Source organism: Ruditapes philippinarum, unplaced genomic scaffold (genome assembly GCF_026571515.1).
Source record: "Ruditapes philippinarum isolate M1 unplaced genomic scaffold, ASM2657151v2 ctg1020_1_1_1_1, whole genome shotgun sequence".
Taxonomy (NCBI): Eukaryota; Metazoa; Mollusca; class Bivalvia; order Venerida; family Veneridae; genus Ruditapes; species Ruditapes philippinarum.
The window spans coordinates 1-144,179 of record NW_026852955.1 but is presented as its reverse complement, the minus strand read 5'-3'; the positions used below and the strand labels follow the sequence as shown (position 1 = coordinate 144,179).

Genomic DNA, 144,179 nt, shown 5'->3' with positions numbered 1-144,179 from the left:
GGTAATTTTAGAAAAATAAGAAACAGATGTTTAGTCTTTTCTTCTTTCATCACTCTATCAACTTCAAACAAACTGAAAAACACAAATAACGCCATGGTTGCAATAAAAAATTTTCTTTATTTTTAATGCAGCTTTAATTGTTTTTTCGTTCGTAATATTTTGTCAAGTCAATACCAATTAAAGTTTTAAAAGGTATAGTGATTCAATGATTCTAGAAAATAACTGCATATAGACTATTTGAATCAATGTCTTGTTATATTTTGCGATTCTTGAAGATCATTGAGCACGACATTATTGTTGTTATTGTGAATCTTTTACTTTTCGCCTTTTTTCTAGTTGGGTGGTTCCAATATTCATACTTGGATAATGTTTAATCACCCTTAGTGTAAGGTGCCTGCTTTAAATTTGTCTTTTGACGTCTTGCCTGTGATATGCAGACTTCATAACCTTTGATCCCCTTTAAAATTCCATTTTATTTCTTTCCGCCAATTGTTTCTCGTTTACGTCACATGCTTTCTTTTTCTTGGGGACCATACACCGCTTTTCGTGGAATTGCACAAAAGTGTCACATTGAAGGTTCCATGGTAACCGCCGTATGAATATATCTGCGGATGTTTCTAAATTTAAAATTTTACCATTTCATGTTTAAATGTTGGATTCTGCTCAAGCAGGTACTAGGGGGCGTGGACGGTGGTTTGGCTCAATCAAAACGAACCTGCAACATTTTATATTTTGTCGTTTATGACTTTCTTTAGGGATTCCTATTTTCTCTATTTTATATGCATTTTTAGATGCATATTTAATATACTGCAAAACATTATAATAACTAATTTGTATGCTTAAATTTGAATCCGACTGAAAGATATGCCAAATTAAAGGTGAAAATATTGAATACTAATATAAAAGTTTATATTATAACAAAAGCGTTTCATATTCATGAATACAATACTTCAAGGATATTTCTACAGCTGCAAATAACACTTTATCGATTGAAAATAATTTACTTATATATCGCTTCAAAAATAAGCTCTCTAAATCTCTAAAAGTATCTCATGCTTTGAAACTTCTTAACAATTACGATCTACCTGCATAAATCATTTTGTCAGTTCATGTTTTATTCTTATTCTTGAATTCGATTTAAATTTGTACAAATACCTATTTCTTTCAGCAAGAGTGTGAATATTGTGAATTAAGTAAACAATTCAAATCTCATATTACGCCGACTATCACAATACAGAACCTTAGCTCGCCGTTTAAACATTACATCAATCTGTGTGTGTTTAAAAACAAAGAATATAACATACCTTTGGATTAACGAAGTGATAAGCACGTTTTTCAAATTATTAAACTCATCAAAATAACACTGTTTCTTTTTTCAATTTATTAGTACCATTGATAAGATTTCAAAATATGTTAGACTATTCTAAGAATGTGTAAGCTTTTGTTTCTCAAATTTAAAAGCATGTGTGCTAAAGATCTTATTATACCAGAAGTATATGGTACTTGAGATTTATGTTGTCTTGGAATGTAGATATATATTTCATATCTTGGAATGGGAAGGATATTTCATTGTTACATAATTCAATGTATTCTTAAAGTTTCATAAAAACGCAATGAGGTAACATTACCGACAAAAACAGATTGAACCAACTGAAATGAAATCCTTTTTGCAAAGAGAATGCTGGTGTTTTTCCCCTACACTACTGTTAAAAAATACCTAATAAATAATTACGTATATAATGCAAAAAGGAAAACTGCATACGAGCAGAATCAATTAATTATTTCCATTTTATATAACAAGTTAAAGCAGAAGATCTCGTAGTAAATTATATAACAACGATATGAAAGAAGCTTCCTGGGCTGAGAAAGAAAACATTGGAAACCTTTGGAAACCATAAGAATCACGCTAATGTAGGATGTTTTACTGTGTTTCGGGGATGAGGGGGAGGGGGTAGATAATCTAGATAATGTAGTATGTTCGGACTATATACCGAGCGTAACCGACGATGTTGTATAGTCTACGTCTTCGCAAATTTCGTGTATTTATAATGTATAAAAGTAAATAAAAAAGATTTAATGATTTTATTTGCATTATTCATTTTATGCAGTTATGGTATTATAATTATATATTTGTCGTTTTACTAACCATATGTTTTTTTATTTAAAATCAATATCTTGCTTAAAGGTTCATTCGATTAACAAAACGAATTTGGATTGTAATTTGAAAAACAAATATTTATAAAATATGCTGAATATGATAAAACAATAACCAAATGTCAATAGAATATAAATTCAGAAACAAATTGCGAACAAAACAGATATTAAAAGAGACTTTGATACGAAACTGGTGGTAATTAATCAACAAAATGCCGAAAGATTGCAGTTAATATTCAATAATAATTTTACATGAAGAAAGGAAATGCAAAGAAAGCAGACTTACGGACTTTATACACTTTTTATACTTTCACACAAAGAAACGATTTAGAGAAATTCCACTGCAATGAGAAATAAAGTGAACCCTTTATTTAACACGACTGCTAAACCAGACATAGAGACACATGTTTTTGACAGTGTTATTTATATAAGATGATATTGCAGTCAGAGCTGTCTGCAATAAAATTATTTTCCGTTATGTTTACTGGATAGAATAATGATTGTGTTCCGCCTTGTCTGAAGATGTTAAGTAGAGATGTAGACATAATGAAAATTCTTTCAAATCATCAATTTCAATCTTGAATTTTCTTAAAATATAAAAATTAATTATTAAAAGTAAATCCGATCTAATTCTTTAGTAATTTGCAATAAGTCGATTTGTTTGCTTATTTGAGTACAGAATTTTATACTTGCATCAACATAATCTTATTTTTACTATTTTATGTTTCTCATTATTTTATATTTCGTTACAATACATTATTGAATGCAATTTCAATGCAAAGAAAAACCTTTTTTGTTTACTTTTTATTAACTTTCTTTGATTTTACTCTTACCGTGCCATATATCTTTAAAAGACTTGACCATCTTTCAATTTAGACCGTTTGTCAGCATTTGGAGACATTTGAAAAATGCTAATGGCTGAATGGCGTAGCGAACAGACCATGAGGTGCCGGTTTGGTCTGCACTGGTCGCATTCAGAAAATATTCAAAAAAGAAATAAAGCATTTCTTACCTGAGATGGAAAATGAGTCTTAAGCTTGTATGTCTTTATATTTTTAAAAGCAAAAATGTGTTTAATTTACTTATTCTTATTTTATTGTCATTATATTGCTTCTTTATACGCTAATTTTCATGTTTCATTCCATTCTCAAAAAAGAGTCAAATTTGTTCTAAGCATTGGAATTTTGAACAAATGATTTAGGACGCTAGAAGAATTTCTACAGAAAATCTTGAACTACTTGTAAACATAAATTACATTTAATGGAACATGTCTGTGAATCTAGACATTACAACCATTGTTTGAGACATTTTTATTTTATATTAAAGTGATACTACAGTCGTCTTCTATGAAATCATTATCTTTTGCGTTTCCTCAACAAAATAATGTAAAATATTTTGTATATGGCGTTTGTAAATACATAGTGAAAATGTATACAGAGATATAAATGTCTCACGTTTAAAACACACGTAAGTTGTGTCACCTTTTTAAAACTCAACACTTTTAACACCTTGGCTTTACACCAAAAGTGTCTGTTTTGTTAGCATAAATCGTGTTTTAATTTACAAGTTAATATCATACAGATTGAAAATTTTAATAATAAGTATGAGGTATACTTTTCAGAACAGGATCCTTATGAACGATTGAGCGTAAATTATGTAATTCATTGCGAGAGAAACTAAACATTTCACTCCTATACAATGGTGCAAGACTATTTAAAGATTTATACACCATAATTGTTGTCTTGTATTCAATCCTAAAACTGAAATCCTGCCATTTAAGTTTATTAAAAGATCAAATGTCGGTGAACATATCTGCCTGTTAAATATTTTTGGATTAAATTAACGTTGTGCCCTTTCCCCATACCAAGCACTAGAAGGATGTACGCGATGTGATAATATATTTACTTCGTCAGAAAGGTAAACAATATGATATGTTTGAAAAGATCTTTTTTTCTTTTGCAAGCAGAATCTATTTGAGAGTTTTATCTACATAAATAAATATCCAATAACTTTTGAACTGTAACATTTTCTATAGTTGTATCATTTATTTTCAGTAAGGATATTAAGGATACAACAATCATTTATATAGGTTAAACCTTTTCGTAAATGATCGTGTATTTATAGTAAACGGTCATCGGATTGGTAAAGTGTAGAGCCATCTGCATACGATTATTACGGAACATAGATATATCATTGATATAAATCAAAATAGTAAGGGTCAAAAAATGGATCCTTAAGGAACTCCTGATTTAACCACTAAAATGTCAGATTAAAAAATTATCTACTTGAAATGTCTGTTTTCTGTTTGATAAATATGAACAAAAAAAAGTAAAAGCTTTTTCAGAAAAATAATATAATTTCAACATGTGCATCAAATATTTAAGATCGACAAGATCAAACGCTTTTCTTAAATCATGGAAAAATGTGTCTATCATTTTATAGTTCTCAATATCTTTCATTCCCGTCTTTTAACCCGTCCTCGTTCTTCTATAGATGTTAATGCAATTAAAGGTGCATTAACCTCTTTTAATGTATACCATGTTAAAACAATTTACTACAGCTGCACATAATGTACACTTTTAGCGAACAAAAGAAATTAGATATTCTTTAAGTGCTTATTGTTTTCTTTACATCTGGAAACAATAGTGTTGAAAACCTGTTGTAGTATGTGATGAAAAAAACTTGTATGAAATACGCATATTCAATTGTAAACCACCTGTATGAATTCTCGACAGTTCGTCTTTAAATATGCCATAGGGTCGATTTCGATTGCTCAATTACGTAATACTTTTATGATAGGCCCATTATGACTCATAAATTCTATAATTATTATTTCTCAAAAACTGTTGTTGTTTTTTTTATCTTGATACAGTTTCCAAAAATATACTCATTGCTATATACATGAACTGTCTTTTGCATTTTTAGTTATGTTGACAATTGGTATAATTATAGTACCAAAATATGTATTTTTGAAAAGAGAAAATCTAGACATAACTATACCTGGTTTGTTGATAATGAGCCTATTGAAATAGTTGATTCATTTTGTTATCTTGGTATACAATTCTTTTATACTGGTTCTATGGTTAATGCTGTAAAAACTTTAAGCGACCAAGCTCTGAAGGCATATAACAATTTGTTGTCTGTGTTTAGTAGAATAAAACTAGACATTAAAACTAAATTGTCCCTATTCGACTCTCTCGTTGTTCCAATACTATTGTATGGATCTGAAGTCTGGGGAATATATAACTGCAAAGAAATCGACAAATTGCATCTCCGTTTTTGTAAAATAGTCCTTGGTGTTCGACCTCAGACTTCCAATGCTGCTGTGCTTGGAGAGCTTGGCTGCTTTCCTTTATCTGTTATCTGTAAAGAACGTGCTCTTAAATACTGGTTAAATATAATGAAATATCCAGGGTCATTAGTATATACAATATTTTTGGAACAATGTGCTTTGTTACCTAATAATTCCATGTCTACTTGGTCATCGTCTGTTAAAAAACACCTTGATAGTCTTGGATATAGCTACTTATGGAATTCTCTAAACCTTGATATGAATTATTTGCCAATGTTAAAACAAAGGCTGCGTGATCAGTACGTTCAAACATGGAATGATACAATAATGAATCAATCTAAGTTATATTATTATAGAAAATTCAAATATGAGTTTAAATATGAAAAGTATCTAGATATTGTTACAAATGAGCATCAAAGAAAAGAATTGTCTCGTTTTAGACTCTGTTCCCATCTTCTTGAAATTGAAAGTGGTAGATTTGCAGGTATTGATCGAAACCTACGAACTTGTAAACTTTGTTCACTTAATGTTGAATCTGAATATCATTTTTTGTTATGCTGTCCACTCTATAGAAACCTTCGTCGAAAATATAATGTTAATTATTCTTTTCCATGCATTAATAAATTTACTAGATTATTGTCTTCAAGTAATAATAGAACTATTAGGAATATTGCCAAATTTGTATTTTATGCTATGCATTTGAGAAATGAAAAACTTGCAATTATTGCTGCTTCTTAGGTTCTTGTATTATAACTGTATTGTATTTCATGTATTGTATTTATGTTAAATGTAAATTGTATTATCTTGGCCATCCTTTTGTATATTGTAAATGGCCAAAGGTATATTGTATATGCCGATTTGCCAATAAACTGAATAAACTGAAACTGGTATAATTATAGTGAATAAGAATTTTGTATGAAAGTCAAAGTATTACTTTTACATTTTGCTGCCTTTAAGACACATAACTGTATGTTCAGTGCGTCTTTTTTCAGTTGTAAAACATCAACTATGCACTTATCTAATATTTTAACATTATTAATCACATGGTTGACATTTTGAAAGAATTAAAAGTTAATAGATTTCTGGGGCATAATGTGCCTTTAAGTAGTCTTTTAAAGAAATTGATGTGAAACATTTTGCTCGACTTCTGTATTTAAATTCAATAAAGCACAAAAATTATTTTTGTCTAGCTTTCAACAAATTAGACAGATCTAAGCGTTTGTCTTACTTTTGCTCAATTTAGAAACGTGTCTTTAAATAAGATGGTACAAGCAATTTACGTGTCTAGTAACTCACATTTATTAAATCTCTTGGAAAGGAAAGGATGTTTCCTTCTTACATAAAAACGACATTTTATTGACGAAAATGAAAAATATCTGGTTGTATATAGAGGATATTGAATGAGTGTAAGTTCAATACTGAATTTATTGCACGAGTTGAATAAAATTATATTATGCGAGCCTCTGGCGAGCATAATATTATTTCATTTAACGAGTGCAATAAATTCAGTAATGAACTTACACGAATTTAATATTCTATTTATCACATACCAAAAATAAAGACCGTTTAAAATAAAATAAGAGTCAATTTTCATTGACGCGCCTATAGTATAACGCTAACATTTAGCGCTCTTTACAGTATGTTTGTATAACGCTAATGACGTCACGTCAAAATATATGCACGGCCGTGCAATACCATATTTACGGAGTCGCAAAATCGGCACGGGTGTGTGATAAATTAAAGTTATGTGCCTGTAGATTAGCAAATATATTTCAATATTGCAATAAAATAAAACGTAAGAAAATTGTACTACAATTTTAAGAAAAAATTCAAGATTTTAGTAATAATTTACATGTAATGAGCGATTAATGACGGATTTTGTAGCATAATTTATCACCGTATTTCTACTGATTGACAAACGCAGTAAAGGCTATGTTTGCATAATTTGACCACTTTTTGCTTATTTACTTGGCTTGCAAGTGTAGTTTACAATGTGTAAATTAATTTCATTGTCCGCTGCACATTATTTTGCTTTTAAGAAACATTTTCAAATTTTTAATAAACTGGAGGCAGGTCATTTTAAGCTTTACGTAAAACAGAGGAATATATGTGAAAATAACACGGCATAAAATGTGTTTTGTATTTGTGTTCTTTTGAATATGATAAAAATATATTCATAGTATTTCAAAAACATATCAAGAGAGAAGTATGATTCAATTTCTGTGATTGGTAGCAGATATTTTAAACTTGTCTATGAAACAATTTTGAGTATAAATAAGTTTTTTGAAGATATTGTCAATACAGGATAACGCAAAGTTTGCATCTTCAAATCTTCAAGTTTACGTAACACTTAACTAAACAAAATCAATCTGCTATTTAGTTATTAGAAAAAACATTACACATAATATACTACTTTAGTTGGAATTTAATTAATCAAGGATTTGTTAAAACCAAAGCTTGCTTGATTCCCTTGAGTGTGTATTTAATTTAATAATGGTTCTACAATTTGTAGGTGAATTAGTGAATGGATCTCTGACACTTTTTTACATATAGCGGGGTTATCACCTTTGGAAACATGAATTCAGCTGTGATTCGTCCTATAGAATTTTTTAATGTACTCCGCTACGAATAATAGATGAAACATTTGCGAATTTGCTTATTTGTTGCATATGTCCGATGGAAATAGCTATTGACAGTATATCTAAATGAAAAAATCGCATTTATATTTCTCTGCTGAAGGAAGTACAATTATGGTTGGTAATTATTACTCTTGTGAATTTTCGAAATCTTGCAAGCAATATCAAGACAAGATTTTTCTATTTTGAGCTTTGGCGGCCATTTTTACCAAGTAGTGAAACGTGCCAGCAATATGTGAATTTTCGAAATCTTGCAAGCAATATCAAGACAAGGTTTTTCTATTTTGAGCTTTGGCGGCCATTTTTACAAAGTAGTGAAACGTGCCAGCAATATGTGCAGCAAAGTTTTATACTGGTTACTCCTGTGAAGTTTCTTTGAAATCCCTAGCTTTTTCTAATTCTAGTTTTGGTGGCTATTTTCTATAACAAAGTGAAACGTGTTGCTGATATGCAGAACTAAGGTTGTTTCTGATCACTCCTGTGAGGTTTCACCAAAGTCCCACCAGTGGTTTGACCCGTGAAAACTTAACACGATTTTTCTATTTATTCTCTGGCTGCCATTTTGTTCAGCGAAGCAGAACCTGAGGTCTTAATATATAACAAGGGTTAGTACTGATCTCTCCTGTGAAGATTTGTCATCAAGTTGCCTAGTTTTGCATGCTTAAGGTATTGGATGCCTTATGCAGAATCTCCTTTCTGAAGAGTATTCATTTTCAGTGAGAACACAGAATTTCGATACAGTGTGTGTTCAAACCTCAGAGGAGGCATCTTTTTCTCAATTTTTGTCTTTTTTCTTCTCTTTCTTTGACCAGATTTTGATTCTTTTTCTTATTCTTTATATAGAATCTGAAATTTAGAAACACAATTAAAGTTTTATCCATAATATTTACTGTGAATTGTGTGAAATTGGAAAGGATAACAACTTAAAATGATTGTAACTTTAAAATCGGCAACGTAAACTTTCTTATTTTTTTCACAAATACTTAAACTTGTATCAAGATAATTCTCATTAAATAATAGTTTCATGCCCCTTTTTTATGACAAAATTTAACAAGTTTTCTTACCCAACCCTTTTCTTATTTGATGTAAAATAACAAGTACCTGTCTAAAAAACTTAAAAAATATCTTTTTATAGACATTTGTAATTGGTTTTATTTGTAGTTATTAAAAAACTATGGTTCTTTCTCAGTACTTTTAAACTAAGAAAAATATGAAACTAGCAAAAGTTTTCTTCAGATATGAAACGTGCTCTTTGTTGTTGTTGTGTACAACCGATACAAAAGTCATGCTTGAATTGTCAATATTTTCAAAACAAGATGAAAACTTTAAATTTGTAATTTTTGTATTTATGTCCAGAATACAGTACAGTTTTTAATATAAAGTTATCAATGCCTTTTGAAAAGTGTTAATTAAACAGCCAATACCTTAAGTATTAATTACTTTTTGTAAATGAGTCTATTAGCGCAAAGTTGAAACTAATCCAATGAAACTAATCCACTTTATGAACTAAGCAATTCCTTAACGGTCGTTATCAACGAGTGGTAGTAGACGGAGAATTATCAAGACCATCACTGGTAACATCCGGCGTGCCCCATGGAACCGTGCTTGGTCCTGCATTGTTTTTACTATATATCAACGATATAGCTTCTGATATAAAGTCATCAATTCGCCTATTTGCTGACGATTGTGTAATTTATAGACCCATACTCACCAGTGAAACTGAGTGAAGATCATAATATTTTACAAAAAGACCTGGACACTTTAGTTGATTGGAGTAATATCTGGCAAATGGAATTTAACGTCGATAAATGTGCGACCATGTCAATAACAAATAAACGTAACAAATCTGTGTTTGACTACAAAATGAGAAATCAATCACTACATGTTGTCAAAATCCATCCATATCTGGGAGTTGAACTAGCAGATACTCTGAAATACAACCTACACATCGATTCAATCACAGCAAAAGATTCTAGTATTCTTGGTTTTATCAAACGGAACTTAAAACATTGCCCGACCACAGTAAAAGAAAGAGCTTATCAAACTTTGGTTCGACCTAAACTGGAATATGCGTCACCAATTTGGAATCCCCAACAACTAAATACATCAAAAAAAACTCGAACAAATACAACGGAACGCGGCAAGATTCGTCATGAATAAACCATTCAACCGTTATAATCCATCTAGCGTAACATCAATGCTACACGAACTAAAATGGCCAACACTTGAACAACGTCGTCAGTGTGTGGACTTAATTCTCATGTATAAAGTGTTTAATAACCTTGTGGCTGTACCAGTTGAATACCATCCACAACTATCAACAAGATACACAAACTCGGTAAAGTTCGTCACTTATCACTGCGGACTTAATGCGTACAAACATTCATTCTTTCCAAGAACTGTACCTTATTGGAACAACCTACCAGCCAACATCACAACTGTGGACAACCTGGACAGTTTTAAGACTGCTGTCCAGTCTTACGTTTTTGTGTAAATTATCAAACATCATGTACAGTCAAACGTGTATTAAGCGACCGGGCAAGGGAAACACCCAAAACGGTCGCTTAATGAAACGGTCTCTAAAGACAGTCAGCATGATATAAAAGTCAAAATTTATAAATGACATCTTTTTTATTTGGTGGGATTGTTTTTCAACTTCATTTTTATATGAATTGAAAAAAGTACGCTCCGATAATCTAAATGGATGCAAATGTAAAAAAAAACTTTCTGATATTTATTGACAAAACAGTTTCAAGATCCATTACATACATGTTTGACATTTTTTCCAGAATATTTTAACTTCTCCATTGTTTTTCCTTGTCTCCAACACGAAAACCCTATTAGTGAAGATGTTTTCTGTTGTGCATTTTTCATTTGAAATAAACAAACTACATCTATTTGTTACGATTAATTTAATGGCTGATCAAGTTCAAGGTCAATTCAATGCAGTCTAAATGTCAACAAGCGAAGCGTATACACCATCTCGGTATGGGCGGAGCGTTGCATTGTTTATCCGATATTATTGGATAATACACGTCACGCGTATACTTAACTTCATTTGCATACGCTAAAAAGGTATGGCAAATAGCTTTTCACACGTTTATTGTTGTGTTTTGATTGTTGACACTTGTGAAATAACGAGGTGGCGTTCTCTAAAAACACAATTACTTGACAGGTAAAAGTGGTCGTTTAATGAAAAGATTGATGTCAATTAGGTGACTAATTAGCGGTCGCTGGTCGCGTTGAGCAAAAGTCGCTTAATACATTAAAGATATAGAGAGAAAATGATCGGGGGGAATTTAAAGTGGTCGTTTAAGACAAAAGTCGCTTAATACACGTGGTCGCATGGGCAAGTTAGACTGTATAGTGTACAAACATGTTTGGATTTTACTTCACACTACGTTTTCACATTATTTTAACTCGAACGCCTGGTGCCGCACATGGGGGACAGGTTTTTAGCCCACGTTTTTATGGAGCACAATTCACATCACCACTCGTCGCTGATGTCTGCACAGCGGATTTACAGACGAGCTCATCATAGAAGTAGAAGTAGAAGAACACTTCTGTTTGTGGGTAACACTAAAACACTTACGCCTCAGATAACAGTATTTTTACGAGGGATGGTATTTTTACTGTTACTCACAAGTCCATATGTTATTTATTTTATTACCCCGAACAAATACTGTAATCTAGCATATTTGTTTTAGAAAAAAAATCCCATGTGACAAGATTTGTTTATACTGTTAAAAAGTATCATTAACCTGTAACAGTGCTCATTTCTTAGTCACATGCTACAATTTCTCTAACAGTTAGAATAACTCCCAGTGGCCTAAGGGAAATTAACTTTACAATAATAAAAGATAATGTTTTCTGTCCATTTTCATAATTTGTTCAGTTTGCTTATTTTCCACTGTTTGTACATTATTTTAGGTATCGAACTTTAAAATAAAAACAGTGGCAGATCTTAATTATTACTAGTCATTCTATAGAATGTCAGCCATAAGATTATTTAAATATGTAATAGGTAATTATATAATAATGATCTACTTTCCTCATATCTGCGTGCTACTTGCATGGATAGATATTTCGATGTCATTTTCGCATCACAATATTTGTTTAATTTACTTTCTACGGTGAATAGGATTTCATTGTATTCGCTTTCATAAAGCAAGATTGATACCTAAAGTACCAGATATTCATAGGTAAATCATATGTAGGGAAATTTACTCATATATGTTAAATATGGAAATGTATACCCACAGTCCTGACTGTTAAAATGAAGTAAAGGGAACTTGTCTATATGCAAATATCAGACTTTGCATTTCCATTGTTTCCTGCAGGTGTTTGAATAAATATAATACTTCAGGTTTTAGTATTAAAATGTTTAGGAAATCAATTGTCTCAATGGGTGTATGTAGTAATCAACGCAAAAAGAAAGTTTATTTCTTTGGAAATGAAATTAGAGGAGCGTTTAAGAAGAACAAATTCATACCTCTTGAAATTATTATTTTAATCATTTTCAACTGTTGAAAATTCTATGTTCGAATTCTGAAATGCTAATTTTTAATAATTACTTCGCAATTTTGTTACTGGTTTTTATGAAAAATATACTTAAATGGACATTATGCTTATATTTCTCTTTCACTTTCATATTTTGAAAGAATTGCTTTTAAAATGGTGATTGGCCAGTCGTTGATGATGGCCAATGTATTTATGATATAAAAGAAAAACTATATAAAGAGTGCCCAATTCTTTTTTAAGAATTATATAAGCATTATCTATATATTCTGAACGATATTCATTTAGCATGTTTAGCTGGCATTGTACATTTGTGTTTAAAAACATGTATCATGTGTAACCGCTAGTGGTTTTGGTATTTTCGTTAATTCTAAACTATCAGGGCCTTTTTTATAGATTGCCTACACTTAAAGTATTATAATGACACTTTATCGATTAAAAAGAAGATTCTTTTACATATGTATCGTTTGAAACAATAATTTTCTAAATCTCTGAGTATATTTGGTGCTTTGAAGCTTCCTTACAATTATAACCCACATGTATTAAATAGTTGTGTCTTTTTATGCTTATTTATTCAAACTGCATTTCAGTAGTTCAGCACTTAATAATGCGGTTGTCGAGTGCCAAATAATAATAAAAATAAATATCTAGTCACTTTGCTGGAATTAAAGCTGTTTTATTATGATGAACAAACTATACCTTTAAATATAAGGTTTTATTGTTGTACTAATGAGTGACTGTTTCCCATAAATTTTGATGATCAACATAAACCAAAAATACGTTTATAGCAACACAGCTCCCTAGCTGACACTAACCGAGTTTCACGAAATAGAATCTTAGCTTGTTTGTAGAAACATTACATAAATTTGAGCGAGTTTGAAACCAAAATTCAATTAACATGCACATTTAACAAGTGATATAAAATGGTAGAGCGATTTTCATATGGAACAAAACATGCAAACAACATTGTTCTTTCAGTTTATAATTGATAATATTTCAAAATATATATTACAAATTCTAAGTATTTGTCTGTTATTTTTATTTGCAATTTAAAAAGCACGTGTGCTTAGATCTACTTATCCTAGAAGTAGATAATACTTAAGATTTATGTTGTCTAGGAATTTAGATATATTTCATATCTTAGAATGGAGAAGTTGGTTTATTGTTACATAATTCAATGTATTCTTGCATAAAAACCGCACGCATGTAAACATTAACGGGGAAGAAAAATATCGAACGTTTATTTTTGTCACGTGTATTTATATTTCTTAACGAATTTAATTGAAATTATGGAAATCAATATCTTGTTTATTTTAAATGTTTACCTGATTTACAGAGAAAATGGGAGAAATTACGTTTCAAAAATTGTTATTGAATAACAAATGTCAATTTAAGATGAATTCAAAAACACATTGTGAACAAATCAGAGAGAAAATAAATTGAAATGAGAGTGGTGGTTACATCGTAATTATCAAAAGTATTCGTACAATAATAACGATAAATTAAAGAAAAAAAGTCGAAACAAAATTGACTTACATACTTTACATACTATTTATACATAAAGTAACGATTCATTTTTAAAAAATTAAAGAAATTCTACTACTGTGAAAAATTAAGTGAACCCTTTATTGAACATGACTGAGATCTTGACATATAGACATATATTTTTAACAGTACTATTTATATATGTTGATACTGCAATCAGATTTGTCTGCAAAGAAATTATTTTGCATTTTCTTAGAATATGATTAAAGAAATATTTTAATATAAACATATTAGAATATGTCGTTCTTGAAAGAAAATTGACTTGACATATGCGTAGGAAATTGAGAAGGATTAAATAAACCGCTTTTTATAAATTCATATTTTGAAAATGACTCAACAAAAAGGCAGTAACATAAAAAGCAAACCCTAATTGTATAACAAATATCTCCATCGGGATTCACTAACTTCAAAACTCTCTCATTCACATCGTATTTTGATGGTCTTCTATAACCTAATACTAAATACTTAATATTTAAGTTTTCAATTTTAACTGAATCCGTTAGTTTAAACATATTTTATTTCTCAGAATATATATACATGTTACAATTTACAATATACACAGAGAAATTCAAATATTCTTTAACAAAACAGAATTAGAAAAAAAGACAACGTGGCTTGTGAAATTCTTCTCCTAAGTAAGTAACTGACATTTAATAGGCTCTTCAATCATTACATATTTTATAATCTGAGAAAATATAATATAAAAACAAAATCATGAGTTTATATTAGAAAAAAGAAAAAGACAGAATTTGATATGTATCTAAATGCTTCAAGAAACATATTATATTTTCAATTGAATATATTTAAAATGAATATATTATTGGACCGAATTAACATTTATATTAATATAAACATACAAAATAAAATAATATTTGAAAAGAAAACAGAAAGATGAAAAGCTAGCGAAGAAGGAGAAATATAAATAATGAGGTATTAAGTATAGAAATATAATAATTAAGTGTTTGGGTGTAATTTCTTGGATGTTCGTGTATACATGTGAAAAACTTATGTCATTAGTTGTTTTTTTTTCATTGACTCCGTATTTCTATTTTATTGTGTGCCAACAATATATTTACAGGTTCCTCTTTGAACGCCCTATCCTCCCGAGTGAGAACTCACGTATATCCGTGACATTTGGTGGCCAGTGTTACATTTGGGACGTTTTGGTGCGAAACAGTTGAGGACGAACTCAGTTCGGGTGGAGTGTCTCCCCGCTTGTATCAGCCAATGAGAATTGGGAAACCCTGCTTACGTCACATTGTGAATCTCAACAAGGAATTCCGTCCATCATGTTGTATCGAAAATTTTATATTTTGTTTTAACAATCAAATGAAAGCTTTCTAAATTAAATATAGGCCTCTTTATTTAATATACAGTACTCTACATTGAAACACTAGTGCATAAACTCAACAGACCAGGATTTCTTTATTTTTCAACGTTGGATTCTACCTCTGGACATTTTGTTTACATTTTTATTGGAAGGAGATTACAGTGATAAACATTGACTTGAATAACATTAATTAGTGATTTAACCTTTAGATAGATTTATTTATGTAAAATTTCTTAAAATCTTTTGTAGTTACCATCTAAGTATTGTTCATTGTATATTTTTCTTCACTGTCATAGATTTCTACAGTTATTGTTTATATTTGACAGGTTGTTTGGCATTGAAGTTGTGTATTGTGTGGAAGTCAACCATGGCACTGAGCACTGCATTAACAGTTTAACAGATATCATTGCATAAATACATTTTCATTTTGGTAACTGGTGATTGGTGAGATAACTCTTTCATATCTTTCTTCTGGTCCCTGATACTATACTTTAGAAGCCATTTCTTTCCATTTTACCATCTGTATTGTCTTATTATTACTATCTATACTCCTGTAAGACATCCCCACTTTAACAGTCCACTTTATTGAAAAGCTTGTGACATACTTTTACCTGATTTATAAAAAAAAAAAAAAAAAAAAAGAATTTCATCTTTGGAAGAAATTTAATTTTGGAAGCTTTATTAATTAATTAATCTTTTGGCGGCTCACATACACTTCATAAAATTTATGTGTCTTTGGAAAATGTTTTGTATTAGGTGCCTGAATATGAAAAAGTCAGTAATGTAGTCTTGTAGTGTAATGATAGTTTAGTTCAACTTGTTGGTACTTTTGTCATAACAGTGAAAGCCTAATAAATATCAAAATACAATAAATACTATGAAGTAATTGACATTTTATCACAGGGATTGGATACTCCTTTGATAAAATCTCTTATATTACTTAAATATTCTAGTCCGTGTAAAAAAATTGTTCCATTTATTTAAAATTGAACTGTTTTTGAAATAAAAACAAAACATTTTACAATTGCGGTGTACTTGCAGTGACAATTGTATTTTGTTTAGATTTTTCTCGGGTTTTTGAATACAGTTATCTGGAGAAGATTGCAAATCGAAGTAATTTTCCACAACTATTTGGACCAGGTATTATAGTGTGGTACAATTGAATCCTTGTTGTTGTGAATTTTACAGTACTGGTTTAGCCAGGAAAGTACATGAAACATTGTGCTCTTGTTTGAAATAAATAAAGTGATTATTGAAGACATTTGGGAAAAGCAGTCATATGAAAGTAGTGTGTGCTTATATTGTCTTCATTGTTATTTGAATTTCCCTTGTAAATTGTTTGGTAGGTGAAATCCATTCAATTTTATTTCAAGTTAAATACAGTACTGGACTTGATATTTATATATTGCATACATTTTCACATTGGAAAACTATAGAAGTTAGTACAGTGTGCATTGAATATAGTGATTGCATTTACAGACATTTAATTGGTGCACATAAAAGCTGCAAATTTGAAAGTTTATTTATGTGTTATTTATTTTGTTTGTAATTTCTATGGTGTACAATATGGGACATCATTTTTGTGTGTTTTAATTATTCATTTACTGAAGGCCTGAATTGTCTTTTGTAAATAAAATTCATCTGGTGTGTAAATTCTGCTAGATATACATACTACCATTACAAATTTCAGTTGCCATATTTGTGTATGGTGTACAATGTATGCCATCTTGTGAACAAAAAATTTATTTTTGTGTATTACTTTGAGTTTATCTATTTTCATTTGAAAGTTTTTATTTGGAATAATATTTCAAGTAAAAAGTGTCCTTCATTTTATTTATTTTGATCAGTCTAAGTTGTTGTTGTTGATTTGTTGACACGTTATGTCAGTTATTATCAATATGGATAATGACGATATCACACCTTGAGGAAGAGATAGTCGTGATGAGTTAGATCTTGAGTATTGTTTGAGACGTGTTTTGAGTTCTGGTTATACTGTTGATACAGTGCAACCTAGACCTGATAGACGTTCACTCTCCACTGATGCTGATCCTGATACACATACAGCTATTACGGAGTACCGACATAGACATCGTGATCGTTCTCCTCCTGTGTTATCTCCTCATAGGTTGCATTCTATTCATGAAAGTGCCCCGTCACCCTTTGTTGATAGGCGTCAGAGTCGTGTTTCTTTTCGTCCTGATTTCGATTCCACGCCTCTTGGCTCAAGTTTGCCCAGAAAATCTGATTATTATTCTAGCCTGAGTTTGAAGGATTATCACAGTCCTTTCCCAGATCTGCTTCTCTCCCACAGCATGATTCTTATAGCAGCCTTACAATTTTCCACCACAGAGACTTCCTAAATTACCTCAGTTTTCAGGGGAATTGAAGAAAGAAGATGTGGAATTTGTCGTTTGGAAGTATGAAGTCAACTGTATCCTCAAAAGTGGTATTTATTTTGAACATTTCCATTTTGGAGTCGATTCGGCGTAGTCTGCGTGGGAAGGCCATATCAGTTTTGTTACATCTTGGGGAGTGGGCGACTGTGGATGAAATCGTTCGAGAAATGGATGCAACTTATGGTAAAGTGGCATCAAAGAGAGGCTGAAAGAGCAATTTTCTACTCTGCAAGTCAACGGGAGGGTGAATCAATTGTTGACTATAGTCTTCGATTGGAGCATCTTCTTGTTGATTCCCAAATCACGCTTGATAGAAAACACGTGATGACATGTTTGAGGAACAGATTGTGGTCTGGACTAAGGAACCAGGATTTGAAGAACGCCACTAGGTACAAGTTTGAGGCGGAACTTGATTATACAAGGTTTACGGCGGAGTTGCGACTTGTTGAAGAGGAGATGAAGTTGGCTCAACAAGGAGTGAAATCATCAAGGGACCTTTTCCAAGGGTAAATCTTCCCCTTTTTCTAAATTTTCCTTTTTTTTTCTAATTCATCCGACAGGGGCCAAAATGCAGGATGTAAACAGTTAGCACCCTCTGTTGAATTTCCCAAAAAATTAAAAAGAAGTTACAGGGTTTTCAGCTCATTGAAGACTTGAAAAAGCAAAAGTCCGTCCCCAAACGAAAGGGGACCCTTTATGAAAGTCAAGAAGAAAAGGTATAGGTCAGGTGGGAACAGATGGCAAGGTAGAAGTAATGACTCCCAAGTAAGAGACAGAGCCGAAACCCCTCTCCAAGTTTTTAAACCAAATAAATCCATTTTAAGACAGATAACCTTTAAAACCCCGGGTCCCACCAAAAGGGCCCCTAGGAGGGGCCGCCAGTCAAAGGCCCACCCAAATATCCCTTTGGTTGGACATTCTAATGAAAACAGATGTTCTTGTTAATGGATGCACTGCTACTGCACTTTTAGACTCTGGCTCTATGGTAACAACTCTTGCTCATTCTTACTTTTCATCTTTGGATCCTTGTCCAGAGCTGTTGAGTATTTCTGATTTCTGTGTCAAAGGAGCAAATGATTCATCTATTCCTTATATTGGTTATTCTATCCTGGAAATTTCTGTTCCATGTCTTACTTCAGATTCTGTTGTTTCTGTTCCTGTTTTGATAGTGCCTGATACTTCTTATTCCAAGACTATACCTCTTATTATTGGTACTAATGTTACTAGTCACTTCAAGAGATGTATTACCACACCAGAATCAGTTCCATCTCCATGGGATGAAGTCTTTTCTTCTACTCCAGATAACACTGCAATTCAGGTGAAGGCTTTTATCACCAGACCTGTGTATATTCAGCCTTTCCAGGTTTTGTACTGTTCCAGGTATTGTTCGTGGAAGTCATTCCATTAGACATGGTGTTACAGAGGATGATGAGAACTTGCACCGTTTCAATGTTTGCCCTCGCCTTGTTGAAGTTGACCCTAGCCGTTCTTTCTCTAAAGTTCCGGTTCGTATTTGTAACATGAGCGTCAGACCTGTTCGTATCATGCCTAAAAGTTCAATCTGCCTTCTTCAAGATGTGAACGTTGTTCGATCAGTTGACCCTTTGGAAGCCACATCGTCAAATATAGGGTGCTAAAGATATGTCTTTGGAAGATTTAGGAGTAGACTTATCCAAGAGCTCTCTATTACATGATCATCTGAAAGATGCTAAACAATTCCTCGAGAAGTGGAAAGGTATATTTTCTACTGGTATCACAGACCTTGGCTGCACTAATCTTGTAGAGAATGAGATCAACTTGACTGATCCACAGCCTTTCAAGGAGCCCTATCGTCGCATCTCTCCTGGTATGTATGAAGAGGTTAGGGAACATCTCCAAGATATGCTTGCTGCAGGAGCCATTAGGGAATCAAAAAGCCCTTTCTCAAGTAACGTCGTCCTTGTTCGCAAGAAAGACAATTCGCTCAGGTTCTGCATATACTTCAGAAAGTTGAATAGTCGGACAGTTACTGATGCGTACTCACTTCCAAGGATCGATGAGACCATTGATTCCCTTGCAGGTTCCAAAATTTTCAGCAAACTAGACCTACGATCGGGTTACTGGCAAGTTGCCATGAAGGAGTCTGACAAGCCCAAGACTGCTTTTTCGGTCGGCCCACTTGGTTTCTATGAGTGTGAAAGGATGGCATTTGGACTAACCAATGCTCCCGCCACCTTCCAGCGCTTGATGGAAAGATGTATGGGGGAACTTCATCTAAAGGAGTGTTTGATTTATTTGGATGACGTCATCGTTTATTCCAAGACGTTAGATGAGCACTTTAAACGACTTGATGCTGTTTTTCAACGCCTCAAGGAAGCTGGTTTGAAGCTTAAAGGCAGCAAGTGTGAGTTTTTCCTCCCTCGTGTCACATACCTCGGTAATGTTGTTAGTGCTGACGGAGTGGAGACTGACCCGGAGAAGAACAGAGTTTTGAATGAGTGGCCCGTTCCGAAGTGTCTTAAGGATCTTCGCAGTTTTTTAGGTTTTACCGGCAACTATCGTCGTTTTGTACCAGGTTATGCTAGTATAGCCAAGCCTTTGAATGACCTCCTTGCTGGACACCCGACAAACACGAAAGGTAAGAATAAGAAGGATGCAGCTACTTGGACTTGGAATACAGATCAACAAGAGGCATATGAACAGCTCATTGCGAAGTTGACTACCCCTCCTATTCTTGGCTATGCCGATTTTACAAAATATGAAAAAAACAAGATCAACAAGGAAAGGCGGCGTTCAATGAACGCAACCCCCATATGACCCAGCAACAAGAACCAATGGCAAGGAGCCCAGGTGGACCCCAAACATAAAAAGGACAGGGCAACGACACGTTAATCATTAAATGATAAATAATTTGTAACTGATTAGGAATTCAAAGAAAATAATAATAGGCCCACAAAGGGGAAGGGGACAGGAGACCGGGGGAAGGGGGGGTAATCAAAGAAATAAAAACTAGAGGCAATGGGGAAGATACTTACCGTTCTTAAGCCGTTCATTTTGAACATCGATGCAAGTACTTCCGGTTTAGGAGCGATCCTCTATCAGGAGCAGGACGGTCAAGAACGGGTAATCGCCTACGCCAGCAGAGGGTTACGTATTAATGAGCGAAATTATCCTGCTCATAAGTTAGGGTTTCTTGCGTTGAAATGGGCTGTTGTTGACAAATTTAACGATTATTTGTATGGTAACTCCTTCAAAGTTCGTACAGATAACAACCCATTAACGTATGTGCTCTCTTCCGCCAAACTAGATGCAACTTCACACAGATGGTTAGCTGCGTTAGCATCTTTCAACTTCACTTTACAGTATCGTGCTGGACGTTCAAACATAGATGCAGACTTTCTTTCAAAAGTTCCTAATTCATCTGAAACTGTGACGTCTTATCTGTGATACGCAGGCTTCATAACCTCTGATCCCCTTTCAAAATTCCATTTTATTTAGTTCCGCCCATTGTTTTCTCGTTTAGGGCACACGTTTTTATTTACTTTGGGGACCATAACGCCTCGCTTTTTATTTTTTGGAAATATTTGCAACGTTTAAGTGGTCACATTGAAGGTTCCATGATAACCGCCGTATGAACACATCTGCGGATGTTTCTAAATTCAAAAATTTACTATTTCACGTTTAAATGTTGAATTCTGCTTAAGCCCGGTGCTAGAGGGCGTGGAGGGTAACTTGCATTTTCCAGTACCGTCCATGAACAGGCTCAATCAAACCGAGCCTGCAACATTTTCAATTTTGCCGTGTTGGGCTTTCTTTAGGGATTCTGTATTATCTATTTCAATGACGCAGTCAAAGCTATTAATACAAGGTTGTATGTATATTAAGGAATCACCTGTTGTTGAATGTATTTCTATGAGTCAGAAAGTTGTTGACATAACTACTGATGTTTTATCAGACTAACCTTAGTGATGTCGATTGGAAGCTGGAACAGTCAAAAGATCCTACAATTTCAAGGTTTATACAGATCTTTTCTACTGGTCATAAACCAACTAGAAGACTTTCTTCACGGGAAACTGAATCTGTTCGTCAATACCTTCGAGAGTGGCCCAGTCTTTTTATCAAGGATGGTATACTTTATCTTCATGGTCAGGTATGTAATCATCCCGTAGATCAGCTTGTTCTGCCAGACTCATTTAAGGATATGGTTTTCACTGGTCTCCATGACAATGCCGGTCATCAGGGTATTGACAGAACCAATTCCCTCATCAAATCTCGTTTCTTTTGGCCAGGTTTGGATAGTTTGTTGAAAACTCGAGTACGGAAGTGTGCTCGTTGTATTCGCCGAAAACACCTTTGTCAACTTCTGCAGGACTTATTCCAATCCATTCTTCCTAGCCTCTAGAGCTTGTCTGCATGGACTTTTTGACCTTAGAGATGTCAGCAGGTGGATATGAGAACGTGTTAGTAATCACTGATCACTTCACCCATTATGCACAAGCCATACCGACTAGGAACCAAACGGCACGTACCAACGGCGAAAACACTTTTTGATAATTTCATCTGTCATTATGGTTTCCCTAGTCGCCTACATAGTGATCAAGGCAGGAATTTTGATGAAGCAGTTATTAAGGAGTTATGTCAGCTTGCTAACATCGCTAAGTCTAGGACTACGCCTTATCATCCCCAGGGTAACGGAATGCCTGAAAGGTTCAACCAGACACTTCTGAATATGCTAGGTACTTTGGAGGATAAGAAGAAACTGAATTGGAAAGCTCATGTACCAGCACTTGTACATGCTTACAACTCAACTCGGCATGAGACGACAGGTCTGACACCACATTTTCTTATGTTTGGGCGCCATCCTCGCCTTGCATTAGACGCTTTCCTCGGGATTGAACCAGACATCTCTTTTCACACCAAGAAGCCAGCTGAATTTGTTGAAGGCTTAATAGTCTAGTAAAAATAAAATATGGCCCAGAACTAATTGCAAAAGTTTTGAATCTGTGTTCATTGAATAGGTCTGGTATATGTATATGTCAGAAAAAAAGTTGCACATATAACTCTGTGCACAACTTTTTTTACAAGCGTTCAAAGTTCACGAATTTTAACTTTATATTTTAAGACCCGAACTGTACACCATACACGCGTAACAATGACGTAATAATTTTACGTAGGCACGCGCGTCATTGAAAACTTGTCATATGATTTCGTTAAACTTCCGTCGAAACATAAATATCATTTTTCATCAAAAATAGCATTTAGATGGCAAAGGTAAGTTCGTTTTGTGTATTTTACATTTACTTTTATCATTTATGCCTTTTTACTTTCACAATAAGTGCCATATAACTACGATTTTATGTTAAATATTTTAGGAAATAAACATCAAACCAATATCACCAGTAAATGTTATTAGATTTGATTCAAAAGAACGATCTATATATATTTATAAGAAAACGATGTTTATAAGACATAAATTTCTATTTAATATGAAAACTTTATATTTTCGACATTATATTGTTACTTTCAAATGAACAAATTTCACGATTTTTTAATATACGGAAGACAAAAAGGGACATAATTTACGTCGTGAATATGCATTATTTTATTATAACAAGGTATTTTTATTGTACTGTCGGGGACCATCAAACGAACACTTTGGTAACAATTTTCCGTACAAATTTCATAATTTCTATCCTAGAGACCTTAAAATTTGACACAGTTCAGCTAGGTTCTTCTCCTAACTAACAAATTACATTGTAGTTTGTTTATTTCTGATTGTATTGACACTTATATCTGAGGCTCCACAAGGAGGGTATCAAAATTACCTAACTTGTCTACACTACAGTACCATGTGTCCGGACAGATATGTACATCACGTGGGGTGTTTTGATTTTAGATTTTTAACATGATATACAATATTTCAGCAACAAATGCTGAAGTTTTGGATATTCTATTGTTTACTCTGCAAATGATTATAGCTGGTATATGAGGTCAGGCAATGCTTTCTTGACCCCCAAATTTCAACGTCAACATTCTAGAAATAGACAACAAAAATATTACCATTTACGTAGGTTGAAATAAATTTATTTACTTAATTTGACTGACAACCACTGAACAAAGAAAATACTAAATAAAGCATTTTCGGGGCCGTCCGGGTTTGGTGGTTGTCTGGTTTTGGTGGTCCCAAACCAGTATATAAAACAATATTCAGATTTACATGTACGTATATATAAATTTATATTTAGATATATATTTTGCATTATTAAACATGTAAATGTACATAAATAAAATCAATACTTAATTTCAGATAGGACATCCATGATTTACACACCAATGGTCATATGATGATTATCTAATGTTCAGCTGTCTCTTGTATCAAGGTGAGTCATACTTTAAGTATTATCTATGCACAATTTCTATCTATAATATATGAACAATGTTTGTTTTAACTTGTCCTTTTTTTAAATATGCTATTATGTGAAATGGACCACACCAGTAGCTCTTCATAGGAAATTTGCAAAATCGCTCCCGAGCTTTCATACTACATGATTGCCCGGAACATACAATACATTCCATATATGTTCACCTTCCTCGGTCTGTTGTGATTGTATAACTTACTGATTTAATATTTTAAAAATGCAAAGTATAACATAGTACGGATATTTTTTGTTATTGCCTACATTTAACACCTATGGAAAGTAATGCCGAATATTCAAATTGGCATTGGCCAAATGACGTCACGCTTTATTAATCAAAGTGGAAAAATGAAATATTTTACACTGCATAATACTATTGTTACTGTGAAATAATGCATATACAAAATAATAATATATACAGATCTGTAGATTTAAAATATGCTTTCAGATTCTACAACGTGCGTATTTTGTGCGCAGGATATCTAGAATAGTTCCCAATTGTCACTCTCAGAGAGAAGGGAAGCAACAGTGTTAACCATGCTAGCGATCTGAGGAACTCAAGTATATTGAATACATAATTATCAATGCTTTCTTATATTTGCTTGTGTTGCGACACTGTTTTTTTTCCCCTCTAATTGTCAATGTCAAAGTTCACCTATTGTAAATAAAAATGTATTACTATACTGTCTGAAATACAGACAGATAATTTCATTTCATAGTTTTATTCCGTGTGTAATGTCAAATTTCAACAAGTGACACTTAAATGTATATACTACAATTTCTCCATAGACCGGGCATAGTATTTTTCATCTGTAGTTTTGGTAATTGTTACTCGCTCTTAATTATACTTACTTGTTGTTGTTGTTCTTTTTTTGCTTGAAACAAACAAATTATTCAAAATGCGTTGGATGTTCAGAATGTTAGCTAAACAAAAGTGTACCTGAATTATTCAACATTTATCTAAAACATAATTTACAATACACATGTATGTCCATTTTAATTCATATGAATATTGTTGACATAATTTACAAAGTACTTCTTCATGCATAAATATGTTATTATGTATTGTTTTTACTGTAAATATACATGGAATGGATGATTTGCTGCTTATATATCGGAATTTGACTGGTTAAAAATTTTAACATAAAGTGGGTGGGGTAATTTGACACCAGTTTGTCATAGAATTGCCCACCAAAATTTTTTTTTAATTTTAAATGCATAAATTTTTGTATCAACATTGACAAAAATTTGTTTGTATGAAGTTTGCATGTAATAAATATTTTAACTTATATATAGAAGTGTTTTTTTAGTATCATTGGAAATTAACGAATTACGCCGATTTTATAACTGAAATTTAAGGGTGTCAACTTGAAAGCTAGAATTATCACATTTCCCCTTCAGCAAAAGAGTGCAACTTTTTTCCAAATATCAAGCAGATATGGTACCATCATAAAATACCAAAACAAAAACTTTTGCAATTAGTTCTAGGTTAGCTTGATTTTCTGGCTAATTTGACTAGACTATAAGGAAGCGCTTGAATTTCGCTTACAGAGTTGCTAGTCGTGAGGCAAGACGTCAAGCAAACCGGCACAAGAAGTGTTACAATCTTCGTGTTCGGGAAGTACGTCTTGTTCCAGGTGACCGTGTATTGGTTAGAAACGTTGGTTTAAAAGGTAAGTGTAAGTTAGCTGATCGTTGGAGTAAAACTATCTACATTGTAGTTGATCAGCCTAACCTAGATTTACCTATATTTCAGGTTAAGCCGGAAGATAGTGATGATGCACCAAAGTTACTTCACCGTAATATGCTACTCCCGTTCATGGGTCTCCCGCTACAGGAACCGAAACGAGTGTCACCTCATTCTCTGAGTAATGGTAATTTTCAGCAAAATTCTCCTGTCAGTTCTCTTTTCATTTCAGACACAGCAGCACCTAAACCTTCTGAGTCTTCGAGTACTTCCATTAAAACCTCTATTTCAGACAATCCATCAGTCGTATCTCCGGAATCCGATAAGAATGTGATTCCTGCAAGACGGCCAGGTAATAGTTTAAGACCGGAAGCTCCACCTTTTATTCCACGAAGAACTTCTAGAGCAAGAGAGAAGCCACGCTGGATGACTGATGATTGGAATTTGAGTAGGAAACGGTAGTACAGATTCTCAGACAGATGTTAAATTTGATTTTGTCATTTTTTTGTAAATTGTTTTATAAAAGATGAGAACAATAAATTGCTTCAGTTGAGTTTTGTATAATCTTTATTTCAAATGGTCAGTTGATGGTTTACTGATGTTTGAGATTAGTGTTTATTCATATGTGTTATCATATGAATGTAGGGTTTCGTCATATTTATTTGTAAGTATGGTTTGTATTTAACCGATTTGTAAAATTTCTACAAAGAGATTTGACAAATTTTATTTACTCTGAAAGAGTTACTTTGAATATTGTGTAATGTGAAAACATAACACAAGTTCTACAGTTTTGTAGATGAGTCAGTGTACTAACGTGCATGGTTCAAAATCCCAAAGAACGCGTTCACCATTCCCAACAGTGCTTCGGGCACTTTTCTGGTTGTTAATGCCTTACAGCATTTTCAAGCAGTATACATTACCTTTATGGGTAATTTCACTGTTAGAACAGAAGTACTTTAACGAGTCCCATGTCCTTAGTATTAGTTCTACTGTAGTTAGACAGTATGGTTTTTGATATATATGCAGGTATCAGTAATTTTTGTTTATGAGTTGAAAATGTCGGGACGCCATTTTATCCTTGGCGGGGAAGTATGTCACAGGGTCATTTTGTCCTTGCTAGAATACTCTGTAATTCATACCCACACTCTATATCATTCCCCTATCGTCTCTTTTTCAATCATACATATCATTATTCAACTTCATACTAATAACTTCATTTGACCTGTAACACGTTGACGGGCCTCATTCACTTTGTTTTTGAATAAGATCACGCTAATATTTACGCATGCAAACAAGAAATGAGAATCTTATAGCGAGAGCTAATGTTTTCCTTCACTGAATCCTTATTTCTTTTTTATTGTGTGCCAACCATATAATTACAGGTATTTCAGATGTTATAAAACATTGTAAAAAAACATGAATTACTATGATATGTGTATGTATTTCGCTTGGAATTATCAATGGCACAAGAAATGAGAACTTTTAGCGAGAGCTGTTGTTTTTTTTCATTGACTCCGTATTTCTATTTTATTGTGTGCCAACAATATATTTACAGATTCCTCTTTGAACGCCCTATCCTCCCGAGTGAGAACTCACGTATATCCGTGACATATATATGAAAACAAAATACAAAAGATATGAAAACATATAAATATATCTCCACTTTCCTGTCTGTTACAATGAAGTGCAGGAAATGCATATATCACAGTTGGCATTTTTATTGTTTCCTGTGTTTAAATTAGTATTATTCTCTGGAATAAATACTAAAGTAGTTAGGAACACAAATGTTAATGTACATTTATGTAGTAATAAACTGAAAGAGAAAACTTGCAATAAAACGAAAGTAGCATATAAGAAGAATAATTTATACCTCTTGAAATTTAATAATTGTTAATCATTTGCAGGTGTAGAAACTTCTATGTTCTATGTCTTTAGTGCACCAATAATCATATGCTATCGTATGTGCTATTAATCACTGCTATTTATATAAATGTTCTTAACTATTCACATTGGTATTTTCATTTGTCAACAAGTTAAATTTTTGAATTATAATTTTACTATAGTTATACCAGTATATCACAAAGTAAATATTTCAGGTGACCTAGCAATCTTGTGGTTCACATGGGTCAAATGTATTTTTATTTCGTCCAAAAAATCTTTGAAACATCATTTTTAATGAGCACAGTTGCCATTAAGCAGGTTGCTAGTTACTGTGTCAAATACTTCAAGCTTCAATACACGCTTACGTGAATTAGAGGGCTCCAGTTTGATCTTTTATTTGAGTGTGGCAGTGATTTTTTCTTATCGCATGTTTGGTCTCGAAGGATGCGAATAACATAATAAAATTTATGGGTTTGGATATATAGAGAGAGATCGGGAAAAACATGTCACCATGACAACCAAAACGTAAAAATCTGGTAGGCATTCTCTATGTTAATAATATAATTGCAAAATTTTGTTATTTTGGTATTTTAGCTAATTATTTCACGAATTCCAAAAAACTTTCAACATGTTGTAATCAAATATTTTATGATGATACATCGCTGGTTGACAAGTAAATTTGCGATTGCCTTTCTTGAAAGTTTTGCTGAAATTTTGGTATTAATGTATGCATCTCCAATTAAACATGTAACATATATAGGAATATGTTTCAGTATTTAGATTATTATCCTTAATTGCATTGATAACAAGCAACATGGAGAATTGATTTCAATATTTACATACATATCATTTTAAATAATATTATTGTGAGATTTTTAAATTTATTAGATTCCTTTAGAGGACTGACAACAATTCATCATTTGAAAATTAAATTTTAGTTTAAAGTACTGATGCAATATCAGTAAACCTTCTTATTCAAGCTGTATTCTTTTATATTTTCCGGATGATAATAGTAATACAAGCATATGTGCTAGATATAAGCTTACACTTCTATAATTATATATAGTGGTCTCATTTAATGTATTTAGTAATATTATTTAGTAAGGGAATGGCAAGAGACTTGGGGACGGTCTCATTTGGAAGCTTAATACAAACGTGAAATAGTGATAAAAGTTTTTTTAATTGTCTGGACAATTGTTTTCACAACGGCCCGGGAAATGAATCCCTTTACTGTAGGCTCGAATCTGGAGTTTCCGGCCTTCCCTTAACTTATTGTATAGTTTAAAGGGGTTCATAATTAACTCTTTTTTTTTCTTTTTTTTTGTTGACACTTTTAAGATGAACACAAGTTTTTTATCAATCTGGTCATATTTATTCTTCCCAGGTCCGGTACTCGTGCCTGTGCTTATGTGCATTATTCCAGGCGCAAAAGTGCACTTGAGTAGAACCACAGACGTTCAGTAAGCTAGCTGGATAGCTTCCTCACATGAAAGAATCCAAAGTCCCTCTTGAGATTCGGACCCATAGCGGTGAGGGGCAAGTGGTTTGGAGTCAACGACCTTAACCACTCGGCCACTGACACCCCTATATTATACCTTTAAAATGTATAAATTTATATTTATATGAAAAAAGGAAATCATTGGGGATGTTAAAGTATGCTTTTCTATAAATTTCTACTCTGGGAATTGCGTTCCCTAACGCTTGAGAGAGCCTAATACGGAGAGAGTTTTCAAAAAAGCTTTACAAGCTTCCTACTCAATCCGTAAATTTTATTTTATGTAATTTATTATGTAAATGTGTGGATTATCAATAAAATATTGTTTAAACTAAACTAATGCTTGAGAAACATTAATATCTTCTTTTTTGACAGGTACATTTGCAAACAACTTTACTGTTGCCGACACTACATGTAAAAAAATATATGCAAAAATTGTTTTCTAAACATTTTTATTTTCAAACTAATCTAACAGTGTTCTTTAAGCGGTATGCAGAACAAAATTATATCGCATCAGGCCGTTCAAAATGCTTTTATTTATTTGTAACTCATGAAATTAATTATGAAAATAAATGGTTAAATTTTGTGATAAATGAAAATTACAACAACATTATTAATGGAATAATTTCTGTTTAATTACTATACATGTTGATTGCATTGCAAATAAATACCGGTGGAAAAACATCATATTGATTACGAATGTAAGTCGAGAGTGTCGACATTGCTTTCCTTAGTTACAGTTTAAAATATAACAAATAAATGATTACATGTATTTATAAAATAGTAAAACATGATAACATACAGGCAGAGTCAAGTCATAAAACTATTCTATAAGACATGTTTAACATAACATTTCGTCGTTATTTTACATTTCAACGTTTGTATACTAGAAGAAAAAAACAATACAATGCAACAACGATGTAATTCAAGACCTCTGTACACTATTCAAGTTTCTTTTCTTTGATGATTTGAGAGAAGTGTTGTAGATTTAGAAAGACAAAATAAAAATTAGAAAGATCACGCAAATGTTGCATGCTTTGCTGTGCTTCTGGAAACCATTATTGCATTTCCTGATAACTTGTAGACTTGGTGATAGGGGGAAAAAATCATTGTATAGTCTACATCTTCGAAAACTTAGAAAACAGAAAAATAAATAAAATGATGTTGTTATTGCTTGTGCTGTTAGAGTTTAATGTCCCGCTTGAAAGTTTACTTAACGTCAGTGACAGGTTTCCTTTTAATAGAATAATGATACATGTATTTGAAAATGGCATCTTAAATCAAAATTATTAAAATTGATATTGTGTTTATTAAAAAGGTTTGTGTGATTTGTAAAAGAGAAACTGGGATTTTAGAGATGTAATTTGATAACCAAATATTTATATTATATTCTGAACGCGATTAGTAATATTAACACATTTCAATAGAAGATAAAAAATAAGAGATTTTGATACAGCACTTCCGGTTGTCAAACAGCAGTATTCTCAAAACTAGCATGTAGGGCACAAAATGGGCGTAGTTTAATGAAACACTAGTCATTAGTAACAGAGGTAACACATATGACCTATATAACGCGTGAATAAGATGCAGTAACAAAGTTTTATTTCACTCCCAATGTTAAAGTAACTTAAGTAGCAATGCAGTAACTACTATGTAACAACCTTAAGATACTAATTCCGATTTCTAAACTTGTTTTGTAACACTTGTTACATTTTGTAACATTTGTTACAATTATTATGTGTGAGATATTCATTTCACTCTCAACTCTCGTAACACTTGTAACATGGCTGTAACAACTGTGAAACAACCTTGGAACATCTATATAATCCTACCAATTCTAGTGTCCGATAATTGGGCTTGTGCTATAACACTAATAGCAATCTGCAACATTAGTTTACAATTATAAATGAAATTTTCCTTTCCCTGTCAACTGTCGTAACATTTGTAACAATGCTGTAACAACCCTGTTATAACCAAATAATATCTATGTAACCCTTTTAATTCCTATTTCTGACCATTATAACTGATTGTGCTGTAACACTTGCAACAATCTATAACATGTGTAACAATATCTGTGTGCACCTTTTATTTCACTCTTCTTAACTCTCGTAGCATTTGTAACACTGCAATAACAACTCTGAAAGAACCTTGTCACATCAATAAAATACACCATCGTTTGAGCATTGTAGATTTATGAATATTTTAGTTAGCCATCATCAATCGAATATGAAAGGAACAATAAATGTGTAATTACTTTACTTTATGTTTAACTGGTCTCCAAAAGCTATTAGCCTGAATTCATAATTTATGTCTTGAACGAAGAAGATAGATCTAGTAACAACAACAAAATACAACAATACTAGCTATACTTGTTGTACTGAGCACAGAGTCCAGCCGTGTGTCAGGTTAGAAGAGAATCAATCAGCAGCATTTGTTTCCCCTACATAGTACAGTAACATGACTCGAAGAAGTGTGTCTTAATGTACAAGTAGAATGAAACAAAATGATTAAAATAAATTGAAAATGGCCATCAATCGGTATTTCCGTTTAAAATTTAATACTGTCTGTTGTTTTATAATAAATGTGCTTGAAATATTTGTAAAGCAATACGTTTTCAACAAAATGTTATGTTCAACCCATTTATGCAAATCGCTTTATTGTCAAACTATTTCTCATACAAATTATCTGTATGTTTCTCTGTGTATGAATACACTTAGAAAACAATTTATGCAGAAATGGGAATATAAACCGTACATATCGTACGTTAAGCTTATTTCGTTTCAATTGATTAAAGAGTAATATATCGAATTCATCGAATGTAGATTTTCTGTAAAGAATACAATAGTAGTTTAAAAATTTAAACAAAATTAATGGCACATCAAAAAAGATATTTTTCTTAAGTGTGTTAAGCTTATTTAAGTTTTGGAAACATATAATTAAAACTGTATTTGTTTGTTTAAACATAAGACTTTTCTTTTTCTGGTTACATTTAAACATTAATTTACAAACGGTATATGTTAATATTTCAAGCTTATTTTCTATCCAGGAAATGTTACTTTACACACTTTTATTGCAGACAAATACTGTAGTATTAATAGTAATATGATATAAATATGTCTGAAACAAATGTTGTAATGTCTAGGTTCGCAGACATGTTCAATAAAATGTATTACTAAACTTTCTTTAAAGTAGTAGATTTTTGAAAGATTTTTTTTATGAACTTTATTTTGATACACCTTGAAATGTTATAGTTAAAGACCCAACATTTTAACGTGCTAGAATGATTAACAGAATATGACCCAAACACATATACCATTGCAAAGATATAAATAATTTTGTAAATATAAGCGTAAAAGATATATTATTTTAAAATTGATAATTTAAAGTATCTTAATAATTGCTGCACTAGCTCTTTGTAATTGTTAAATATGTTTTAAATACATATACTGTAAATTATACATAGCCCGTTTAAAATTCTACAGCCCGTCTACAATTATACAGAATTTAGGTTAACACAGCAAATCTGGAAAATGTAAAATTCTAATGCATCAAATTCACAAAATTCTGCAAATAATTTATCATGACATTCACATAAAATAGCCCATAAGAAAATATATCATATAATTTCACTTTAAATTCTTAGCTTTATATTTTGAGCTAGTTTGATAAACTACAAGACTTGTGATAATTACGCGTCTTATCAAACAGTCGACAGTTATTTAACATGGTGAGCTGACTGCCACAGGCAATCTTTAAACCTATTTGTCATCTCAGCTTGAAAAATATTGTCTTAACAGACAAACATTAGAAGAATGCACTTACCGATACTGGTGTTACATTTTTGTTTTAGTAAAATAATGCAAGGTTTGGATTCTGAAGTATTTCAAAATAGCAACGACGGTCAAAGGGTTCGATTTATTAACTTCATAGCAATTGAACTAGTTACTTAATAATTGTCCTTCAATTATCTAGGTTGTTTTGAAGTATGTTTGTATGATTGTGCGTTGATGAAATTTTGGTAAATTTGTTAAAAAAGAGAGCACTGTTTTCCTTGTTCGCTAGTTTTAATTTTTATTTCGCCTTTGCAGAAAGAGCCATTTTGAGGAATTTCTATGCCAACCGTGAACTAACAAAATTGTTGAAGAATAAATGAGCAGATTGGACAGGTAATCCATTTGCTTTGTCATATCTAAGCATTGTTTATGTTTTTGCTTAAAAAATAAACTACTTTGGTACATTACCATTATGTGACTACGTTTTTTTCCCAGAAATTAAATAAAACCAAAACTCTTTAGTTTTTGAACGGCTTAATAATTTCTTAAAGGTATCATTAAAGAATTGTGTACAGACTGGTCTTCAATAATTGGATTCCAATACATGTCTCCGTGTACAGCTGCTTTATATTTACCAGTGCCAAGGTAAAATCCCATTGATCTATGATGTATTGCTGCAATACAAGAGAAAAACTTGGTCCGTCATATAGCTGCCTCATAACAAATAAGAGGAAGTACATATGCATAATACCATCTGGTGTAGACTTCGAAGGGTATTTAGCAATAAGAAACCCCAAGGCACGACCAGCACTTTGTGCTACTGTTTTTGCAGTGCTTTTGTTATCAAGGTGTTCTGATGTTCTGGATGTGAAATACCAAGATACATAAAATTGTTTGAATACTTTTAACAATATATCCAGATTTAATGTTGGATTGCATCATTTGGTCTCAAATGCACAATATTACTTTTTGTAGTATTGACAAACATTCCATTTGCAATACACCAATCATTTAAAAAGGATAAAATATTTTGTAACTCTGTTTCATTTTTTTCTTCAAGAACCACATTATCATCTGCATATAAAAAGTATACTTATAAGGCGCTCATTTTCAATACCGATTCCATTGTTCGAATTTTAACACCCATAGCATAATTGTTAATAAATATGTTGAATAATACAGAGGAAAGTTATAGACAATTAAACGACTAGGCCACCGCTACATTAACCTGATTTAAACAAAGTAGAAGGATTCTTTTTGAATCTTTATTATTTTTTTTCAATTTCAAAAGCAAAATAGGGATAAATATTAAGGAAGAAAAAACTATTAAATTCCATATCCTTAATGTCCTAAAGAAATAGAAACACAAAATATGTGAGCAAATTTAAAAGAAAGAATCTTTTATAAGAGATATTCGAGACTGAAGGTTACGAATGAACATAACTTAATAAGTTGTATTCCATTCATAAAAATAACACAGTGTATAAAGAAATCTACTTCCTGTTATCGGGTTCAAGTTGAAAAGAAAAGAAGAGTGATTAGAGGTAACATGTGCTTGTAATCGCATGACTGGGTACACATTGAATTGTATATGCTTGCAAGACATGATAAAGAGAATTTATCTTACTATGAATCTACTATGAATAAGGATTAGATATACAGTATATAAAATGTTTACATAATGTGTACAATACGAAAAATGAAAAGAAAAAAACATAAATCATAGAGATTCCAGCAAATTGTAATCTTATTTTACATATGAAGCTAAACATTTTTTTAGACGAAAATGTCTAAGAATGTAGATATATTTTTGTGACAGATTTATCTTATAGTAGATTGATATAACAGCCAGATTTGTCTGCTATGAAATTATTTTCCGTTACGTTCATTGGACAGAATAATTATGTTTTCACACTTGATCGTGAAATTGGAAACATATTACACATGGGTCATTGGTATAACTTTGACTATAGGTTTTTATAGTTTTTATAAATGTTCCATATATATTGAAAATCTCAGGATAAAAAAGATACTTGAAAATAACTTAAGGAAGAGGAAGTAGCATATATCATTCGTTAAATAAACGATTATTTAAGTAATGTAATCAAAGAAACGAGTTTTTCGCTGGAAAAGCATTATTCAAACTAAGTGTTGGCAGTTTGGCAGAATAGATTCTTAATCTAAGTCTGTGAGCAAATTTATTGACACTCATTATCCATATGTCTGCTTAATTTCCCCTTAAACGTCCTAAGAAATATAATATAAGGGTTATGAATGGATCTACATCGTAACGAAAGAAAAAGACAAAAACGGTTTTCCTGTTGACACATCCATACAAACCACCAAAAATAGATGCGAGGCTGTTGTCTAACCTGTTTTCCTTCCAGTTTCGTTAGCGAAAACAAAGCATAAATGCCTAGATGATTAAAAACATTTAAGGTTATACCTTTTTGCATTTGTAACATAGTCTGTGTTAACTTTTGGTATACATCTTATATTTGTTAGTTTTTCACTGCCGACTGTTACATAAAGGCCGATATATTATATTTACTTTTCAGGTTTTAGAATTCACTGACACCATCGTTAGTTAATATCTACAAATATTAAAGAAAGTCTGACCATTATCAGCTCTTGTCATTGTGACAGCATATAAGATAACTAGCATTCCAGTACCGTCCATGAACAGGCTCAATCAAACCGAGCCTGCAACATTTTCAATTTTGCCGTGCTGGGCTTTCTTTACGGATTCAGTTTTTTTCTATTGAATCATGGTCTTTAGTAGTCACACCGAATTAAAAACAAGTTATGTTTAAAGCTGTTGTATCAATTATTATTCAAGTCAAAATTTCTTGCGTAAATAAACATTATTTCACATGATTATAAATTTGTATATGTCCTGGATATTTATCTTTCTTGTTTATTTAAACTGGTCGTAAATTATTTGGTCAAAGTTTTATATCAATTCCTTATTGTACTTAAAGTAACAAACTTCTCAAACTGTTAAAATGTCAAAATTTGTGAGATAAAGAGTTCATTTTACATGTACATGTATATATATATTGTTGAGAATGACACTTTTCTATTGGACTCGTACACAGCTGCAAAAGTTATGTCAAAACCAACTAGCGCCATATAAATATGACAGCTGTGTTTCTTTATTTAAATTCAGAATGTTCAGTTCAACTATTCAAATTGCGTGTATTGATTTATTGCTGTTGATACAATTACAAAAGAAACGTTTAATATTTTCATCTTGAAGATTAAAAAAGCTACATAGGGGACTGTCTTTGCGTCTAGTTTTCTTCATCTTTGTTCATATTTATGGTTGAAGCATTTATTAAGAATATTTTGTGCAAGACAAAAGAACAATTTTTAAAAGTCACATTTGACCCGCCTTTTATTGGTTTAAACTCAGAATTTTTAGCCTAGTTACATGCACCACGGAATGTAACAAAAGAAGGAATATATCTTTATTACAACATACTTAGGTGTTATGTGTATAATTAATCCAATATTTGCTCGTAAATGTTTTCAACAATAAGACAGTAATATTTCAAACACAGTCAAATGGCTTAAATAATAAATGATGAAACAGTACGTTAAAATAGCGTCTTTTATAGTGTAACAGTTCACACTTATAACTCAACCATCCCAATAATTAAACGTTCAAAGGTTACTTGGTTTAGTGTTTAAATCCATTGGTGTGTAAGAAAATATTAAAGACCAAATTTATTATATTTTCACTTTAGATATATATTTCTTTTTTGCATTTCTTAAATGGTTTAACCTCAAAAATTCTATTTCTAGTAATATGTTTATTTCAAATATAACCATACATGATAATAAACAGAATAAGTAGAGGTTATTACATGGTTTAGCCCGAGCGCAAATTTGAACCAAGTGTGCCAATATGGACTAAAGGCACACTTGCCCCATGTAATGACCTGTTTATTGCATATGTTCCGCAGCAATTTTTTAGACTGGAGTAAAATCAAACAATAAAGTTATTGTTCTAATATATTTATTGATTGGCTGTCCGTGTTGTCGATTATATTATCTAAATCCATCAAACGCATTTTTATTACTAATTATAGTAATATATACAATAAGTTATGTGAATATTGCGTTAATATTAATATTGATGTAAAGAATACAATGAAAAAAGGTAACATTATAAACCGCATAGGGAATAGTCAATGTCTATAAAGATTACTGAAATGTCCCCCGGATGAAAACAATACATCTGTGAATTGTTGATCATGTTAAACGATTCAACATATCAGTGAAAGTTTATGTCATAAAAGTTTGATTTGATCTGTAAATATCGTGTCTGCAGAATGTTTTATCAAAACCTAACGTTAATGAAGATCGGATTCTTTGTCTTGTTTGATGAAAGAATCATACAGACGAGAAGGTTAAAATGACCATAACATTAATCAGACGTGTTCATAATTACAAATATGAGGTGTCAGTACTTTACTATCACAGGAACGTCAACCAATAATTGTTTGTCTAGAGTAACTATTATTGCTTTTAGGGTTTGTGGTCATAATTTGACCCATATTTTGAAAAAAACAATAACATTTGACGAATGAAAAAATATCAGTCTGTTCTGCTTTTATTTCCTCTCTATGATTGATTAAAAATACGCTGAATGTAATCACGATGCATATGGTTAACATACATAGATGTATTAACATAATATGCATACGACAAAGCTATCTTTGTTTTGCTGAATTGCACAAATATTATTGACTAATCCATCATTTTAATTTAGACCATTTTTTCCAAGTTTCAAGAACGCTATGTTTTCACATTTTTGTAAAGGAGTATGTTGAGAATAAAGCGATATTGTATGGTCTATTTTAAGAAGACATAATAGACGTAGAACAAATGAAAAACTTGGTATATATCTAGGAGATATTTTTAATTGAAATTCTCGCATAACACTTCGTCCTGCTTGTAAATATTAATCCTTTGTGTCTGCAATCCTTTTAGCAAAAACGAGAAAAAAACAACAACAAAAACAAGAAATATTTCACTATGTCACTACGATAACGGCTGATGCATTCCGCTGTTTCTGTAAGACGAAATATATTCTCGACAGAGACGATAAATTTTGTGGCTTGTTGTCATGTATGATAATAAATTATCTGTTGCATAAAGAGCCTCTATTGTGGCCAATTTCACTTCAATAGAAAGTAGACATACAAATGTTGGCAGGCAATACATATATATTTATCAATTTAAAGATTTTTGTCTTCGGTTTATCTTACAATTGCGATGTGGGCGGCAAAGTAAAGTAGATAGAATCTACCATAACAACGCAAATGTTGCGTGCTTTGCAGTTGTTAAAACATTGGCTGGAAATTGGATATACAATTTTACTTCCTAATGATTACCAGGCTAAGTCAAAACAACATTTTTAGTCTACATATTCTGTGAATTCTAAAAACATCACATACATATCCAATGGGAAGGTGCTCCTATACAAATATCATCAAGGACATTATAGTCGCAGACTTGTTATTTTTATTCCTTATTCATGTGTAATTTCAATATTGTTTATCGCTATGACGATTAACATATTTCTTTGCAACATATTTTGTTGTATTTTTCATTTGGTCGCCGTAAATATTTCCGTAATTATTAAAAAAGATATAATACTTTTTTTCTTGAATTCTTGAAAGTTATTCAACACTACATTTTTGTTGTGTTTGTGAACTATTTGTTTCGTTTCATGTTTTGTTTTTATTTTCTGAATCAGTGGTACAAGTATTGATTTTTAAAGTTTGAAAATCACGCTATCTGTTATTACAATTTTTAAATCTGGATGTGTTTAATACAAATGCTTCTTGATACATAAAATATCATTTTTTTATTGTCTACAACAGTTTTATCGTAAAGAATAATATATAGAGGATATTTGTTTAGGTCAGTGTAAGATCTGAATATATTTCACCGAGTAAGCATCAAAAGATATATAATATGAACTTTTGGTGTTCACGAGGTGAAAAATATTCCGATCTTACACTAAACTAAACAAATTTTCTTTTTATTATATGCAGAGAAACGGTTTTAAAAGACATTTTAACCTAATACTAAATGAAACGCGCGCCAAATAATAATAAAACGTGGCGTCATTTATGACGTCACGCCATTAAGTTGGTCTCCAGTATTGTGTACGCCCGTATTTCACTGAAACAACGTAACGAGCTTAAATTCAAAACAGGGAAATTATCAAATTAATAAATTCATTGTTTGAAACAGTGAAATTATCAGTTTTTATTTCACTGATATATTTCTATAAACCACCGAAAAGCATGTAATAAAAAAGCGTCACAGTGGAGTTTCCGTGTTTATCATAAATACAATCATGGCAAGGAGTTTTGGCAAGGAAATGCTTTTCCTTTGTTTCTGAAAAAACACCTTCTTTTGGTGTCCTTTCATAATTTCCAACCAGTAACTTATTGACAAACTTTCTTGACCATCCTCTGTTTCTGTTGCCTTTTGGCAATAGTTTTTTTGTAGGGTGAAAGACACTAAGTCTACACTTTCCTTCTATTTTGACATATAATTTTTTATTAAAAAATATTCTGATTACATTTAGCTTCTATTCAGACATATAGTTTCACAATCGATGATATTTGCTTTAAGTGATTAGCATCTTACATGCTCAAAAACAATTTCAAAAAGTAGAAAATTTATTCGTTTCTGAGGTAAAGTGAGTGTTTAAATCATCTTACTCATGAAACACATGAAACATTGTTAAAGACATCATAGAAACATCTTTCATTTATGTCTATTCTATTAATATTGTACAAGTGTTAAAGATTTCAGGAATAATTAACCAATATACTATTAGTGTTTAATCTTAATTACAGACTACTCATGGATAATGAAGCACATATTTCATGCAAAACTATACGGTTGATATAAAAGTGATACAATAAGAGATAAATGTTACATTTGAAATGCAGAGCTTAGGAAAAAATATCTTTTTATGTGAGTGTTCAGAAACACTTGTTATTATGGGTTCGTTCATAAACATTAATGTTCCGATATAACTGTTTTATGAAAGTAACACAAAACCTGACTTATCTAACGGTAGTTATTTTGACAACACAAATAATTAAGAAAAATAGAGAAAAACTAGCGCTTATGTTTCTGCAGATTTATTTAATTGATTCTGTGAAAAACGATTCTATTGTAGAAAACGTTTTCATACCGTTTTGTATAATAAACAAACAGATTCGAATTTTTATTTATTACACATGTTTAAAAATGAAAAACTTAGTACATGCAATATATGACAGATGCATATGTACTGGATATCACGTTTCGGCTGAGCTATATTTGCATTCTTTAAATAAAGCCTTGGTCATTATATAACTCTATGACTGTATTTTCTGTTTATGAAATCACAGATAGCTTTCAAAAAGCATTAGTTTGCAATTATTAATATTTGTTCTATAATATGGATAACAAGTCTTACTTTGAATATATAAAAATGTTTTCTTACAAACACTTTTCAAAGCTGATATTACTTTTAGTTTTACTTTTTCCGTCGGTAATTTTTTTATTTTCATAAATTTCAGAAATTACATATTTTAATATCTTTGTCCCGTTTGGGACATTTCAACTTCAGAATATGAAACGCTTTGTTTGATATTTGACTGCAGAGGAAATTATTACAAATAATGGTAACAAATGGTTGATTTTAACATGTATTAGTTGTGTGTAAAGGTCAACCTCTTAATTTTGTTACTTTAAAAATAATCAAGCTTAAATTGAGTACTTAAATGTTCAAATCAAAATAGATCTCAAGATTTACCATTTACTATTATGTAATTGAAACAAATTAATAATATTGTCCAAGTTATATCAAAGAAAGCATCCGTTTAAAAGCACGATCCTGAAATTGAAATGTTGCATGTAATTTACTATCCCACTTCTTTTACAGAACATTCTCTGAAGGCTACCTTTATGCACACCTGTTTACTGTTCATTTATAAATCTGAAATCCAAGACATAAAACCTCGCCTTCTTCTTTCCTTGATGATCTTTGTTCTCATTTTTCATTAAATACAAGATATCATACTGTCCTGTAATCATTATAATAGTTATGTTTTTATAGCTTAGATAATATTTTTTGAAGGAAATGTTCAAACGATGATTATTAATGATGAAAAAATAACATTTACATATTGTCGGATACAAAAAGAATTAGCCAAAGAAGCCTTATTTGTTTTGTTCGGTGAAAAAATAATACAGACGGAAAGGTTAAAATGACAATAGCATTAATCAGACATGCCCAAAATTAGAAATACGACGTGTTAATATTTATTATAACAGGAACTTCAACAGATAATTGTCTGTCTAGAGTAACTATTATTGCTTTCTGGGTTTATGGTCATACTTTGACCCACTATTATTTAGTCCGCTGAAAGAAAATTGACAAAATGTTGCGTTATACAACAGAAAGTTTCTCTTTATGATAATTATATTGAATATATTTATATAATCAAAATGCATACGTTACAATTTTTTTAGATATGAACATTTGCTCATATGATATAGCTGCTTTCTCACTGTTTTTAACTTAAACTATTTCATCTTATTCTCCTGAATTTTAGAAAAAGGTTGTCATTTATTTCATCAATCTTATTTACATATATTTAACGTTATGACTGACTCGAAAAAAAATATACTTTTTATATGATCTTTATGTCTATTTAGTGTAAACAAATATCCTTTTTTAAATGATCTTTTAACCTTTTCTTAACGAAATTTGTTCGTGGTTGCAACAAGATGACAAACTGAAAAGACAGCGATACTGTATAATTTAATGATTATATAAACATAACAGTAATATTAAATAGAACACTAGTATTTAAAATCCTAGATTTTTCAAATCCGTCGCAAAAAGCTTTTTCTCGGTAATGAAAATAAGTTTGTTGTGTTGTAAAATATCCGTTTCGGAAAAACGGAAACTAAACGGAAAATATTTCATTTTGCACTGTTTGCGTATGTAAGACGAAAATATTTCTCAACTTAGATGATAAATGAATTGCAAGATTGAGTGTGATAATCATCTCACCATCTTAAATTCTTGTCGACTGTTTGATAGGACGAATAATTATCGTATGTCTGGCAGTTTATCGTGTGAATGGTTCTTCTACATTTCAGGATTGTAGTATGCCAAGTGTGAGATTTTGTATGCCTTTTTTATTTATCTTAATAAAAGTACATTCCGTACTTTTTCATATGTCAAAGTATGTGAAAATATGTAAGATTTTGACAGATAATAAAACAGATATCATCGGAGGACTTTAGTGATATTTAATAAATCTTTTCCGCACGAGACCAATACATTGTGATAATAGTGTGAATATACCTGTATTACCTGACTGTAGCTTAAAGTGGTTATGAAAAGAGTTTTAAGCGGCTTAATTACAAATGTCTAAGTCTGTGTACTTTTATTCTTTTTTGCGTAAAAATCCATATAAAACAAGTATGCAGTTTCAAAATTCTTAAATATATGAGAATTTGTTTATTTTTCGTCACAATCTTTTTTCTGCTTATATCATCGGAAGACAGTTATGTAAATCAAAACCGAAGAAATAAAGGTATAACTAATTGTATTCAAAAATACAGTTTATGTAACTCAAACAGGACAATGGAACAATTCTTATATAAAAAAGAGCCAGAGCCGGAGTGTCCTTATTTCTTTTGTTTATTGAAAGAAACATACAGACGGAAAGGTCAAAATGACCATACCACTAATCAAACATGTCCAAAATACAAACATGAGGTGCCAATACTTTACTATTAGAGGAACTGAAACCAATAATTGTCTGTCTAGAGTAACTATTATTGCTTTCTGGGTCTATGGTCATACTTTGACCCATATTTTGACAAAACAGTGACATTTGATGCATAAAAATGTCTGTTGTGCTTTTATTCCGTCTTTATGATTGATTCAAATACGCATAAGGTTATCAGGATGCATATAGTTAATATACTTAGATGTATTAACATAATATTCATACGACAAACCTACCTTTATGTTGCTGAATTGTACAAAAGTTGGCGTGTATAGCGACCAATTAGTCCAGATTGCAAGAACACTATGTTTTTTACATTTTTCTTAAGGACTATTTTGAGAATGCAGCAGCAAGAATATAGCAATATCGTATAGTCTAGTTTAAGAAGACATAATAGACGTAGAAAAAAATTAATGACTTAGAATTATCTATAAATATGAACGTAGATATTTTTAAATTCCTCACAGAACACCTTAACCTACTAATCAATATTAGTCTATTGTATTTTGAAATCTACTTAGCAAAAACGGAAAAAGGAAAAGGAAACAAAAATATGCATTTCACTTAACATTTTATAACTGAGATGATAAATGACTTGCAATATTATCTGTGATAGTCAGTTCACCATGTTAAATAATTAACGCGACTGTATGATAGGACGCATAATTATCGAATGTATTGCAAGTTATCGTTCTATAGGAATTTAACTTGAATGTTTCCTTCATTGTTCCTTTCATTTTTTAAACAAAGTCAGTACTTCTAATTTATGAAAGTAAATAAATCAATGTGGCCATACCACGTGACTTTTCGGGTACGGAACACGCCGATTTTTCACCCGATTCAGGTATGTTTTTTATTCATAACTTATTTATTACTCAACCGATTTTGATGAGATAAGGCGCAGAGTACCCGTAATTATATCAGCTATCCACGGTATATCAAAATTCTGAAAACCCCTGAATGGTTTTTGAGAACATTCGAGTACAGTTTTCTTTTCATAGCCTGGGCCGAGGGGAACGGTACACACTCATTTGGCATAACAGACGATTTCTAGCAAGTCATATGTTTTTTGACACTATTTCATAGAAAAAAACATGTTAAATCTGATATATTTACTATGTCCAATGTATCGAGGGAATGCAGTGATGTTCTAGCATATTTTCATAAAGTTATGTTGAAATGATACGGAACACACTGTTACTTCAAAAGATACGGTACACACACAATTTCTGTCTTTGAAACAATTCTAAAATAAAATATATAAAAATTTAATTTAAATTATAATATGAGTGATTTGTTTCATAGTTATACATTTTATTAATTTAAACGAGAACCCTGGGACCTGTTTTGCAAAGTATCATTATGCCTACAGTTTGATGTAAACAGGATTATTCAAAAAATAAAAGAACATTTTGAGAGTTAATATTTGGCTATAAAATGTTAAAATTTTAGGGAGGGATACGAAAGACATTCAAAATTTTGTTTTGTTTTGATTTTCATTTGCGACAATTAGGTATATTCTTTTGGATTATAAAACGAATTGTGAAATTCATGGACATCTGTTATGTGCGATTATTATTTCATTTAATTTGTTTGTTCGAATATATAAATGACTGTCTAAACGTAGTATGAATATATAAACAAACAAGAAGTTAGGAGTAAGTTGGAAATATATGTTCCTCGCAAAATGCTGTTTAAATAATCGAATTTGGAGAAAAAACGCTGGTTTTGATGTAAGTGGATTTTTTTTTAATCACGGAAAGTTTAAAGTTTTTTTCGGTCACATGTAACCTTGTTACATATACATGTAAGGATATACATGTTAGGAAATTTGGTAAAATTATGCCTATCTTGGACTTTCATTTCAAGATGCATTTAACACTTGAGTTCATGGATATGTGTTCTTGCGTGTTTGTGTTAAAAATAAAATGATATTTTAATAATACCCATTTTGTAAATCAAATGCTATGGATTTTTGAGGCTGCGTTCTGTTTTATATACTACATGAAGTAGGTACGAGACCACAAGTGACTTCGATGTTTCGATTTTTTATGTGAGAAAGTTTTCTTACTACGTACAGAATGTCGGTCGTTTTACTCAGGTGCCCGTTCGTTCCTTTATTTATACCCAAAGGGGCACTTGTAAAACTCGAAAGTCGCCACATAATAATGTCAGTTTTATGAGACGTGAAACCAAACCAAAAATGACCTTATTACATGAATAAAAAGTTATTTTAAAAGCTTCATGCCTTTAAACATTAAAAATTTAAGCAATGGCGACTACATTTTTATTTGTTTTGCTCGTCAGACCAAACAAATAATGGTAGCGAAATTTCAGACTCTGATATGCTTATTTGCAACCCCTGGAAGCGGTTACTTACCTTTATATGTACTCTAACGCTGAAAAAATAAGGGGGGATCACTGTGTTAAGATTGTCAAATGACGGGCGCATTAATTTTCAAGCCTTCTTGGGAGAAGAAAAAGTAGTTCCCGATTGGTCAAAGATTTCAAATATAGTGCAATTCTTTACAGATTTACATGTAATATTAAGCTCCATGATTATTTACATCAGTGTCAAACGAAATTAATAAGGGTTACAAACCCTAATTTAGAATGATATGGTTTTCTTCAGGCTGTTATCTTATAACTTCCCCGTGGTCGAGGGGTTACACGCTCGTTTAGGAAGAGAGATGTCCTGAGTTCAAATCCAAGTTAAGGCAACTCATGTTTTTTTTTTTTTTTGTTTTTTAATGGTTTAAGCCAAATAAACAATGAATTACATATCAGTGTTGCAATGGACATTTCCGGTGTTTACAGTTTTATGTAAATTGGCTATTTTGTTATCCAATCGCTACACTGAGATAATACATAGTCACTGGTTGACCTGGTTTGCACAAAAGAACACGTGCTTATGTTTGTGATACTGTTTGTGAGCACTTGACCTAGCAATCAATGGAAAAGATGTGGCTAAATGTTCCGCTACGAAAAACCGGAAAGGTCCATAAGCCTTATAGCCAATTTACTACAGTTATGACACTAGAAACAACATTGGTGGCACTATACAAAAACAAATTGGTTTACAATCTCATAGCCTTCACCTAAGAGTCCTTTCTGACATTTTGAGACTAAAACAAATTCAGTGCCTTCTGTGATTTGATTTAATTAAGCATGACCATGATATTGCAAAATTGTACCTAATGACTTGCTTATTATTAACAAAATATTAACATATATAAATTGTTATCAAGTAATGATACTTTTCAGCGATTTAGGTCATGACCTTGTTTTAATTTTTCAGGATGAAGCAAAAGACATATCTTACTTCACATAAACTAAAAGAAATAAAAAACAACAATAAACACAGCATTATATAACAACATTTTCTTTCTATAGAGCGCAACTACCTGATTCTGTGAAGATCGAAGTGTCTAACATACCCTAGATGATTTTAAATAGGACAATTACATGGAGGTTTTAAATGTTAAGCGTGATCTCTTGAAATATAGTGCACAAATACATGTTAACATTAAAAATAAGCATTATGATACATTTGAAAAACAGGTCCCTGGGTTCTCGTTTAAATTAATAAAATGTATAGCTATGAAAAATATCACTCACATTATAATTGAAATTAAATTTTAATATATTTTATTTTAGAATTATTACAAAGACAGAAATTGTGTGTGTACCGTATCTTTTGAAATAACAGTGTGTTCCGTACCATTTCAACATAACTTTATGAAAATATGCTAAAACATCACTGCATTCCCTCGATACATTGGACATAGTAAATATATCAGATTTAACATGTATTTTTCTATGAAATAGTGTCAAAAAACATATGACTTGCTAGAAATCGCTTGTTATGACAAATGAGCGTGTACCGTTCCCCTCGGCCCAGGCTATGAAAAGAAAACTGTACCCGAATGTTTTCAAAAACCATTCAGGGGTTTTCAGAATTTTGATATACCGTGTATAGCTGATATAATTACGGGTACTCTGCGCCATATCTCATCAAAATCGGTTGAGTAATAAATAAGTTGTGAATAAAAAACATACCTGAATCGGGTGAAAAATCGGTGTGTTCCGTACCCGAAAAGTCACGTGGTATGGCCACATTGTAAATGTATGATATACTTTGATAGATAATCAAACCGGTTAAGCCGGGCGTATTAAGCGATACTTACCCAACTTATCCTGCACGATAATAAGTCTGATAATAGAAAAGCGTTATAATGTCGGTCTGTCAAACTTTTCTAAGATATTATATTTTGACGGTAAAGATTATCAAAACAGAGATCGTGCAAAGATTGCTTTGGTGTTGTTACTGGCAGATACATCATAACCGTTGGTTTGATTCCATAACAAATCTCTGGTCAGTTTGCAAAAATAATTTTGTTTTTCAATTTTTAAAATGTACTCCAAGGATAACGTATACAAAATTGAATATCAAAGGACTTTTGTGTATATACTAACGTTGGTTATTAATGTTTGAATGCATGAATAGTCCAAAAGGATATAATTTTAAACAAAGGGTTAGCCTTTATTTCCTTAAGCATAATTGATAATATTAATAGTAAAAATGTATAATTTGGAAATTCTTGTAAAATATTAAATTATTCCTTGTAAAAATTGTTGAAATATTTTTAAATGATTTGGTATGATAAAATATAATATGAATGATAATATTTTTTCTCGGACAATTTATTTTTTGATATATACATATATAGATATGTTATATCGGGTCATGAATCTCACACTAATAAACCACCATTTATGATTATTTTGTGGCTTGTTGTCATGAATAAAATAAATGTTATCAACTTTCTTTTCAATTGCATAAAGAAATTTTTTCTCCAAAAGAAAGAAGACATACAAATCCTAGAATGTTGGCAGGCAATACATATATATTTATCGTACAACTGCGATGAGGGCGGCACAGTGAAATAGATAGGATCTACCATAATAACGCAAATGTTGCGTGCTTTGTAGTTGTTAAAACATTGGCTGGGAAATTGGATATATAATTTAACTTCCTTATGAATAAGCAGGCTGAATCGAACATGTTTTAGTCTACATATTATATGAACTTTAAAAACATCACATGCATATCTAATGGGAAGGACATCATGGTCGCAGACATGTTATGCTTATTCCATATTCATGTGCATTTTTAATATCGTTTATCGCTATACCAATTCAGATCTTTCTTTACAATATATTTTCTTGTTCTCTTCGTTTGGTCGGCGTTAATATTTCCGGAAGCATTAAAAGAAAAATATAGTTTTTTTTTAATTCTTGAAGGTTATTCAACACTACATTTCTGTTGTGTTTATGTAATTTTTTGTTCTTGTCATGTTGTTTTTCTCATAATCATTGGTACGAGTGTTGCTCTTTAAAGTATGTTGAATCACAATAAGAGTGTGTTTCCGTATTTGGATTTTTAGTCTTAATGTCTTTAATACATTTGCTTCTTTGTGATATAAAATTCCATTTTTGTTATACTCTATAGCAGTATTCTCGTTTATAGCATGCATATTATTTTCCTTGTGACCATACGCAGTACATTGTATTTCATGAAGAATAATATAAAAGTGTCACAGTGAAGTTTCCTTGTTTACCAAAAATACTATCTGGGAGTGGAGTTTGGGCAAGAAAATGCTTTTACATTATTTCTGAAAAAAAAACTTTTGGTGTCCTTTCATAATTACTAGCCAGTTACTTATTGACAAATTTTCTGAACCATCCTTTGTGTCTGTTGCCTTTTGGCAATAGTTAGTATTTTTGTAGGGTGAAATATACATTGTTTACATTTTCCTTCTATTTTGACACATATTTTTCATGTTAATATCTAGCTACTTTTGAGACATGTAGTTTCTCATTAAATGATATTTTCTTTAGGTTATAAGCATCTTACATGCTCAAAAACCATATTTTAAATGTTATAAATAGATAAATAATCTTTCTAAAAAGAGAAAATTTATTCGATTCTGAGGTAAAGTGTTTATTTACACATCTTGTTAAGGCAACTCGTGGTTTTACTACAGTTATAACACTGGAAACGGTATAGCAGGCACTACACAAAAAACAAATTGGTTTATAATCTCACAACCTTCACCTTTCTGACATTCTGAGTCCCAAAAAAATCAGCGTCTTCTGTGCTTTGAATTCTTTTTCGTTGATCTTTTTGTTTTCATAAATTTCAGAAATTACATATTTTTAGTTTCTTTGCCAGGAATAAGCAATTTATAATCCGTTTTACGAAAGACCGGTGGGGACATTTCAATTTCACGAATACGAAACTGCAGAGGAATTGATAAAATGACGGCAACAAATGGTAAACTTGGAGATATATTTTTTGTGTGTAAAGGTCAAATTCTTAATGTTGTTACTTGAAAAATAATAAGCTAAATGGTCAAATCAACACAGATGTCGCCAATCATTATTTTTATGTAGTTGAGACAACAAATAATATTGTCCAAGTTATATCAAAGAAAGAAGATTCTTTAACATCATTGAGATGCATCCGTTTAAACGCACGATCCTGAAATGATGCATGTTATTAAACATACCACTTCTTTTACAGAACATTCTCTGAAAGTCTAGCAATTATGCACACCTGTTTACTGTTCATTTATGAATCTGAGATCCAAGACATAAAACCTCGCCTTCTTCTTTTCTTGATTATATTTGTTGTCATTTTTCATTAAATACAAAATATAATATTGTCCTGTAATCATTATAATAAATAGTTATATTTTTACAACATAGATAATATTTCCTGAAGGTAATGTTCAAAACGATGATTATTAATAATGAAAAAAAATCATTAGCATATTATCGGATAAAAAATGAAGTAGCCGAAGTGTCCTTATTTGTTTTGTGTGATGAAACAGTCATACAGACGGAAAGGTTAAAATGATAATAACATAAATCAGACATGCCATAATTAGAAAATACGAGGTGTCAATATTTATAATAACAGAAACTTCAACAAATAATTGTCTGCCTTGAGAAACTATCATTGCTTTCTGGCTTTATGGTCATACTTTGGCCCGTATTTTGACAAAACAATTGCATTTTACGTTTAAAGAAAAAAGAAAAACTGTTGTGTTAAACAACAGAAGATAGATTGGATAAATACAGAATCCCTGAAGAAAGCCCAACACGGCAAAATTGAAAATGTTGCAGGCTCGGTTTGATTGAGCCTGTTTAAACAACAGAAGGTCTCATCTTCATGATTTATTAAATATATTTATAAATACAAAATACATACGAACCAAATAGATATGAACATATGCTCATATGAGATAGAGCTGCTTTCTCACCATTTATAACTATTTCATCTTTTCCCCTGAATTTGACGAAATTTCAGTCATTTATTTCATCAGCCTCATTTACATTTATTTAACGCTATGTTTGACGTGAAAAAGACACGTTATCGTATATGGTGTAAAAATATCTTTTTTTAAATGATCTTTTTTTTTCTTAACGAAATATGTTCATGCTTTCTGTTCATTTACTTGAAAACTCTAGGTCAGAGAAGCTTATATATACATAACAGTAATGATAAATGGAATACTAGTAGTTTAAATCCATTGCAAATGAACCTAGATGTTTCAAATCCGTCAGTCAGTGGTCAATTGCTAGAAACTGTGCAAAACACTCAAAAGCTTAGAACTTACAAATTATTTAAATGCAATTTCAACACAGAAGACTATATTTTATTTAATTTGTCGAAATATGAAGCTCTATTCTAGCATAATTTTGATGCGGGATTCTTCCACTCAGAGTCAAAACTGGAAGATATATCGGAGAACCATTGAATGCTAGACTTTGAAGGCTATGTAATGACAGTTGTGTTGAAAACGAAGTACATTTCTTGCTTTATTGCCCAAAATATTATGAGATAAGATCGCAGTCATTTGGTGAAATATTAAATGATAATGTATTTATGGATTTGAATATCATTTATAGAAATACAGAAGAGTAATTATATGTTTTACGTATTCGAACTTTTTCGAATTTTCGGAAAGCTATGCTCAAACGATAAAGTAACCCTTTTTATCTCTTACCCTTAACATTTTTTATCTTGTTTTACAAAACTTCTAGACTAAGGCATTAATTCCAACAATCAGTTTAGCAATGTATATTTTTTACATTTTCGTTAGAGGTTCGTGGTTCGTGTTTTTTTTACTTGCAAACTCTAAGTGTTGTATACGTTTAACACACTGAGGATACAGCAATAATGTGACATGTAATTTATGATCTTAAAGAAGACATATATGATATTAAACGAACTATACTTTTACAAATAACTGTTTATACATTCCACTGTTGTTGTATGTAAGACGAAAATATTTCTTAACTGAGACGATAAATGAGTTGCCAGATTGTCTGTGATAGCCAGCTCACCGTGTTAAATTCTTGACGACTGTTTGATAGGACGAATAATTATCGTATGTCTGGAAGTTTATCGTTCTAAAGGAATTAAACGTAAATGTTGCTTTCATTGTTACTTTTATTCTTTGATACCTTAATACATGCATACTCAGTACTTCAGTGTTTGTCATAGTACATAATTGTATGTTAGACTATGACAGATAATCAAACTGATTTTGCCGGGCGACTTTAGCGATACTTAACTTACTTATTCTGCAAGAAGCAAAAACAATATTATTCTGATCAAGATACTGTCACTGCTAAATAATAGCCTAAAATTATCTGACTGTAGAAATAAGCGTTTTAAAGCCAGTCTGCTAGAACTTTATAACATTTCTAAGACAAAGATGGTAAATATTGTCAAAACAGTTGGTTTTATTCCGTAAATATATAACCAAAGTGTGGTCTATGAGACAGTTGGTAGACTCAATATCAATTAAAATTATAATATAAGTCTGATGATTAACCCTAACAAAACAATTCACTGAGAGGGTCCAGTGAGAGATTTATCTGAAGATGTAGTACATGTATACAATAAATCCCAAATTATCAACCTTATCTAAACCATCTAAACTACTGCACATTACAGCTTTGTATAAACTATCATTATTGTAATGAATGGTAAAACATTGGTTTTGTAGGTTTGTTGAACAGTGAATGACAAGCTTTAATAGGAAATGCGTAAAACATGTAAAATTGATGTTTACTGGGATTTTTTTTTTCATCTTATTAAGTTATTTTATTTTATTCATTAATTCATTTATTTATTTTCTATGTTTTACTGTAGTAAGCTTGAGAAAAAATTTCAATACATGCGAACTACATCATACATGTATTTAATATTATGCATTTAGCTATGTCTATATAAACCTTTCAATCGAAGAAAATAAATATTTGAGTTCAATTTCGAATGACATGCCATTTTCTTAACATTAAAAGCAAGTTCCTTACAATTGACATTGTCAGTGTACTTTACTTGAGATATACAGGTAAAGAATGGAATTCTTTCATTATTCAATATAAATTTCATTATTGAACCATCTCAAGCAGGTACCAATATTGAAAGTTATCAACTTACAATGTTCACGGTATTTCGAAATGTTTGAAATTGATCTAGAGTATTGTAAAAACAGTGCATACTCACATTCTGTTTTCTTTCTTGTATATGTACTCATTGTTGCCCCTGTGATTCTTACCTCACACGCTTTTCCCACACTATATACAACCAATGTTATTCAATACGTGTTTACTTTCCGTAAGGAATGTAACAATTCCTTCACCAGATCAGTTCCAAACGGTGCGTTTTCCCAAGGGCAAATTTGGAGTCACAGTTTTTGACATTTCTATGCAAAAAAAATCCTCCGGCATATTCGATCTTCCTATATAACAAATTTGAAGTACTCAGGTTTTGATATTTCAATGCAAAACTTGCTCCAACATATTCCTTCTTATATGATAAATTTTGAGTACTCGCGGGTTTTGACATTTCTATGCAAAACTTGCTCCAATATATTCCTTTTTATATGACAAATTTGGAGTACTCGCGGGTTTTGACATTTCTATGCAAAACTTGCTCCAACACATTCCTTCTTATATGACAAATTTGGAGTACTCGCGGGTTTTGACATTTCTATGCAAGACTTGCTCCAACATATTCCTTCTAATATGACAAATTTTGGGTTTTTTTTTTTTTTTTTTTTTTTTTCTGATGCGTTTATTTAAGGTCGCCGCCGGAAAGCCCATATGGTTTACCGTACACTCAAGTCGGGTCATCCTAGAGCGTCCCGCCGAGATTTTTTGTTGATTTTTTTCCAACTTTATTGGTGGAGGAAGACCCAAGGTGCCCCTCCGGGCATTATTTCAGGCACGAGCGGGCACCTGGGTAGAACCACCGACCTTCCGTAAGCCAGCTGGATGGCTTCCTCACATGAAATTTTGGAGTACTCGCGGGTTTTGACATTTATATGCAAAACTTGCTATAACATATTCCATTTTATCTAACAAATTTGGAGAACTCAGGTTTTGACATTTATTGCAAAAATTGCTCTAGCATATTCACTTTTATATAGATAACTTATTTGGAGTACACAGTTTTGACATTTCTATGCAAAACTAGCTCCAGCATATTCCCTCTTATATAACAAATTTGGAGTACACAGTTCTTGACATTTCTAGGCAAAACTTACTCAAGAATATTCCTCTTATATAAAACCATTTTTGTGAGCAAATATAATCTCTACAGTACGCCCAAAACAGCAAAACTGAAAATGTTGCAGGCTTGGTTTGAATGAGCCTGTTCACGGATGATACTGTTACATGCAAGTTACTGTTCACCCGCCCCAACATCTGCTTAAAAACTTGTAAAATCAAATAACAGTTATTTTAACTTATCATACAGTTACCCAACTAAACACAATTGGTATCATATAATTATATTTCGTGAGCAAGAGCTGATATTTTTAGCGTTCTGCTTGGTCATCTGATAAGATCATATGTTCATCTCATTAACCCTAGGTGGTCCAGTGCAGTAGAATTATAATTATTTAAAGATAAGGGACCTTCCTTTGTGGACCAATTCACATTTAAATTAATAAAGATAGACATACATATTCTAGAACGCGATACAGATATATCTATAAATTTACAATTGTGAAAAAGGTTTCAAAATAAAATAGAAACAACTTTAAATAAAGCAAATGTTGCCTGTTTTGCATTCTCGAAAAATGAAATATAAAGTTCTACTTCAAGATTGTTAGCAGGGTAAATCGGGGATGGAACATTGGTTAGTCTACCTATTTAGTGAAGGAAAAAGAAATTATTCGTTTCGCAAAGAGTGCCTTTATTCACAATATTATAAATTTTCACAGTTAAAAATTGTTACTAGTTTTAGCTTTACTTTTTCGGTGAAAAGGTTGGTTGTTTAAATGAATTCGCAGAAATTGCACGATTTTTTTACCATGTTTGAAAAATTTAAAAACCGAAGCGTTTGGATCTAGAAAAGTTACTTAAGCCTTGGTTTTGATTTTTTTCAATTCGAAAAAACATTTTGTATTTTTTATTTCATGAATTGAAAAGTGCACATAATGGAAATTAAGATTAATAGGCTTTTCGTTAACTGTTTATAATGCTTAATTGTTAGACCAAGAACTACATGCCTATATCGTGGTGTTATGTATGCATTGTTTGTTGTCTTTCATCTATTATCCATATGTTGACGCATTTGTGTAAACAGCTTTGTGCAAGACAATAGTGGTGCTTTTTAATCCCCTTCCGTCCATAACTCTTACGTGTCCGCTCCACAACTTTTCAACCGCTGAAAATTTCTTGAAATAAATATTTAATATGCAGAGCGCATTAATTTGGTTGCTACCCCCCCCCCCCACTTAAAAGTCAAGTGTTAAAAAGTCGACATTTCGTGTCAGCTCCATAACTTTTGAACCGCTGACATTTTTTTTAATAACTTGGCACAAGTGATCACTATAATGAGACAATGTGCATAGCAAAATAATTGGGTTTCTACCCCCCAAGGTCAAGGTCACACTTAAAGGTCAAATGTTAAAAAGTCTTATTCATAATAATCATATTCATGGCAAAACATCAAGATCATGGTTGGTCAAAGGTCAAAAAGTACACATTAATGTCCACTGCGGAAGGGGATTAAGCTGTCCTTCAGACTGCCTTGTTATTAAATTGGACCCACCTTTGATCGCTCTAAATTTCGAATTTGCGAATTTAAGTTACGTAAACCACGGAAAACGAAACCGTAGCTACATAAAGAAGACAATATCTTTTTCAAAATGTTCTGTAAAGATTATCAGAGAAATGAATTGAAAGTGGGGTCTTTATATGGTAAATCAGGGCATACTTATTTTAACTACTATAAATATAACAATATAAACATAAGAAACAGAGTAACTATTGATAGTTATATTAATGTTGAGAAGTTCCTGGAAAATAACTTAGACAGCAAAACAGCACAATAAATTTACTATATATATCTTAATTAGTGAAATGTCCTTTAAACTAGATTGCACAAACACAATGAAAACAATGCAATGCGTCTGTGGTCTGTCGATATGTTTAACGCTTCAACACATATTGGTGAATGTTCAATCTCAAATGAAACGCTTGATTTGATCTGTGATGTTGTGTCTGCAACAACACATAATGACGGTATCGGAGGACGGACCATGCCCTCTTTTAATTTTCATACTTTGAAAATAATTTAGCTTTGAAGAAATATTCAAATTATTAAATCAAACATGTTACATGAGTTCTTCCTCCACAATGAAAGCTGTAAAGATGCCATATAACCTATTCTGTGTTGCTTTGACGTTAAACCCAACCAAAAAAGACTAGTTATGTTCCAATTGAGCAAAGATAAGCCATATAAAGCACACAATAAATTTATTGAGCATGATTTGTTAAGTCTTTTCCTTGTTAATTGTACCTGCAGAACGTAGAGAAAATTACATGTTTAAATCATAACATTTTCTTATTCTCAATTTTTGGGAAAAAATCGCAAATATGACATTATTGTTCTCCTATTTATTATTATAATTATCTAATAATTCAAAAATAATACATTGTAAATTTGTATACAAAGTATGTCAATCATAAACATCATAAAGGGTATGATATAAAAAGGTACCAGGTGTTTATTCATCCGGACATTGTCACACCTATATATTTGGTGTTTTGGCATTACCAAGACCTCTGAACTTAACGATTAAGTATAAAAAAAATCTTAAAAGTAGAAGAACAAAATATAACTTAAGAAAAAAACAGTTACTGAAGAACAAAAACGTATGTCTCCTACGTATGTACACTATAGATGGTATAACAGCGGTTTGGCCTGTGAAAGTCAGACACGTATTTTGAGGTCTGGATGCCATTCTGTGCAGTGAAGCTGAACGTACAGGCGATAATAGGGTTGGTACTGATCACGCCTGTAAAGTTTCATCGAATTTCCACCAGCAGTTTGACCTGTGAAAGCTGGGAAAAGGAGTTACTAATTTAAGCTCTGGTGACCATTTTGTGCAGCAAAGCGAAACCTATCGGCCATATGCCAACTAGGGTTTGTACTTACCACTCCTGTTAAGTTTCGTTGAAATTCTACCAGCAGTTGACGTGTGAAAGCCGGACAAGGATTAAGTACTGCGGACGGACGGACATAACAAAGGCAATAAAAATATATTTAACAAATATTTTGGGAGTCATAATAAAATCGATTGTGAGATTTAGGCGTAAGTTTAAGAAAAGCAAGTTTAACTCTAGTAATGTTTAAAAAACAGATGAGACTCAGAGTTATACAACACTACTGAAATCCTGGAAGCAGGTACAAAAGTAGTCGAAATGTCCTTATTTTTTGTTCGATGAAAACAATATACAGACGTTAAGGTTAAACTGATAATAAAATTAATCAGACATGTCCAAAGTTTGAAAAATGAGGTGTCATTATTTGTAATAACAGGAAGATCGACCAATAATTGTCTGTCTAGTGTAACTATTATTGCTTTTGGGGTTTATGGTCATACTTTGACCTATATTGTGACAAAACAATTGCATTGCACGCTTAAATAAAATTGGCAATATGTTGTGTTATACAAAAAAAGGTTTCCTCTTTACGATTGAAACATATATATCATATGTTTGTTTGTTTGTATTTGTTTGTTTGTTTCATTTTACGCCTTTTCTCAACAGTATTACAGTCATATAGGCGGGTAGTTTCCTAACCATCGTTCCTGGAGAGTTACACCAGTACTAGACTACCTTCCTCCGCGCTAAACTACAAAAGCATCTCCTGGGGATCGAACCCACGCCAGAGAGGTAACTGGATTAGAAGTCATCGACTCTAACCCCTCGACCACGGAGGCGGTTGTATATATTATATGTAATTCAAATGAAAAATAGTACAAATAGATGTATGAAATATGTTTATATAATAGAGCAACATATTAACGTTTTTACTTTTAACTATTTTTGATGTATTTTTTTTAATTATACAAAAACTTCCGGCATTTAATTTATAAAGCTCAGTTATGATCAGTGCAATGTTTGACTCGAAAAAAGACACGTTAATTAAGGTGTTAATTTATATCTTTTTTATCTTTTTACCATTATACTTATGAAATATGTTCGTGTTTTTTTATCATTTACTTACAAACTCTATAAAGACATACTGGAAATGCAGCCATACTGTATAGTTTAGTTTATTTTGAAGAATTGATAAATGACATACTAGCATTTTATGTCCATTACAAAGGAACATAGATTTGCATTTGATAAAATCAGTCGCAAAACGTTTTTTTGTAACGACTATGATATGCTGTGAATATATATTTAGGATAAAAGGAAAAAAAGAAAGCTCTTTAGTAATATTACCGCGATAATCGTTGCATTTCACTGTTTTTGTATATAAAACGAGAATATTTCTCGACTGAGATGATAAATGAGTTCCAAGATTGTCTGTGATAGCAGCTCACCATGTTAAATTCTTGTCGACTGTTTGATAGGACGCATAATTATCGTATGTCTGGAAGTTTACCGTTCTTTAAAAAAATGAATGTTTCTATTTACATTTCAGGATTGTAGTATGCCAGGAGTGAGTTTATTTATGGTTTTTTGTTTTTATTCATCTTACAAAAACGTAATCAGTACTTGTTCATGTTCAAGTATGTAAATGTATGCCCGACTTTGACTGATTAGAATGGTATAAACTGGGCACCTTAGTGCACCTCAGTGCGATACTACACTAGCCTATCCTGTACGAAAGAAAGAAAAAAGTTTAGGTAAAGAGAATCCTTACAGCCTAAATATATTACCTACATGTTGAATAAGTTTAACACAATATGTACATGCTAAAAACATTTCTAAGATAATAAAAAGTCAACATTATCAAACTGGAGGCTGTACATACATTTCTTTGGAATTGTTTTAAATATGTAACTATCAAAGCAAACAGATACGTCATAACAGTTAGTTTGATTTTGTAACTGGTTTACGAGTCATTTTGTAGACTCTAAACATTATCAATAAAAGTTGATTAATGACTATTATGTATGTATAATATTTAAACGATATTCCCCCAGATTATGTGTCGCGTCTAAGATCCATGTCCCAACCTCAAAAGTTTGTTTTTTTGTTGTTTTTTTAATTAATTTTTTAATATAGGATACTTATCTATATATGTAGAAAAAGCAACCTCAAAAGTTAAGGTCAAACAATAAGAATGTAAAAGTACCTGCATTGGTGTCCGAACTGTAACGTTGTCATGGAAGTATTTTTTATTAACCTAGTTTATATGTCTACCACAACAGGACGATGTGTCGCTTCCAAGACCCATGTCACTGTCTCCAAGGTCAAGGCCACACGTATAGTTTAAAGGTTATAATTCTCACAAGAATAGTTTGAAGGTGAACATTCGTGTCCAAACTGTAATTTTGTCATGCATTGAAGGATTTTGGCATAAATTGGCATAAATGTCTACCACATCAAGACCTATGTTCCTACATCCAAAGTCAAGGTCACACAGTTAGAAGGTACTCATTCTCACCAGAAGAGTTTGAAGGTACATATTCGTGGCCGCACTGTAACTTTATCATGCATTTTAGGATTTAAAAAATAACTTGATACAAATGTCTACCGCATCAAGACAACGTGTCACGTATAAGGCCCATGTCACCACGTAAAAGGTCAAGGTCACACTAAGAGGTTTAAGGTACACAATCATGTCCGGACAATAACTTTGCCATGCATTGAAGTATAATATAAAATAACTCTTGTCGTTACCTTAAATGTTAAGTGCACACCTAAGATTTTGGGTGGAGTTGAATATTGTTTAACTTCATTAAATAACAATGACCTGCCAATTCATACTTTTAAAAATAACAAAAGATCATGACTCCGTCAAGTTTTATAACTGTGTTTACAAATTTTTGAATTTAGAAGATATTGTATACAGAAAAATTCCTAATAAGGATTCATAAAGAGATCAAATGGTATATTTAATTGCACAAAATAACATTCTTTGATTTTCTATTATCATAGTTATTTTTGATAAGTTTGGAAAGTAGAAAACTTTCTATGTTCATTACAGGTTATGATGATTTAAGATTTATATAATAGTATATCATTACATACGTACATTTTAAAATTGACATAATAGAATATGTCTAGACAGGAATAAAAATGGTATAGATTTTCTGAAATTTTCGAAATAATTCTAGCCGTAAAGTCAACAGTTTCATATAATGTTATGAGTAAATTTAAATTCTCAGCATTTTAGCTAATGGTAAAAGTACTATCAAAATTATAAACCAATGATGTTGTTTCTTCACAAGATCGAAACTTAGGTGTTACCGTTACCCAACAGTTAGTGTTAAATGATTGGCCACGGTAAAGCACCTCACTCAAAGGATTACAAAAGAATGACCTCTTATCTTCTCTCTCACTTCAAATTCATAATGTTCTACCCATTGACGCCACTTCACATAGAATGGAACAAAATGTGGATCACACGCATTATTTTACTCTAGTGCCAGACGTTAATTCACACCGAATAGAGAAAAAAATGTGGATCATACGCATCATTTTACTCTGGTGCCACACGCAACTTCATATAGAATAGCACAAATTGTGATTATTGTCTCACTATTAGATCATAGAAATTGTTGTTTTATTTTTTTTGTTTGTTGATGTTTTTTTGTTGTTTTTTATGTTGTTGTTGTTGTTGTTGTTGTTGTTGTTGTTGTTGTAGTAAGAAAAATGAAAAGAAGAAAAAGGCAATTAAGTAAAAACAAACATTTTTCCGTAGCCCTCCATGTAATGTCTGTAGTTTCTTGTTGCTAAAATACAAATATTTTGATGTTGATTGCCTTTCGTGCAAAAAATAATATTTAAAACATTGAAAACATAGGCATATGCGTATAGAGGGGCTGAGTAATTCCATTTTTGAACAAAAATATATCATAGTCCTAGCTGATCGTCTACTTGTATTGTTTGAAATTTTAAGTTATAGCGAGTGTTTGTTGGTTCTTGTATTACCGAAGAAAAGTAGTAAGGTGAAGTACCGTATTTGATTTTGAAAAAAAACCCAACTCACATATGATTATAACGTGTCAGCGCGCTACTGTTCCCTGAGAACGGAAACTTTTCAAGCTTTGTGTTTTGCTTTCAATTATTATAAGTGCACATGTCAAATGAATAAAACACGAATATTTAAGATAATCTAAAACCAAAACGATAAGATGTCAATGTTATATAATATCATATCAGTATAATGGATTTTGAAAGATACAAACGTTAATGGTATGTTATTGTTTAAAAACATGTAACAAGTTAAAAGTGAAACTATTTAAAAGATAAATGCGACGATAATGTGACACATGTTTTATGTCAAATCAACATGATTGATTGTAAACATAAACAATTTATCTAAGATTCACTCTCACAGATAAAAATGTAAGTGATTGATGATTGGTTTAAACTTAATCATTATAAAGTAATACAATTTAATAAATCTTCGTTAGACAACAAGTTTTGTTACATACCCCTTACCTCATTTCACCGGCATTGTGTCCTCTCCTGTTTTTGATGCCTTTTGGGATCCTTGCTGGTGTGCTGGTGTGACTGGGTTGTGTGGACGCTGCGTTCTGTGAACGTCTTCTTGCCTTGTTGATCTCTGTACTAATATCTTTTAACATTTAACTCATCTTAAGTTTATGTTTATTTTACTGATTAACACATCAAATTGATTGATGTACAATTATTTACCATATTCAAGAAGCTATCAGTGACAAGAAGGCTGACCATACACACAATGACTGAGGCGAGCAAAGCAAGAAATAAAGCCGTTGAGACAGCTTAAAAAATCATATTCATTGACAACCAAGAAGGTACGTATTATCAGACATAGTTTTCAATCGTTAGAAATGACACCATGCTGTCTTTATGTGTCTCCTGTTGTATATGGTTTATTCCATATTTTCTTGTTTTCAACTTTAATTTCAACCTAGATAGAAACAAGTAATCATAACTGATAATTAGTGCTTGGATTGCCATGATGTACGTGTTTTTATTGATTAAACATGAACTTTGCAAGGAAATTATCAGACCGCAGATTATTATAATAAATTTTTGGAAATTGTATTCAATTACCTGACATACTCAGACATTGTCAAGGAATCGATTCATATTATCATAATGATTATAATAACATATTCCATCGTGCTTAATGTGTTTAAAATGACAAAATAATGTTAGAACATGTTATCACAACTACCTAAAAATACTCGTACTTACAATCTAACAAATATTGTCATAATGACTTCCGAATATGTTATTTTGGCAGATGCAATTGTGTCATTTTATAAAAGTGCCAGGATAGCTTATTGGCACTGTAAAGTGTGTAGTCATTAATAACTATCATAAAAAAGATATTTTGCTTTTAATATGAAATTGCGCCTTATGTTACACATGTACTTTGCTATTATTGTTTAGATCTAAATTAAAAATAATACTTTTGAGTCATGAGCGACAAATTATTGTACTGTATTGTCAAAACCTTTTCCATGTAATTTTTATTATGTAACTTTTGATCCTACAGCAGTTTTGTTTCATTTTTAATGCGTTGTTGATTTACATTTACATTTCAAGATTATTTTAAGCGCATTATGTCGTTTTGAATCATACAAGTGAGTATTACGATTATGAAATTGTCAAAAATATTCTGAGTTTTCTTATTCAATGATATATTAAAGGAAATATCAAAAGACTGAATCCATCAGCATTCATTGATGCAGAAGTGGAAGTTTACGCTAAAGTTTATTAAATTTCACAGTTCAAGCGACTATAAGTTATTGTATGTGATACTGTATCGCAAGACAAATTTGTTGAATGTAATAGAGATGTGTTTATTACCAAATATATCTAAAATGCTTTTCAACATCTTAAATATGGATAAGCAAAGAGCTGAAATCTTACAATATTTGTTTTTACATCAAATGTGGGATATCAGGTGTTCTGGTGTTGTTGTTTTTGTTTTGTTTTTTTCTTTAAATTTGTTTTTTTTTTTTTATCAAAAATGCATTTCGATACAGCGGGCATGTTATATTTATGTAATATATTGTCTTGATTTTTATTTCAGTTTCTTTCACTTAATGTCTAAACGTATCGATACATATATTTAGACTCATAGATATTTTATGATATATGTATGAACTAGCTTACTTTGAGAATCATTATTCTTAGAGCACATTGTATGATTTTGTTTATTTTTACAGACATATTTGTGCGAAAACAATGCATGAACTTTGGTACGAGTTGACTACATCTTTCATAATGTTTAACTGCATTCTGCACAGACACTTGTGCTTCCGATTCAAAATACGTAAAAGTCATTTCACTGTCTACATTTTATCAGCAAGAAGCGCATCTTATATCAGAACATACCACAGTCACGTATACATAAACCATTTTACATGGTTAATTTTTTTACTAATTTCTTGCCTTTTTATACTCCTTTTTATGTGTTTATGTAAAATCGCTTCTGGTTTATTATGTGAACTCTTTTCCTCTACTTATAGCAATTTGTAACGTAAAAACAATAGATTATATAATAACTTAAATTCATTTTCTACTTGTCAAAACAATAGTTTTGTGCAACAGATGAATATATTATTTTTGTCTGTGAAATTTGAAGAAAAAAAAGTAACGAACATGTTCAGAAATTCAATATAGTTGTTTATTTCCAAGGGAAATATCAAGTAACGAAATCCATCAGAAGTTACTGATGCAGAATGTTTCTCGTAAACTCGAGTTTATTTGATTTCACAGTTCAAACCAAGCCGATGTACCGACATTAAATTTCTGATCAAGTAAGTTAGATGTTGTAGATTTGTTCTCATCTTTAGTTTATGTAAGTCGTTATAGTATGCTATTTAAAAAGAAAATGACCATACCCGTCAAAAAGTATTTGCATAGATTTGTTTGACAATGTGTTCTTTTCTTCTTTTTTTTTATTTTCAGCCGGACTAATCCAGTGCTTGCTAATAATGTGTTAACGTTATGTGATGTCTTAATTTTCTACGTGTTTGTTTCACATGGTTCGATGAGATTATTACTTGTTTGATTTATTATCACGACATTAACAACCCTTTAAAATAATGTAAATATTAAAACAACAAGAACAAATATATAAACATACTCCTGAAATTGTTACCGTTTTATGTTATCTCTACGATGAAAATATAAAACGTTTAATAAAGATGTGTTGGCAAATAAGAAAAGAATTGGATATATTGGATCGAAGATAACAACCAAAAATATCAGATTCTTGGCTGGTGTTATTTTCATTTTATCAAAATAGAATAAATCAAAATCATCAACGTGTTTTTAAATGAGTTGTGCAGGTGTTTGAATGATGCATTAAATATAGTTTTTTTGGAAACAGACATGGAACGTAAGGTCTGAAAAAAAACTAATCACTAATAAAATTTAAACATGAATACGTGTAGACAAGATACACGGTGTGGTTTGTTGCAAGTTCCAAGTAACTATAAAAAATTATCACACTGTGGTGTTAATTTGAAAGCACTTCAATTTAGTTTATTATACATATATTAGATAACACTTCAAATCAATTTTCATTGCGCGTTCTTACATAGTTATTTGTATGTATGAATATTTGTCATTATATCTCACTGTTCTTGATAATTTTATTTGTTATATACCGGAACATAATTTAAAGACGTTTTCCTGAATTTTCATATAGACATATAGGCAAAATTAAAACTGTTCAATAGCATTTCTTTAAACTTGGCATGTTATTATAATATGATAACAGAAACATTTTAAACGGAAAAAAATGATTGTCACCATTCTCATTTTCGAATTATCTGCCCTTGAATTGGACTTTTTCGTAAACTTCAAGGGCAGATAATTTACAATGTAGCGAAACAATATATTTTTTTACTTATTTTAATGAAGCTAACCTTCGTCTTAGTCAATATGCAAAATATTAAGAACAAATTGAGAGTGGATAGTTTTATTTACTTCTTCTCTTAACCTGTGCATTTCTTTCTTAAAAAATTGCCTATTTTTATGAATTAAATGTACCTTTATTTTCATTGAAAAAAATAGAAACGATCTATGGAATTCTATGTTATTATGTATGTATTCAACAATAAAAAGAAAAACCTTATCCAGAAGTAAAAACAAGAAATCATTTACGTATGTATAAGTGATCTGCCTTTTAAATGACCTCAAATAGGGCAGATCTCTCAAAAACGAGAACGGTGACCTCAATGTTTTTTTACGCTTAAAATGTTTCTCTTATCATATTCTAACAACATGCCAAGTTTATAGAAATTCTATTTTAATTTTGCCTTTATGTCTATATGAAAACTCCCGAAAACGTCATTAATATTTAATGAATAAGATAAAATAATTCAACATGATATTTTCATGTCAAGTTATACAATTTTGGGCTGACAATGATAACAATTTTGAAGATCGAAGTAAATATAATTAAAAGGTTGTATATATCAACGAAATTTGAATTAAACTTTATATACGCTTTCAATTTTAGAACAGTTTAAAACCTAGATAAAATTAGAGTAATATGTATTTTCACAAGAACTTTTGCAGATTATGGTTCAGTTTATTTCCTGCTATTGCTCTCGGTAATTACTCCTGTATTGAATTGATAAATAAGGACAATAAATACAAAGGGAAATAAAATATTGACAATCGATATGCGTATTAGCTACAATTGTATGAAAATCAAAATGATTTAACACATAATATTTTTTTAGTTTTAGAATAAACTCTAGAAAAAATAATAAACCAATACGAGCTAATTATACTATGTTTTTTTGCTACTGGGAATGTGTGATACCCCCGCGCCATTAATTACATTCCAACCGTATAACAGGTACCAAAAAGCTCAATAGTAATATATCAGTTGAGATTTTTTCCTACATGAATCAATGAAAAAACAGCATTGTTAAATATCAATACAGTTTTCAAATCCTCAATAAAAATGTACTGAATATAATGGGTGCAACAGCAAGAACAAAGAAACAATTCCTTACTATACGATAATTAATCATATTTAGTATACAGACCATATTTATATAAAAGCATTCTCATACGAGCCTTCATCAAACAAAGTAAATATTTTTGTAAACTGTCATATATATGATTTGTCAAGGGAAATACCAAACTCAATTAGAGCTATCGATGCAGACGCCAGCGGAATTTATTTAATTTCACAGCTCAGACAACACCAATTGCATTTTATTTTGAACGTGTATATCAGTATGCAAGCACAGAACAATTTCAGAACAATATAAATGCATTAATTTGTCAGTTTCAAAAATACACCTGCAAACAATGTATAAATGCAATCAGTGTTTTGTTCCACTGATGCATAGGCTAGTGATTATTGTATCGAAACCTAAATCCTGCATAGAAGCAGCAATACCCGCTGACGGATAGTAAAACCTTATATTTCATGCTAAAGGTAATGAAATAGTTCCATCTACGCCGTGTCAGATTACACTCGTAGTCGGGCTAGTTGTTCGTGCATACTGTAATTTAATCATTATCAGTGGCAGAAATATAGAATATATCGAAGGGAATATGAGGTATCACAGTCTGTCTTAAGTTAATGTACTTCAGTAAATGGAATACGCCACTTATATTCAAATCATTAAACACGAAACAAGCATTATTAAATAAAACAGTGACACAAAGCCAAACTAAAATAAATAGAAGACCAGAAAGAACAGAAAGAGCCAGTGCTCTAGTATCACCTATAGAACAAAGAAAATATAAAAAAACTCTTTACAACCGCGAATATGTAATGTTAACTTATATCAACATAAGTATCTCATTCTTTGTTTAAAGATAATGATACGGCTCTTTTTACTTTAAACCCTTAAATAACGTCCAAAACGACCGATTGAAAATATATGAATTGCTTGCTTGATTTAATTGGACCTGATAATGGGCGGCTGTGGTTGATATTAGGCACTCTAGCACCGGCTTAAGCAAAGCACTATTCAAATACGCAAATGAAAGTAAGGAATAGAATGAATTGGTGGATAAACAAAGGAATACAGTTGCAATGAACGATATGCATTAATTCAACATTTAGTCAGCCTACTATAACCAAAACTTAAAATGTGTTATCAAAAGCATTTCCGTTACTGTTAATTATATTGATAGACAGAACATCATCTTATGGAAGCCCGCATATGCTGGACCAAAATATCTACATGGCTATTACTGAGCACCTGTAACGCTGACTACAGAATTTCATAATGTGGTGGACAACGAAAATAATGTTTGAGTGTTTCAGTAGCACATTGAAACGTATGTCAAACTCGGTATTAAATCTTTATTTGTTGTCTCATTGTTAACATTTTTTATTTCTTCAATTTCTTAACGAATTACTGTTTATGACATTTTCTTATACCACCAATAAAGGATGGGAAACTGTTATGGTGAAACTTTGTATGTATACAGTATCAATCATTTTAACATTTGAAGCTCTTCTGAACTGGTAAAGCTTTACTGTCAAGCCAACGAATAGTTTATAAAAGGGTTGTTATGTTCTTCCAATTTGTTTACAGTATAATGTCCGGTTAAAAACGTTTTTCCTAATCTTTTCAGCGTATGTATGTCTTCCGCCGACCTCGTGTAAACATCATAAGTCCCAATCATGTTAGCAGCTTTTTGGGTCAAGCCTTTTCAAAATGATTTGTTCACTGAGCATATTTGGTCAAATCATTTCTAGGATCTCATTTTTAAAATACCTACGTAACAAAATATGATAAACAAGATCAAAATTGAAAGGCGGCATTCAATGAACGCAGCCCCAAACATATATCAACACTTGTATACATTAACTGTGTTTGCACGATAGGATTAATAAATATTTTAGCATAATCAAAGTTCAAAACATTGGCTAAATTATATCTTGTGTTTATAAACTGCGGTATACAGAAATCGCTTAGGTTAACTAAACTGTAATCAACAAATTCGAAACATGAAGGTTTATTCAGTATTAAACAGATGTTAAAATAATCACGAACGAGTTCGTTTTCATATCATTTGTCGGAACAGATTGATATATTATTTGCCAGAATCATGCAATTTAGCCGTTTTAATTAACCTAATAAACAAAATATATATTACAATCTTCTGTGACAATATTAGAACATGTGCTATTATTGATTAAAATATGCTAAATAAACTTTTTATGAGTAGATTTCTTTTATTTGCACATATGCTATTATTAATCAAAATATACTTAATTAAGATTTTATGAGTTAATTTCTATTTTGCATACGGTTCCTGATATATAATATATATAAGCGTCCTTTCCCTTGTTATCTATAATTGAATTCAAATATCTAGCTTGAATATGCTTTCGTTCTTTTTTTGTCTATCAGTATTCGACTAAAAACACATCTTCCTTTTATGCACGTTGACTTTGTAATTAAGCAATTATTTTTCCATTATCTTAAAAGGTATTTTCTTTATTTTTATATTTAGGCAAACTGTTATCGAAACTTCCATAGATTTACATTTATTTTTATCAAACGTTTTTCAGGTAAATCCTTTAACTTCAATAAATAGCCTTATCTCATCTGCATCTATAACAATCATTTTTCTATATATTGTTTCATATGATTGTAAGGACATATCAGACTGTTAAAGCTACGTGTGTTGTTGCTTTAAAATCGAATTTGCACACGTTATTTCAAATCTTAAACTATTTAAGATGATATGAATGTGTCAATTATTTCAGTTTTAACGATATACCTTATATATGCCACAGGATCAAAAATATTTCCAAAAGATGTATTGCTATTTAAATACAGCGGTCTTCAACAAAATATCGTAATCATATTATTTTCAAGTATTTGCAAAACAATAAAATTTCAAGCAGTGGACCAGGCTCTCGGAATACCAGCTAAAAGAACACACAAGAAAGGGTTGGAATTTGTTAAATTAAGACGGTGACGTCCGAAACGGTTTTTTTTTTTTTTTTTTTTTTTTTCTTTCTTTCTTCTTTTGTTGCAAAACCATTTTCAATTTTGTCGTGTTGGGCTTTCTTTAGGGATTGTATTTTTCTCCGTTTGATTAAATGATCTTCAATAACTCGTTATACTCGAATCATACTGAGCAAAGCTTTATAATACGACATTACGCTATAACCTAGAACTTAAAATAAGAGCTGTAACAGATGCTTTACTAAGGTCCTTCTTAACACATCGAAATAACGGTCTTGAAATTGTAAAACATTATAAAATTTCAATGACTTGGAATTCAAATTGAAATCAATGATTAGCATATCGTGATAGTACGCATTTAAATTCTGCCGCATATTAAATTAGATCATTATGTTTAATTAAATGTAATTTACAACCAATGTACAATCTATTTCAATAAAATAGTCTTGGTGTCTATTTTATGACACCTATTAATTTTCCATCAAACTTCCATTAAAATGTTTTTAATTTATTTCTGATTTTCTTTTAATTGTCTCGATTCCATTCAGTTATATCAAATTGTTAAATGGAAACATGTTCCTATATAAAAAAAGCTTCAAAATATCAGGAAGTCAAGTGAGAACGGAAACTTTTCAAGCTTTGTGTTTTGCTTTAAATTATCTAAGTGCACATGTCAAATGAATAAAATAAGACCATTAAAGATAATTTAAAACTTAAACGATGGGATGTTAATTTTATTTTATCTAATATCAGTATAGTGGATTTTTTAAAGATACAAATATTATAAGTATGTGATTGTTTAAAACGATGTAATAAGTTCAATAAGAATAAATGTGACGATGATGTGACACATGTTTTATGTCAAATAAACATGATTGATTGTGAATCTCACAGTAAAATGTAAGTGACTGATGATTGGTTTAAACTTAATATATGTTTGCTTGTTGATTTTGTTATATAACTTTTCTATAATCAAATTTTTAATGTTAAAATGGCAAATCTATCAAACAGCTTATTCTGTCTGAGCGAAGTAAGCTGAGTATCGCATTACTCATTTTTTTTTTGGTAAAATACTGTGTATTGCATTGATATTTTAGAAATAATCACTATTTTGTATAAGCATCTTTTTGTTTATTCGGTAAACAGGTTTTGTTACATGCCCCTCCCCTCCTTTTGCAAGCCTTGTGTCATATCCCGTTGTTGGTTATTTGCTTTCTGGAATCCCTGCTAGTGTGACAAAACGTGGGGCATCGTTCTATGAATGTCTTCTTGCCTTGTTGATCTTTGTACTCATTTATTTAACATTCCACTCATCTTATGTTTATATTTATGTTACTGATGAACATGTCAAATTCTTAAATGTGCACTTATTTACCACATAATTCATTTCATATTCAAGAAGCCATCAGTGACAAGACGACTGACCATACACACAATGGCTGCAGCGAGCAAAGCAATAAATAAAGTCGTCGAGACAACTTAAAATAATTAATTTTGATTGACAACCAAGACGTTACTATCAGGAAAAGTTTTCATTTGTTTAAACTGTCATCATGCTGTCTTTATGTGTCTCATGATATGTCCAGTTTATTCCATATTTTTATCTTTGATTTCAAGTTAGATGGAAACATCAAGTAATCTTTACTGATATTTAGCGCTTGGATTGGCATGATGTAAGTTGTTTTATTGATTAAACATGAACTTTTAAAGGAAATTATCAGACAGCAGATTAATAAATTTTTGGAAATTATACTCAATTATCTGAAATACTCAGACATTGTGAAGGAATATACTCATATTATAATGATAATTATAAAAATGACATATTCCATCGTGCTTAATGTGTTTAAAATTACCTGAAATAATGTTAGAACATGTTCTCACAGTCATTTTAAAATTACCTACAATCTAACAAATATTGACATAATGACTTCCGAATATGTTATTTTGGCAGATGCAATCGTCATTTTATAAAAGTGCATGAAAAGCTTATAGGCACTGTAAAATAACTACCCTTTAACAGATAGTTTGTTTCTAATAAGAAATGATATCTTATGCAAAACAATTACATTGTTTAGATCTGAATTAGAATAACTCTTTTGTGTCATTAGTACTATATTGTCAATTCCTTTCCCACATATGTAAATTGTCATCATACTTCAGTTGTGTTTTATATTATTTGCAATGCGATGTTGATTTACATTACAATAATATTTTAGTGACTTTTGTCAATTAATATGATACAACTGAGTATTACGATTAAGAAATTGTCAAAAAAATATTCTGAGTTTTCTTATTCAAGGTTATATTAAAGGAAATATCAAAAGACTGAATCCATCAGCATTCATTGATGCAGAAGTGGAAGTTTACGCTAAAATTGATAAGATTTCACAGTTCAAACGATAAGAGGTTATTGGATGTGAACGTTAATACTGTATCGCAAGACAATTTTGCAGAATGTTATAGAGATGTGTCTATTATCAATTATATCTAAACAGCTTTTCAAAATCTAAAATATGTAAAATATGCCATAGAGCTGAAATCGTAAAATATTTGTTTTTAGATCAAATGTGGGATATCAGGTGTTCTGATGGGGTTTTTTTATTTGAGAATATTTATATACACTTTGTAAAAAAATACATGGACTTTGGTACGAGTTGTACTACATCTTTCACTATGTTTTACAGTGTCGGTTACTTAACTGCAGTCTGCAGATATACTCGTGGTTTCGGTTCGAAATACGTAAAAGCAATTTCACTGTCTACATTTTATCAGAAAAACACGCATCTTATGTCAGAAAATATCACAGTCACGTATATATATCAACCATTTTGCATGGTAAATTATTTGACTTGTTGCTTCACTTTTTAAACTTTTATTCCTTTTTTTGGTGTTTATCTAATATAGAATCGCTTCTGGTTTATAATATGAACTCATTTCCTTGTAACTTACGAGTACAAACAATAGATTTATAAAATTTTAAATACATTTTCTAGTTGTCAAAACAATAGTCTTGTGCAACAGAAGAATAAATTATTTTTGTCTGTGAAATTTGAAGAAATAAATGTAACCAACATGTTCAGAAATTCAATATGCTTCTTTATTTCCAAGGGAAATATCAAGTAACGAAATCCATCAGAAGTTACCGATGCAGAATGTATCTCGTAAACTCGAGTTTATTTGATTTCACAGTTCAAACCAAGCCGACATTAAATTTCTGATCAAGTAAGTTAGATGTTGTAGATTTGTTCTTATCTTTAGTTTATGGAAGTCGTTATAATATGTTATTTAAAAAAGAAAATGAACATTTAGTTGTCAAAAATGTATTTGGCAAGCATAGATTTGTTTGACTTTGTATAGATCTTACATTTAATACGTTTGTGTTCATTATAAAGTGAAAATACAATTTTAAAAGCTTTAATTTCACAGAGGAATATATATTGTCCATGTTTGAAGCATTAGATAAGAAAGAAAATAGATACACTTGTGAAGGAAAACACCCGATACTTACCTTTGCAATAAAATAGAGTGTATAACCAGAAAGAGTTATCTAAAATGAATAAACATTTTATACACATATGAAAATGTCGTTTTCATTCTGCAATATGTACTTTCTATAAAGAATTTAAAACAAATAATTTACGGAGGTGATGATAATAATTATCCATTGTTTACAGGTAAGTATCTTTCGACGCTTCTTCGTGGTTTCTCAAAGAGGACAATTATCATTTTAAACGATATTGAAACAACAGCTAGTCTAATCAGAAATGCAGTATATTGTAAGAAATAACAGTAAGATGACGTGAATTTATCTTAGGGGGATTCTCATTTTGGTAAATTATTTCGTTGATTCATGCATGAAAAACGGAAGCTTTACATATGTCGTTTCCCCATCCATCCACAGGCGTGCACGAAGAAGTTCAAGTCTTCCTAAGTACCATGTGTGACTCCTTACCCTGTCGATATTTACTTGAGAGGGTGTGGCACTACGGAGAGCTGCCTTTGACTGACAAACCACCATATATGCCGGAAGAGGTTTTTTACGACAAGGAGTGACAGTTTGACTAGACGAATATCAAGAGCATTGCGTTCTGATATCTTTAAGTAATACAACATAAAAACACTGCACTTTTGTTAAGCATTGTAAAATCGTATAGGTCGCTGATGAGATAAGCTTAGAGCTAACCATATGAGTTATATATTGATTCCTAAAGTTATTAGACTTGTAAACGAGAGAAAGTTGAATGATTAATATAAACGAAGTGACTAATATTGAAACTACCACATTTCTTTTACTTCGCAATAATTCTAAGTAATAAACGAATAATTTTAAATCCTTCAATTAAGATTCGTAAGAAATGGTAGCTTTGTTAATTTAGTTAAAGGACACAGTTTTTTCATTATATTGCTTATAACAAGATTATAAAAATCTACCTGAATTAAATTAAGAAAGAAGTCCTAACACTTTACATGTAGAGTTGTAATAATCTTAAACTATTTCTTCATTATTATGGAGGAAATTTCTTTTTTTTTCCTCTACTTCATGTTCAGCGCTTAAGTCATCACTTCATAAAGACGTATTTTCACGCATTTTCACTCCTCCCATTTTGAGGCCTCAATTGGTGACAAAATGCACAATTTAGACACCAAAATACAGAAAAGCAGAACCCATAAAGAAAGCCCAACAGGGCAAAATTGAAAATGTTACCGTCCACGCCCCCTAGCGCCCCGGCTTAAGCCGAATACAACATTTAAACATGGAAATGGTGAAATTTTGAATTTAGAAACATCGCAGATGTATTCATACGGCGGTCATCATGTAACCTTAAATTTACACAGTAGTGCCATTCCATGAAAAGAGGCGTATGGTTCCCAAGTAAAACGAATGCGTGTGTCCTAAACGAAAAAACAATGGGCGGAACTAAATAAAATGGAATTTTTTGAAAGGGGATCAGAGGTTATGAAGCCTGCATATCACAGATAAGACGTCAAAGACAAATTTAAAAGCCGGCAACATATCCTAAGGGTGATTATACAGTATTCTAGTAGGTATACCGGAACCATCCAACACTTATTTTTGTTTGAGAAATGTTGTTAAAAAAGGTTATCACTTTTTCGGTGCCGTTTCTTATCAAAAAGTTGCATCGGTGTTGCCAGATATGTGCCGTTTAAAGGGGGCAGCAGCCCAAAGAAGATTTTGGACCTGTGAGAGGCTAAACTTGGCCTCAGGTCGATCTTAAGGTAACGTGTAACCAACGCTGAAAAGCCTTTGACTCTTTCTCAATCCCCTCGTTGCCAAGGGAACAGGAAATTTAAGATTGAGCATGCCGTTACAAAGGCTATGGTCCAGCCAACAATTGTGCCAAGTTTGATGGATATGGAAGCATCTTTTATAGTTTGTAAGCAATTTGAACTTAGTATAGACAGGGGGTCGAACGTATAGCGGTGCGATACACCTAAAAGCGAAGTGAAATCATGCGATACGGACTAATGGCGGATTAATTCGTGTAAACACACGTCAGAGTGAGTGTATTTTATTTATTATTTCATAAATCTTCGATTACAATTGCATATTTTGTATTGAAGATGTGAAAATAGGAACGACACACATTTCATCAAAATTACAGAGGCTGAAATTAATAAATAAAAAAATTATTGAAGATAATCTGACGGCAACTGATTTTGTGCCGGTGAATGCAAACTTATATTATCATAGTTAATTTCTTTTTCTTCTTTATTCTATAAGGGTAATCATAATTGAGTTGCATAACGAGTACCTTTGTGCTCGATATACATAGACGCTTACTGGTCAAAATATATAAGTGTACGCTGGGTTTTGGTGCGATAAAATAACTGTACGCTGTTAAAGGTTCAATATTTTTTAATTATCACATCTGTTGACATGTTTTCCTATGATTACTCTAAGAGATCTACCATATATGTGTCCGTTTCCGGATTTCTGTTTTTATATCTTCTTCTTTCCTAAAGGATTTACTTCAAATAAACGTTTCGTATCACCATCTATATAAGTATTACTCTTTGAACTAAATTTTAATAATTAGATATCTACAGGTGATAATTAAAATAGAGTTGGAAAAAATAACCTTTACTCTAAGATCTTGGATAACTTTATTTCTTGTCATCTCTCAATTTTTAACAACGTTCATAGTTACTGTATTTTCATTCCAAAAATTTGTTAGCCTTTTCAACATCAGGAGTCTGTTATTTGTACTGTATCTTGTTTGTGATCTATTTTTCCTTAAAATCATGGAATTTGTGTTAAGTTTTTTTTTTGTAGTCAAATTTATTACTGAAGACTCTATGCAATTTAATTTTGTAGTTTATTTTCCACTTTCGTTCATCTATGATATGTCTGTCATTTGATTTTGCTCATAATATTGATTATGCAATACTGTATTCCTAGAAATTGTTTCGCGCTTATTAAATTAGCGCTTTCCGCGTTGAATACATTTCCGCGAATGTTTGGATTCGCAAAAAATGTTGCATGTAACAAATCCGCGAAAATTTGTAGCTTAGAATTTCTACAGCGCACATCATTCACATAAAATGCAACATGCAAGTTCAAAATGTTTTATAACTACAACTTAGGCAAGAAAAAAGAGCAGTTCAAACACATTTAGAAAGGCACTAGCTTACATAAGAGATCAACAGAAGCATGTTAAAGGACTCTTTAGGAACCTTAACAATAGTAAAACAGTATAATTATGCCATCAGTCCTTATATCATGTTGTACATTTAATTCTGCAACTTTTATATGTTGATATATACATTTTTAGTTTATTTAAATTCAAAAAGTAGGAAAAGTAGGAATATTTGTAAAATCAGTAGGAGTATGACAAAAAGTAGGAAAGTAGGAAAAAGTAGGACTACTTTTAAACCTGTATAATAAAAGTGCCACAATGGCTTTAATCTTTGATCTAAAATGACATTAAATAAATAGGGGTCATCTAATAAGCTTTTGTCAATGTTTTAATGTGGGTTTTTTTTTAATTTCTAAAAAAATATTATAACATCCAATCCATAGAGGAAATCAAACCAGTATCTTTTCATAAAATTTCAAGTTCCATTGAAAAAAAACAAAAACAAAAAAAACTGAAAGAGGGTTTTCAATTAAAACAGCCACTTTTCGCAGTAATGGGTTAACGTCAGTGTTTGCTAAATTAACTTTATAATGTGATGTCTTAATTTTTCTAGGTGTAACTTTTACGTGAATCGATGAGATTATTACAATGTACTATTTTGATTGATTATCACGACATTAACAACCCTTCACAATAATGTAAATATTAAATCAACATGAACAAATACATAAAGAAACATTGTGGAATTGTTACCGTTTTATATTATCTCTACGAAGAAAATATAAAACGTTTAAATAAAATGTGTTGGCAAATAAGATAAGAATTTGATATATTGGACCGAAGATAACAACCAAAAATATCTGATTCTTGGTGGGTGTAATTCAAGTGTTATTTTCATTTTATTAAAATAGAATTAATCAAAATCATCAACGTGTTTTTAAATGAGATGTGCAGGTGTTTGAATGATGCATAAAGTTTTGTTTTTGGAAACAGACATGGGATTTAATGTCTGAAAAGGCAACTAGTTATTGATAAAAATTAAACATAAAAGTATGAGATGAATACGTATAGAATAGACAGGATACACGGTGTGGGTGGTTTGTTGCAAGTTACAAGTAACTATAAAAAAATTATCACACTGTGGTGTTAATTAGAAATCACTTCAATATAGTATATTACGTGTATTTCATTATTATAATATATATTAACCAACACTTCAAATCAAATTTCATTGCGCGTTCTTACATAGATATATGTATATTGTATCTTTAATACTAACAATTTCGAAGATCGAAGTAAATATGATTGAAATATTGAATATATTAACGAAATTTGAATTAAACTTTTTATACGCTTTCAATTTTAAAACAGTTTAAAACATAGAATAAAATTAGAGTAGATATAAGAATCTTACACCGGCTGCCGGTACAGACCAGATTATCTAGCTCGATGGTAACCATTTTTGGCGGTAACGAGTTTCCGCTAAACAGTTACCCGAGAGCTACACATGTAGATTTTCCTGTCTGTGACGCAGCCGGTGTTTGGTTCTTTCTCTTGCATATTACAAGTTAATGATTTTTTTAAAAGTCTTTTTGAAAACTGATATTTTCATTTAGCACCTTTTTCTTGTAGTAGCGTATGAATTTACAACTTCATACATAACAGGAAAATGACGTCATCTAAATAACGCAATACATTTATAAAATGCGCGTGGGAATGACGTCATTTAAAACACGCGACTTGTCTTACATGGGGGTTTAAGACAGGGTTTTCTAGCACCGGTGTAAACGGTAGATAATCCTGCCTGATGTGCAAGCATTCCACAAGAATTTTTGTAGATTATGATTTTCAGTTGATTTTCTGCAATTGCTCTTGGTAATTACTCCTGTTTTGAATTCATAAATCAGGACAATAAATACAAAGGGAAATACAATATTGACAATCGATATGTGTACTAACTACAATTGTATGAAAATCACAATGTTTTAACATATAATATCCTTTTAGTTTTAGAATAAGCCCTAGACAAAAATAAACCAATACGAGCTAATTAGTCTTTGTTTATTTCCTACTGGGAATGTGTGATACCCCCGCGCCATTCCAACCGCTCTAAAACCTATACTGATACAACAATGTACATGTATATAACATGTGCAAAAAACTCAATAGTTATATATCGGTTGAGCTTTTTTTTTCCTATATGAAACAATGACAAAACAACATTGTTAAATATCAATACAGTTTTAAAATCCTCATTAAAACTATACTGAATATAATAAGTTTAATAGAAAGAACAAAGAAACAATTCCTAACTATACGATAATTAATCATATTAAGTATACAGATCATATTTATATACATGCATACTACATACGAGCCCTTTTCAAACAACAACTAAAGATTTTGTAAACTGTCATAAAATCTTTAATATGATTTGTCAAGGGAAATACAGTTATAGGAGCTATCGGTGTAGAAACCATGATATAATTTATTTAATTTCACAGCTCAGACAACACCAATTGTATTTTACTTTGAACTTATATATCAGTATCCAAACACAGAACACTTTCAGAACAAGATAAATGCATTAATTTGTCAGTTTCAAATGTACACCTGCAAGCAATGTAAAAATGCAATCAGTGTTTTGTTTACTTTAAACCCCTTAAATATCATCCATAACGACCGATTGAAAATACATGTATCGCATGCTTGATTCAATTGGACCTGATAATGGGCGGCTGTGGTTGATATAAGGCACTCTAGCACCCACCTGCTTAAGCAAAGCACTTTCAAATAGGAAAATACAGTAAGAAATAAAATGAATTGGTAGATAAACAAAGGCATACAGTTGCAATGAACGATATGCATAGGTTCAACATTTAGTCAACCTAGTATTAAAGGAAACTTGAAATGTGTTATCGAAAGCATTTCCGTTACCAATAATTATATTGATAGACAGAACATCAACTTATGAAAGCCCGAATATGCTGACCAAAATATTAGCATGGCTATTACTGAGCCCCTGTAACGTTGACTACAGAATTGCATATTGTGGTTGACAACGAAAAAAATGTTTGAGTGTTTCAGTATCACATGAAAACGTTTGTCAAACTCATCATTAATTTTTTATTTGTTGTCTCTTTGTAAACATTTTTTCTTCAATTTCTTAAAGTATTGTTGTTTATGACATTTTCTTATACCACCCATAGAGGATAAGAAACTGTTTAGATGAAACTCTGTATGTATACAGTATCAGTTATTTTTAACACATTAAGTTATTCTAAATTGGTCAAGACAACGAATATGTTGCTATGTTCTTCCAATCTGTTTACAGTATAAACTGCCGGTTCAAACGTTTCCTCTAAACTTTACAGTTTATGTATGTCTTCCGACTTCGTTTAAATATCATAATTCCAAATCATGTTAGCAGCTTTTGGATCAGGCGTTTTCAAACTGATTTGTTCACTTAGCATATTTGGTCAAATCATATCACATTTCTAGGGTCTCCATTTTTAAAATACTCACTGAGCAAACCTCAAACATATACCAACACTTGTATAACACTAACTGTGTTGACACGATAACATAAATAGATATTTTAGTATAATCAAAGTTCAAAGCATTGGCTAAATTATATTTTGTATTTATAAACTGCGGTATACAGAAAATGCTAAGATTTACTAAACTGTAATCAACAAATTCGAAAGATGAAGGTTTATTCAATAATTAACAGATGTTAAAATAATCACGAACCAATTCGTTTTCATATCATTTGTCAGAACAGACTGATATTTTATTTGCCAGAATCATGCAATTTAGCCGTTTTAATTAACCTAATGAACAAAATATATTACAGTCTACTGTGACAATATAAGCACGTGTGCTATTATTGATTAAAATATGCTAAATAAACATTTTATGATTTGATTTCTTTTATTTGTACATATGCTATTATTAATCAAAATATATTTAATTAAAATTGTACAAGTTAATTTCTATTTTGCACATGGTGCATGATATAGAATATATATTAGCGTCCTTTCCCTTGTTATCTATAATTGAATTCAAATATCTAGCTTGAATATTTGCTTTCGTTCTTCTTTTGTCTATCAGTATCGGACTTAAAACACATCTTTTTTTAAGGCACGTTGACTTTGTTATAAAGCAATTATTTTTCCATTATCTAAAAGGTATTTTCTTTACTTTCATATTTAGGCAAACTGTTATGGAAGCTTCCATAAATTTACATTCATTTCTATCTAACATTTTTCAGGTAAACCCTTTCACTTAAATAAATAGCCTTATCTCATCTGCATCTATGTCAGATAAAACAAATGATTGTAAAGACATATCAGACTGTTGAAGCTACGTGTGTAACTTCAAAGTCGAATTAACGCACGTTATTTCAAAACCTTGAATTATTTTAGATCATATGACTGTGTCTATTTTTATATTTGTTTTAACGATACTACTTGTATATGACACAGGATTAAAACTGTTTCCATAAGATATATTGCTATTTAACTACGACTGTTTACAACAAAATGTCGTGATTATATTATTTTCAAGTATTTGAAAAATAAATATGAATTCAAGGGTAATGAAAAATTTCCCACTACGGCGAATGTAATAAGAAACATTTTAAATATCGTCAACAACAGAGTCCTCTCATTTCGGAATAGACTTTTCTAATATTTATATCAATTTAATGTGTTAGGTCACAGCACAGGTACGAGTATTTATTTTGTTACAGATAAAAAATTTAAACAAGCAAAGTATTTTCAGTAACTCGCTTAAAGTCTTGCACAAATTATTTCAGGGTATCGTAGCCTAATTTTGAATTTACATCATTAATCAGTTCACAGTTTTTCCGTTCATTATTACGTCTTATCAAATATGCATTTATCATGCTACTCATTGTGACGTAAACAGCAGTTCCGATGGAAACGTAGTACACCATGTTATAATTTCCAAACACATCCCGAGCTGTACCTAAACAAAGAAGAAAAATAACATAATATATATTATTAAAATATGTAAGTGGAATAATAAAACGTTTCTTTTCTCAAAACAATCAACACAACATAATCAAATTTTTAAATAATTTATAACTTACCTCCTAAAACACAACTGAGAAAGTCTCCAAGACCTATTGACACGTTAGCAAATGCCATCGCTGCTGGGTATTTCTCGTACCCCGACGCTTCATATACTACTGTAGGTGTGAGTGCATTGAACATGCTGAATGCAGCTCCGCGTAAAACGCATGCCAGCATTAAAAGTTTAAAAGAATCTATAAATCTTAATACAAGTGTATGTGCAGCAGCCAAAATTAAACACAAATATATGAAATGATTCATCATTGGCCATTTTTTGCATTTGAACACAATTAAACTAGCAAGAGCACGTCCAAGCACAGCAGCCACACCGGTTACTGATATCACAATCGAGCCTTCACTCCTCGTAAAGTTATTATCAATCATTTGGTCAACAATAAAAAGACCTTCAATATTTCCTGAAATAAAATTTAATGTCTATTAAAAATGATTAAAATTGTCAAAGACGAAAACCTAGAAAGTCATTTTTTGCTTCTTTTTTTCATATATTCATGAGAGACAATAAAAACTGAAAACAAAAAAGGTTTCGCTTGTTACATGTAGCACTGGCTTTTGCAGCATTCTATCTAGTGGTACATTTTTAATTTAAACATACTGAAACAAGTCAGACATCACAAAGCCTACATTATTATAACAAAACATTGCCATTACTGTAAATTAATGCTGATTTGTTTTCTATGGAATTGCTATATCAAACTTAAATTGACCAGTGCTCATAAAATTTATTTCGATTAAAAAGAACTTGTCCATTCATCCTTGTGTATGCTGAATATTGATTTCGTTTCATTATTGAATGTTCAAATTTGTTAAAGTGTATTATGAAAAGAAAACTTAAAATGTAAAATAAAATAAGAATTTTCTGCATAAAGACGTGAAACAATAAGAATTAAATACTTAAGAATGTTATGATTACTGACCTGTCATAAACATCAGGAGGACATTAAACATTATCGAACACAGAGTAAAATCTTTGAAAATGTTGGTATCACAAACAACTGGCGTTGATGATGCTCCTTGTTTGACGTCACTAAGAGAGTCAGACCGTGCGTACAATATTATTGCAAATGGCAAACACTGTAAGACGAAACCCGCGAGAATGACAAATGCTCCTGACCAAAAGAACTTGGCAATGACAATCTCAAATATCATCGGGACAGCAACGTGTCCAAAGCTTGCCCCGAGTGTAAGAGCTGTCAGATATAAGCGAGGATCTTTCTTGAATGCCTCACTTACAGAAATAAATGTCGATAGATAGCAAACGCTCATGCCTATCCCTAAAATGAAAGTTTAAATGTTATGTCATTATAAGACACATACATTTTGTGCAATCATCTTGACTGTATATCGTCATGTGTATTGTGTGAAACTGTGAAACAATGCATTAATAAACAACTGTTTTGAACCAATTTAGAGTATGCTTTTACAATCAATATGATTTTAAAATAAAAAAGGATATTTTAAAGAAGTCTTACTATGGTTTGCTTTCAAAATACACGCATAATGGTTTACTTACCACTCACTAAGCCAGCAAAAGCAATAATTTCTGCCATATTGATAGCAAATGAGCATCCAATAAGCCCGACGGTAGATAAAAGAATACCAAATATAGTTGATGGCCCTGTGCCTAACTTTTGTATAATCCAACCCCATAATATGCCTAGAAAAAAAAACAATTTTTCGTATAATTCCAGATAATTTCTATTTTCTTATTTTGACATCTTAGTCCGACTATTTGGAGGATATAGGCTGTTGTACTCACTCCGGCATCAACGTCGGCTTTGTTTCCAGATTTTTACACTTTTGTTAAGCTTTTGCGTGCAATTTGGTATCTCCAAAACAACTGAAATTCATTGGTTGAAACACCACATATTTACTTGCGAGCATAATAGGAGTTCACTGTCAAAGGCCTATATCTCTAACATTGAATTATTGATCTTTTTTAGTTACATTAATCCTTAAAAAGCAAAGGCTATTATGTATATCAAAAGGAATAGCAAAGCATATACTATGTTAAATCAAGATATAGTGTAATGTTTGGCTTTCTATTCTCATGAAATTGCAAAGTGTATCCTGGTGAATAGTAATATATAAAAAAGTAATGGCTAAGTGATCAACGGTAAAATGAAAGCAATGAACTTATGTTAAAACCAAAGTTAACGATCTCGGCTCCTCCGCATTCAGAAACATATTAAGAGAAGGCATACAGCGATATGTGTCATGAACTACTTTACACTGAGAAAAAGGGAACAAGTTGAAACGTCAAAAATCCACTCTGCCAATATATTTTGGAACTTAGATGAGTTGATTATTTGTTTTATGTTAATGCTGTTGAGTGAAGGTGACAGAAAGGAGATAAACATAGAAACAATATTATGTTTAAAGTAAATATAGTCTTCCCCTCGATACTTCTAGCTACATTTAACAAATGTGAAAACAGATAATCTTACGTTCTCCCTCCCTCATTAATCACATTGTTTTTGTTAATCTGATATTCATTTTTCCAAGGCTTAAAATAGACCTGCCTGCTAAATGACAATATATTAGAATATAAGTAGTTTGTTCACTATTAACTCTTACATCCGTTCAGTCAGACAAGCTCTAATTTCCATCTTGGCATCCGTGCAAATCCCCACAATTGAAACCTTAATTTAAGGAATTTAGAAGGTAAAAGTTCAAAATGAATTCGGTATGTTATAAACACTCAAATTGCACTTTTACTATTTCATTCTCACATCCATTGTTTTTATTATTTAAGATAAATGTTAGATTACATATTATAAAAGATAAATAATGATTACAATAATTCGTATAAATTCTTCCATGAAACATTTCTGTAACAGTAGGATCCAAAGACAATAAAAAGAATGAGCTAAAATTGTATGTATGGCCTGATGAACTTGTTCTTTAGAAATGTCTGGAAATGTAGCAGCTATCGCCATCATATTTTCGTTTTGGCAAAGTCTTGCAAAATTTAAATTAAACCGAAAACAATAAACAGTATAAGATTGTTATTTTCATTTACTATTCGAATTTGATAAACAAGATGATGATCTATTGATAATTTAAATTTATGCTTAAGCTGTCAATCTCATTGGTGATGTCATATAACATTACTACCTAATAAGCATATGAATGGATTTCATATGTTGACACCAGAAAACAAATTCAAATGAGAGTGGCATTTTTCTGCCTTAACCGGTCATATCACATTTGTTTGCCTTTAACCATTAGGATTGGTGCTATCAACAACGGTTTCTTTACATTACCTCCACTGAAAGTCATACAAAAGTATATTCCTTGAACAAAAGAAGCTTCGAATCTTGAGCTGTTAAATACTGTAAGGAGTTCCGCAAACATTACGCTATAACCATAACCGATCCCCACCGACACAAACTGTATAAATAATCCAGATATAAAAATCCCACATTTTCTGTCATTCAGTATAAGCATCCTAATACCAAAATTGTTACGGTATACGTTTAACAATGCAGTTTTTGATATGCCTCACTCTAACAGTATCTGAATTTTCGAAACAGATTATTTTTATTTAATATTCTAATTACGTTATGAAATCAGCTGGTTTAATTATTTTGATATTGCATGCATGCTGATGTGAGAAGTTTTATTATAATAATGAAATTTACAGAACATTATTATAATATAAAACATGTTAAGTAGACTGAGATGTACAATGGATTTCATTAGTATTTTTTCAAAACGTGCAAAGTGTATATGCAACTAAGTTGAAAGTATGACTGATAAAAATCACCATCCTAACACCATAATTATGTTACTCACTCCAATCAGGGTCTTTCAAATAGAATGGTCTCAAGTCGGACATATTTTACGATAAAAAATGTCTCGGCTTTGTCACATAATTAGGTTATCAACCGACCGTGATCTGGCCTAGTACATCACCATTCCAAAATCAAATTATAAGATTTTTTTGTCAAGTCGATTCACACATTACGCAAACTAATCCTGGGTAAATTACATTAGCGGTTTTACTTAAAAAGTAACAATTTTATGAAATTTGCCTTGTATCTAGAAATTTTTCATTCCCGGTAACTGTTCAAATTTGAAAATGGGTCCGAGTTTCATGAGCTCTTTTTGTGAAATTTATACATTGTTCAATAACAAAATAGAAATTGATTTTACAGAGAGAAAATGTTATTAAATCGTATCATGTATAGATTTTATGTTATTTCATGATGTTATTTACAATTATTTGATGTTTTATTTGCTGCATTTTCAAATGGCGCCTTTTATGTAAATATCATGTAAATTTCAATTAATGAAAAGAATGGGCACAGTCTTTCTATATCATATTTATATTTTATCCTAATCATTTTCGAAAAATGACTGTTGGTCAATCACCATTATAACGGTCAATCTTTTGAAATATATATAATAGCCAATTCAGCTCAACTTGAGAATGAAAAATTAATGTCATAATGTCACTTTAAGTAGTATGAACAAAACAATTATTGTTCTATAGACAGAAAATGAGATAAGATATCTATTTATGCTTCAAATGAACAAGGTCATCCGAAATTAAAGTAAAGACTTTCGCTTTATTTTAACTGGATATGATAGAGGTACATAAAAATATTTTCCATTATTTTTGTTTATTTTTTTTATATTGTAAGTGTATGTCTATTGATGGTTTTGTTTATTGGTTAATCAATTATAAATTTTAAAGCGGTATAATATCTTCCCGTATTTCTCAATTCCATATAACTGAGGCATTTTTCTTTCTCTTTATTTTTCAAGTTCGACCGTTTTAGACGTAGTTAATGATATAACAGGTTTCCGAAGTGTACTTTAGTGTGTCGGGGGTTGCGTTCTGTGAACGTCGCCTTGTCTTGCTGATCTCTGTTCTCATCTTAGATAATACTTATGGAAACAAAATAAAAATATGTAATCTTATAATTCCTTGATTGCAATGCATATAATGAATAAAACATAATTTATTATGAAAAGTATGTGTTGGATATGTACAGACTCAATTAAACCGAGTCTGCAATTTTCATGTAAATTTTTTGTTTGAGTGCCTCCGAGGGATCACCTTTTTCCCAGATATTTACGTACAAAAGATTTAATAGAATGCCACTAACGTGCCACATTGGAGGTACAGTGATAGCCGCAATATGAACACATCTGCGGATTTTCTTAATTCAAAATTTGACCATTTTCGTGTTTAAATGTTGAATTCTGCTTAAGCCGAGCGGGTGCTAAGGGAGCGTGGACGGTAACTTTTATTATGGGACACATGCATTTTTTTACACTGAATTTCCATATTATCCGCAATATTATCATATCTGTGGATGTTTCAAAACCTATGTAAAATTTTAGTTTTCAAATTAATCTAAGAAACATAAACTACAGTTAAGAAAATGAGTGTGATTTAAATTTACTAGATTGACATGGACAAACAAGAGGCAGGGCAAGACATTAGACCAGATGTACCCAAAACAGCAATACTTGTTGGGGCAGGACAACGTGGACATGGATACTCATATTATGCAGCTACCTTTCCTAAAGAATTGAAGGTTAAATTATTATTTCGATATTTTTATTATGAATAATAATGTACAAATTTCAGCCGTGATGATTATAAAGAATATACGAAATGTGTGTAGTTATTTTTAAGTACTACTCCTCCTAGGATAATTACGAAGGTTTTTCGGTTTGTTATGTGAATTGTACCACACCACAATATTTAACGCTTTGTATGATTTTGTGGATGTTGATACATCGCAATTGTAAAATAGACAGACGCTGACCACTATTGTAAAATTAGTTAGATAATGGGATGAAAATATTTAAGAAATTAGAATTTTGATAAAAAATTGCACAAATCTTGGTCATTCGGTAAAGTAGACTTAGTTTATAGGTCTGAAAAAGTTTCTAATGAGACAGTTTGGACGTGGAGATGTACAGTTCTGACTAGCACAGCGTCCATCAAGGATGCAGCAAAATCCGACCAAAATGTGACTGTAACATGCACCTAAAAAATCAGGAAAATAATTGAAAGTGCCGTCAGGAACATAATATTGTCAAGCTGTTAACATATCGCTGACGCGATTGCGTTTCATTTTGAAATGCATGAAAGATTCTTTCCAGATTGATACCTCATATATTGAAATATGGCCAAAAAGGATACGAGTACAAACTACTCAGCAATTGCTCAATGTTTTTCCAAACTAAATCAGGGCATGCAGTTGCCGAAAGGGCTGTGAGCACAAAAAAGGTTCTTTATTCCCAATGTAATGGTAAAGTCGTACAGTAAGTCGGTGTTAACGAGATGTAATGCTAAAAAATATCAAGAAATATTATCAAAAACGGCACCTTGTGTCAGGATTTATGCATGTTCGTCTTCTTCATGATAATGCTCAATCAAATACATCTGAGCTTGTGAAGCAATTTTCGAAGTTGAAGGTTACCGTCTTGTCACACCTAGGTCGAGCCTGATGAGCTCATTCCACATGTGCTCATTTGAATTAATGTTGGGTGGTCGAGCTGGCCAGTTAAGGCGCTCAATACCCTACCACTGCATGTAGTCATGGACCAGTGAGCCCTGTAAATACGCACATTATCGTCCATTAAAATGATCTGATCGCCCACTGTTTCACTAACCTGGGCGTTAAACTCTCATCTATGTACCTGTCAATATACCTTTTCCTGTTGAATTAATGAAAAATTATAAGAGCCGCGTCACGACAAAACCAACATAGTGGGTTTGCGACCAGCATGGATCCAGACCAGCCTGCGCATCCGCGCAGTCTGATCAGGATCCATGCTGTTCGCTTACCAACTCTATTACAAGTAGAAAAACTGACCGCGAACAGCATGGATCATGACTTAGTCTGTTATAATTGCCTGATGCATTTATGCATTGTTTATCACCCTATATCCAACCTTTCATGAGTCTGAAAAAAGATTGATAGAATATGTTATCCATAGGGTTTGTATGAGTTTGGACGTAACCAAATCGTGTTTCTTTTCAAAGACTTTTGGGAAATATTATTTTTCTTATTTGCCAACATATCTCTTACAGTTTATGCAGCCATCATTCCAGGATTCGCCTATTGATTTTGTTTGCACTATATGTCATAGTAATTGTATATAGTGTTAAGATGTAACAGATCTGAACTTTTTTAAATCATAGATTGTAGGTGTTTGTGAACCAAGAGATTACCACAGAGATTATGAGGCCACACTGCACAGAATTCCACCAGAAAATGTCTTCAAAGGTTTAACTTCTGATTCTTTGAAATCATTTTCTATACCTTAATTACTTTAGTAAACATGAATACATAGCTTATCATCCTTATTGTATCTAATTGGTGCATACTTACAATGAATTACATTCGAAACTTTAGTTTTAAGTTCACTAAGATTTCTGAAACGTTAGTTAAAATAACAGAAATTGGTTAACATAGTTTTGTTACGTTTTATTGCATATAATGCTATCAAGCAAGACCTCGTTATGACCTTTTAAGCACTTTGAGTGACACTATTTCTTTTGTTACATTTTAGATTGGAAAAAGGCAGCTGAACGTGACAAGTTTGCAGACTGTGTTTTTATTTGTACTCCGGACAGACTTCACAAAGTAAGTTTTACCATAATTTTTTTTATAAGTTCAGGTTTGTGTTAAATAAACAATAACATTTTAATATGTACTTCTACATATAAACTTAGATTTAAACTTAAATCAGATTTTACAATTTTGCCGTGTTCGGCTTTCTTTGGGGATTCTGTTTATCACTATCTTTATTTGAATACTTTTACATTTTTTTTACAATTAATACGACGTTTGAAACAAGTGTAAATTTATTTCCATGCAATTTAAAACTTTGTCATGCTTTCAAATACATATATCTTACAGGGACCAGCTATTGCATTTGCAAAGAAAGGCTATCATATTTTACTGGAAAAACCAATGGCTGTAAGTTTTAAATTTCATTATCATTTTCTTTGAAAAATGAATATTGAAACTTTTCAATATAAAAACAAAACATAACATACATATCATTTTTAATTGCATTTAGCATTGACCTATATATTGTTCGTGAAGGAAGCTTTGCAAGAAATATTTTTATTTTAAACCACTACTCATTAAATATCTAAATTATTAATATATAATATCGTACATGTATATTTTAATCAATTAGACAGTAAAAAAAAATTGAAATTTTCAACAGGCCACTGAGGAGGATTGTAAAGAAATTGTGTCTGCAGTGAAAGAAAATAACGTTATCCTATCAGTTTGTCATGTTATGAGGTACATGTCGTGGGTGAAAAAAGTGAAGGAAATAATTGACAGTGGTGAAATTGGTGAAGTTGTCAACATTAATCATACAGAACCTGTAAGTTTGCAATTGCTTGAATCTTTTTAATAACCAGACACTGTGCTTTAAATGAACCCAATGTATCTCTGTTACTAAATTTACAACATGTGTTACAACATCAATCGATAAAATATTTTGCTCAGTGGTGCAGGGTGCTGTTAGAACGTCTTGTGCATCTAAGCTATGGTATAAATCTCACGTGTATGGATTTTCATAAATCATCTTGTTTTGAATTGCAAAACAAACAATCACTGTTAAGTAATATAGAATTATTCTGGCAGTAAATTGATTTGACACTTAAATGAAGAGAAACCATTTATTCTAGACATAAGGATCTTATCCAATAAGACATATTACTGAAATGTCGTTTCACTATGGAAAGGACTATAAAAGAATAAAGGGGACATTGTCACGACCGGCTGAGCAATAAAACGAATTTTGCAATAATTTATTGAACGTACGTTATTTATTAGCGGATAGAATGAATATTCACTTTTCCGATTCTACAGTGTATATAAATATTTGAATAAAAAGACGGACCTCTTTGTGTTTATAAATCTAACTTGAATTTCTGACTAAGTCATTTCTATTTGGAAAATTAATACGTTAGAGGAATTCGGTACAATGTTTTCTTATTGTTGGCAAACTCAATTTCTGTTGCCATGACTTTGACCTTTTTAAGAGCTTTTAGATATGCTACGAAAACATATTGTTGTGTGGTCATACATTTAATATCAAAATGTATTAACGTATATAATTATTGAGTTTATACTTACAAACATATAATAGACATGTGATTTTTTATCTATATGTACACACTTTTATTATCCTATTGTACAACGCCATTGAATATGTATATAGAAATAGGCGTTTAATCAAATAAAACAGTTTCAAGTTTCATGGTTGTGTATGATACGTTTAATTAATTCAGGCTTATTCTCACCAGTGAAATTCAAACAAATACAAATCAGAAGCTGAAATCTGTCTTTAAATCAGTTTATTACAGTGTATATGTAATTGTTGCTTTGTATTCTTATTTATCTTCTCTATCTCTTTAATAATGACATTTTTGCCACATAATGGTTATTGTATTTCATCACAGGTTGGCTATTACCATTTTGCCCATTGTTTTGTGCGTGGTAACTGGCATAAAGAAGAAGATAGCTCATTTTCACTTCTGGTAAAATGTTGCCATGATGTAGACCTAATTTGTTACTGGATGTCCAAGAAGTGTAATAAAGTATCATCATTTGGAAACCTCAGTCATTTTCATAAAACTGATAAGGTATAATAGAAAAGTTTATTTTCCAATACGATGAATAACGTCAAATGCTGGCAATGGTTCAGCAGGGAGCTTCTGGTATACGGGGAGGAAGCAAATTTCATTCAAAAACATTTTTGACTCTGATTATTTGTAAAGAAACCACAAACAACAAATTAGCGAAAATAGGTAGATTAACTACATTAATGAAAAGCACGCTTTGTAACATTTTTTCCGCCAATTGTCTTTCCCAGTAATATACCAGGTACTACATCTGTCGTTTGTCCGTCTGCCCACTTGGCAGATATGCATGATGCAATAGTCAAAGTTTATGTCGAGAAAGTAAGATAAAACAATGAATGGACCTCTTTTTTATTAAAAGATCTTGTGTCATCGAAATAAATTCTTTTGGGTCCATTTACCCATTATTTGCAGAGCTTGCATTTACTATTACCGGCCATAAACAGACTCGATCAAACCGAGCATGAAACATTTTCAAATCTGACGTATTGGACTTTCTTTAAGGACTCTGTTTTCTCTATTTTCTTGTTGTAATAACAATTTTAAAAGTAAAAGCTTTTGTAAATCTTATCCAGTTTTTTTTAACAAAGACTTTGATATCTTTAACAAAAATGCTGTCAGTGATTCTAGGGTTTGTATGAGAATTTAATAATAATAAAAAAACAATATGAAAATCATTGTTCTGCGGTCAAACGAATCATCAGGACCTTTTTTATTTGCTTTTATATTTATTAATACTCAGCTTTACAAGCTTAACTGGGCCTCTTATTTACACAAGTATCGGTGTTATATAATGGCTCGATAAATTACCATTATAGCCAGCAGGATCCACAAGGAGATGCTTAGATTGTCCTGACACTGTTCAAAGTTCTTGTCCATATTCTGCCAAGAAAATATATCTGGATATGGTAGAAAAGGTATTATTATTATAATTATTGTATATATCATTGCCCGTTATTTTGTGTCTGCCATTTGATACTGACCTCAGCATTATATTATTTATGATTGTCCTGTGTCCCTTAAGTTTTTTTCCTTTATTTTAACTACTGATTATGGTAAATTTGTAACTACTGATTCATGGTAAATGTGTAAATTTTCACAATATCGCAATAACTTATAAAAAGTTTTCAAACATTTTATTTTTATCAGAATCAATTTTGGTGAACGTTCATACCCTAAAGGATATTTCTGATTATTTACATTATGTTTTTAGATATGACAATTTATTTCATCAGTATGCCTATTTACCAAAGGGTAAAGATAATTTTCTATCATGTAAACTGTTGGCCACTAGTTATGATGCCTATCACGTGGCGAGCTTTAAATAATTGCTTAAATTATAATTATGTTAATACATGTAAAGACGTATATTGTGACGATATGTGTATTTTACAGGGACACAAAGGTTGGCCAGCAAGTGTATTATGTGATGTGGTAGATATTGAGAATATAACGGATGCTCTCAAAAAAGGACCATATGGTAAATGTGTATATATCAATGATAATGATGTCATGTCACATCAGGTAATTGTTGCTCATACGTAACTGTTGCATCTTTACCAATTGTAGATTACTTTTCAGTGGTAATCTGTCATTGTTTTGGTAAGAGGGAGTGGAGTTTTACGAAAACTATATACAAAATATATACTGCAAATTAGGTATCTTTTAGCAAGTTAGGTCGCTTGGGTTATTTATCGTTCATACATAGTAAATTGTAAAATTGAAAGGAATCATGGCAAAATGTAATGTTACTTTGACTTTCACCTCTTCAACCACTATATACCCTGTAATGGGCATAATGTCACTTTAAGTAGCCCAAAATTGACATAGACGTTAAAATAGACAAAAAGGGAATGACATTGACTTTAAGTACATTTAAGAATTATTCAAATTCCCTAAAAATTACATCATAACTTTGTTATTAATGGATGTATTGAATTCATTCTTGGATATAACACTCTGTAAGTAAATCCATTGGAGAAGGTCGAGCATTTGCCAGACAATGACCTTATGGTAAAATCATTGACTTTTCCTAAACTAGACAATAAACTTATATTGTCATGAATAATTTTTTGACAAACCAACTTTCCACGAAATTTTGATATTGGGCAATTCAGGTATGACATTGGCCATAAAATGGCTTTGACAATAAAGTTCAAATTACTAGTAATTATTTTGCTAATGCTAAAATAACTAAAAAAATTTAAAAAATAGAAAGATTTATGTTTAGACTAACAACCACCTAGGATAAAATGGTTGAGTGGAGTGATTATCAATTGCCCTTGACCTTTAAATGACCGGCCTTTAAAGCAACATTTCCATATCAAAAGTCAAATCTTTATTATAACTGAAATAGTGTTATTCTTATTTTGACAAAACAACACTTTGCACAAAACTTTCATGCGATTAAACTCAAACAGGACCCTGACATTTAATTGTCGTTGACCCTTTTTGCTGGACATTATCATTACACTGTCTGACGTAAAAATGGTTTAAAGTGACATTATGCTCATATTTTCATAGTCAAGTTGAGCTGAACTGACTATATATTTCAAAAGATTGACTGTTAAAATGGTGATTGACCAACAGTTCATATTGGAAAATGTTTAGGATAAAATTTAAATCTGCCTAAAATATAAAAAGACTGCCCCACTCTTTTTATGAAATGAACGTTACAGGTAAATTCTAATGGATATTTACGAAAATTTTGTTTGATTCCATGCGGTGTTTATTGTTAATGTGAAATAAATTTTTATATTAAAAGGAAATATGGCAAAATGAAAACTTATTTTCACATTCACTTGTTCACTCATCTATACTCTTGGATGGTGATAAAAAAGGTTTGACTATTGTTTTATTGGTGGCTCTTGATTTAGAAATAAAATCTGTTTGCGGTTAGCGTTCATCACATTCAGTGATATTTCTAGTTTAGGTATATCTTGTCTACAAGGTTAGGGAACATATTGTTAGTTGGGTAGAAACGATGCATAGTTATAACAAAATTAATGTTCACTGTAAACATTGGAATACATTTTATACAAAACATATAACCCTGGAGGGAATTCTTGCTCAATTATCTCCCTTTTTATTTTTAATTATGGTCATAATTTTCTGGAAAAAAAAACATCACAGGTATTCATTTCAAATCGAAATACTTGGTGAATATCAAGGCAAACATTTCTGTCAAACAGTTTTTCAGAATAATGTCCCATTTTCTATTTTGCTTTTATTGTACTATTAAGTAATTCAGAAATGTACATGTAGAGCGCACTACTCCTCAAACACTTCTTGTTTTCATTCTGCTGTCACAAGTTGCCGATGTTGTGTGTTATTCATACTCTTGTAAGACTTATCAAGCTGAACATCTGATGTAACTGATACTCAATTCTTATGTATTAGGTAGTGAATATGCAGTTTGAGGGCGGAGCTACAGCTACTCTACAAATGGTGGCTTTCACAAGCAAAATAAGTGAACGTGAAGTTAAAATATATGGCACCAAGGTATAAATAGTTATGGTATATCTTTTTTATCTATCTACCCTCCATCTCCAACTTTGATCATCCTTAGATTTATACATAATTTATTTTAGGTTGATATTGTATAAAGCTATGTTTTGACAATATCTGGAACACGTTCATGGAACCAATCAATAATGAGCAATGAGTTTAAGGGTTCTTGCTCAAGTAAACAACCATTTGATCCTGAGGTTTGAACCCACGCGGCTTTCAACTGCTCGGTTGTCTTAGTTGTACACAATTATTCTAAATCTCTTGAACGGATGACTAACGTACCGAAATTTTAAGCTGAAAAAAGTATTCCATACATTGATTTTTTGCTAATTAAATCAATTATATAAAATAACCTCAAGAAGAATATTGTACAAGGTTCGTGGTACTTTTTATTGGTTGAAATAAATGTAATATGGCCATCTGTCCAACTCACAATTAGGCATTAATAAAACTAAAACCCGTTCTCCTTTTAAATAATATGCATTTACACGTCATCTCTTCATCCTGTTCAAGTACCAATAAAATGTTCTAACATTGACATATTTGTGTAACATGTTTAATGCTTTACTGTGTGATCTTTGGTCTGATATTTGTAGGGAGAAATTACAGTACGCCATGGAGCTTTACCTCCTGTAAGAGTCTTCAATTTTCTGACACAAAAATCAGGTTGTCTTTTCCTTCTATAAAACAATCTACACTTCTTTTACATTCGAAAATATACAATTACAGTATACATGGTTTACAAGTTATCCTCACTGTTTTTGAGAATATACTTTACTTAAACAGAAGCTGTATTATCTACGGGTTACATAATTTTAATGTTTGGTATTATTTCTCTGGCAATGCAGGCTAGTACCGACCCATTAGCACAAATCTGCATGGAAACATTTAAACAAAACAAAAAAAACATTACATGAAAATTGCAAAGTCAGTTTGACGAGTCTGTACATGAGAGATAATGAAAAAGTGAAACATCCAATCGGTTTGGAGTTCAAAAGAAGTTGGTGTAGATAAAGAGTTTACATCATATTTGTACAAGTCATATAAGGCATTGAACAGAGTTCAGGAAGGGCCCTGGTGGATAATTATTACAAGGAATTGCCGTTAGACAATCTTACATCAAAAGTAGAGTGACATTCTTACAAAGAAATATTTATTTCATAATGTGTGTAGTAACTGAGTAAACGCACTAAGATGCAACACTAATATAAAGTTATTTTGATTTAAAACAAAAACTTTTTGTTTTGTTTTAGTGAGCCATTTCGCGCAAGAGAGCATGATAGTGTCACCTTTAGGAGGCAATGATGGAGCTGACTACAACACTATTAAAGCATTTCTCAAAGCACTACGTGTAAATATTGATAGGATGTGATTCTTACTAAATGTTTTGTTTGTTTTTAAGGTGTAAATACAGTGTTCAATGTTGTAGCTGTCATTCAGGCTGTTACTTAGTTTGAGTTGTTTATACAATAAGTAAACAGCCACGCTAGTCTGCACATGGATGCATTCTTACCAGAAAGTCAACGCACAGCAAGTCAACAAAAACAAAATAAACAATGAAGGGGTTTAATTTTTTCCATACTAAAAAAAATTCATAAACGTTATTTAGAGGATGAGATATGATTAAGACAAACTGCATTAATGAATGGTCGTGACATTTCAATATAATTATAAAAAAGCAAAGTCTGACTATGTCCGACTCGGCCTGATTTGTTAATTGATCATTCTTTTTGACACCATATCTGTGATATGCAGGTGGTAGATGGCTATTACCACAACTGTCCATGAACAGGCTCAAAAATACCGAGCATGCAACATTTTCAATATTGTTGTGTTTGGGCTTTCTTTGGGTATTCTGTATTTCTCTATATCATTACCTCTGATACCCTTTCCAAATACCATTTTCTCTAGCATCGGCATAAAAAGCGAACTCACTTCAAGTATGAACAGCATGTAAAAGAATACATGTGCTCGAACGAAAATACAAGGGTCTTAATCGAAGTGAAATGGAATTTTTCAATGGGAATCAGAGGTTATGAATTCTGCAGAGCACAGATAAAACCACAAACGACAAATGTAAAAGGCATGCAACATTTCCTAAGGGTGCTTTAACAGTATCCAAGACGGAACACTGGAACCCCCGAACAGAAAATAGATCAAATTGAAGAAACTGGGAAAAAAACACAAACACAATAATTATGTCATGCTGAACGATCTTCAGGTATCTGAAATATAAAATCATTGATTGTATGCACGGGGCGACTTTTTACTGCCTCCACACGGCACAAAATAAAACAAAGATGTGGCAATATAATTCAGGAAACAGTATCCTTTATGAACGCTAAAAATGTTGCAAGCTCGGTTTGGTTGAGCCTGTTCAATGACGGTATATTTTAGTAATTGCAACATCTGTTTACGCTTCTTGCACTGGCTTCACTAGAAATTAACATTTTACATGAATATAGCGAAATTTTGAATTAAGAAACATTTGCAAACAGTACAATTAATGATTGATATGTACATTTAAACATTATACATTATAAACAATCTCCTGTGTATTTTTTTGTTCTATCATAGAATGAAGACCAAACTGAGATCGAGACTGGGCCAGATGAAACTCTTGCTAGTCATCTGCTATGCTTTGCTGCAGAAAGGGCGAGAATAGAGAACAGAGTTCTTAATCGAAATAGCAAAGGAGAATTTGAATAGAAAGACGTTATCTACAGTAATATTTTGAAACTTGTTCAAGTATAACCAGTTGCAATGTACCTGCTTATGTTATTTAACATAAATAGGATAATAATTATGGAAACTGTAAAGATGCCCATCATTGCGAAATTTAAAATGTTGCAGGCTCGGTTTGATTGAGCATGTTAATTGAAGGGTAAAAATGCAATCTTCTGTCAACGCCCACTAGCACCGGCTCAACATTAATTTTATATTAGAAAATGATTAATAAAGAATGAATGTACATGGTTCTTTCTTGTTTTTAATGTTTGGCAAATGCGGTGAATATTAAAGTGCACAGACTTAATAGTAAAGATATTTTGTGGTACATGTATTTGCTCAATGTTTTAAACTACATAACTATTGTGTCAATGAGTGACCAATGTGTTTTTCACTTTTATAAATAAGAATAAAACTTGAGGATTACTGGTTTGTATATTTAATTTGTTGTGGACCGTTTATGTAGCATGATTTACAATACAACATCTCAACTAAACCCTTAAAGCATAAATAAGTAACAGTCCATACTATCATGAAATATATAGTATTAATCATACATTACACTTTCTCAGATATCATCAATCCATTCTATCAACAGATATGCCTATAGAAATAGTCCATGAATTTAAACTTTCCTAAATAAAACATGTATATTTGAATGCATTAAGATTATTGTACCTACATCTAGTGACCACTTTACCATATACATTTTCTTATAAAAACAATATACGATATATGCTTAACTTAAAATATAGCTCTAAAATATATAAACAATGGCATATAAATATAATCTAACAAACCAATTTTGTAAATAGCTCTGTCACTCACACTGTGATATAAACTGTCTGTACCCTTACTGTAAATTACAAACATCAGCGTTAAAAAAATAGAAATCGCGACTTCTAGGAATTACTGGCAGATAAAAAAGTATGCTGCAATCTTGAATTCTAACTCGTGAACTATACAAATTTATCTAAACTTTTAATATATTCACAACTGATTTAATTGAAAGTAAGTCTTAAGTTAGTTGATATCGAAACTTATAATAATATGCATATAGAGGTGCATGGTTTCTAACTTTAATTATCTTGGCACAGTTTTTAATTATACCGGAAATTTTAACCTAATCCAGAAAACATTGACTGGTAAAGGCTTAAAGGCATTAAATACACTGTATGCTTATACCAAAGGCATGTCATTAAAGCCAAAACACCCTTTGTCAATTATTTGATGCATTTGTTGGTTCCGTGTTAAATTATGCGAGCGAGATATGGGGTTTTAGCAAAAGCAAAGAAATTGAGAGAATTCATTTAAAATTATGTAAGTCAATACTCTATGTTAAACAAAGTACTAGCAATATGGTTATTTATGGAGAGCTATGCAGATATCCGCTGTTCATTAACAGATATGTCAGGATTGTAAAATACTGGCTAAAAATTGTAAACAGTGAAAATATTATACATGTAGTTAAAAAGATGTATGAAATAATGTAAAATGATTGTGAAAGAGGCATGGTAAATTGGGTATCTAAAGTAAAATCTTTGTTAGAAAATAATGGATTTTTTTATATGTACGTATGGAACAATCCTGATATTATTTATAATAAAACGTTTCCTTTGTTATTCAAACAAAGACTAACGGACCAATTTGCTCAGGTATGGACTACCACATTGTCTGTTAGTCCAAGTTTATATACTTATAAATTATTTAAAAACTCTTTTAAATTTGAATATTATTTAGATAACATTCCGCTTAAACTTCGTTTTCCATTGACTAAGTTAAGGCTATCTTCATACCAACTACGAATCGAAACAGGTCACTATGGTAATAATAGAACTGAACGTAACCAAAGACATTGTACGATTTGTAACAGTGGTGACCTGGAAGATGAATATCATTTTATTTGTATCTGTTCAGCATATAATCAGATTCCAAACGTTATATTAACAAATTTTAGTTCTACAGACCAAGTGTTGTTAAATTTATAGAACTTATGCAATCTGTAAACTATTCTCTAGTAATAAAACTATGTAAATTATACTAGAAACATTTATAATAAGACAAAACATTGTAAACAACTATACTTAGAAGTAATTAAGGCTACTTCCTGTAATCATTTACATGTGTATCAATTTTATATAATAATTTCTACGTTATTTGGTATTGTACAATAAATATCTGATACTGTGGTGTAAATGTATTGTAAAAATGTCTGTGTTAAATAATTATCATATGTTCATGCGCACACATATTTTTGTAATTGTACATAGTTCATCCTCTTGTATATGCTCATTATGCTTACTTGTTTTCAGTGAGTTTAATCATTCATGTCTTTTTTGTATTTGTCATGTGTAATATGTATATATGTTAATTGTATCATGTAACAAGAAACATAATTTGTTTACGTTACTTAATAAAGAATCTTGAATCTTATAAAACAAATGAATAAAACATACCGATTCATTAATCGTTATTTATTATAAAATTTTATGTACATAGGTCTTCTTCGTATCAAAATGACCACATCTGATCACACAAAGAAAGGCGAAAAAGGACCAGGGAAACAGATTGGTAGCTGGTCAAAGGGACATAATTATACGAGTTGGTAGAGTAGTCTTTCTTAGAAAATAACAAAAAGAAACTTTAAAATATCACTTGGTAACAATTGTACTGTTCTTCCGTGTTCTATAATAGAAGTAATTCGCGTGATGCGGTATAGTTAATTTTAGTTTACTAATTGGTGTACAGATCCTATAATAATATTACCATTTTTACAGAGAAAATATTCATGTGATTCCTTACAGTTTAACCGTTTCTAAAATAATTTTAATATACGTACATAGTTTTTTTTTTGACTGCGTATCAAGTAGCTCTTTAAATTTAAGAGGATTACATCTTCTTAAATAATATAAAGGTTTAAAGTATAATTTTCTAGTCTGATTAAAAAATGGGACAGGTCAATAAATAGTGAAACTCATTTCCTATTTCTCGGGTACTATTCTCATTTAAACACAGTTGACATATTCTTTCATTAAAGTCTATATTTTGCCATCTTTCAGTTTCACATGGGAAGTAATGATTGCCGCATCTAAATTTAATGAAAGACCGCCAGTCAGACTTTTTTTAAATTAAGTAAATAGCCTTCAAGGTTAATTGACTCTTTGAAAATTGAATAATTTAGTCCTTTAGTTGAGACTTGCATAGAGGCATGCCAGTTTTGATAATGCTGGTCTAAGAATATTTGTTTAACTGTTTTTCCATATGTTTACTTTGGAGGTTATCTTAATTATTCCAAATATCATTTCGCCCTATTTCATTAACCCTTTCCCCCATGAGCATATTGTGAAAAATGGCCGTTTTCACTGAAAAGCCTCCTGTTACAAGTTCAAACTGCTATGAAACTATGAAAAATGCTTCAATACTAATCAAACTTGGCACAAATGTTGACTGGACCATTGCCTTTGTAACGACATGCTCAGTCTCAAATTTCCTGTTACCATGGCAACGAGGGGACATCTCAAAATTGCCAAAAATTACTATTTTGCCTCGATTTTTTCCATCAAAATTTATTTCAAAGGGCTGCAACTTCTCAAGGGATTGAGATAGAGTCAAAGGCTTTTCAGCGTTGGTTAAACATTACATTAGGATCGACCTGGGGTCATTTTTAGCCTCTCACAAGTCCAAAATTTTCTTGGCGATGAGGGGGACTCCGCCCCCTTCAAACCCCCCCCCCCCCCTAACAGAAGGGGGCACATCCTCCTTCTGGCAACCCCCTGATGTATCTTTTGGATGGGGGGCGGCGCCGAAAAAGTGCTCAATTTTTTTAGCAACATTTCTCAAACGAAAACTTATGTTTGGGGCCCAAATAGGACATTTTTTCACTATTTGAGGCCCAAAAAAGGGGGGGTTGAAAGTGCGTTGTTTCGCGTATATATGTGGTAAAGGGTTAACAAAAAATGATGAAAAACTTTGGAATCACCTAAAAACTAGTTTTTTCCATGTTAACATGTGGTCTTTCACCTAATTTTGGTGAAAAATTGTTGTTTTGTTATATTTATATTTTTTTTAGTTAACCCTTTCCCCCATGAGCATATTGTGAAAAATGGCCGTTTTCACTGAAAAGCCTCCTGTTACAAGTTCAAACTGCTATGAAACTATGAAAAATGCTTCAATACTAATCAAACTTGGCACAAATGTTGACTGGACCATTGCCTTTGTAACGACATGCTCAGTCTCAAATTTCCTGTTACCATGGCAACGAGGGGACATCTCAAAATTGCCAAAAATTACTATTTTGCCTCGATTTTTTCCATCAAAATTTATTTCAAGGGCTGCAACTTCTCAAGGGATTGAGATAGAGTCAAAGGCTTTTCAGCGTTGGTTAAACGTTACATTATGATCGACCTGGGGTCATTTTTAGCCTCTCACAAGTCCAAAATTTTCTTGGCGATGAGGGGGACTCCGCCCCCCTTCAACCCCCCCCCCTAACAGAAGGGGGCACATCCCCCTTCTGGCAACCCCCTGATGTATCTTTTGGATGGGGGGCGGCGCCGAAAAAGTGCTCAATTTTTTTAGCAACATTTCTCAAACGAAAACTTATGTTTTGGGCCCAAATAGGACATTTTTTCACTATTTGAGGCCCAAAAAAGGGGGGGTTGAAAGTGCGTTGTTTCGCGTATAAAAGTGGTAAAGGGTTAACAAAAAATGATGAAAAACTTTGGAATCACCTAAAAACTAGTTTTTCCATGTTAACATGTGGTCTTTCACCTAATTTTGGTGAAAAATTGTTGTTTTGTTATATTTATATTTTTTTTAGTTAACCCTTTCCCCCGTGAGCATATTGTGAAAAATGGCCGTTTTCACTGAAAAGCCTCCTGTTACAAGTTCAAACTGCTATGAAACTATGAAAAATGCTTCAATACTAATCAAACTTGGCACAAATGTTGACTGGACCATTGCCTTTGTAACGACATGCTCAGTCTCAAATTTCCTGTTACCATGGCAACGAGGGGACATCTCAAAATTGCCAAAAATTACTATTTTGCCTCGATTTTTTCCATCAAAATTTATTTCAAAGGGCTGCAACTTCTCAAGGGATTGAGATAGAGTCAAAGGCTTTTCAGCGTTGGTTAAACGTTACATTATGATCGACCTGGGGTCATTTTTAGCCTCTCACAAGTCCAAAATTTTCTTGGCGATGAGGGGGACTCCGCCCCCCTTCAACCCCCCCCCTAACAGAAGGGGGCACATCCCCCTTCTGGCAACCCCCTGATGTATCTTTTGGATGGGGGGGCGGCGCCGAAAAAGTGCTCAATTTTTTTAGCAACATTTCTCAAACGAAAACTTATGTTTGGGGCCCAAATAGGACATTTTTTCACTATTTGAGGCCCAAAAAAGGGGGGTCGAAAGTGCGTTGTTTCGCGTATATATGTGGTAAAGGGTTAAAAATGTTTTTATTGCTTTTATCCATTTTGATTCAAAATTTGCCATTTCAAGAATATATTTATTTTTTTGTGACATCTGCACGATTTAATATTTTAGTACAATTTTTTTATTAGTCGGAAGAACTTGCCATTGATATTATATTCAAGAACTTTTTGCCAAAGTCTTACACGCCATAAAGAATCAAACACCTGTGCAAAATCAATGAAGATAAAATATATTTTCTTTTTGTGATATCTCAGTACTTCAATAAGAGAAGTGACGGTGCTGTAACTGAACTGTATGTATTAAAATGAGCTGATTTAATGAACTTACACAATGCACTCAATTTGAATAGGCGTCGGTTATAGGTTATATACAGAGTTTTAAGAAACTAATTTTCTCGCTTCACTTCGTTCGAAAATTAATGTCTTTAAACTCTGTATATAACCTATAACTTATACTTATATACTGCATTAGAAAAAAAGCTTTTGCAAAAAAAAAGAGAAAATATGCAACAAATATTACATCTGGCCACGGTTTTAATTTTAAGCCGAGGTATGGGAAAAACTTATTTTGAAGTAAATAATATATTGCGTTTATCAAGAAAATATCTAATGTTCATATAATCATAAATCTTACAACAAAGTTACGCAAGGGCAATTTTCTCATTTAATTTTGACAATTTTATACACAAATGCATTACATGTAAGTGATTTTGCACATAAAAACCCAGAAAATTTGTAAATGTTACTGTTTCATTGATTCGTAGAATTTATTTCATTTGTGTGTTTAAAATTTCTTAATGTTTGATATTTGCTGATTATTTATTACTTAAAGATTAAATGTGTAGTTTTTTGTGTAACTTTTATGTAAACTGTATGTCTTGACCATATTTAGTATAGTGTAAATGGTCAAAGGCATTTATATTGCCGATTTGCCAATTAAAGAAATGAAATGAAATGATATAATTTTACTTTTATATGTTCCGCTACATCAATTTTAACTATCTTTGAATTTGTAAACTGAAATGATATTTTGTCAGTAACATCTTCCTTGAAGTCAGCGAGAAATATAACAAGATCTTTGCCAAACGTTTTATTCATCATTAATGAGTGAATACAGTTATTTGTTACTTTTTTTAAATATCATAAAACATTGAACTATTCAATAAAAGCATTAAAATTTTATACAGAACAGAACATATATTTTATTTTGAATTAAGCATATACAGCTCATATTCATATACAACAAATATATACATGCATGAATATGAAAAATGGTAAACGCATATCAATAAATGAAATAAACTTATTAAATTTTATATATACCAAATTAATATAAGATAAATTCATTAGTCACATAAGTGGCATGACAGTATAAGATTCTGAATGACCGTGTCACGTGAATCAGCGGGCGGAGCAATCTCTTCTCCGGCGTTATGTCAATTGTGTAAATATATTTATGTTCTATATTTTAATTTACATTCAAAACATATATATTTGTATGGTATTTAAAAATATTTTAGGTGTAAAAATAAACATTTATATTCTATAAAAGCGAAAAATATCTCTTCAATATAACGTCATGGATTATGTACGCAAGCGTCCTGGTGACAATTTATAATATTCTAAATCAAAGTGCTGCAGCACTGAATGCGACGGACATGCAACCGGAGAGACATTAAGGCTTTTTTTTTAGAAAAAACAAAACAAAAACAAAACACAAAATATATAACAGAGAAAATTTGTTCTATACAAGTTCGAGATTTGTAGAGCAATATATTTTGTGTCCCAAACTGATATAATTCAGATTTTTAACTTTCAAGCACTTAAATACAGAATGAAATTTATGCCTGAAAACTCTGGTCAAACTTGTAAATCAGTGTCCTTATCGATTTATTCCAAGAAATGATATGTAAATAGAAAAAAATACTGTCAACGAAATATTTCTAAAATAAAACCATGCAAATAAACTTCAAGCATAATAAATTATACATTTGAGAATGTTATTTAGAATTGCTTCGTGTTATATCATAGTGGGCATATAGACAATAAATTATAAGTCATTTGTATTTTTATTTCTCTTGGATATGTCTCATTAAAAATGTATTTGGTAAAAATCATCAGCAATTTATTTAATAGTGTATTTTTTTAGATTTTTTTTATTTACAAGGTAAAGATGTAGAGGCCAGAGCACATCGTTTTTATTTTAATTTAAATGTCACTTAAGCACTACAGTGTTTAGTTGTCCTTTTCAATTTCACACTTAATTCCATTTTCAACTTGTTTGCTTCTTACAATTGTATAGAATTTCTAAAAGTATTGCATGAAATCCGCTGGTTTATTACATGTATAATGTGTACTCCCTAATCGCCTGTCCAAAAATCAGCACAGTGAAGCAGAATCTATTTTTAGAATAGCGAAGGTTAACTCATATCGTGACCTAGAAAAATATGTAAACAAACCACAAGAATCGGAAGTAGAACTGATATTACAACTTCCTTACCATGAAAGACTATACATGGTGGTAAAGTGTTGAAAAACTCTCTTCTTACATGCATTTTCAAAAATAGATAATTATACTATCTAATTTATTAATAACTGCTGAATATTCAGCTAAACCCGCGGTATGAGTCACGAAAATAGTTCTTCTTTTATTAATGCGCAAGTTATCCTACAGTCACGAAAAACTTTTGATTTATTAATAATAATGTTTTGTATAATGTAGAAATAGTTATTTCCTACTAATAATGTCTTGGAACTCAGAGCTTACACCTTTATTGTAGTATAATTTGCTGTCTTACTTTTTCGACAGCAGTAAATCATTTCGGCAGTAATTTGCATATTTCGCAATAATACTACGGGACTACAACGTTTTTATCAATAATATGCGTTCATATTTTAACTTGGATAACTTAATTTGAAATTGAAAAGGCTAAATATGGAAGATTTTAAGATATCCCGACAAAGTATGGGAGTTTTGAAGGATCAAATTCATGTACTATTTCTTGGGCTGTTAATCGGTTTAGGACACTTTGCGCGATTGTAGCCGACGAAATCCCATGTGTAGATGACTTAGCTCTGAACGCGCCTGAGGGCGCGTCCGTCGCAAAAATGAAAATGCTCATGTCCATATCGTTGTTATGTAAATGTTTATCCCTTTGTAGCTTTATATACGGAGGAGCATTAGTACCAGGTGTATGTTTTATATTACCTCGAAATTTCGAATTATTAACTCGAAATTTCGAGTTACTTACTCGAGATTTCGACTTACTTATCTCGAAATTTGGACTTACTAACTCGAAAGTTCGACTTACTAACTCAAAATTTCGACTTACTTATCTCGAAATTTCGATTGACTTACTCGAAATTTCGAGTTACATGCTCGAAATTTCGAGATACTTAACTCGAAATTTCGAGTAACATACCCGAAATTTCGACTTATTAACTCGAAATTTCGAGATAAGTAACTCGAGTTAGTAAGTCGAAATTTCGAGTTAAGTAACTCGGAATTTCGAGATAATTAAGTCGAAATTTCGAGTAAGTAACTCGAAATTTCGAGTTAATAAAAAACATACACCTAGCACTTATGTCTTCCGTTCGATGTTGGGCTGGCACTTATGCTCTTCCGTATTTATAGTTTTTTTGTTGTTGTTTTTGATTTTTTTGTTGATGTTTATCTTTGTACTGTATAGAAATTCCTGAGGTCACAATTGAGAATGTACAAACAAAACAAGCATATCTCGTTTAGGATGTGTAGATAATGATAGCCCGGCCACCTGAATGAATTAATTAGGTCATCTGAGTTCATAGACTATCTTTTCATTACAGAAATCGGTAAGTCAAGTCTTTTCTTTCCTAGTTCATAATTAATAAGATTCTATGTATGATAGATAAAATATGATTTAATCATGAATACGATGTTTTAACCGCTGGTTAAACTAATAAGTTTACTTAATTAAAGTTAAACTTTTAAGTTTAATTGCTATCAAGATAGCAATTCTTACCTATTTTCATTTTACTGATCCCACCCCCTCCCCCTTCCAAATTCAAATTCAGAGAATTAAGATATGCATGTACAATGTTATATTAAATAACCGTACATCCTGTTAAGACTTAATATTTAGTGGCCTCATGCCTATGTGCAAATATTATGTTTGTACTATAACACCGACCCGCCAGCTGTCAAAAATGACGCTTCCGTCAACATTGAGTAAAACATTAAAAATAGACATGTTTCAGTAAATGTCATTGTAAGATAAAAGTGTAGTTATACTTGCATACAAATAAAGTTGTGTTAAATAGGTCAATAATTATCCAGTAATCAATAGAAGATATAGAAACCGGATATTTATCGCTTGGCCAGTCAGTTTTTCTACTGTTTCTAATAGAGGAAAAATTATTTTTACACCAATGGTAAGTTTTAGTGTTATTTTAGGATTATATTTTACTCAGTTTTATATTAAAGCAACGCATTCTTTCATGCTCATGGACCAATTTATGTCAGGAACTATAAACATACATGAATGTGTACATTTAATTTTGTCACGGTTCAGAACTGTTCATTAATTAGGGGAGAAGATGTGTAAGCGGCCGGATAGCTCAGTCGCTAGAGCTGCTGAACGGTATTCCAATGGTCCCTGGTTCGAGTCCCAGTCAGGCTGCACATTTTTCTCACCCTGTGACATTTGGCGCCCAACGTGGGGCCGTGACTGATATAGCTCAGAGTTTAATTTACATTGCTCTGTAACTCTGTGAAATTCGAGGACGAATTTCACTATAGCAGGGGAGTATCTCACGGTTCAGAACTGTTCATTAATTAGGGGAGAAGATGTGTAAGCAGCAGGATAGCTCAGTCGGTAGAGTTGCGGAACGATATTCTGAGGGTCCCGGGTTCAAATCCCGTTAAGGCTGTACATTTTACTCACCCTGTGACAATTTTATTGTACATGCATGTATAGTCCTGGTTCAATTCCAATAGAAAAGAACAAGTTCAAGTTTAATGTTACTGTCAAATTGTCTAAAATTTTGATGAGTTTAATAAGATGGTGTTTTGCTGTACAACTGCTTCTCCTCAGTGTGATATTCTTTATTCTAACATGACCTGCATTTTTCCCCATTGAACATAGAAGAATGGAAAGTATGTGTTATTATGCAATAAAATCTCAGTTTGACATTCTATATTAAGACATTTGACGTAATCATTATACACATGACATAACCACAAAAAATGTGACATGCTGAAAATAAGTATGGAAACAAATCAGGCGCAATATAGGTTAATATCATTAACGGCAGCATATATTTGTTGATGTAACGTGTTAGAATCTAATTCTAATACTCCACGTGATTTTGTCACTATAGACAAAGAAGGAAAAAAAACGGTGTAAAACTGCTAATAAAGACTGGTTAGGGACTACTTGTATATGTGGCTGTTATGTTTTCACCCTTGATTATATAGTTTACAAGGCCTTTTAAAGCAACAATAAAAAGCATTATTATTTATATTTTCAGTTCTTATATTAATGTTTTCTTTTCATACAATACTGAAATGATATCTCACATACATTTACTCATATCAGTTGATAAATAATTTAACAAAACGGTGCCAGTCCGTTTTTTTCTTATTAAATCTTTTGTTTAATAATTTCTATATCTTCGCAGCAGTAGGGTGCGAAATCAAACAGCGTTATACGAAAATCAGAACCGGAAGATATTTCCGATTGAAAAAATAACTTTAGTGATCTTCCTTATTTAATCATGTTAGAATCGAAATAACATCGGTCTGAAAGGTGTATATTGGCTATTTAACTCCGGTTTTGTCGTTTTGATGCGAAAAATTAATACATCCAAATCGGTGATTTTATATCACTCAGGCTACAATAGAATTGCTCGCATCCAAACTCCAAACAGTGATGTTATTGAGCGATAAAATCACTGTTTGGGATATATTATTTCTTAAATAATAATTGTCTAGATAATTGTCAACTTTAAAGTGTCACACTGAATGTGTCACTGAATGAGCTTAGTAAAACAAACCTTCAAAATTTAGACTTAACAAAAATATACTAACATTTAAGAAATGTATACAACAATGGTTAAAGTTTGAATATATCATGAAGAATTAATGATGAAACTTGTCTGTATTTTTATCACAAAATTCCATCCTATGATTTATTTAGTAAGAAATTTTGTCTGCTTATTTTGCAGATAATTCTTATACATCAGACCAGGTTAATTTGTAGAGCTAACATTTTTTTACTCAATAACTTATAAAATAACTTTTTAAAGTCTATATAAAATTCTCAAAAAACCTGGATTGATGCTGCTTTAAATGTTTTTGTTTTTTTCAGTATTCAGATGAATGTTTTGTTGATTGAAATGATATTCTTCTTTGATTAAAAAGGGAGGCAAACAAAGTAAAGCAAATACCTACAGTGCACAAAGTGAACCAGATCAACCTACAAAACACAGGAAGGACATGGATAAACAAGAAGAGGAACAAGAAATTGGATCTGGAACGCCCAAAACAGCAATAATTGTTGGGGCAGGACAACGTGGACATGGATACCCTTATTATGCTGTTGTGTTTCCTAAACAATTAAAGGTATATAATAGGAACTCTTAAAAGTAATAAATTTATGAATAATAAATCCATATTTCAGCCTTCATGATAAAGAAAAGAAGTAGTTAATTAACAGCATTTGGATATGTTTATATTCTGTTATTTAGATGCATTGTAAGAAAACAACAACAAATAAACAAAAACAAAATCCAGTGGTTGCTTAAGAAAAAAAATGTTAAGGTGGCAGGTATCCAGATGAAAATTTGAATGATCTAAGCAAAATGTGACATAATTTACAAATTTTGTCACAAAGCAAATCTAGAGGCATAAATTTTATTGAAAAAATTTAATTTGTCAGATACAAATTAGGTGGATCTTCATAGCAAATAATTAATGTTTTTTTAACAATTTTACTGATAGGTCAAAGCAATACTTGTTATGTTTATTTATAGGAATAATGTATACATGTATTATATTAAATATTGTCATACAGATAAGCAATGTTAAATGTCATATTCTAAATTGACTAAAAACTCTCTGTAGCCATAAGTACTCATTTAGTTTAAGCTTTGAAATACATTGCACAACTAAAATAATATGTTTGAATTTCATATAAGGGACATTGGGGGTTGGGGGGTTCTTCGTTTTGCAGCTATAAATTTAAAGATAGCTTTTATATTTTACGTATTGCATCTTGTCTTAGTAAGTGTAAATGTTGCTTAACATGTAAACTGTATTGTTTATATTATAGATTGTTGGTGTTTGTGAACCAAGAGATTACCACAGAGATTATGAGGCCGAACTGCACAAAATTCCACCAGAAAATGTCTTCAAAGGTTTGTCATTTTTGATTCTCCGTCTTAAATTTGAACAAAGAAAAAGAAAAAGAATAAATTGATAATCATTAAAGTGATAATAAATGTTAGACAATGTTTAGAGTTAGTGTTACATTGGGTAAGGCCGGGAAAACAACACCAGGTTATACCACAGTTTACAATGTGAGACTATGTCATGTGACAAATGATATACAATGTACATTACAAATGTATTTGGAGGGCGTGAGACCTCAAAATTATAATAGGCATGCTGATTACATGCACATGCCATAAATAGACAAATAATTTTGCCAGATTTTATGTCATAAGAATCAATACTTTGTCAATTTAGGTACTTAGGTACAAGTTTTATGAATATGCATTCTAATAATTACAGATAGCACATTATAGCTTTACAGATTTCATCATATTTATGTACAATTATTTGCATATTTAATATTATTAATATACAAAAAAACTCAGATAAATATTTACAGGCACTCATTCTTGAATATTTAACAGTTTCTGTGAATGTTTGTTTGTTATATTTTAGATTGGAAGGAGGCAGTTGAACGTGACAAGTTTGCAGACAGTGTGATTATTTGTACTCCAGACAGACTTCACAAAGTAAGATTTTGACCTTGATATTCTTATATTATTTTTAATTGCATACATATAGAAATTAAATGGTTTCCATTTGGTTAAAAAATGATCAGAACTGGAAACCTAAAAGAATTCCAAAAATGGCAAAATTGAAAATGTCCAACTCTGGTTTGATATACAAAACACAAATGTGTTTCTAGAGAATGTGTCTCTTTTTAAAACACATACTAAATGTGTTTTTGTTGTTTGTTATAAAACTTACAAAATTTGAATTATTACATTTTGTTTGAAATATTCAAAAATTTAAAAAAAAACATGCACAATGTGGGTAATTGTCATATGATTCACACAATGTGAGTAATTACTGTTTAGTTTGTTTGAAATATGTATAATGCCCTTTGATTAAAAAACATACACAACTTAAATAATTGTCATTTTATTTTACATACTCCACAAAAATCATGTTACAGGCTCTTTGATATATGATATAAAATTTATTCATATATGTTATATTCTATTCAGGAACCAGCTATTGCCTTTGCCAAGAAGGGTTATCATATTCTACTTGAAAAACCTATGGCTGTAAGTCTATGTTTGATTTGTATTTATGATCATATGAATCATTGGCATTGCACCAGAGTTATTGCACAGCCTTACGGTCATTACAAAGTATACTTTATACACTAGAAATTGAAGGGCAATTTCATTTGTTGGGTAGTATGTCACAGTATAGTACTATTCACTAATTAGGACAGAAAATGCACATAAGTGACCATGTAGGTCAGTCAGTAGATCTGTAAAACAGTACCAAGTGGTCCTGGGTTCAACTCCTGGTCAGGTTGCGTATTTTTATCACCCTGTGACTCTTTAATGGTCATTTGGGAAGTTATTAATTAATTAAGGAACATTTACATTACATATTAAAAAATGAAATTTGATATCAATAAGTATTGTTATTTTTAACAGAAATATAGCAGTTTCATTAAAGTAAATTAATTGAATTCTATTACAGGTTACTGAGGAAGATTGTAGGGAAATCGTGTCTGCAGTGAAAGAAAATAACGTTATCTTATCTGTGTGCCATGTAATGAGGTACATTCCATGGGTGAAAAAAGTGAAAGAAATAATTGATAGTGGTGAGATTGGTGAAGTTGTCAACATTAGTCATACAGAACCTGTAAGTCTTTCTTTGCTGTATTAATTTAAAAAAAAATAGTTTTAGAAATAGCTACTAATGAATGTTGATTGAAATCACAGGTCATGTGAGGAAGCTATCCAGCTAGCTAAAGGAACATTGATGGTTCTACCCAGGTGCTTGTTCATGCATGAAATTTAATAATAATGTACAACAAGTTGAAGGCCTTTGGCTATGTTTTTAGAATTTTTTTCAGAAGTATTTCCCTACACTAACTGCAAATTAATTTATCATAAAGTATGTTGGAAAATTGAAAGCACACTTTTGAAAGTGTGTTATTTTTAAGATTTTGCTGAATTCTTGTAAATAATATACCAACTTTTATTAGGAGCGTGTATTAATTTGTAGAAAAAATATTAAGAAATCACAATATTTATTGCATTAGTCCTTTCTATAACATTACATTATGTGTTTATAAGTATAATTGAAATATCACCTTATCAACTTTGATGAAATATAGGTAGGTTTTTGGCATTTTGCACATTCTTACGTGAGAGGAAATTGGCACAAGGAGGCAGATAGTTCTTTCTCACTACTGGCAAAGTGTTGCCATGACATTGACCTACTTACATACTGGATGAGGGGGAAACCATGCCAACGAGTTTCCTCATTTGGAAACCTCAGTCATTTCCATGAAGGAGATAAGGTAGACATGCGCACCAATAGTAACATATGACATCACAATTAGTTTAAATAACTGAAGTAGGAAGGTTCTGTGTTTTTGGTACAATTTTACCTTTTTGTGAGCTTTTACTTTTAGAAATTTTACAAATGTTCAATTGTGTTTATTACATATGTACATAATTATTGAATTAATACTGTACAAAATTATCCTAATGCCAGAAATATTCAATATAGGCTGCGTGATTTAGATATAAATTTCATATCTCACAAAGAGTGTAATTCCATATTGTACTGTATTGTGAAACAGAGCCTTTAGCTATTTCTGTTATTTAAACTTAGTATTGCATTCAGGGATATCAAAGCAACCCTTTCATTATTTGCCCTTATTGCAGATTATTATAGTTCTGTAAGTGTTGCTTTGTAACCCTTATATCTTCTCTATGTTATGTTTTGTCATTGAAGTAGACATTTTTGCCTCATTTTAGTTGAAGTATATTTTATCATAGGTTGGCTATTACCATTTTGCCCATTCTTTTGTACGTGGTAACTGGCACAAAGAGGAAGATAGCTCATTTTCTCTCCTTGCCAAGTGTTGCCATGATGTTGACCTAATTTCCTACTGGATGTCCAAGAAGTGTAGTAAAGTATCATCATTTGGAAACCTCAGTCATTTTCATAAAGCTGATCAGGTATAATGAAAAAGGTCATTTCATGCTTTTAGGTAGCACTACAGATATTTTGTCTTGAATACCACAAAAACAATTATTGTTTGTTTGTTTCATTTTACGCCTTTTCCCAACAGTATTTCAGTCATATAGACTGGTAGTTTCCTAACCATCGTTCCTGGAGAGTTACACCAGTACTAGACTACCTTCCTCCGTGCCAAACTACCAAAGCATCTCCTGGGGATCGAACCCACGCCAGAGAGGTAACTGGATTAGGAGTCATCGACTCTAACCCCTCGACCACGGAGGCGGTCAAAACAATTATTGATTTAGCCTTTGAATCCAATGTTTTAAATCTTAGTGCTAGTAATAATAAGCCTATGCAGCTCAGAAGTGAGCTTATATGTCAGGTCATCAGTCATCTTTTACTTGCATGAAGCTCTGTTGAAGGTGTTCAGATAGGTCTGATTCATCAAATATTTTTGGTCACAACCATAAGGAATGACTTAAAATGTGAACTTTAAAAATGTTTTGCTCCAAAACCAATAGGCTTAACCAATAGGCTTAGAAATTAAATATTAGAAAGCAACATTGTCTAGTGCACCTCTACCATTTTTGTCAAAATAAAAAGATCCCTGGACCTTGCAATCAGGATTGTTTGATTTTTTATAGTCTTATGTAGGCATACTAGAAAAAATTCTTTACCCATAGGCTTTAGCTTATATATTTGGTATGTAATAAAGTAGATTTCTATCAAGTTTATACAAATCTGGACACTGATGTCAAAATTGACTCTCCACCTTTAAGCATTTGTTTTTACATAAAACAGTGTCATAAAGGAAATACCTTTAAAATTCTGCTTCTCACAAACCACAAGATCTAAAGCTTATATATGATTATGATGTATAGCATTGTCTAGTGCACTTCTATTTAATTTACTTATACATGATTTTTATATGCCCGAAAGAATATCGGGCATATTATGTTATACCCCCTGGTGTCCGTCTGTCCGTCCGTCCGTTAGCAATTTGGTTTCCGGAGCATAACTTAAGTTCCATTTGGCCCACAGTATTCAAACTTCATAGGATGATTGCCCATATTGGGTAGAAGACCCCTATTGATTTTGGGGTCACAAGGTCAAAGTCACTATTAGCTAAATACTGAAAATAGTTTCCAGAGCATAACTTAAGTTCCATTTGACCCACAGTATTCAAACTTCATAGGATGATTGTCCATATTGGGTAGAAGACCCCTATTGATTTAAGGGTCACAAGGTCAAAGGTCAAGGTCACTATTACCTTAATACTGAAAATGGTTTCCGGAGCATAACTTAAGTTCCATTTGGCCCACAGTATTCAAACTTCATAGGATGATTGCCCATATTGGGTAGAAGACCCCTATTGATTTTGGGGTCACAAGGTCAAAGGTCAAGGTCACTATTAGCTAAATACTGAAAATGGTTTCCGGAGCATAACTTAAGTTCCATTTGGCCCACAGTATTCAAACTTCATAGGATGATTGCCCATATTCAAACTTCATAGGATGATTGTCCATATTGGGTAGAAGACCCCTATTGATTTTGGGGTCACAAGGTCAAAGGTCAAGGTCACTATTAGCTTAATACTGAAAATGGTTTCCGGAGCATAACTTAAGTTCCATTTGGCCCACAGTATTCAAACTTCATAGGATGATTGTCCATATTGGGTAGAAGACCTTTATTGATTTTGGGGTCACAAGGTGAAAGATCAAGGTCACTATCACCTTTGAACTGGAAACAGTTTTTGCTCAATAATTCAAGTATTAATCAACCTACAGCTGTAAAATTTTATAGGATTAACAGCTTTATACCCCTGACGTCTTTTCATTTTTACTTACAAGATAAAAACTTGATGGTGGTGCTTTGAAAACAGCAACAGTATATATACATGAATGTTCTTCAGCTATAAAGGAGGATAGCTTTTTGAAGGAGGTAATACTGTATTTAATTCCCATGTCTTACAAATGCTTCATCCTTACTAAAAGAAAAAGTATTTTTGGACATATAATGCTCCGCCTAGCGGTGCTCTTGTTAATTATGATATATAACGATATTTGTATAAATATTTTACTTTACAGCCAGTAGGAGCTACAAAGAGATGTTTAGATTGTCCTGAAAGTGTTGAAAAATCTTGTCCATATTCTGCCAAGAAAATTTATCTTAATAGGGTTGAACAGGTATGATATTGTAGTTTATCATTATCCTTCATTTTGTCCTATTATATGTAACATAATAATTACTATGTAAGTCCAATAAGCACAATGCATTCAAAGTAAGCATTTGTGATTGCTCTTTTATTTTCTATGTGTATTTAGACTGACACAATTTAGGGTGTTTCTTACATTAAAGTGATATGATATATATGATATGTGTTCTACAGGGGCACAAGGGCTGGCCAGCAAGTGTATTATGTTATGTTGTATATATGATATGTGTTTTACAGGGATACACAGGTTGGGCAGCATGTGTATTATGTGTTGTTGTATATATGATATGTGTTTTTAGGGACAGGAGGGTTGGCCAGCAAGTTCATAGTGTGATGTTGTATAAATTATTAGTTATAAATATTTTTGACAGGTTAATGGCCCTTTATAAATGGTTGTTTGGAAATATGACCCGAGCTGCTGGGCTAGGGTTATATTGCAAACACCTGTTATATTCGGAAATATAACCTGTCAGAAATGTTTGTACCGAATTTATACTACAGCAAGCATCTTTTTTGGAGAAAAAAAGTGAGGTTTCTTCATAAAATGACAGCAGTTGCTTATACAAAATTATATAAATGTCGCAATTATCCAATGAATAGCGACGTTACAAATGTGCAGTATTATAAATATATGTATATTTCCAGGGACACAAGGGTTGGCCAGCAAGTGTATTATGTGATGTGGTAGATATAGAGAATATAACTGATGCTCTCAGAAAAGGACCATATGGTAAATGTGTATATGACAATGATAATGATGTCATGTCACATCAGGTAATTATTGCTCATATTCAGCACCATTAAATATGTGAGATAAAGCTTTAAAGATAAATTGTCTTTTGATATTTTTGAATGTTCATTTAAAAGGTTGAAAAGTTTTTGACAAGCATTTATTTTGTTGTAATTCATCATCAAGAATTACTACTGTCTAATTGATATGCCTTAGACTAATAGCTCAATGTCTATGTGTTTATAATGCCTTAGACTAACAGCTCAATGTCTATGTGTATTCAATGTCTATGTCATAGACAGATTGACAGCTATTACCTTATATCCTTTCGACTGTCATCCGCTATACCCATAGGACGGCCAAAGCGTAAGAAAACGTATCGAATTTTTACATTTCTGAAAGCCAGTCTTAAATTACGACAGACGTCCATAGCGTAGTTAAAAGTATCAAAAATATACCTTTCTAGAATCCGTAGCGTAAATCAGCTTAAAATTTGAATTTTGTTTCATGCAACCCCGTATAAACCTCGTTTTCGTACATTCTGGTTTTTTTAATGTGTTTATGAAAATCGAAATATTACAAAGCCATACCGTATAACACTGTTAATATTACGTTCAAACAGACTCACAATCCTTGTTTTCTGAATAATGTATTTAAAACAAGTTCTGAACGTTTTAAAACGGTAAATTTTACGTTATTTACCTATATAGCCTTTTTGTTGTTCACGACTTGCCTGCGTCCTTTCATACCACGGCCATTAGAATACCATGTTGAGTAAAACGTCCACAACGTTTTAAAACGTAATTATTGAAAATCAATGAAAATCAATTTTTCTCAGGAAGGGTGATTGATATTATGCTTTTCAACGTGAATTTTGTAAGTTCAACTAATTTTTGTTTCAAATAAGAGAACTGCTTACAGAAACTCCGTTTGGTGTATGAATAAATGCATTTTAAAATACTATACCATTTAGAAGATTTTCTTCAATTAATTTAGATATCGATTTGATTACCACATTAATTAAAAAGTGTACAGTATATCTAAACATTTACTGTATCTGTCAATAAAGGGCACTATACAATTAACATATTTGGTCTTTTTATTTGAACAACATTTAACAGAATGAAATAAATAAAAGGTAAACTTCAAGAATTTAGTCATTTAAAACTAAATTTTGGTGGCCTTCTTACGACAAACAGTAGTGGCTTTCAGGAAGCTAAAATTTTATACCGGTTTATTACGTTATAGCCGTCTTATGACTATAGCGCCCGGCTTTTGAGAAGTCGATTTTTGGTACGTTTTATTACGCTATGGCCGTCAAAAGGATATAGGCATGTTTTGTTGGCTTTCCCCTCCCCCCCTTCTTTTTTTGAGGCCTCAAATAGTGAAGAAAAATGCCATATTTAGGTCCCAAACAAGAAATTTTAGACTTGTGAGGGGCTAAAAATGGCCTCAGGTTGATCTTAAGGTAATGCGTAACCACCGCCGAAAAGCTTTGAGAAGTTGCAGCACTTTGAAATCAGTTTTGATTGAAAAAAACAACACAAAATAGTGATTTTTGGCAGTTTTTAGACATCCCCCTATTGTCATGCTAAAAGGAAATTTAAGATTGAGCATGCTGTTACAAAGGCTATTGTCCAGTCAACATTTGTGCCAAGTTGAAGCATTTTTTTATAGTTTTATAGCAGATTGAACTTGTAACAGGTAGCTTTTCAATGAAAACAGCCATTTATATGCAATATGCTCATGCGGTTAAAAGTTAAGTGGATTTATATGGTATAATTATATTATATCTAAATTGAGACAATTTGTGAGCAAAAGTGTCTTTTTTTTCAAAATTGTCATAAATCAGTTACATGTATTTATATGCACTGATATAATTCATATTGGAACAAATGAAATAATTTTACAGGTTTAACATTTTGAAAAATGACCTTGACCTGTAAATGACATAAACTGTTAAGGCCATTCATGTCTTTCACTGTGGCAAAATTAAAAGGCCAAGGTCCCTCACAATATCACTGAGATACTTAATCTTCTGAGGATCTAACTGGTTGGGGAGTTTTGAATTTCTATCAATACATTGATAATTGCTGGTCTAAAAGCACAGCTGCAGCATGGCTCTAGATGCAGAGCAAAAATATTATTTTGAAAATCAACATGGAGAAAAATGTTCTAAGATGTTAAGAAAAGAAAAAAGATTCAAGAAGTAAATAACATGTAATGTGCGATTAAATAACTGATTTTATTGAATTCATCATCACATTTTTATTGTATGACTATCACCGTAAGGGCTTTTTTTGCATATTTTGACCTCTGTCTAGTATTTTACATGGATTGTAAGTGCCGTTTGCAATATGTAAATTACTATCTTTGTTCACTTCACAATATTTTACTTTAAGATATATTTTCAAATTCTGCAAAAATAAGCATGAATCTGGTGGCATACTGCTGTAATAGAAGTGTACCTGTATTAGAATAAGATGTTCTGACCATACATGTAAGCATACTATTTTAGGGTATACATATAAATTATTTTATTCCATTTTCATCTGAACCATGTGTTCTAGTTTAACCAGATTTCCTGTTCATTCTGCTATTACATACTGCTATTCTTGTTTTTTCTATATGCTCTAATAAGACTTATAAAGTTAGTCATCAGATGTCACTGATACCTTCTTTATTATGTATATTAGGTAGTGAATATGCAGTTTGAAGGCGGTGCTACGGCTACACTACAAATGGTGGCATTCACAAGTAAAATATGTGAACGTGAAGTTAAAATATATGGCACCAAGGTATGAAAATATCATAAAGTGTTTTTTTTTGTCTTCAGAATACTAATGTTGCATGTAGCTTTTATGATGTCAGCCAGCCTCAACTTCCAACTTTATCTTTTCAGTTTTCTTTGAATTGGCACTTTTATTTTGAAACCTGTTGAGTTGTTGACAGACATATTAAAATTCACAGCTAAATAAATATATTCCCTACATTTTGTTGATTATGCTAATCGTTTAAATCAACAATGTGAATTTACCTGTGGTAGTACATTATGTATGTATATTTACAAGGTAAATAAGACTTTACTTGATATCAGTTTGACTAAGGGTAAAAGAACAATTTGTCCCAGATTCAAACTCAAGCAGTTACTATTTTTCTTTAAAAAAAAAGAGAAAAACACACTTATTTCATTTCATTTGATGCAGGGCAAATTAAGAATTGTAATTATTTCTGTATCAATTTGATAGTGCAAATCATGAGTCAGGTGAATTATTACCAGTTGGGGAAAGAGTATTAGTTTAACTCTTAAATGATGCCTATAAACAAAATAATGCTCACTATTTAAATAATTGAGCTAGAAATAAAGTTCAATTGAATTTGAGTGTCAATTAAGTTTGTACCCCTATGATCAGAAATTAATAATTTGAAAACACTGTAGTGACATGCTTTGCTATAATTTATGACTTAATTGTGTCTCATATTTGTAGGGAGAAATTACAGTTAATGATGGAGCTTTACCTCCAATTAAAGTCTTCAATTTTCTGACACATAAATCAGGTAATACTTTCATTTTTAGCTCGACTATTCGAAGAATATGAGAGCTATTGTAGTCGCCCCTGCGTCGGCGTCAGCGTCCGCGTCGGCGTCTGCGTTGGTTAAAGTTTTTTGTAAAGTCAAATATCTCAATTATTGCTTGAGATATTCAATTGAAACTTACAATACTTATTTATAGTAACAAGGTTCATCAGATTGTCAAGTTGAATAACTCTACCTACAATATTGACAGAATTATGCCCCTTTTTAACTTAGAAATTTTGGTTAAAGTTTTTTGTAAAGACAAATATCTCAATTATTGTTTGAGATATTCAATTGAAACTTACAATACTTATTTATAGTAATAAGGTTCATCAGATTGTCAAGTTGGATAACTCTGCCTACAATATTGACAGAATTATGCCCCTTTTTAACTTAGAAATTTTGGTTAAAGTTTTTGTAAAGTCAAATATCTCAATTATTGCTTGAGATATTCAATTGAAACTTACAATACTTATTTATAGTAACAAGGTTCATCAGATTGACAAGTTGGATAACTCTGCCTACAATATTGACAGAATTATGCCCCTTTGAAACTTAGAAATTTTGGTTAAAGTTTTTTTGTAAAGTCAAATATCTCAATTATTGCTTGAATTATTCAATTGAAATTTACAATACTTTTTTATAGTAACAATGTCCATCATTTTGCAAAATTGCATAACTCTGTCTGCAATATTTGCAGAATTATTTGCCCCTTTGAAACTTAGAGATTTTGGTTAAAGGTTAAAGGTCTTCAAAGATATTTACTTGAAACTTTACACATGTACTTAGGGTCATAATTTGAGGGTCATAATTGTATGTCACTGACCAAGTTCCATAACTCTATCTTGCATTAAGGCTGATTCATATCCCCTTTTCTACTTAGTCTCTTGGTTAATGTTTACATGCAAGTTTTACATATCTCAATAACTATTAAAGATATTTATTTAAAACTTCACATATGCATCTAGGGTCAAAATTGTAGGTCACTGACAAAGATCCATAATTCTATCTTGCATTTCGGCTGATTTTTTTTTCCCTTTTTCAACTTGAAAAATTCATGGTAAAGTTTTGCTTGTAAGCTGTTATCTCCATAACAACTGAAGGGTTTGTGCATTTTTTGGGACAATTTTATGCATTCATAATAATAAAGCAGTGATTTACTTGATAAGACATCTTAATAACAAGCCTTTGTACTTTTTCTGTCAATTTTATGTATTCATAGGTAATTAGTATTATTATACTCAATAAAACACCCTTGTGACATTACCTTCCAAATAGTCAAGCCAATACTGTATAATTAGACTCTCTCTAAGGCCTATAACATGAATTTATAAAAAACAAGAAATATCTTTAAAAAAGATAATCGGCGTAAATTCAGTGCAAAATGTCTCATAGCTTTAGAATATTTTCAAAATTAATGATATTTATACTTTATAACAATATAAATGTCTAAATTGAAATATATTTGGTGGTTACTAGTATAATCTATGACAGTTGTCTAAACTTAGCTGAAACATGTATGCTCCTATAATGTCAACAAATTAGTCATGTTATTATAAATGCTAGAAGCTTTTTTGTCACCGTGACTTTTGACTACTGGTTTCAAAGTCAATACCAGATAATAACCAATCACACTACCAAATTTAGAGACTGCAAAGGCCACAATCAGCTGACAACTTGAATTTTATTGTTAAATAACATTAACTTAAATATGTATCTGACCTTCATTTTGTTAAAGCACTTCTGTGCATAAAATGCTGCAATTATTAGGTCATGATAATAACACCAAAAACTTTTGTTGTTTATATCTTTTATTTATGAAAGAATGCAAACTGTAATAAACAATCAATGGAACATATCAACTCTGAACTATACTATTTATAATGCCTTCTTATCTATCTGGCAATGAAAATGAATAATTGAAGACTTAAATCAAAAGTTAAACATAACCTTACTAGTAAAAGTTATACTTATGTATTTTATAAAAAAAAAGGATTTCTATTAAAAATTGCACAGCTTGACTAGTATTTTGTATATACTAGGGGTATGAGGTGGAGGTACTAGTTAAGCCTACTGGCATGGCTACGTGTCGTACACCTACACAGGTTATATTTAACAATGTACTTTAAATGTGGAATGTAAAATATAAATGTTGTTCCATATATACAGAAATATATCTATTTATCTTATAATAAGTACTAAACTCAATTTTGTATAACCCATCAATGACACTGATTATCAAGTGAGACAGTTTCAGATTGAGGTAGTCAATTGGGGTGTATTTTGGTAAATTTACCTACCGGTGTAAACAAACGCCGAATAACTATGAATAAATTAATTTGTTATTATTACGCACAAAAAATAATACTTAAAGTTTTGCGATTCTTTATGATAATGTTGCATTTTAAATATACTAATTTTTGCAATTCATATCAGCTCTGGAGAATCTTTTTGTTGATCAAAAATATCGTTCATTTTCATAGCAAACAGAAAAGCTACGGCAAATAAAGTACGAGTGAGTAGTAATCGAATGTTTAAGTAAAGGCTGAAAAACAAAAAGTTGGGTTTGTTGTTAATATTATCAACAAAATAAATTGTACATGAAATCATATGTACTGTATATTTTTGTATTTTGATATATCTTTGTTTTGGTCATAACATTGTGATATTTAGTTTACGATTGTATAAATATTTTTAATACAACTTTATTCTTAGAGACAAGTAAACTAAAGATTACGAATTTGTCCTTAAATTTCATAACAGCCAGTCTTTCCACCAATGAAAAACACCCTCTTTTAGCTGAAGATTTTGTAACTAACAGTTTCATTTGTTACAAATCTAGGTCAAAATCCATTTTAATACAGCTACGCCGAAAAAATCAGCCCTTTTGTAAACTTAGAAAATTTAACATTATCAAGGCTCTTTTACTATCAAGCACTTAGAATAGTCGAGCGTGCTGTCCTACCGACAGCTCTTGTTAAAACATAACAGTCACAATTACGTTTACTTTCAAACTTGTACAATTATATCAACATGATTAAACCAGAGACTACAATTACTTAGGTAACCCATACTGTTTTTGTCAGTTATCAATTTCTGTTATAATGAAGTGCAATAAACAAAAAAGAAAGTTCTGACATTAAAAAGAGGGAGATTTCTTTAATGTATGAAAATACCCCTTATTTTAAGATAAATCTTTTAAAATTTGGGTGCAGCAAGTAGGAGTCTCCCGCTCAAAGTGGGAGAGTTCACATGTTATGTAAACATTCCGTATTTACAATATAAAGATGCAATTTTTTCTGAAAAAATGAAATGTTCATGTTGGATTTGAACTGTCACAGATAATCAAAGCACTCTGGATAATTGTGCTAAGGAAGGACCTTCCCAAACACATTTTAATTTCAAATTCTATTTGGAAGACCCTGGTTAGGTTTGAACTCATAATACACTTATTTTTGCTATAAAATGAAAAGAGCCGCATCACAACAAAACCAACATAGTGCGTTTGCGACCAGCATGGATCCAGACCAGACTGCACGGATGATCAGGATCCATGCTGTTCGCTATCAGTTTCCCTACTTGTAATAGGGTTTATAAGCGAACAGCATGGATCCTGATCAGACTGCGCGGATGCACAGGCTGGTCTGGATCCATGCTGGTCGCAAACACACTATGTTGGTTTTGTCGTGACACGGCTCATTAATTCTTTTTGTTTTGTTATCAGCGAGTCATTTTCCGGAGGATGCAATGGTAGCTTCACCTTTAATGGGTCATGGAGGAGCTGACTATTACACTATTCAAGCATTCGTCAAGGCTCTACATGTAAATATTTATTGGTTAAATGTTTTATGCCCCCACTTCAAAGAAGAGGGGGTATATTGCTTTGCATTTGTCGGTCCGTCGGTCCATAGACCAAATGGTTTCCGAGTGATAACTGAAGAACGCTTAGGCCTAGGAACTTCAAACTTGGTATGGTGATTGGTCATGACCAGTAGATGACCCCTATTGATTTTGGGGTCAAGGGGTCAAAGGTCAAGGTCACATTGACCTTGTAAGTAAAAACAGTTTTCGATCAATAACTAAAGAACGCTTAGGCCTAGGAACTTCAAACTTGGTATGGTGATTGGTCATGACCAGCAGATGACCCCTATTGATTTTGGGATCAAGGGGTCAAAGGTCAAGGTCACATTGACCTTGTAGGTAAAAACGGTTTCCGATCAATAACTAGAGAATGCTTAGGCCTAGAAACTTCAAACTTAGTATGGTGATTGGTCATGACAAGCAGATGACCCCTATTGATTTTGGGGTCAAGGGTCATGGTCACATTGACCATGTAGGTAAAAACGGTTTCTGATCAATAACTAAAGAACGCTTAGGCCTAGGAACTTCAAACTTGGTATGGTGATTCGTCATGACCAGCAGATGACCCCTATTGATTTTGGAGTCAAGGGGTCAAAGGTCAAGGTCACATTGACCATGTAGGTAAAGACGGTTTCCGATCAATAACTAAAGAACGCTTAGGCCTAGGAATTTCAAACAAGGTATGGTGATTGGTCATGACCAGCAGATGACCCCTATTGATTTTTGGGTCAAGGTGTCAAAGGTCAAGGTCACATTGACCTTGTAGGTGAAAACGGTTTCAAATCAATAACTTGAAAATGCTTAGGCCTAGAAACTTCAAACTTGGTATGATGATTGGTCATGACCAGCAGATGACCCCTTTTGATTTTGGGGTCAAAGGTCAAGGTCACATTGACCTTGTAGGTGAAAACGGTTTCCAATCAATTACTTAAGAACGCTTAGGCCTAGAAACTTCAAAATTGGTATGGTGATTGGTCATGACCAGCAGATGACATCTATTGATTTTGGAGTCAAGGGGTCAAAGATCAAGGTCACATTGACCATGTAGGTAAAAAAGGTTTCTGATCAATAACTAAAGAACGCTTAGGCCTAGGAACTTCAAACTTGGTATGGTGATTGGTCATGACCAGCAGATGACCACTTTTAATTTTGGGGTAAAGGGGTCAAAGGTCAAGGTCACATTGACCTTGTAGGTAAAAACGGTTTCTGATCAATAACTAAAGATTGATTAGGCCTAGGAACTTCAAACTTGGTATAGTGATTGGTCATCCCTTCTGATTTTGGGGTCAAGGGGTCAATGTCATATTGACCTTGTACTTAATGACGGTTTCTGACCAATAACTCAACAACTCAAGTTGCCTTGGTTGATATTTTTATATTAAACTAAAAATGCTTTTGGTATACACATTTGAAGGTCTTATGTAATGTTACAACTTGGCTGTCATTAATGAGGCCTACATGATTCATGAAATTTATGCACATATTATTTGGTAAGATTTGTAATAACTTAAATTGCTGCACACAACCTATGGGGTCACAATAATTATTACCTTGTGACTAGTCATGACCAGTAGATACTAAATAACCCTTATTAATTGTTTGTTCACTGGGTCAGAAGTCATACATAATAACCTGATCACATGACTAATTGGCTGCCGATAGGGGGCATACATGTTTTACAAACATATCTTGTTTACAAATTGTTTCTACTTTAAAGGACATTTTTGGGAATTTTCATAAATAAACACAAAGGAAGAATTTAAACTGTTTAATAGAATTTCTTATTTCTGTTACAATTTTTCAGTTTGAATAAAAGGACTTAAGTGTTTTAAAGATAGGCCATTTTTATTTTTAAGAAATTATGCTACAGATTAAGAAAGTGGGGGGGGAAAAGCCAATCCGCTCTTTAATTGTTCTTGAAATTTTGCACAGTGAATCGAACAAAAGTAACTAAATGAAAATGAGAAAACAATAAGGTATTGTTTACCTTATTTGTGAATTATCTGCTCTTGAATTAAGCCGAAAAGTCAAATCCAGGGGCAGATAACTCAAAAACTAGAACAGTGACTCTCACATTTATAAAATGTTTTTGTTAAATATTCTAACAACATGCCAAGTTTAAAGAAATTCTATTGAATAATTTTGATTTATCCTGTATGTCTGTATGAAAACTCCTGAAAACGTCTTTAACAAAGTTCTTGATGATGCAGTAATTTGTTGTTTTACATGCTGTTATAATGCAATGAGTACATCTCAAGATAAATAAACATATTAAATTTTATGTAGACTAAGTGATAACTGACTAGATTTTATCATTTATACATAAGTGAAACTTCAGGTTTGCCATTTTATTTGAGCATTCTATATTGGTCTGTACATTAGTCTTCCTTATTTTAGCTATTACATAAACGTCTTAATATTTTAAAGTGATTCCAAATGCATTAAAAATCAATTTCATTATACACATTAAACAGCGAATCTAAAAAGTCAAACAATTTTGTTTGGGATTAATTTTAGATAATTCTGAAGTTAAACTGAAAGAAGAAATTTGAGACAATTTAATCTTGTGAATAAATCAAAAATATCTGTACTTATAGTATGGATACTACTTCTATTCATGTTAAAAGAAATTCAAAAACATTCAATTAGTAAAATAAGAGATAATTAAGACATTCAATAACAAGATATGTTTGTAAAACATGTATGCCCCCTATCAGCAGCCAATTAGTCATGTGAGCAGGTTATTATGCATGACTTCTGACCCAGTGAACAAACAATTAATAAGGGTTATCTAGTATCTTCTGGTCATGTCTAGTCACAAGGTAATAATTATTGTGACCCCATAGGTTGTGTGAAGTTATTACAAATCTTACCAAATAACATATGCATAAATTTTATGAAACATGTAGGCCTCATTAATAACAGCCAAGTTGTTATATTACATAAGACCTTCAAATGTGTTTACGAAAAGCATTTTTAGTTCAATATAAAAAAAAATATCAACCAAGGCAACTTGAGTTGTTGAGTTATTGGTCAGAAACCCTCATTAAGTACAGGGTCAATATGAAATTGACCCCTTGACCCCAAAATCAATAGGGGTCATCTACTGGTAGTGACCAATCATCATACCAAGTTTGAAGTTCCTAGGCCTAAGCATTCTTTAGTTATTGATCGGAAACCGTTTTTACCTAAAAGGTCAATGTGACCTTGACCTTGAACCCCTTGACCCCAAAATCAATAGGGGTCATCTGCTGGCCATGACCGATTATCATACCAAGTTTGAAGTTTCTACGCCTAAGCGTTCTTTAGTTATTGATTGGAAACCGTTTTTACCAACAAGGTCAATGTGACCTTGACCTTTGACCAAAAATCAATAGGGGTCATCTGCTTGTCATGACCAATCACTATACCAAGTTTGAAGTTGCTAGGTCTAAGCGTTCTTTAATTATTGATCAGAAACCGTTTTTACTAACAAGGTCAATGTGACCTTGACCTTTGACCACTTGACCCAAAATTCAAAAGGAGTCATCTGCTTGTCACCACCAACAATCATACAAAGTTTGAAGTTCCTAGGCCTAAGCATTCTTTAGTTAATTGATCGGAAACCCTTTTTACCTACAAGGTCAATGTGACCTTGACCTTTGACCCCTTGACCCAAAAATCAATAGGGGTCCTCTGCTGGTCATAACCAATCCCCATACCAAATTTGAAGTTCCTAGGCCTAAGGGTTCTTAAGTTATTGATCGGAAACTGTTTTTTACCTACAAGGTCAATGTGACCTTGACCTTTGAGCCCTTAACCCCGAAATCAATAGGGGTCATCTGCTTGTCATGACCAATCACCATACCAAGTTTGAAGTTCCTAGGCCTAAGGGTTCTTTAGTTATCACTCGGAAACCGTTTTTACCTAAGAGGTCAATGTGACCTTGACCTTTGACCCCAAAATAAATAGGGGTCATCTACTGATCATGACCAATCACCATATCAAGTTTGAAGTCCCTAGGCCTAAGGGTTCTTTAGTTATTGATCGGAAACTGTTTTTACCTAAGAGGTCAATGTGACCTTGACCTTTGACCCCTTGACCCCAAAATCAATAGGGGTCATCTACTGGCCATGACCAATCACCATACCAAGTTTGAAGTTCGTAGGCCTTAGGGAACTTTAGTTATCACTCGGAAACCATTTGGTCTACGGACCGACGGACCAACGGACCGACGGACCGACAAGTGCAAAGCAATATACACCCTCTTCTTCGAAGTGGGGGCATAATTATATTATACGAGTAGCAGTACTATAACACTTCATCTGTGCTTTATTAAAATGACCCTGCAACATTTCCAATATTAGTGGTTTTGACAGTCATTAGGGTTTTCAGTTTTTCCATTTTATGTTTTAATCCTCTTAATCTTGAATAGATGAATATAAGAGAAGTTCACTTAAAAACCTTATTGAAAAAGTGTGTATATACATAATGAAATAACCAACTGTAATAATTTTGTATTACAGAATGAAGACCAGGCTGAGATCGAGACTGGGCCAGATGAAACTCTTGCTAGTCATCTGCTATGTTTTGCTGCCGAAAGGGCGAGAATAGAGAACAGAGTTCTCAATCGAAATAGCAAAGGAGAATTTGAATAGAGAGACAGAAATGGGGTGGCAACAACCTACAACACTGTTTTGTTTATAATGTATAATACTACTAGGGATATAATAAGCTAAACTAATCCTGCTTAGTGTACATTATGAAGTCCAATATATATATATATATATATATATATATATATATATATATATATATATATATATATATATATATATATATATATATATATATATATATATATATATATATATATATAAGAAGTTCGATTCCTTGTGTGGATCCCATGTATAAAAAAGTATGTTTTGGGAAATGCAGAGTACAAAGTTCTTTAATTTTTTATACGTTTATTTCAGAAATAAACGTATAAAAAATTAAAGAACTTTGTACTCTGCATTTCCCAAAACATACTTTATATATATATATATTTGAAAAGAATTTCGGAGGCTGATTTTGTATCTTCCAATTCATTCATGGTTCATGGTGCTGTGTTTGTATAGCCTTACGGCAGATGCCTTAACATCACTTTCATGTTGGGGCAGCTATGATCCATTTCATAAAAAGTAATTGTCTGATTAACCAAAGATTGAATATACATTATATATGTATAACTTTGATTGATGCATTTGCTTAACTAGTTAACTTGTGGTATTATATGATAATGAAAGGATGTTGATAAAACTTCTTTGAAACATATATATCATAATGTTAAAGTACTTAAACTAAATATTGTCTAAATTGACATCTGGCTTTGGAACAAGATGAAACATTATAAACTTGTTTAAGAGCATAATAGGTCACTCGCTAAGGCCTATAACTGCAACATAGATTTGAGAAAAAAATTAGGCCCTTTTTGAACTTGGAAAATTTTACATTATTAAGGCTCTTTTACTATCAAGCAATGTGCTGTCATACTGACAGCTCTTGTTAAACATGTTATTTATATACTTTTTATATTAATTAAATAGAATATTTTTAAGTTTGAGATTTTAGATTTATGTTATAGATTTGTGAAACAATAGTGTTATCCAAAAGATTTACATTTGAAAGATCAATGAAAATAGTTTTTTGTTACTTCTACAAAAGTTACACAGTAACATTAACTATCTCGATCAACAAACTGGTAGTTTAAGACAGAACAGAAACACAGAAGTATGGTGAAACAGAACTTAAATATCTTAGGAAATTAACAAGAAAGTTAAACCATCCTGTAAATTTTATTTTAGAACTATCCTTTACATTTTGTTTTATAATGGCAAGAAACTGCCTCTACATTTAATGGCTTATCAGATTTCCCGATCTCAGTCTGTTATTATAAAATGACACACCGAATGAAATTTAATACTTCTTATATTTGTTTCTTCCACTTCTTACAGGAAGTCATTCTAATATTAGAGGGAAGGCCAAAACAAAATAGTCAGCCAAATAAGATTTATATATCTTCCCAAGTATGGACTTGAAAAATGATATCTGATTCAGTCTTTTAAGGCACTTCAAAATTAGATGATATAAAAGAGAAAAAATTAAAGTGCTTCAAAAGATTTATATCATAAGGAGGCCAACAGATGTCATAACTTACCAGCAATGGGGGAAATTAGATTGTAGTCTGTGGAGATTTACTTTACTCAAGTTGTAGACAGCCTGTGTTGCTACAGGAATGCTACATTAAAACATTTAAGACAACTTACATTATTTATTATCTAATGCTTCTTTCATCTTGTGCAATGATTATCTGTCATTCTCTTAACCATTTAAACATAATAAAAAACAGAAGTTTATCTTTTCTATAGAAATAAAACTGGTTTAACTATTTTCTTGTGCAAATAAGTGAAAAGAATTTAGTTTTTTGTTTAGTGAATTATTTATAGAGTTTTGTTTTTTGTTAACTTTAATGCTTAAAGATATACTATGCTCATCCTTCAATCAAATATTTAAAACTACAGAAATTCTTTGAAAGCTATAAAATTCTTACTGAATATGACTAATTTTAACAAAAGAAAGACTAAAATATGTATGGTAAGCTGCGTTCCCTATTACAGGTCCAGTAAAGTTGGCATTTTCTTTTAAAAAAAACTGGCAGTTTTTTAATGACACTATATATTCCTTTGTGACCACATATAGTGTGTAGAATTATAAACGTAACATATCTACTTCGAGTAAAGTCAAAACATGTTTATTGTTTATTTACAAAGAAACTGTGTAGCAATTGTCAGTATTTTCTGACATCAAATTTGAGCATAGTATATCTTTAAATCAACTAATTTATCAATAATAAATAGTATTTCTTGTTGTTGATATTTTTTATTTGATACTGTATTATCTTTATTTTATAAAAAATGTTTTAAATAAATTTGATAAAAAAGGTGTTTTTTTCTGTGTGTTGCCAAATACACAAAAGCTTGTCCGAACTACTCCTCATAAACTACTGGTGCAATTTCCTCCAAACTTTACAGGAATGATCAGTACCAAGTCTAGTTGTGCATATTGTCAGCATTTTCCGGTTCAATGATTTTTTTCAGAGTTATGGCCCTTTAATAATTTTTATTTTTAAAGTTTGTCCGGACTACTCCTCTGATACCACTAATGCAATTTCAATGAAACTTTACAGGATTGATCTGTAGCTCAAGTCCTTGCGCAAATTGCTAGGGTTTTCCGGTTGAATGATTTTTGGCCGAGTTATGGCCCTTTGATAAAAAGGTGTTTTTTTATGTGTGTTGCCAGATACACAAAAGCTTGTCCGGACTACTCATAAACTACTGGTGTAATTTTATCCAAACTTTACAGGAATGATCAGTACCAAGTCTAGTTGTGCACTGTCCGACTGTCTGTCTGTCCGTCTGTCACAAAACTTGTCCCAACATAAAATTGGCCATCATGAGGCGACACATGTGATTACTGATCGCTCTTGTTTAACACACAGGTACCCTCAAAGCACGACATACGCTTTTATTTGCGTTAATCGTTAAGTATGTACTATTTCTTATTTTTATGTACGTAAATATACTATAGTGTAAAGATACAAAGTTCTGTTATTCACAAATGTGAATATATAAAATAGACGAACACAACTGTAAACTTATGATGCTTAATCTTAGTAATGGTCAGTGGCAAGAATCGCCTGTCTTAAATAAGAACTGCCTATTCAAGTATTCATGGAATTATACTGCATGTAAAAGTCAAACTGATATATCATTAATTTACAGAGTATGCAGCTGAGAACGCCAATTTTGTACCATGTTCTATAACATTTAACTAACTGGTTAGTGTTCATGTTTAAAATACAAAAGTTCATATAGAGACTAGTCCTGCAGCTTTGGTTGAGTGGAAGAAAATCTAATATGCCCCTCTTTCAGTATTTCAGGAAAATAAACAGACAATTGCCAGCTTGCTGTGTAGCTTACTAACATAAAAGAATTCGATCCACCAAGGATTCGAACCAATGTGAGCTTCTATCAATCAAAATGCAGTAATGTAAATATATAGCACTAGTAACGAAATTGCACGACAGATATTGCGTGTGATGTATATGTTATAGAACGGTGATTTTGGTGTCCTTCAAAAAGGTTACTCATTGGCCTATCACCTAATCAAGATTTTGCTTCAGATGTTGCTTTTGTCAATTAGTACAGTTATAGTAATATAGTATTTTGTATGGAAGTAAAAACATTACATTGTTACATGTTGCTCCTTTCATGACAAATAACTTAACATTTAGCATTATTTTCCCTCACCTTGGACATTAGAAAAAAATAAGATTCGTACTGTGCTGCTTTTTAAGTGTCATCAATTTATACTTCCGCTCATGGTAGATTTTATATAATATATTTGCACTTGTTTATTAATTGATTTGTTTATTATTTATTCATTGACGAATAATTGCGGTAGAATTCCGACTACCTGTATTATAAAGTCTTATTCCATCTTTCGCGTTTCTTGTTTCTATACGACTGTGCTGTGACGGTTACCCGTGTATCAAAAACATTGAATACGAGGGTACCTGTGATATTAAAAAATAAATAGCAAAGAGGTGACCCGTTTCGCTGCAAAACCGAAAGTAGGGTGTTTTTATTAATTTTACATTTATTTTTTACTTATAACTGCTATTTTCTCGAAGATTATGTATAAATGAACATATGAAGTATGTATGATGCATATATAATCAAGCCACTGGTTCATTTCAGCCCGAAAATAATATCGAGGTGATAAGCAAGACAAGACATGTCTGTTGTGGGGTTTCAATAATTGAAAATGGACACACTACAATAAACACTCGATGATAAACGTGGTATACATATTTTCCACATGACATAACTCCTTGTGTCAGTTGAAGGAACATTAGATGGATTGTTATCCATCGCTGGTTTGTTTTTAGCAAAGAATAGCCTGTGCATGTGCAGAGAGGATACCATTTGAGAGGGTATTGATACCATATCGATGCACCGTGTTATATGCAGTACGCTTTTCAAAGAGGGTTTGAAAACTGTATTGATATATAATAGTGCTGTTTCATTTCCTTTGATTCATACAAGAAAAAAACTCACCTGATATATAGCAGATGATTCTAGTTTGTACCTGCTATATACCAGCTTAGTTTTAAGTGTTTTTACTCGTTTATTGACAAATTATAAATCATGATTTTAGTTTCAGTACAACATTGCTTAAAACGGGACCGAAGAATGTTATATACTCTTTAAACTGTTTACATTTTTATTTGGATTGTTGCATAGTGACATGTTAAGGAGTTTTGATGAAGATATGACCCCCTCTCATGGGCATAATAAGATACTGTTGAATTGACAATTTACGAGTATGTCAACTATATGCTTAAAAGGACACCACATGTATGCAAAATGTAAACCTGTTTACAGAGCTGCATCAGTACTAGGGGTGCAATACTTAAGTACCACATGAAATAGGATTATTTAGAATGCATAATTTATTTATGCATTATAATTTCTCTTAGCTAAATTTTCATGTAATGCAATTTCTTAAGTTCTGGTTTAAAATAGTTATGAGTAAATTTATGTGTAAATGGGAAAACGTACTTTTTTACAAAAATAAAATAATATTATACATGGTATTTAGAGCTTCATTTTTGAGAAAACATGATGACATTTTTATCAAAACCAAAGTGCTGCCTTGTAATGCAGTAGCAGTACCACTTTTTAAGACAGTAATGCAGTACAAGTACCAAAAGTAGCACTTTTTTTGTAAGAGTAATTCAGTATCAGTATTAGTACTTGCAAAACCACTGCAGTACGTATACTGAAGTACAAGTACCAGGAATGCAGCTCTGACGGTTTACGAGTTATTGACATTTTTCTAAACTAAAGATTGACTATAACAAGGGCTCTTGTTCAGAAATGAGGAAAATCTAAATAATCTACTAGTATTATATATCATCATTATGAAAAACGTTTTCCTACTGATCACTGTGATCATTGTTAGGATCAAATAATAGCATTCAGCTGACAAATCACGCAAGCAAAACATGTTTCCTACTCAAAATGTTTGAAATCTGTATGCAGGTGTCACACTGTCTCGAATTTGGCATCAGATGGACACACGAATAAGGAAATGTTCAAATTCGGATCTGATCGTAATAACATCGGGTCATTCGCGAGGGTATCTTTTGCCATCGTATGACCTCCAACCAAATTTTACAGGCTCCGGCAGCAACTTCGTGACATTTGCGGGAGACATTGCGCAGGTTCATTCTCGTGTTGAATTCGTATGCCAGTTTTTCGCTTCGTAAGGCCGTCGTGAAGCCATCTTGTCAAATCGTGTAGTCTTTGTCTTTACTTCTTGTGATCATCAGTGCAATCGCCTAAAAAAACTACGAAGGAAACACGAAGATTCCCGATTGTCTTAAGAAGGGTACAGGCTACATGAAGCTCCCACAATACTGTCGTGTCGCCATCGTATTTTCGTACGATGTCATCGAGATGGGACCACGATGAGTACGAAAAAAGCAAATTAGAGTGGCTCAAGCGTTGCATGTTTATCATGGTAGACATATAAAAGGCTAGCCACAGACCATCTTCCTCATCTGATAGTCTTGCACATCTACAGAGACATCAAAAGCTTCCATTATTTGCAATTAATTAACAATTATTTTCAGTTTATTTCCTGCAGAATTTCATGATTTGATGATGAGTCAACCGAGAAAAAAGAAGACAGCAGCATTATTAATTTTGATACACCCTACAAAACATGATGAGCAACTCCTACAGGTTCGCCTTGGGTGGCATGATAAAGTTTAATCAAATATGATAAACAAGATCAAAAAGGAAAGGTGGCGTTCAATGAACGAAACCCCACAGACCAAGCAACAAGAACTAGTCACAAGGAGCCCAGGAGGACGCCAAACAAAAACAGGACAGAGCGCAATGCAGAACACGGACAGGCTAATCACTTTATTGATACGCAGAAATAATAGTTACTAACAAAGAAATCGAAGAAAACAAAAAGAAGTGATTAATTTATTGGCTCCCAAAGCAAGGACACAGCAGGAAGGGGGGGGGGCAAAATTAAAGAAATAAAACTAGGGGTAAAAGGGAAGATACTTACCGTAGACGAGAATACAACAAGGGGCACAGACAAATATGTCACCAAAGCAGTATGAAACAACAAAGACATACATCCGAGGAACACTGAGGGGCGCCGCCTTGGAACAGTCAGCAGCATAAGTACTGCTGGGGAGTTTAAACCGGTTAATGGTTCACCAAACCTCACTCTTAGCCGCACCATGTTCCTATAAACGCGACAGTGTAAATAAAATGAATCCCCACCAAGTGAAATTCTAACAGTTGTTATGTTTACAAATGGTGAACACTGAAATGATCATGTAGAAAGATATAAAAGAAAACCCATTGACCATAACAAAAGAACTCAATGTCTTTAAGAAAGACAGAGCAACAAAAAATCGCCTACAAGGGCCCAACGAAGCAAGACAGAAGACGAACATTAAGGCAATTCAGTCCCAAAGGGCTTGAAGAACTGTCCATCATAGAGTCTCCCACTTGGTCCGTCAGATGTAATCAAAAGAGGGAAGCGTAGCGTCTTACTGTAAAAGTGTTGCGGTATGTCTTCAAATAGTAGGGTCATAACGTCTTTTAATAAAAAGTTTAATAATTTAAATAAAGATAACAGAACAATTAAATAACCCAAGATCATACGAAGTTTGTGAATAACATCCCTATAAAATCAGACTGGTAAATCCCTTGTTGTAAATCACTATTGAATTTTGAGATTAAAGATTAAAATTTTGTAAAATATTGGCGTAATTTGTAATAGCGGTAGTCTTGTTTGAGTAGCTTGTTAATAATGAAAATATTTCGTTCGTTCAAAGCCTTTACGTTGCTACAAGCTCTTGCAAATCTAATAATCTGAGATACATATACCCCGTAAGATGTTGCATGCGGTACGTCTCCATCTAAATATGGATAATTTACTGTACCAAAATCAAAATTATCTCTTTTATCATAGATTCTCGTGTGAATAGAATTGTTTTCGATAGTAATATGAAGATCCAAAATAAAGTTTAAACGTAGTTTAGCTCCGAATACTATCTGCAACTGAAATTTGCCGCGGTTGGCCGAAGGTTTTATACCACCAGGAGGTCACTTGACGCCTTCTCAACCACGCACGAACGCATCGTACTCAAAATACGACATTATGTACCTATACCGTGACCTTCGCTTGTCCTGCGGGTAAACTACTTGGTACAAATTTGCATCTTTTAGGTGACTTCGTGTGTGGATCGGATGCTAACGCGTGACCTCCGGTAGGAATCGTGTGTTGATTGGATGCGATCGCGTGATATCTTCTGTAGAAATCGTACTTGCTTCGGCTGTTGAGGGCTTTCGACCAATTTCGGGGCCATCTTCGCACGAAATTTCAAATTCCATATTCCTATGCCCATCTGGTGTCAATTTCGGGAATTAGAGAACCGTATTCAATATATTCCTAAAATTGACCAAAATGTTGGACTGTTTTAAAAGTTTGCTAAAATTTTCTTAAAAGTACATTAAGTATATGTATATTGGTTATTAAATCTCGAGCATTGTTTAGTCGATAAATACCTATAATAATTATATAACTAAAACACTTTTTTCTTTCCAAGAGCGATCTGGGGCATACATAAATAATGTTAAATGCAGTTGACAATAATTATAGCGTATTTAAATACTCTTCAAAGCGGAGGTTATGCATTAGGAGGGGGTCATACTTTAAGGAAGTCTTCTTTCGATTTACGTATTTAATGTACATTTATAGAAACATCGAAGCTAATTGGACAACTCCTGTTCATACAAATACAAATGTAAAAGATAATATGAGAATCCGACCCAGTCAACGGCCTATGGTGGCTGATTTGGAACGCTTTTGTGAGTCGTCTTGGCGCTAGCGACAACGTGCCAAAGCGCCAAACGGCGCGTTATCGGACTTTCGTCTTGTCGCTAACGATGTACGCCAAACGGCGCGTTGTCGTGGGGCGTGTTGTCGCGATGTCAAATTGTCGCTCGGTTCAAATCGAAGGATTGGCTTATAAGCCAAGCGACAACGCGGCGTTTGGCGTGCTCCGCTAGGACGACAGTGCGACAACGCGCCGTTTTGCGCTTTGTCACGTTGTCGCTAGTGACAAGACGAAATGGCGATATAACGATATAGGTTGCCCAAAGCGCAGTGTACCAAATCAGCCGCCATAACGGCCAGTGACAAGTGATCCTAAATATACAAGTATAAACTGTTTACAAATCATTTACTTTCTATACGGTATTTCTATAAGAAGGATGAAACGCAATCTTATTTCTATTTTGAATCCTCGAATCTGGTATCACAAAAGAAAACAATAACCTGCACGTATGGCCATTTACAAAAACAAATAAAATATAAGTTCAAAAAGGACATTATTGTTTCGAAATACTCTGAAGAGTTGTGAAACACTACGTTAATACCTGTATTGGTTACATAAATTAAGATGTTATCGTCACTTTCATGTCATATACAATTTAAAAAAAGCACATGACTGAGAAAAGACAAACAAAAAAGGGGTTAACTAAGTCAAGATGAAATCAATACATGTGAAACATGGTCTGCTTATATCTTGCTACATATTTGACACTTCAAGTTAATGCCTTAAGTAGTTTCAATGTAAGGCCATTTTCTAGTTAGGAAAATGATGGTTGCATTTGTACTTTGTCAAAACGCAATATAAAATTGTGGGACGTATCCAGCTGAGCATTTATACGACCCTTAATTAATGTACATTTTCTAGTTTAACTTGCATCAAAAATATCAGCAGATATTGTCGAGAATAAAATTGTCTACTAATTAACTAACTACGATTGTAGGGACAATAAGGATAAGATTTGTTTATAATACGTTAATGTATTTTATGAGAAACATGAAAAAACTTGATGAAGCAATACCTAATATAAATCTTAATTAGAGTTGTGTGATAAATACTAAATATTTACATTATACTAAAAGAGACATTTCATTTCAAATTGTTGCAAAGATGTATGTTTATGTTACATGTTTAATCTAATTTATTTAATTTACATATACATTGTGGACAGCATCTCTATATACATACATAATTATATTATATATCCAATGTCGACATAAAGTTGTTTTACACTACTATTTTGTGGTACGATGTTATCTTCTTGTAAGCGTTTTCTGATTAATATATGAATGAACTCATGCATTACTTCTTGATAGCAATCAATTGCTTATTGTAATGAAAATGTATTTCCTCTCTAAAAGCGTATATTAACATGTTTAACAAAAACTACATATAGTTAATAAGCTTATTTAACACTCGCGATCTTCGTGTCATGTTTATAACACACACCATGTATATCCAGTAACGCAGGAATATGCAAATATCGCAGGAATTCTGCAAAAGTAACGCAGAATTGTGTAATATAGTGGCTAAAACCAGCAAGATGTGTTAATTGACCAATTTTTTTGTACACCAAATTGGAAGAAATGAATTAGCGTATTCGGTTGCTGAGACATTATACTTTAAACCTCATCAAAAATATTTCCATAAAATATTTTTTTTTCAAGATCATTCGTGAAAATGACGACCTAAACGTATTGATTGCGATTTTTAAGTTTAGTTGATATCTTTAAATACAATAACATACATATTACTTGATGGTTTTTTATATTCGGTGTACCTGAAACATTTTCCAATCTACTCGTGTCATATTACACTTATCAAACGAAATTTAGACCATTTTACGAGGTAACGCCGAATTCGTAAATGACGCACGGAAGCAACGGCGGGTATCTCATTAAAAGTAACTAAATCTTATTTTACCAGCTTCCTTCTATTGTTCCTTCTATTGTTATACGTATACGACACTTATAGTTTGACAAATGTCTTAGGTATACAGTTTTACATGTAAATGTGTTAAATGAACATATTTATTTGACGAAACACAAAAATCACTTTCAAAACGGTAATCAGGTTGTCTTTCACACGAATCATCTGACAAATTTATTAATGCTGGTTAAAGTACATGTATAATATCGTAGCCACCGTATGCGCTTATTCATATCTTTGAATTTGATTTAGTATGAAATATTTTGGTTATTTTACTTGCTGTATTATTCGTTTTGGCAATTGCACAGAATCGGCGTTACTTTTCCGTTATTTGCACATTCCTGCGTTACTGGATATGCACGGTGACACTGTTAAAATACATTGATTATGTTGTCGGTTGTCATTTACATGCTAGTAAATTGTGAGCGCTTTCTTTAATCATCTACAAGTCGGTTTATGAGCGCGTCTTTCTATTTTGCTGAACATGTTATATATTCATTGTATCCGTGTGTATGCAACTGCATCATGACTTCCTAGTTTTATCTGATAGACAAGAAGCTGCATTTGTGCCTCCACAACTCACATACAACCTGTTTCTGACTCTATTAAATGCTAACGCTAGTGGTGCTTCTATGTCTAGAACTTCTTCACAAGTTGATAGATCGTCAGATAATTGAAATATTTTGTTTTCTTTTATTGAACTTGCATACACCGACCCACCTATGCTTACAGCTACGCCAGTATAGTCATATAGATCATTGGATCCCGTTACTGCACCTCCCTTGGAGTGACGCCGGATAGTCTTATCAATTCCAGTAACATATATTTGTTGATGGTCAGGACTTAAAGCTATAGCTGCTAATTTTGTAACTGCTCCACTCCTCGATTCGCTCGTGTTAAATTCCCACAATACATCTCCATTGAGATTAAGAATCTCGACTGTTGGCTTGTTGCTACTGCCATACGTTACTATCAGTTTACCATCATCAAATTTAACTCCTAGGCATTTCCCGTTTGTTTTGATTTTTTCGGTTGCAACAAGACCTGTATGTGTTGTTAACATTTGAATATGCTCTTCTTTACTCATAGTCACTGCAATTTTGTAAGAAGGTATGGCAGTTAAATCGGTTGGAGCCGAGTTGAACGTAATTTCTGACACTATGTTGTCTTGGTTTACATCAACTAGTTTTACATTTTGGTTCATCTTGTCTGCTACAGCCAAAATGTCATTAGAAAGGAAGGCAAGACCTGCAGCGTAACATGGTTTCTTATCCTCTTTCGAATGTATATTTACTGTACCAATATGCTGCTTTTCGAAATATTCTAAGGTGTTAAATGAATCTGCTTTTAAATCGATTATGTCAATGATGCCAAATATTTTTTCTTTGTTCATCAAGGATTCCAAATCTTTTGAAGGAAGAAATAACATTGTTTTGACTTTATTTCTTGTCGATATTTCATAAAGTCTCTCTTGGCAATCCACCATGTATTTCTCTGCGCGTTTTGCTTCAAAAAAGAGAGCGTTGCATTTGTTTTCTTTCTCCAACGTGGCGATCAAAGCTTCGGTTTCTAAATTTGTTTTGTGAAGTTGGTCCAGCTCAGATTTAATGTTCATCAATTTATCTTCATTGGCATTCTTAAAAGACATTACTTCATCGCGAAGTTCAATTTCAAACTTTTCTAAACTATCAATGAATTCTTTTTTAATATTTTGAACAACATCTAAAGCCTGTCTGCAGGCTATATCAACTATGGATGTATTTTCTTCTGTTTTTCTCATGCTGTCTGCGAATCTTGTTTTAAGTTCCTCTGAGAATACTTTATATTGAAAAAATTCTTCACTTTTCAAGAACTGTTCCGAAATATTAGGGATGTAAGCCGTTTTGCATTCTTTATGTGATATCATGCATGCTACACATCCTATCATATCATGTTGTCCACAGTAAAATTTAACTGTTTCCTTTTCATGTTCTGGGCACGTTGGTAACGGGTCTTTGGCACCAACAGAAGGACTACTGTTTACAATATTAAAACTTGAAGTTCTTGCCGTCCGATGAGTTTGACCACATCCACCACATAAGTGAATCTTACAGTTTTCACAATATGTAAGTGCTTCGTTATGTTTATTCTGCTTTTTTCCAGAAACCTCCATTTTGTATTAACACGTAGATCCACTATGCATAACGAGTAAAAAATTTCCGATGATTTACATCTATGTTGCACCTTGCACTGTTTACTTTGTACGTTCTTAATTGAAATTTATAATAGACATAAATTCCAATGATAAGCTTAAGAGGACGAATCATTTATCTATCAGAAAATATATCGGGGTAATACAAATATTCTAGTACAAAATGTATTCAATATGAATCTACGTTATATCCTTTACGCAAGGGCATAACTGGTAACGCCTAGTTTAGAATTTTGGCCACAGGGTCTTTATGGTCAGGTGTTAATGGAAAATGTTGAATAAAGATTTTTACATTGACATTGGATGATAAGTATTTTCATTTAAAATCTCTGAAAACCCATCAAGTACTGAATATAATAGTTAAAACAAAAACACCAGTTGTCTCAATTGTGTTCATCATAGGTGTATTCCCTTGTTTTGATAGTGTTTTACACTCCTTTCATATAATTGTTTACTTCACAACAGCAGGTGTCAAGTGCCGTGTGGCAGGCATTAAAAGTTGCCGGTCACACCTATGTTGTTATATTTTTCTAGTCCTTTCATTGATTCCAGGACGCAAGTGTTGAAAGTTGTAAACTGACTAGGCCGGTACAAAAGGGTGTTTAAGATGTTGCACTTAAACACTTAATTAAACATGATCACATCAAACTGAGACTGTATTATTTTATTATAGTACATGTTATATTGTTGTCTTCATTGCTGTTAAGTGATCATCCCTATTTCAGATGTTTTTGTTTTGTTTAAAACGAGATATTATCAAGGTAAATATCACTTCTTTTAAAACAGATACGCTAACCGACTGTTGAACAACACATTTATCAGTAAGTTAAAGTATTTATACATAAAACTTAGTATCGCGATCATTGATATTCATTAGTATCTCTCGATTTTTCTGTTTACTTTTTGTTCTTATCAGTGAATTCTATTCAGATTTTTCGTCATTAATTATTATGGCAAAACAACAAAAATCATTTCACATACATGTATAAACTACACGTTTTAAAATTTTGTATGAAGAGATGTGCAAACATTGGTCCAATACGGCATGTGCAGAATTAATAATTACTACCTACCTATCATAATCAAAGCTCCGTCTAACATTTTTAATGAAGTCGTCACGTTATGTTATTTTACTTGGTGTAACAATATATGTTTAAACTCATGTCTTATTTACATTAACTAAGGAAATTGTCTAATGATACTTGTGTTGAAAATAGTGTTATAGTTGATATTAAACAGAAAACAAAACACACATGAAGATTACAAAATTTTATTAGACAAGAATAAAAACATAAAAATATAGTTTTAAAGCTTAAATTTATTTTGTTTGATTTACAAAACACAGTTATTATGAGAAGCATCGCTTAATGAGGTTTTGCGACATGAGTTTTTTTTAATGATTTTCCGTTTTTTCGCGTGATAAAAAAGAAACCTTGTGAATGATTGTATCTTTCTGGTTCTTCGGGATGATTAATTCCGCCACTTTTTAGCCTAAAATTTAGTACCGCACAAGCCGGTTCTAGGGGGCGTGAGGGAAGTTGCACGTTTTCATTATCCGTCATGTACAAAATCAATTAAAATGAGTCTGCAATTTTCATGTAATTTTGTTGTTATTTATGCTTCCGAGGGATCACACTCGGGTTTTTATTACCAAAACAAAAGATGGTAGTGTACGTAATAGCTTGTGCATCACGTACGCTCCTAACTTAGACAAAGATCAAGTTTACCTTAAAAACCATCAAAATGTAGTGTCTTCAATGTGTTTAAATGTTCGACGAAGAGTTAAATGTACGTAGCATTCTTGATACTGATGACAAAAAAACAACCTACAATATGTAAATTTAGTGCCGTCAATTCATAATACGTTTTTTCTGGGCATATTTTATGACAAACGTATAGCATACAATGATATTGATGATACATGGCAGTGTGTGTACATTTATTGTATTTTACATTTTATTCTATTTCAGTCTCATATATACATATAAACATATTATTAAAAATACACAATATAAACATAAAATACATGTATAGCTATTCCAAAATAGAATTACAGGAGATTGTATTTTTACTTCTTCTAAGGGTGACAACTCTCTAGACCACAAAACATAAGTATTTCATGCACTGCAGATTTGTCTCCCTTAGCTACACAGCTAATATAATTATACAACGATTATGCTCTGAAACCACAAAAAACGAAAATTGCTTGAAAATCTATGTTAATAGTGAGATAGATACATGATACACGAGAATAAAGTCGAAATATTTGCTATAAACGTCATTAATGAGAGTATAATAAAAACAAGTATTTTGATCCTTAAAACTAACAAATATATATAAAGGACACTATGAAAGACCACGTGACATAGTACATGGTAATTAATGGTAGCACGAGCATAAATCCTGTTAAAGCTGATATTTACATCCCACGAAACCAGGTTATAATAAGATTATATTAAATAAGTAATAAGATTATATCAAATTTTATAAATAAGATGACAGGGAATCTGTTCTATTGACTTGCAGACAAGTCTACGTCCCAGCGAGGGTTGTGACATTAATGGAAGATAGATAGACTACATACACTATAAGCCTGTCCTGGAATGTTTTTCGGATCTAACAAAAATGTCTTAAACTGTATCTTATGAAAAGTAATAAAACAATATAATATTTAAAAATAAAGCTATAATAAATGGTGTCCAACAGTCAGTGGTGTAACATAAAACATACAATGTATGTAGAGTATCTTTACCATGTATTGTAAAAGTGTCAATGAAATCAGATGACCTTGTAACTGACTTTTCTTACATGATGCACTATGAAATTAGATAGGATTATTTTTTCATTAATATATCATGCTGTGCAGCTTGTATCAAATGACGTCATTGATGAGATGAGCCTGTCTATGTTGAGCAAGAAAAATATAATGTAACATTATATAATATTATATATTGTATATCATAGTTTATTCTATTTCTACATCTGAATCAGCCGAACACATTAAGTAGATCTAAACGTCTTCAGAAGCACAAAAATGTTCAGTTATACAAAACATCTAAAAGTTTTCGAAGTGGTGGGAATAAGTGGGGAAATCATCGTACTTGTTCATAGCTGAACATGCTTTGTCAACATTTAATGTCATTGGTGGCGGTCCACAACTGAAAACACCCACTTGTTTCGCCTGAAATTAAAATATAAAAAAATGTAATTGTGGCATGTTGTCTAATTAGAAGTAATGACCTCAAGTTAGGAAAACTGAACATTTAAAAAAAAACAAAATAGAGAAGAATGGAATACTTAAGAAACGCCCAAATGGGCAAAAATTGAAATTGCTGCTGGTTTGATTGAGCATGTCTTTGGCTGGTACTTGAAAGAGAAAACCTTATTTCGTTCAATGAAACATATCCAACTCCTAGCAAAATAGATACAGAGTAAACAGTTATAAAGCAACTGATGATGTTATAGCTATTAAATCATATAGAACACACTTATAGGAGGATATAAGTGAATAAGATACATGTTTCTAGCCCGCCACTTATCATGATAAACCTGGTATCACTACAATTACATACATATATATAAATGAAAAAGAAAAATAGTCATGATATAAAGGTAGTTTCAACACATGAAAAAAGGGTATTTTTCCACATTTGATAATGAATAGATTGCCATAACACAAACTATGTTTGAAAATCAAACTTACGGTGGGATGTTCATGATGTAAGGATTTGAAGAATTCCTCGAACTGAGGGCGTCCAAAATGTGTAGTCGCTCTTAGACCTGTGAACAAACTTTTCCCACAAACTTTCTGGAAATTTCTTTCACAGATGTACTGAAATATGCATGAAAGGACAATCATTTCACAACGTTCTTTCACGATATGTATCGAAACAGAGATAAAAAACACCCAATTCTTGATGTCACAAAATTGACATCAAAATGTAAAGTATATCGTTGCCTTTATTGGTTATTAATTTAAGAATGTTACTTCTTTGTAAATCTTTTAATTTGTAAATCTTTTAAAACAGATTGAACTATTCTGATTGGTTTTAACATATTTATTTAAGCTCGATTGCGAAACAAGTTCTTGCAAGTTATATTAATCACTTTCGAGTCCGCTTCCTGGAACCAACCAGCACTGGTGTCATATGAAGAAACATGGTCGTGACCCGAGTAGGGCTCGAACCCATGATCTCTGGGTTGAGAGGCAGACACCTTAATCACTAAGCCACCGCTTCTGATTGTTTATTCAATATTAAGTTTACTTTGGAATTCAAACGAATGAAAGGTCTTAACTAAAATTCGTATATTTTTCTTTCTTTCTAACTCACATATAAGCACGTATTAAGGTTTACTGTTTAAAAAAACCCTAAAACTATCTGCATTTATGAAACCTTTAAAGTGAATTGGTCTTTTGGAAAGTCTGTAATAAAATTATAAAAATACATTAAAGGTATCAGACATAACAACAAACCTAGAACAAAATGTAAGCAAGTGTGAAATAACACATATATAATCACCATTTAATGTTCATACTAAATCACTTATTATAATAACTTAATCAGCATTTTATTAAGTATCATTTTATAAGAATATCCAAATGATACATAACTGTTGTTTTTATCAATAATTGTGACTTTGCCCATTGTAGGCCAATTCACTATAAGATATAATCAAATTACCAGCATAGTTGTTCGTAGGTCAAATTTCTGTTGAAACTGTGTGATAAATATATGGACATTGACAAGATGATGTTGATCCT

The 144,179-nt window shown here is 31.8% G+C and overlaps 4 protein-coding genes across 6 annotated transcripts; 2 read left to right on the top strand and 2 right to left on the bottom strand.

Moving 5' to 3' along the window:
• Positions 1-78,661: 78,661 nt before the first annotated feature.
• On the bottom strand, positions 78,662-83,563 carry LOC132729153 (monocarboxylate transporter 3-like). Its single transcript, XM_060714900.1, has 5 exons — positions 83,381-83,563; positions 81,628-81,771; positions 81,032-81,388; positions 80,114-80,512; positions 78,662-79,989 (listed from the first exon to the last, which is right to left on the bottom strand). The coding sequence occupies exons 1-5, from the start codon at positions 83,469-83,471 to the stop codon at positions 79,808-79,810; spliced, it is 1,173 nt and encodes a 390-aa protein (XP_060570883.1). The 5' UTR covers positions 83,472-83,563; the 3' UTR covers positions 78,662-79,807.
• Positions 83,564-85,538: 1,975 nt separating this feature from the next.
• LOC132729203 (uncharacterized) lies at positions 85,539-96,232 on the top strand. The gene is made up of 12 exons (XM_060714924.1): positions 85,539-85,666; positions 87,286-87,370; positions 87,657-87,730; positions 88,007-88,066; positions 88,323-88,487; positions 89,572-89,754; positions 90,570-90,668; positions 91,147-91,275; positions 93,151-93,252; positions 93,858-93,927; positions 94,515-94,612; positions 95,839-96,232. Exons 1-12 carry the CDS (start codon positions 85,541-85,543, stop codon positions 95,968-95,970), a joined length of 1,323 nt encoding a protein of 440 aa, XP_060570907.1. The 5' UTR covers positions 85,539-85,540; the 3' UTR covers positions 95,971-96,232.
• An 8,900-nt stretch (positions 96,233-105,132) lies between these two features.
• Positions 105,133-127,056, top strand: LOC132729169 (putative oxidoreductase YteT). 3 transcript variants are annotated; one of them, XM_060714922.1, is made up of 13 exons: positions 105,133-105,248; positions 107,818-108,018; positions 108,728-108,812; positions 109,345-109,418; positions 109,917-109,976; positions 110,407-110,571; positions 111,050-111,235; positions 113,994-114,092; positions 114,767-114,895; positions 117,548-117,649; positions 118,340-118,409; positions 122,152-122,249; positions 126,794-127,056. In XM_060714922.1, exons 2-13 carry the CDS (start codon positions 107,893-107,895, stop codon positions 126,923-126,925), a joined length of 1,326 nt encoding a protein of 441 aa, XP_060570905.1. In that variant the 5' UTR covers positions 105,133-105,248; positions 107,818-107,892; the 3' UTR covers positions 126,926-127,056. The 3 variants fall into 3 exon arrangements, with proteins under 3 accessions (XP_060570905.1, XP_060570904.1, XP_060570901.1); XM_060714921.1 differs by lacking the exons at positions 105,133-105,248; positions 111,050-111,235 and adding exons at positions 105,565-105,827; positions 111,720-111,902; XM_060714918.1 differs by lacking the exon at positions 105,133-105,248 and adding an exon at positions 105,565-105,827.
• A 6,223-nt stretch (positions 127,057-133,279) lies between these two features.
• Positions 133,280-144,168, bottom strand: LOC132729158 (uncharacterized; the record flags this gene model as incomplete). Its single annotated transcript, XM_060714909.1, is given in 4 exon segments — positions 133,280-134,085; positions 138,372-142,598; positions 143,121-143,249; positions 144,100-144,168. Coding segments are annotated over 2 exon segments (1,239 nt in total). The 3' UTR covers positions 133,280-133,853.
• Positions 144,169-144,179: the final 11 nt, after the last annotated feature.

Coding starts and splice junctions, on each gene's coding strand:
- LOC132729153 (XM_060714900.1), bottom strand. CDS start 83,471: ATGTTTGCGGAACTCCTTACAGTATTTAACAGCTCAAGATTCGAAGCT. Junction 81,772..83,380: donor TTGTATGACTTTCAGTGGAG/GTAATGTAAAGA, acceptor TTTTTTTTCTAG/GCATATTATGGGGTTGGATT. Junction 79,990..80,113: donor TCTCAGTTGTGTTTTAGGAG/GTAAGTTATAAA, acceptor TTCTTTGTTTAG/GTACAGCTCGGGATGTGTTT.
- LOC132729203 (XM_060714924.1), top strand. CDS start 85,541: ATGGACAAACAAGAGGCAGGGCAAGACATTAGACCAGATGTACCCAAA. Junction 91,276..93,150: donor ATGATGTCATGTCACATCAG/GTAATTGTTGCT, acceptor CTTATGTATTAG/GTAGTGAATATGCAGTTTGA. Junction 93,253..93,857: donor TTAAAATATATGGCACCAAG/GTATAAATAGTT, acceptor TGATATTTGTAG/GGAGAAATTACAGTACGCCA.
- LOC132729169 (XM_060714918.1), top strand. Junction 108,019..108,727: donor TGTTTCCTAAACAATTAAAG/GTATATAATAGG, acceptor TTTATATTATAG/ATTGTTGGTGTTTGTGAACC. Junction 110,572..111,049: donor ACATTAGTCATACAGAACCT/GTAAGTCTTTCT, acceptor GATGAAATATAG/GTAGGTTTTTGGCATTTTGC.